Source organism: Polyodon spathula, chromosome 44 (assembly GCF_017654505.1).
Source record: "Polyodon spathula isolate WHYD16114869_AA chromosome 44, ASM1765450v1, whole genome shotgun sequence".
In the NCBI taxonomy this organism is placed as follows: Eukaryota; Metazoa; Chordata; class Actinopteri; order Acipenseriformes; family Polyodontidae; genus Polyodon; species Polyodon spathula.
The window spans coordinates 2,480,389-2,617,987 of NC_054577.1; the positions used below are offsets into that span (position 1 = coordinate 2,480,389).

The 137,599-nt window shown below is 45.6% G+C and overlaps 11 protein-coding genes across 19 annotated transcripts in view; 5 read left to right on the forward strand and 6 right to left on the reverse strand.

The window, feature by feature from the left end:
- The first annotated feature begins 1,262 nt into the window (after positions 1 to 1,262).
- Positions 1,263 to 10,947, forward strand: LOC121305712 (uncharacterized protein C17orf114-like). Of its 3 annotated transcripts, none has more exons than XM_041237432.1 (3): positions 1,263 to 1,282; positions 7,674 to 7,785; positions 9,821 to 10,947. In XM_041237432.1, the coding sequence occupies exons 2-3, from the start codon at positions 7,701 to 7,703 to the stop codon at positions 9,973 to 9,975; spliced, it is 240 nt and encodes a 79-aa protein (XP_041093366.1). In that variant the 5' UTR covers positions 1,263 to 1,282; positions 7,674 to 7,700; the 3' UTR covers positions 9,976 to 10,947. The 3 variants fall into 3 exon arrangements, with proteins under 3 accessions (XP_041093366.1, XP_041093364.1, XP_041093365.1); XM_041237430.1 differs by lacking the exon at positions 1,263 to 1,282 and adding an exon at positions 2,245 to 2,584; XM_041237431.1 differs by lacking the exon at positions 1,263 to 1,282 and adding an exon at positions 6,039 to 6,125.
- A 756-nt stretch (positions 10,948 to 11,703) lies between these two features.
- On the reverse strand, positions 11,704 to 37,737 carry LOC121305709 (leucine-rich repeat and calponin homology domain-containing protein 4-like). Of its 4 annotated transcripts, none has more exons than XM_041237424.1 (19): positions 37,439 to 37,737; positions 27,267 to 27,411; positions 25,507 to 25,633; positions 25,036 to 25,141; positions 24,773 to 24,909; positions 24,146 to 24,264; positions 23,664 to 23,760; positions 23,418 to 23,526; positions 22,709 to 22,830; positions 22,200 to 22,264; positions 20,273 to 20,467; positions 19,712 to 19,777; positions 18,823 to 18,874; positions 18,476 to 18,530; positions 18,114 to 18,206; positions 17,438 to 17,553; positions 17,065 to 17,202; positions 16,849 to 16,926; positions 11,704 to 12,609 (listed from the first exon to the last, which is right to left on the reverse strand). In XM_041237424.1, the coding sequence occupies exons 1-19, from the start codon at positions 37,608 to 37,610 to the stop codon at positions 12,505 to 12,507; spliced, it is 2,097 nt and encodes a 698-aa protein (XP_041093358.1). In that variant the 5' UTR covers positions 37,611 to 37,737; the 3' UTR covers positions 11,704 to 12,504. The 4 variants fall into 4 exon arrangements, with proteins under 4 accessions (XP_041093358.1, XP_041093356.1, XP_041093360.1 ...); XM_041237422.1 differs by lacking the exon at positions 11,704 to 12,609 and adding an exon at positions 14,877 to 15,249; XM_041237426.1 differs by lacking the exons at positions 11,704 to 12,609; positions 20,273 to 20,467 and adding an exon at positions 14,877 to 15,249.
- A 3,091-nt stretch (positions 37,738 to 40,828) lies between these two features.
- On the reverse strand, positions 40,829 to 45,101 carry LOC121305713 (zona pellucida sperm-binding protein 3-like). The gene is made up of 9 exons (XM_041237433.1): positions 44,455 to 45,101; positions 44,242 to 44,360; positions 43,287 to 43,390; positions 42,669 to 42,846; positions 42,308 to 42,428; positions 41,713 to 41,804; positions 41,524 to 41,636; positions 41,305 to 41,445; positions 40,829 to 40,963 (listed from the first exon to the last, which is right to left on the reverse strand). Exons 1-9 carry the CDS (start codon positions 44,818 to 44,820, stop codon positions 40,851 to 40,853), a joined length of 1,347 nt encoding a protein of 448 aa, XP_041093367.1. The 5' UTR covers positions 44,821 to 45,101; the 3' UTR covers positions 40,829 to 40,850.
- A 252-nt stretch (positions 45,102 to 45,353) lies between these two features.
- Positions 45,354 to 53,731, forward strand: LOC121305672 (zinc finger MYND domain-containing protein 15-like). The gene is made up of 13 exons (XM_041237366.1): positions 45,354 to 45,438; positions 46,721 to 47,023; positions 47,517 to 47,718; positions 48,559 to 48,758; positions 49,307 to 49,465; positions 49,737 to 49,829; positions 50,007 to 50,123; positions 50,765 to 50,853; positions 51,348 to 51,449; positions 51,637 to 51,766; positions 52,052 to 52,110; positions 52,649 to 52,809; positions 53,381 to 53,731. Exons 2-13 carry the CDS (start codon positions 46,726 to 46,728, stop codon positions 53,631 to 53,633), a joined length of 1,863 nt encoding a protein of 620 aa, XP_041093300.1. The 5' UTR covers positions 45,354 to 45,438; positions 46,721 to 46,725; the 3' UTR covers positions 53,634 to 53,731.
- Positions 53,732 to 56,631: 2,900 nt separating this feature from the next.
- Positions 56,632 to 68,689, reverse strand: pcolcea (procollagen C-endopeptidase enhancer a). The gene is made up of 9 exons (XM_041237441.1): positions 68,543 to 68,689; positions 65,521 to 65,629; positions 61,120 to 61,378; positions 60,909 to 61,033; positions 60,242 to 60,378; positions 59,213 to 59,610; positions 58,699 to 58,782; positions 58,063 to 58,233; positions 56,632 to 57,949 (listed from the first exon to the last, which is right to left on the reverse strand). The coding sequence occupies exons 1-9, from the start codon at positions 68,650 to 68,652 to the stop codon at positions 57,819 to 57,821; spliced, it is 1,524 nt and encodes a 507-aa protein (XP_041093375.1). The 5' UTR covers positions 68,653 to 68,689; the 3' UTR covers positions 56,632 to 57,818.
- A 1,958-nt stretch (positions 68,690 to 70,647) lies between these two features.
- LOC121305631 (E3 ubiquitin-protein ligase RNF13-like) lies at positions 70,648 to 89,858 on the forward strand. Of its 2 annotated transcripts, XM_041237325.1 has the most exons (11): positions 70,648 to 70,948; positions 73,895 to 73,979; positions 75,061 to 75,141; positions 75,255 to 75,377; positions 75,500 to 75,587; positions 76,167 to 76,257; positions 77,072 to 77,177; positions 77,411 to 77,504; positions 86,073 to 86,153; positions 86,584 to 86,961; positions 89,676 to 89,858. In XM_041237325.1, the coding sequence occupies exons 2-10, from the start codon at positions 73,905 to 73,907 to the stop codon at positions 86,949 to 86,951; spliced, it is 1,107 nt and encodes a 368-aa protein (XP_041093259.1). In that variant the 5' UTR covers positions 70,648 to 70,948; positions 73,895 to 73,904; the 3' UTR covers positions 86,952 to 86,961; positions 89,676 to 89,858. The 2 variants fall into 2 exon arrangements, with proteins under 2 accessions (XP_041093259.1, XP_041093257.1); XM_041237323.1 differs by lacking the exon at positions 89,676 to 89,858 and having other exon boundaries at positions 70,649 to 70,948; positions 86,584 to 87,695.
- Positions 89,859 to 92,015: 2,157 nt separating this feature from the next.
- LOC121305727 (profilin-1-like) lies at positions 92,016 to 96,133 on the reverse strand. The gene is made up of 3 exons (XM_041237456.1): positions 95,897 to 96,133; positions 92,653 to 92,842; positions 92,016 to 92,358 (listed from the first exon to the last, which is right to left on the reverse strand). Exons 1-3 carry the CDS (start codon positions 96,023 to 96,025, stop codon positions 92,261 to 92,263), a joined length of 417 nt encoding a protein of 138 aa, XP_041093390.1. The 5' UTR covers positions 96,026 to 96,133; the 3' UTR covers positions 92,016 to 92,260.
- Positions 96,134 to 103,326: 7,193 nt separating this feature from the next.
- eno3 (enolase 3, (beta, muscle)) lies at positions 103,327 to 111,777 on the forward strand. Its single transcript, XM_041237447.1, has 12 exons — positions 103,327 to 103,406; positions 106,234 to 106,319; positions 106,515 to 106,610; positions 106,863 to 106,921; positions 107,491 to 107,560; positions 107,876 to 108,009; positions 108,222 to 108,444; positions 109,545 to 109,742; positions 110,321 to 110,522; positions 110,914 to 111,022; positions 111,397 to 111,455; positions 111,555 to 111,777. Exons 2-12 carry the CDS (start codon positions 106,235 to 106,237, stop codon positions 111,622 to 111,624), a joined length of 1,305 nt encoding a protein of 434 aa, XP_041093381.1. The 5' UTR covers positions 103,327 to 103,406; position 106,234; the 3' UTR covers positions 111,625 to 111,777.
- Positions 111,778 to 113,412: 1,635 nt separating this feature from the next.
- LOC121305629 (sperm-associated antigen 7 homolog) lies at positions 113,413 to 118,303 on the reverse strand. 2 transcript variants are annotated; one of them, XM_041237322.1, is made up of 7 exons: positions 118,102 to 118,303; positions 117,066 to 117,133; positions 116,660 to 116,748; positions 115,930 to 116,014; positions 115,063 to 115,152; positions 114,690 to 114,843; positions 113,413 to 113,866 (listed from the first exon to the last, which is right to left on the reverse strand). In XM_041237322.1, the coding sequence occupies exons 1-7, from the start codon at positions 118,286 to 118,288 to the stop codon at positions 113,748 to 113,750; spliced, it is 792 nt and encodes a 263-aa protein (XP_041093256.1). In that variant the 5' UTR covers positions 118,289 to 118,303; the 3' UTR covers positions 113,413 to 113,747. The 2 variants fall into 2 exon arrangements, with proteins under 2 accessions (XP_041093256.1, XP_041093255.1); XM_041237321.1 differs by having other exon boundaries at positions 114,690 to 114,846.
- A 3,228-nt stretch (positions 118,304 to 121,531) lies between these two features.
- Positions 121,532 to 128,110, reverse strand: LOC121305625 (motile sperm domain-containing protein 1-like). 2 transcript variants are annotated; one of them, XM_041237315.1, is made up of 6 exons: positions 128,033 to 128,110; positions 125,088 to 125,386; positions 124,039 to 124,114; positions 123,233 to 123,474; positions 122,889 to 123,047; positions 121,532 to 122,342 (listed from the first exon to the last, which is right to left on the reverse strand). In XM_041237315.1, exons 2-6 carry the CDS (start codon positions 125,317 to 125,319, stop codon positions 122,314 to 122,316), a joined length of 738 nt encoding a protein of 245 aa, XP_041093249.1. In that variant the 5' UTR covers positions 125,320 to 125,386; positions 128,033 to 128,110; the 3' UTR covers positions 121,532 to 122,313. The 2 variants fall into 2 exon arrangements, with proteins under 2 accessions (XP_041093249.1, XP_041093248.1); XM_041237314.1 differs by lacking the exon at positions 128,033 to 128,110 and adding an exon at positions 127,908 to 128,012.
- A 2,331-nt stretch (positions 128,111 to 130,441) lies between these two features.
- Positions 130,442 to 137,599, forward strand: part of LOC121305673 (platelet glycoprotein Ib alpha chain) — a 15,273-nt gene continuing 8,115 nt past the window's right edge. The window contains exons 1-4 of the mRNA XM_041237367.1: positions 130,442 to 130,546; positions 130,861 to 131,964; positions 132,063 to 132,102; positions 132,416 to 132,755. Of these exons, the coding sequence (XP_041093301.1) occupies positions 130,924 to 131,964; positions 132,063 to 132,102; positions 132,416 to 132,755 (1,421 nt within the window). The 5' untranslated portion in view covers positions 130,442 to 130,546; positions 130,861 to 130,923. The remainder of the gene's footprint in view (positions 130,547 to 130,860; positions 131,965 to 132,062; positions 132,103 to 132,415; positions 132,756 to 137,599) is intronic.

The window sequence follows — 137,599 nt, forward strand, 5'->3', positions numbered from 1 at the left end:
GAACTCCATCATGAAGGCAGTCATTATATTAATATCAGCACTGGTTGTGTCTTGGTTTTGGAGATGGCCTCCTGTTATTACACGATTGCTTTTGGTCTCAGTGCTGTCTATGGGATCGTGGTCTCTGCTTACATCTTCAAAGAGAGACGAGAGGCACAAGGGAGAAGATGCGAACCTGAACCCAATGCCGAACCAAGGGGGCAAGTACAGAAAATAAGTGTTTACCGTTAAGAAGATGAAATATTTTATATATTTCACGGTGTTTAAACCAAACTGTACGAGGCGGCCCACATGGTAGTCTGTCAACACTGCAATACAACAATCAGACACTAGAGGGCGCCCTTACCACACAACCCCTGCAGGCAAGCCCTTACAGCTGCGGTCACAACAAAGTTTTTGCATCTTACAGAGTGAACTAATGTTGCTTGGTGAATAACGTTACCTTGGCATGTTGCATTACGCACTGCTTTGTAGTTTTCCCACATGCAACAGAACAAGATTTGGTTGTGTGTGTTTGCTTGCACCGTGTGAAGCAGCGGGGAGAGAGAGCGCATACTGCCTGCGCCAGACACCCAGACATGCAGCTCACGTTGCGGGGCTGAAGAGAACTTGTCTGGTTGGCATACAAAGAAAAAAGGCTGATGCAAAACGTCTCTCAACTCAGAACACACCGCAAACAAAACGAACTGAGACTCTTATTTTTTGCAGTGAAAGCCATTGAATCGTTTCCGAGGAGACATCTGGGCATCTCGCCTCTCTAGAAACCACATTAAATTAAAAAAAAAAAAAATCACACAGAAACGAACCAGCTGGCGTCTGTTTAAAGGGTTTAGACAGCAAAGCTCGTTTTGAGTATAGTGTGGAGTTGCTAATGCATCGCACTGTCCATTGGGATCGGTGCCTACTATCCGGCTGGACCCTATCGTGCGCCTTGATCCCTGCCCTTATACGACGTTTCATAGACTCAACCAGGCGTCGGTCGTTGATATTTCTTCGTAATTGGTTACATAAAGATAGGCAGTGGATAAGAACACATACCCTTTGATGTTCAGCCGCCACAAAATAAACACAAGCTCTGTCTACCGCAAAACAAAGGCACGCAAACACTATCACGCCTGGAGGATTTGCTTAGCCTGGGAGGATTGAATGACTACAGCGTCGCTTTAACGTTGCTGATCGACTCAAAGTCCATCTGGTCCGGTTAATGAGTCACAGAAATTATATATATATGTTGTACATATCTTTCTCAAGGGAGCCTGGTGTTTGAATCAAAACATTGGAGGTATTTATAGGTGTTTGACATCTACTTGTTATTGTTTTAATCAAATCCATGATTTATTCTTACATGATGTAATGGTGTTCCATATACTGTGACATCATTTTTACTTATATCTTTAAATCTGTATTAATTCTAGTTAACATTATTTTATATAAACTTATATTATCATGCAATGCTGACTCTGAGGATCAGCCTTGATTTGGTCTCCCCGGCGCATCAGGACCGCACAACTTTGGAATTAGTTTTTTTTTATTTAATTTTTTTTTTTTTTTTTTTTTTTTTTTTAACTTTGATTTATTTTATTTAACCTCAATTAATTCAAGTTTTCTGTGAGACATCATCGTTCACCCGCTGGCATCATCGTGTTCGGTCTATTTATCCATTTACTTTCTTGTTTTCTTCTATGTGTCTCATTGTCTAATTTTATCTGTTTTAATACTACTTCAAATTAAAAAAACCCGACAAAATCTAATAATAATAATAATAATAATAATAATAATAATAATAATAATAATAATACCAACAACAACATTTTGGGAGGACAGACAGGGGACCCCAGTTCTGGTCTCATATCCCAGGCAATGCTGAGAGCGTGCTGGAAATAAATAGGGGTGTCTCTTCTGCTCCGAGATAGGGGGAAGCAGGTACAATTCACGCGTGGATATCAAAAAGAAGAAAAGCTGTCCTTCCCTCACCTTTACAACCGAGTCACTGACAGTTAACTTCCACGTGTTTTAATACGCTCTCAGACTTGAATAATGCCGGTACCTTTTTTTTTTTTTTTTTTTTATTCAAACGCTAACACTAAGAAAATTAAGAAACAAAGTCTTTATCAAGTAGTGGTGAGAATCAGCTACGTCACCAGCAATTCTCTTGCAGTCAGTGCAACTCAGGGCCTGCTGAATTCAGAGAGAGGGAGGGAGAGAGGGCGTGTGAGCGTCTTTCGAGTCACATGATTGTATTTCAAGATATTTAAAAGCCCATTCGTTCTGTACGTGAGGAAGAAAAAAAAAAAAAAAAACGCGTGCAAGACAGCAAGCAGATCCAAACACAACTGCTGCTAAGTAAGACAAGAATAACGCAACGAGTCTAAGGGAGAGCCGTGCCGGTCCGTGCAGTAGGAGGCGAGGGCTGTCAGTCAGTGTGCGAGTGCATTGGAGAAATTGTTTTAAAAAAAAAAAAAAAAAAGAAAAGAAAACTCGTTTGTATAGCTTGGCTTGCTGTTTTGAGAAGTTCCAGACCAAAAGAAACAAAAACGCACCCAAGCGCATTCCGGAATAACTGGATACCCTATCGATCGAGCTGGTAGGTAATTATACCCTTGTGTACCGCATACAGTGCTGTGGGATACCCAGTTCAGAGAAATATCAAGTCAAGATGTCATTGCATTGATTTTAAAAGCATTTTAGACACAGCTGGCTTTTGTCAAGAGTTTGTGAAGTGTATCGCTTTTGTGTTTGTGTGTGTGTGTGTATAGTGTATTATATATTATATATATATATATATGTGTGTGTGTGTGTGTGTGTGTGTGTGTGTGTGTGTGTGTGTGGATGCACACAGTATGTAGGGCTTTTGAATGCTTTAAGGAATCGATTCATTTGTATTATACATACGTGATGTCAATCCAACAAACCGTTTGCATATCCATGCCTTGGCAGTGGTGAGTTTGGCTCGTCGCCTTTTGAAAAAGTGGCAAATTAATAAAGTTTGCTAAAAGTTGTCTTAAAAAACTAAAAATTTGAACAGAGTTTTCCTTTTGTGAAAACAACTGAACTGTACGTGTAAGAGCGCCTGTCCGTTATGAACGCCCGGCCCGGTATTGCGCAACAGCAAGGAGGGAGTCTGGGCTGATTTGACCAGATTTGGGATGAGAGAGAGAGAGAGAGAGAGGGAGAGAGAGAGAGACGGAGACGGAGACGGAGACGGAGACGGAGACGGGGGGGGGGGGGGTGCAAGTTTTACCCAATCTTCGACTACCTTGCGTGGACTGGAGCTTATTTCCAAAGTGTTCACTCCAGCCTTTAATTAATTAAATCCGGTTTTGAAAAGGTGAACATAAAAATCATATTGAAGTTTATAAAATCATATATTATTATTTATTTATTTATGTATTTCTTAGCAGACTCCCTGGTCCAGGAGAGATACCGCTGTTGCAAAGTGTCACTTTGCATTATAAAAACATCACCAAACAGAACAGTTACAAAATACAATGAAATCAGTACAACTAGCAAATTCAAATCAGATTAAAATTATAAATGCGGTCGATAAATACGCTTGACAGCGACGACAGCTTTAGCTGTTTTAGTTTTGTAAAATAAACAGGTGCCTTAAATGTTTTTCCTTAAAAGGCTGGAGAATATGCGCTTTGAGGATACGAATCGTACCGTTCAGCGAAAAGGCGAACCGAGTCAACTGCGGGCACAGAGCCAGGTCGCATTAACACCCGTGATAAGAGTTACTTCCAATGCAGTTCAGACAGTAATACATCGCTATTCGCGCGAAATCTGTATTTGTATTCCTGTACTTGGCAGTTCAAGAAACAGTATGCCTCCGAGCCAATAGGGCGTGTAGTAAAACACTACAATATTGCGAAAGTCTTACTGTATACTGGATGTGTTTTGATAAATAAGATACAGTGCGTAAAACCGTCCCCGGTCAATGCGTGTACGGTCCAGTCCTTTTTGCTTCGTTTCTGCCCAGTATAACTTACTATAACACTACCGCGTTAGAAATCACAGCCTTCACCCGAGCTGGCATTGTGCGCTTTTTAACTGGCGTTCAAATAATTGTTCCTGACTCTTTTTTTTTGCGCCTTGCCAAATGTTTGCGTCATTTGCAGCTCGGTCTCCCGGGAATCTGCTTTCAAAACTGCGGAGCGCAAAGTATTAATAAGCAGGTCTAAAATGCCTCCCCTGCGAGAGAACGTTTTTATTTAGAAAGCGGGAGGGGAATTTAACGCCCTGCTCAGTCCTTTTCCAAATAAGCTGGAAACACTATCTTGACGCTCCCAGGCGCCCAGTCGTTATGAAACAGGTCTGTCATACCGTAGCTGCCCATATAGGCACTCAATATTGCTTTGTATAGAAACACTGTAAAGTAATATAATACACTAAACGTTTCCAGTCCAGGCATTTATCAAATTTCTTTTTGTGTTTCTAAAATAGGAATAGGAATTGTCTCACTATCCTATAAACGTTTCCCATAGTAAAAGCACAGCACAGTATAATAAAGCACAGTGAAAGCATGGTGAAGCATAGGGAAGCATTGTAAAGCACAGAGGGGTCTGGTAAAGCATAGGGAAGCATTGTAAAGCACAGAGAGGTCTGGTAAAGCATAGGGAAGCATTGTAAAGCACAGAGAGGTCTGGTAAAGCATAGGGAAGCATTGTAAAGCACAGAGAGGTCTGGTAAAGCATAGGGAAGCATTGTAAAGCACAGAGAGGTCTGGTAAAGCATAGGGAAGCATTGTAAAGCACAGAGAGGTCTGGTGAAGCATAGGGAAGCATTGTAAAGCACAGAGAGGTGTGGTAAAGCATAGGGAAGCATTGTAAAGCACAGAGGGGTCTGGTAAAGCATTGTAAAAGCACAGAGAGGTCTGGTAAAGCATAGGGAAGCACTGTAAAGCACAGAGAGGTATGGTGAAGCATAGGGAAGCATTGTAAAGCACAGAGAGGGATGGTAAAGCATAGGGAAGCATTGTAAAGCACAGAGAGGTCTGGTAAAGCATAGGGAAGCATTGTAAAGCACAGAGGGGTCTGGTAAAGCATAGGGAAGCATTGTAAAGGTGTGGTAAACCATATCAATAAACACGGCAAACCAGGGTAAACTATGGTATATTTTCTAAGATATTTCACCCCAAACTAAACACAGAGTTTAACTTTTCTTTTGTAAAGAAATGCAATCTCAGGTTGTGGTCTCCCTCTAGAACACAGGGTCCATTTAGATTCGACACAGCTGCAGACTGAGTGTCACGTCACATCCCTCACGTCCGCCACGACAGGAACTTCAGTTGACCTGACCTTTGACCCCTGACCTGACGCCAACCGTGTCACAGAGTTCCGTCTCAAAACCGGCCCTCCTGAGGCTTCGAGAGGAGCGGGTTACAAAGCATTCCTTCACGCCCCGCTCCCTTGAGGGTCGGCTCATACCAGTTAGGGCTGGTTGCAGCCCTGCCCATGTTTTTGGAAAGCTCTGATTGGAGGGTACAGAGAATGTACCTCACAGCTGATGACAGATTGGCAGAGCCAGTCAGCCAGACAATATCATATCAGGGAATGACTAGTAGGATGGTACCACAGTGCACTAACTATACCCTTCTCAAATGATCTGAAGACAGACAGACAGGGGCACTGCAATGGCAATGCAGGCAGACAGACAGACAGTGGCACTGCAATGGCAACGCAGACAGACAGGCAGACAGACAGACAGACAGACAGACAGCGGCACTGCAATGGCAATGCAGACAGACAGACAGTCAGACAGACAGTGGGTGGCACTGCAATGGTTCTACACTGAGGAGCAATAGTAGCTCAAGGGCTGTGCCTCTCTGTGAGCGGATTGCTGGTGCCAGGGATTGCCGGTGGTGTAGCCCAGCAGGGATTGGCTTCTTTCCACTTGGAAAGAAACAACACCAAGAGAGGGCTGGGAGCTCGGCGCTCCGGGGAGGCGTGGGAATAATGGGCCAGTCTCCCAGGGAAGGGGTGGGCTCCGGGGAATAATTATAAAATGAATGCCAGGAACGGCTGCTCCCATAAATCTGCATGGGGAGTTCAGCCCCTCTTCAGCTGCAATAATAACTTCGATTTATTGAGGCGAGAGACACCACCCAGAATAAACAAGCAGACACAGTGAGCGAGACTCGTTTCATTTTGGGTTACTTAATCTGCCTGCGTTTTGAGCTGCTTTGGGCTGCTTTGAGCTGTATTTGAGCTGCTTTGAGCTGCTTTGAGCTGCTTTGAGCTATATTTGAGCTGCTTTGAGCTGTATTTGAGCTGTATTTGAGCTGCATTGGGTTGCTTTGAGCTGTATTTGAGCTGTATTTTAGCTGCATTGGGTTGCTTTGAGCTGTATTTGAGCTGTATTTGAGCTGTTTTGAGCTGTATTTGAGCTGCATTGGGTTGCTTTGAGCTGTATTTGAGCTGTATTTGAGCTGCATTGGGTTGCTTTGAGCTGTATTTGAGCTGTATTTGAGCTGCATTGGGTTGCTTTGAGCTGTATTTGAGCTGTATTTGAGCTGCATTGGGTTGCTTTGAGCTGTATTTGAGCTGTATTTTAGCTGCATTGGGTTGCTTTGAGCTGTATTTGAGCTGTATTTGAGCTGCATTGGGTTGCTTTGAGCTGTATTTGAGCTGTATTTGAGCTGCATTGGGTTGCTTTGAGCTGTATTTGAGCTGTATTTGAGCTGCATTGGGTTGCTTTGAGCTGTATTTGAGCTGTATTTGAGCTGCATTGGGTTGCTTTGAGCTGTATTTGAGCTGTATTTGAGCTGCATTGGGTTGCTTTGAGCTGTATTTGAGCTGTATTTTAGCAGCATTGGGTTGCTTTGAGCTGTATTTGAGCTGTATTTGAGCTGCATTGGGTTGCTTTGAGCTGTATTTGAGCTGTATTTTAGCTGCATTGGGTTGCTTTGAGCTGTATTTGAGCTGTTTTGAGCTGTATTTGAGCTGTATTTGAGCTGCTTTGAGCTGTATTTGAGCTGCTTTGAGCTGTATTTGAGCTACATTGGGTTGCTTTGAGCTGTATTTGAGCTGTATTTTAGCTGCATTGGGTTGCTTTGAGCTGTATTTGAGCTGTATTTTAGCTGCATTGGGTTGCTTTGAGCTGTATTTGAGCTGCTTTGAGCTGTATTTGAGCTGCATTGGGTTGCTTTGAGCTGTATTTGAGCTGTTTTGAGCTGTATTTGAGCTGTATTTGAGCTGCTTTGAGCTGTATTTGAGCTGCTTTGAGCTGTATTTGAGCTACATTGGGTTGCTTTGAGCTGTATTTGAGCTGTATTTTAGCTGCATTGGGTTGCTTTGAGCTGTATTTGAGCTGTATTTTAGCTGCATTGGGTTGCTTTGAGCTGTATTTGAGCTGCTTTGAGCTGTATTTGAGCTGCATTGGGTTGCTTTGAGCTGTATTTGAGCTGTATTTGAGCTGCTTTGAATAGCCTTCCTCATTCCATTCAAATCATGTGACACTGTGACCTGTTACCTCTTCACAGCCCCGCCCACTCAACATATAAATAGACAGAGAGGGAAAAAGAGGAGACGGAAATTTAAGTAAAAAACCAAACCAAAAAAAACCGGCTCTGCTCTGTAGTGTAATGCCGTGTGCTACAGCAGGGATGAATGGGCTGGCTTTTTGCTTGCTGATGTGAATGCTTGTCTTTAATTGTTTTTTTTTCTGTCTTCCAGCTCTGACCCTACATCGGTCCCAGCGCCATGGGAGGGAAAGGGTTGCACTGCTTTCCCTGGTACAGCCGCTGGAAGGAGAGAAGCAAGGAGGCTGGTCAGAAAAAGATGTGCGGTACGATGGGGGGGGATCCTTCGGGTTCAAAAGCGATTCTGTAACTGAGTCATATACCCAGTTCTCTCTTGCTTTCCATGCTCCTTAAGCCTGATATCTCTTATTAGCTGCTGCTACTGTAGTGTTGTCATGTATTCTTTCCACTGTATTTAATGCACTATTTCATGTATTCTGCTGCTATCCTGTATTCTCCTCTTTCCACTGTATTTAATGCACTATTTCATGTATTATGCTGCTATCCTGTATTCTGCTCTTTCCACTGTATTTAATGCACTATTTCATGTATTCTGCTGCTATCCTGTATTCTGCTCTTTCCACTGTATTTAATGCACTATTTCATGTATTATGCTGCTATCCTGTATTCTGCTCTTTCCACTGTATTTAATGCACTATTTCATGTATTATGCTGCTATCCTGTATTCTGCTCTTTCCACTGTATTTAATGCACTATTTCATGTATTATGCTGCTATCCTGTATTCTGCTCTTTCCACTGTATTTAATGCACTATTTCATGTATTATGCTGCTATCCTGTATGTATTCTGCTCTTTCCACTGTATTTAATGCACTATTTCATGTATTCTGCTGCTATCCTGTATTCTGCTCTTTCCACTGTATTTAATGCACTATTTCATGTATTATGCTGCTATCCTGTATTCTGCTCTTTCCACTGTATTTAATGCACTATTTCATGTATTCTGCTGCTATCCTGTATTCTGCTCTTTCCACTGTATTTAATGCACTATTTCATGTATTATGCTGCTATCCTGTATTCTGCTCTTTCCACTGTATTTAATGCACTATTTCATGTATTATGCTGCTATCATGTATTCTGCACTTTCCACTGTATTTAATGCACTATTTCATGTATTGTGCTGCTATCCTGTATTCTGCTCTTTCCACTGTATTTAATGCACTATTTCATGTATTATGCTGCTATCCTGTATTCTGCTCTTTCCACTGTATTTAATGCACTATTTCATGTATTCTGCTGCTATCCTGTATTCTGCTCTTTCCACTGTATTTAATGCACTATTTCATGTATTCTGCTGCTATCCTGTATTCTGCTCTTTCCACTGTATTTAATGCACTATTTCATGTATTATGCTGCTATCCTGTATTCTGCTCTTTCCACTGTATTTAATGCACTATTTCATGTATTCTGCTGCTATCCTGTATTCTGCTCTTTCCACTGTATTTAATGCACTATTTCATGTATTCTGCTGCTATCCTGTATTCTGCTCTTTCCACTGTATTTAATGCACTATTTCATGTATTCTGCTGCTATCCTGTATTCTGCTCTTTCCACTGTATTTAATGCACTATTTCATGTATTCTGCTGCTATCCTGTATTCTGCTCTTTCCACTGTATTTAATGCACTATTTCATGTATTCTGCTGCTATCCTGTATTCTGCTCTTTCCACTGTATTTAATGCACTATTTCATGTATTATGCTGCTATCCTGTATTCTGCTCTTTCCACTGTATTTAATGCACTATTTCATGTATTGTGCTGCTATCCTGTATTCTGCTCTTTCCACTGTATTTAATGCACTATTTCATGTATTATGCTGCTATCCTGTATTCTGCACTTTCCACTGTATATCATGCATTTCTCTCTATTTGAAGTATGGATTTTCTTGTTATTGCATCTTGTAAAGCACTTTGTGATGGTGCTCCACTAGGAAAGGCGCTATATAACATAAAGATTGATTGATATTCAGCTCTGGCCAAAAGTTTTGCATCAGAATTTCAGGATTGAGACATAATTTAAAAATGAACACGTGAACATAATTTAGAATTTTTTTTTTTTTTTTTTTTTAACAAAATGATCTCGCTAAAATCTAAACCAGAAGTCACAACAGCAGTACAGTAGTGTTTCATGTTAGATTAGGAAGTGCCGCATTGTCGGTTATAGGGCGATACACACAGAGACCGAAGGAGCTATAGCTACGAGCCAAGACGGAAATTTGAAAGCGTTGTGTTTCTTTGTAAATTACTTATCTTTTTTTGTTCTCTTTTCTTCCCGTTTTCAGAACAGGCCGCAGGAAAAACTAGGCTGCCGTTGACGCAGTCTGTCAGCAGCGAGGGCGACTCACAGAGCCAGCGGGCCTACTTCAGCAGGAAGGCTCACCTATCCTTCCGCCACGAGATGGACTCCCCAGTGGCGATCATCGACTCCACCAACTGAGGACCCCCCCCCCCAAATACCCAAAGCCTTAAACGGAACAGCGTGTGCTCCCATTCCCGGAGAGGGAGATCCCGTCACAACAGACTGCAGTCCCTCCTCATCCTCTCACATCAGCGGGCTCTGCTTGTCCTAGTTTGGTTTATTTAGCTCTGCCACGCTTCCTGGCTGTGCTGTATTTCTGTTACATGCTATTATTGTTAATTTTTTTTTTCCCCTGGGGGGGGGAGGCTAACACATAAAATCAAAAAAATATATGATATCCATGATGGGATATATTTGCTAGCGCTGCACTGACTGATTATTATCTGATTGTTTGGCTCCAGCGCCCTCTGGAGGCGAGGGTCGCTGGTGTCGATCAGGGTCCTGGTTCACCATGCAGAGTGAAGCGAGGGCAGAAGGAGCTGCTTGGGTTTGTGTGGATCGCTGTGCTCGGCAGGGTCTGAAGAAAAGCAGCGATCCACGCTTGAATGGTGAATCCGCCCCGGTCAATGCCAGCAACCCTCGCCCGATTACCAGTGCCCGATTTTTGCGGGCAGCGCAATCCTGACAAACCCAATGATCGGTTCCTGCAACGCTGATATTGATGGCACATTATTTATATTTGACAATGCGTTTACTGTGACAGAGTCTCTGCGCCAGCCACTGTGGGACCCGTCACCTGGCTCAAGTACCTTTCACACCTTTAAGAGAGGACTACACTTACCAGAATGCACTGGGGAGCGAGTTTAAAAATCCTGAAACGTCTCTGTGAACACGGAGTCCTATGATAACCTCGGACAGTACTAAACACTGTTAGACAACTAGCAGCAACAGCGGCTGTAGAAGCAGCTCACATGAGCGTACATACTGTGAATGCTTGTTTAAAAGTCGAATATCCTGCTACAAAAGGCTTCAGTTGAGTTTGCTCATGGAAAAGCAGATTTCAGCAGATTGTTGTTGTTGTTTTTTTTAAATGAATAACTTTTGTCCTGAGTCTGTTTGTTTTGTGATGGGTCATAAAACACCTATTGAAGTCACATCCCGCATTGAAACCTATTGGCATCAGATACGCTTATAATATCCGCTGAGACTGCAGGTCTCACACACAGAATATAGGGAAGCATTGTAAAGCACAGAGAGGTCTGGTAAAGCATAGGGAAGCATTGTAAAGCGCAGAGAGGTCTGGTAAAGCATAGGGAAGCATTGTAAAGCACAGAGAGGTCTGGTAAAGCATAGGGAAGCATTGTAAAGCACAGAGAGGTCTGGTACAGCATAGGGATGCATTGTAAAGCACAGACAGGTCTGGTAAAGCATAGTTTTGTAAGGATCAGGTCTGTTCAGTATTCAAGATCACAAAGCAACACGATTCAAAGGAACAGGCCTGGACAGAGTCTGGTTGAAAACAAAAAATAACTTTATTAATAATAATTCTTGGTTTCCCTTTTTTATTTTATTTTTTACACTGTAAACAAAGCACACAGTTTGTTTGTAAACCCCCCCCCCCCCCCCATACACACCACACAAGGAAAGGAGGCCAGGGGTTTGTTCGTATCTCAGATCTCGTTTTTGCATGACCGTCGATAACTAAACAGTTTGAAACTGATTAACCGTATGAAAAAAAAAAAACAAAACAAAAAAAAAATAACCCAACATTTTTATTGTTGCAAAAAAAGGAACGCTGTACAATAAAGACATGACCCCCCCCCCCCCCCCCCGTGCACCTGCAGGTGTTCGTTCAAGCTTCGAAGAGAACTTGAAGCCAAAAGGTGCTGGGGGTGCGGCAGCGCCCCCTGGCTTTGCATTGCATCACATACAGTTTCGTTCAATGGGGAACAACAGGTCTGAAATAAAACGCTCTCCTTCATCTTTACTGATAAAACCCGCTACCCTTTTCATTATAGATTAACTATTCCATTGTTGCTGATCTAAACAGAACTCACTGATGAGAATCCCTGCAAATTAACTCTTTAGATGCCTTTATTTTCCGAATAACGAAGTTAGCATTTTACCCTCTGTGTGACGCTCGTAAAACGTTGCTTTAGACACATATAAACAGTAACTAGGGGTTAATTTTCATCAATCGTTTAATTATTATTATTATTATTATTATTTTAACCTTAGCCTTTAACGTCCAACCAAGCAAATTGAAGCAAATAGAAATCCCTTTTAAAAAAAGCAAAACAAAACACTGGAGTTGAAAAACCTCAGAATGGTGAAACAGCACCACCTTGTGGACCGCAGTGGAACTTGTGTTTTTCTTAGTTTTAACGTTCATCGTATATTACCAAATGTAACGACGGGGCTGATTCAGCAAACAGGAGGAGAATGCTTCTCAGAGAGAGAGAGAGAGAGAAGACCTGGGATGGAATCACAATGCTATGCAATGTGACTCCTCGATTATTTACTGCGTATTATCTGGTGCTATTTGTGTCCGGTTCTTTTGATACATTACTGCAGATATGTTCTCGATTCGGTATCATGGAATATCTTTGACTGGACTGTCAGGCAAGTTTGAGTCGGGCAGCGGTAGAGGCAGCCCTGTCCTAGGAGCTAGAGGGGTCTTTGGGCAGCTGTCTGTGTCAGTGCCTGAACCAGCCGGGCCACTTTGGTTAACCCTTCGTCTTCCAGGATGTGCTGCGGGTGACAGATGAGGTCCTGGAGAGAGAGAGAGAAGTGTGTTAGGGGGCTGAACTACACAGCATGGGCAGCCCTCTGTTCATTAATGAACATGAACATGCAACTCCACCCCACATGCAGCTAATCTACAATGCTTTGGTTTCATGCAAACACCACTGCTTACTCACCCAACCAGTTTTGATTAGTGTTTGAGGACGGTGCTTTGCATTGACTCTTCTATAGTGTAGATTTCCTATTGCAAAATCAATGCAATTATATATATATCCCATGCACAAACCCAAGGGCTGCACCAGAGTCCCCCTCACCCCCGTGCACACACCCAGGGACAGGCGAGGGAGCCAGACTTTAAAAAGAACATCCCTTATGCTCTACACATTCCCCCCACCCACCACCCACCTGTCTGCATTGCCTACTGACAGAAACGCGCTGGGGATTGTAGAACGATTGGGATTAGCCCGCTGTAATCCCCACCCCTCCTTCCTCAGGTTTAAAGCACCTTCACATCTGACAGGGTGAAATTTTCTCCCAGTGAAATTCAAAGCATGCAGTAATAAAATTGGGGTACACCCCTACCTGCTCTCCACTGCTTCAGGGGTCACTACAGGAAACCTTAAAAGACATCAGACAGAAACAGCCAGAGACATGCAAGAACTGGTGCAGACCTAGTCAGTGTGGAACAGGGGAGCAGCGATACGCTCACGTCATGATTACGCATCGCGATACGCAGGTCCTGATAGGATGTGTACCGCGATGCATGTGACGGTCCTCATGCACTGCTTGTGGGATGCAGGTAGCAAACTCTTCCCTTAAATCTCCAGACCAGACATTAGCAACCGCTGCTGCACAGTCACTTCCCTCAGTATGAAAAACAGCTATAAAACACTTTACAAAACAGCAGCAAAAGACAAGACAGAATCTGGTGAATTATTTTTTTTATTAATTTATTTTTACAGTAACATATTACTATATATATTACAAATAGAAACGATCCATTAAGATCATGTGGCAAAAGGTTCTAATTGAGGGAAGATTAGAAGACTAAACGTTTATTATTTAAACTTCAAAATAACTTATCTACACTGTAGACTAAAGGATCAGGCAGTACTGAACTGGCTGGCTCTCTGGAAACATTTGGAAATGGATGGGAAAATTTGTCCAGACACATGCTCAGCACTTTTTGAACGGGGACCAAGAGAACAAAGACACACTCTGGGGTGTGGGGTGCTGTCCAGCCTTATAGACCATTGCTGGTTTCTTTATTTTTAAAGTCAGTTTTAAAAACAGAATATAATTGCACTTTCTTTTTTAAAAAAATATTCTTCAAGTACAGTAATCGAGCTCTTCAGCTCTGTCTGTGAACCACACAGTCGGATATCGAAGAGAGGGTAAGCAGGTCGAAACGACCGACAGCCAGAGTTTGTTTATTATTGATCAGAGAAGATTAGTAGATCCCTCTAAAGTTTTCCAACACTGTGTTGTGTGTGCGCCGTGCGCTGTCTTTGCTGGTGAGCTGTTCAGTGTGTTGATCTACTAATGCAGGGAGCGTATAAGCTTCAACCTGCATCTGGATCTCCTGCCTGTCACTCAGCAGCGAATGCACGCACCCACGTCAGACGGCTGCCCTGTCACATTAATATCCTGCATCTTTCTAAACAAGGGATTTAGGGGAGCTCCCCGATACGAGCTGAATCTCAAAGCAAGAATTGTGTGAATATAGTGATACAGCTGCGTATAATGGAATTTGAAACAGGATTCATTCATCCTGCTTTTTACATGTCCACCCTGACCCTGGTCCCACTGCAATCAGAGACGCGACGGATTACCGCACTGCTTTAAAACTCAGTACAAGGACAGCCCCATCATAATCACAGTCTTACTTTTCAATCTCACTTTCTCGTTTCCAAACATCAGGTGTTTTATTAAACCAGAGACTGGCTATCTCAGAATGCCAACAAAATGTGTTTTTTTCCTTTTCTTTTTTTTAAATAATGCAATACTGCCATCTTGTGGCCATATACAGAGTTGTACCATCAAAAGATGGATTTTTAGTGTTCCTCGAGGAATGTGCTCCTGACCAATACTAATAGGCTTCATTGGAGTTCTGAACCCCAGGACTGGGTGCAGCAGCAGCAGGGCTAGTGTGAGTTTGTAACCCTGCTCAAACTCCTGACTCCTGATCATTTCAATATTATTAATAATAATAACAACAACAGACTTCATTTGGGGAGCTCTGAGCCCCAGGACTGGGTGCAGCAGCAGCAGGGCTAGTGTGAGTTTGTAACCCTGCTTAAACTCCTGGCTCCTGATCATTGCAATATTAATAATAATAACAGACTTCATTGAGGGGAGCTCTGAACCCCAAGATTGGGTGCAGCTGCAGGATGAGTGCACAAGAACTCGGTCTATCATGTTTGTTTTTTTGTTTTTTTTAAAAAGAGATAATAAAACACAAGTCAGTTTCTTCTAGAAGACAGAGAATTTGCAGTAAGCCAGGTAAAGCAGCAGCATGACAACAGCGTAGAAGAGCGAGAAGCCAGCGTAGTGGTCCAGGCAGGCTGCCGGCCTCCAGGCTGCCTCGATTTGCAGCAGAGCCTCCACAGAACTCTTCACTCGGCACACACTGCCCTGCAGAATATCAGACTCTAAACACAGGTCCACCTTGCGAGGGGGAGGGGGGAGGCAGAGGAAAAAAAAAAAAAAAAAACAGAAACAAAAAGAGAGACAAAAACACAGAGGCGTTAACGATAAGCAAAGCTCGACTAATCACAAGGGTGTTAGCGTCTGTTTAATTTCCAGTAGGACTAAACTAAATTTTTTAAATGTTTACATTAGTGGGATAGAAAGAAGACTCGAGACTATTACCACTTCTGATCTGTGGCATCTGTTCATCAATTCGTATTATTCTGTACTAGACTGTACTTGAGAAAGAACTAAAAAGGGCGCCTAAAAAAACAAGGGTACCGTGAGATTAGTCTTCCGAAAAGAAATACTGTAAAACCTTTTTGTGTTTTTGCATCCCGTTGTGTAAACACATTTGGCTTCATAATGTCAAATGAAAGCTGCCGAATAATGTTCCCTTGTTAACATATTGAATTGCACCCCCTCTATATAGAATGAACTCCCTCAGCTTCATAGAGTCCAGTGAAAGCTGCTGAATAATGTTTCCTTGTTAACATATTGAATTGCAACGACTCTCTAACTGTGCAGCGTACTGATATACTGCTCGGTCCATTCAGAATATCGTAATCTGATTCTGTGATACAAGAGCCACCTTTCCACAAGCTTTGCCCTTGAGTGGGTAAAAAAAAATCATTGTGTCTCTTATACAGCATCCCTAAAACTATATATTTTTCATTATACGAAATTCACCAAGAATAATCAAACACTGCACTGCCATCGGATGCTGACTATTTGTTACAGGGAAATTTCAGATGGCTGCATCACATTCATATCGGGGTCTGCTGCATGTTACAGCGTCTCTGTCCTTTGGACATTTATAGTGGTTCATTTTGAGGTCCTTGATAATTAAACAAAATAAGAAATAAAAGGCAGAGGATATGAAGCGCTTAACAGAGTTTTGCCACACAGACAAACATATATACATAAATATACACATACATATACATCCCCATTCAGTTACTCAACTGTGTGACTCCCCCCTGCACACCACGCGGCCGTGCCTTTACCAGGGGAGACCCTCGGGGACCCCTGCGCTCCCCTGACTGTGTGATTCCCCCCTGCACACCATGCGGCCATGCCTTTACCAAGGGAGACCCTCGGGGACCCCTGCACTCCCCTGACTGTGTGACTCCCCCCCTGCACACCACGCGGCCGTGCCTTTACCAGGGGAGACCCTCTGGGACCCCTGCGCTCCCCTGACTGTGTGACTCCCCCCTGCACACCACGCGGCCGTGCCTTTACCAGGGGAGACCCTCGATGAACTGTTTATGTAAACTGCTGGACTATGAAAAGTTGCACTGCCATAACAAAAAAACAGCATTAAAAAAAAAAAAAAAAAAAAAAAATTCTATACATATATATATAAATATATATATATATATATATATATATATATATATATATATATATAAAATCAGAGCTGGAAAACTTAATATGGCGCAATTATAGAAAATGAATGATAAGCTGATTGCGTCGGAATGAACAGACCAGGACAGGAGGGAAGCGGATAACCAGTTCACCTCAGACACTCCCAGTTTAACCAGCTCACCTCAGACACTCCCAGTTTAACCAGCTCACCTCAGACACTCCCAGTTTTCTGCAGGCGTCGATGAAATTCTGCACATTCCGTCTGCTTTTGGCATCACTGATCTTTGGCTGAAGGAGAAACAAAACAAGCAAATGAAATTCGGCACAGCCGCAGCGGTGTCAATGAGCCAGCACGCAGCTCCTGTGCGGTTCTCTAAGGCAGCTCAGACATCCAAGCATCGTGATTAGAGGGAGAGGAATCCTCACCACGGCGGGGGAGGGCACATGGATGATGGCCACGCTCCGTGGCCTCACGTGGTTGGCCAGCTGGCACAGGATGGCTCCGTTTGAGAGAGCCTCGCCGAGATCTTCTGGCAACGAGCGCCGTAACCTCGACTCGAGGGTCTGAAACACAGAGAGCCGGGAGAGAGACAGAGAGAGAAGCCGTGTCTCGTTACTTCACAGTCTCTACGATCCTGAAAGTCAGCACGACATACTACGGGGGAAAACTCTCCTGAAGTGGAGTCCAACTGCGTATTGTTAAAACACAAACGCAAAAGCGGGGGTCTGGAACACTTTAAATCTCTTTCTTTGACAGCGTTAATATAAATCTAGCCAAAAACTCATGCCTGTCCCTCACCTTTCGGAGCTGCGCTATTAACTCCTTCTCTTCTGGTAGGTGCTCCGATGAGCTCCGTGACCGGAGTCCTGACTTTGAATCGGAGATCCCAGTGTCCACCAAGGAAGACACTGAACCTGCGTCAACACAAAAAACAGATACATGGGAATAAGACTCCAGGACGTGTGCTTGATTAGCCGCAGTGTGCGAAGGTAACACGCTCATGTGTGTCGTATTAAACCCGTAGTAAAACCTGGAATGGATCAAGCTGCTGTGCAATGGGGGGTCTGATTTCCATCCCTGAATATATAGAATATGAAGTTTCATTAAAATTAATCTAATGCAACACTAAAAAAAAGCAGCTTGCACCCACTGGAAGTTGATTTTTAAAATGTTCAAAGTTTCGTGCTGTGGTCTGCCAGCAGTCCTCCCGTTTTGATAGGATAACACACTGGGATTACAATGTGATTGCAACGAGATTACAATGTGATTACAATGTGATTACAACAGGATTACAATGTGATTACAATGTGAACAAATAAATAAAGTGGGCCTGCAGTTCTGAAGACACAGGCTAGGAGGTCATCCGCTAAAGATCAATCAGGATAAAATTAAATCCCTCGTAAATCACAAGTAAACGCTGACGCAGGCAGCGTTGCTCTCGTCACGGCAGAGGTGTCTGAGCTGGGGCGGGTACCTGCCGGCTTCACCACGTTCCTGGAGGTGGAGCGGAACAGGAAGCTGTTTGGTTTCTGCGTGGAGCCCATCTCCCTGGGGGAGAGGGCCTGGTCTGTAACGACAGGAGAGACGAGACTTAGAGACTCAGGGCTGTCCAGGCTTCAGTCCCCCCCACTCCCTCCGAGCAGCCGGGTTCAAACCCCGGGCTGCAGGGCTGACAAGCAAGAGGGGCGAGGGGAGGAGCCCACTGGACTAGAAAGAAAGAAAGAAAGAAAGACGTATAAAGACAGAATTGAAAGACTGGATGAAAAACAGACAGAACTAAAAAGACAAGCAGGCATACAGACAGGCAGACTCTCGTGTGGTTTAATGCACACCCACCTGTCTTGGAGACACTGCGAGAGGGAGCCGGGTTGACAGGGGCTTGATCTGAACTCTGCAGTAAAACAAAAATAACAATTATTCAGGAGACTGGAGTGAGCGAGTCTCCCTGGATCATCATCACCAGGGACAGGCAACTCTGCTTCACTCCAGGATTAATGGGAGCAGGCATGTCAGCTACATGACCACTGGATAAGCGCTTCTCCAGACACACACACACACACAGTGTGTGAAGTGTGTGACTTGGCTGTGTACGACCACCTACACTGTATCCCAACCCCTGGTTTCACGAAACCTGATTCTCACTTATGTCAGACTGCATTATATTGCTAGGAGAAGGAGCTTACCTGGCTCCTCTGTTTCTGAGAGGGGAGGGAGCTGCTGTCTGGTTGACCACCACTAGAGGGAGACAAAACCCACACTGTTATACAGGTATTAACAGCAGCAGTGTCTATTTTTCCCGTTGAAGACATTTTAAAAGAAATCACGGGCATCTTTGCTAGGATTCCTGAAAACTCAGGTCGATAGAAGCACAGTGGTTTTATATCCTTTACATACAAACAGACAGACAGAGAGACAGACAGACAGCTAGCTAGCTATGAGGACTGCTGTCTGTGCCGTTTCTTCCAAATCTATTGGCTTGCCTGTGCTGTGGTCTGCTAACAATTCTGCAGTTTTGATAGGATGATACACTGGGTTTTTCCAAACATTTCCATGAGAAATCACACACACACAGACACACCCTTATAAACATTATCATAGTAAAAGCATAGCAAAATTTAATAAGCATAGGGAAGCATTGTAAAGCACAGAAAGGTATGGTAAAGCATAGGGAAGCATTGTAAAGCACAGAGAGGTATGGTAAAGCATAGGGAAGCATTGTAAAGCACAGAGAGGTCTGGTAAAGCATAGGGAAGCATTGTAAAGCACAGAGAGGTCTGGTAAAGCATAGGGAAGCATTGTAAAGCACAGAGAGGTAGGGTAAAGCATAGGGAAGCATTGTAAAGCACAGAGAGGTCTGGTAAAGCACAGGGAAGCATTGTAAAGCACAGAGAGGTCTGGTAAAGCCTATTAAAAACACACACACACTAGGGTAAACTATGGCACATGCATAGTATAAAATATGGGAAAAACTGCAAAAATACCATGCTAAAACAGTGAGGTCAATTTTTATTATAAGGGCAGACCCCCTCATTCCACACAAATACACGCACACATACACGCTTGTCAGGTTACCCAGTACTTGCTGTCTGTAGTGCAGGCATTGCGCTTGCTCCAGTCCTCTGTGCGGATTTGAATGCACTAAACAAACAAGAAGGATGCAGGTGAAGTGACGGGTCCTTCATGTTTCACAGTAAGACCCCCCCTGCGCACAGCGTGCTGAGCACAAGCTAAATCAGAGACAAGCTTCCCGTCTCAGGCACCCGTTCCCTCTCTGTATACCCTGCTGCCGGGAAACCACTTCGGAGCGGGAATGGGTTTTTTAATATAAAATTATATATAATATATATATATATATATTATTATATATATATATTATATATATATTATATATTAGATATTATATAATATCAAATTAATGGGATTCAAGCACACACAGGCTCAGAAGAATTGGGCCATATTTTCAAAGTGTTTACTCCAGTCTTTAATTCACTCCTGCTGTCTGTGTGACTCTCTGTCTGCGTCTCTGTGCGACTGTTCGTCCGAGTCTCCGTGTGACTCTCTGTCTGGGTCTCTGACTGCGTATACCTCTCTCTGTGTCTCTGACTCAAGAGTCTCTGTCTCTCTGTCTCTCACCCGCTGTCCCTCCTCTCTGCTCCCTGCCTCCTCAGAGCTGCCTGTTGCTGTTGCTGCCTCTCTCTCTCCTTCCAGATCTGCAGGATCTCGGGGCGCCTGCGTTCCTCCGAGGGGGGGCTGGCAGGAGGGGCTGCGCTCCCCGAATCATCGCGGGACCCCTTGAGGGACCCTGGGGGCTCCAAACAAACTGCCAGCCTGAGAACAGAACCGAAATCAAACCCAGTTCAACAAACTGACACCGCGCTAGCCAGGACCACTTCAATCCAGAACTACAAAACCCTAAACAGGGCTGGACTAAGAAACACTAAAATAAACTGAATAAATTCAATGACCATTGCTGAGGTGGCCCAGGTTGGCTCTTCCATGCCTGGTCTTTGATCTAAAGCCTGTTCTAAATGGTTTAACTGAACCAATCAAACCCCCATCCAGACCCTGAAGTAGATCATGATCTCATGTTGCCTGTTAAACCTGGACTGGATCAGCCCTCAGGGACCATGACTGGTTTGACAACCCCTTGACTAACGTTTTGACTAGAAGTCTTTTTCAATGAAATCTAACACACTAGCCCTTAACATGGGACAAACAACTGATAATAAAGAACATAAGAACATAAGAAAGTTTACAAACGAGAGGAGGCCATTCGGCCCATCTTGCTCGTTTGGTTGTTAGTAGCTTATTGATCCCAAAATCTCATCAAGCAGCTTCTTGAAGGATCCCAGGGTGTCAGCTTCAACAACATTACTGGGGAGTTGATTCCAGACCCTCACAATTCTCTGTGTAAAAAATTGTCTCCTATTTTCTGTTCTGAATGCCCCTTTTTCTAAACTCCATTTGTGACCCCTGGTCCTTGTTTCTTTTTTCAGGCTGAAAAAGTCCCTTGCGTCGACACTGTCCATACCTTTTAGAATTTTGAATGCTTGAATTAGGTCGCCACGTAGTCTTCTTTGTTCAAGACTGAACAGATTCAATTCTTTTAGCCTGTCTGCATATGACATGCCTTTTAAGCCCGGAATAATTCTGGTCGCTCTTCTTTGCACTCTTTCTAGAGCAGCAATATCTTTTTTATAGCGAGGTGACCAGAACTGCACACAATATTCAAGATGAGGTCTTACAAGTGCATTGTACAGTTTTAACATTACTTCCCTTGATTTAAATTCAACACTTTTCACAATGTATCCGAGTATCTTGTTAGCCTTTTTTATAGCTTCCCCACATTGCCTAGATGAAGACATTTCTGAGTCAACACACTAGAGCCTCATAAAATACAGTTTTAAAAAAGCAGGTGGAGATCAGAATCCCTATCTTTATATTAACTATTGCATTGCAGTTTCACCCATTCCAGGTTTTACTACAAGCTTGATTAGCCACAGTGCACAGGTAACAAGCTCAGGTGTGTCTTATTAGACTCATAATGAAACCATGAATGGATCAAAACTGCTATGCACTGGGAGTCTTACTTCGATCCCTGAGAAGTTGTGTACAATAACCCTCTTGTACAGAGCACAGCTCTGGCCAAATAAGTTTTGCATCCCGCTCAATATCGAATGAACTAATTTTGCTTCATAAAGTCGAATGAAACCTGCTGAATATTGTTGACATATTGAATTACACGCCCAGCGCTTTATAGTTTTTATACAGACGGACAAATTGAAAAACGTGACATTTCTAAATCTAAATGTACTGATAATACAGTTTCTGGCAGACTTTTGCAAACATCATTTTGTATTATTATTATTATTATTATTATTATATTATTATTAATAATAATAACAAATGTTTAATCCTAAAATTCTAGGTGATGCAAAATTCTTGGCCATAGCTGTAGACAGAATGACAATCAGAAAATAATGGTCCCTTTCTTTGTTTTTTTTTTTTTTTTTTTGTTTTTTAACAAAACCCCCCAAAAAAGGTCAATATTTTCCCCTACCTGTTATTTGGGGTTTTATCTGGGTCCTCTAGTTTTGGGGAGGATGTTTTCATAAGTGTCTTTTCCTAAAAATAAATAAATAAATAAAAAAAGAAAGAAATTCATGGTTATTTATTTCTTCTCTGTCATTGAAAAAAAAAAAAAGGAAAAAAAAAAAAATGAAAAACGAAAACATTTATAAAGAAAATGGGGGGACCAAAAGCCCCAACAAACTTGTGTACCGACTCAAAATATATTGAGATTAAAAAAACAAAAAAAAAAATTTAAAAACTTGAACGCTTGAATAAATACAGTACAATTATATCCCCCCAGAAAGGGGAGTCTGGGGATGTATAAATTTACATTTCCTATCCTAAGATTTTCATGGGCGATCAAAAATATATTTAGATAAAAAAAAAAAAAAAATTAAAACATCAGAATGAATCAGATTAAGGCTGACTCTTCCCAAAAAAGCCAAACAATACAATTTTCAATATACTCTTCCCAGCATGCAGGGAGACCTCCCTCACCTCAGGGGGCGCTGTCTGCTGCTGTGGGCTGGAATCTGATTTCGAGTCATCTTCCTCCTCCTCCTCCTCCTCTCCGTTCAGACTGCTGTCGATGAAATCTATCTGTTCCACCTCTCCATCCACTGAGAGAAATGGGAGAGGGAACGGGGGAGAGAGGAGGAAAGTGAGAGAAAGGAGGGAGAGAAAGGGGGGAGAGAGAGAGAAATGTTTTAGTTGCAGTGCATGGTCCAAGAAACTTAATTCTGACGTGAGCTATAGCAAACGGGTTCAAACATACTTCTCCAAACACTGAGGTTCTTTCTACAAACAGAACTGCACCATGAACGTTTGCAGAGGGTTGTGTTCATTTCACTCAGGACAATAAACACACTCTGGGGGGGGGGGGGGGGGGGGGCATTCAGCCCCATCCTCACTGCAGGAATAATGAGACTCTAGGAGCTTTCCTGGAGTGACCTCCATTCACAGACCCTTAAATCCGAGGGAACACGGAGCCCCTTTGCGGCTTGGAACTTGGTTCCAGGAGACGAGGTTTCAGGATGCTGCGAGGCACACCAGGGGAGACTCGGGGGGGGGGGGGGGGGGTTTGATACAGCAAACCTCAAACTAGGTCTCCCGGAACCGGGTTTCAAGCCGCTGCTCCTGAAAAAGTGGCTTGGAGTTCCCCCTTTGTGAATGACAGCGAGCAATGTGGAGGGGGGGGCCCCCTTACCGGAGGTTTTGGCCCCCAGCGTGTGAGAGGATCGGCTCTCTCTCAGCTGCCTCTGGTCCCGTGTGATCTCAGCCATGCGAAGAGACAGGTCAGAAAAATCATCCGCAGACTGTGATAGAGAGAGAGAGGGAGTGTTAGTGTTTGGGTTAGTGTGTGGGTCTCAGCTTGATCCACTGGTCCCAGTGCCGTACTGAGCCCCGCCCAGGGAAGCGGGGGGGTGTAATCGTTACAGCATAACCCCCTCACCTCGTTCCCCGACCAACGCTTGCTGCCACTGTCCACGCTGTTGAACCCCGAGTCCAGACCCCCGTACTGCCGCACTGGGCAGAACTCATCCGACAGACTGCGGGAACACAATGGGGCGAGAACAGGCTTTTAAAAATGGGGAAGGAAATTTGACATGGGGATCAAACTGCTGTGCAACATGAGTCTTATCTCCGTCTCTGTTATACGGAGGGGGTGAATTAAGACACAGCCCCCTAGACGAAGTTATACAGTCCAGACAGCTTTTAAAGAAAGTGTAACGCATAGGCAAGCGTTGTAAAGAACAGCAAGGTATGGTATAGCACATAAAAAATAAAAATTTAATGCATAGTTTAACCATGGGACAATAAGTATGGGAAGACTGGTATATTACTGTGCAGCTAAGTGTGGTAAACTTCAATACAGGCACAGTTTAGAGTCAATGTAGAGTCAGCATCACGCTGACTGTGCAGGAGCGTCCGTACCAGGAGGCAAAGCCAGTGGGTCGGGCCACTCGCTGGAACCCCTCCAGCTCCTGCACGGTCTTACTGCAGGCTTCGATGTTCAGGAACTTAAAGATGTGGACTTTACCCTTCGTGCAGATCTGAGGAGAGAGAGAGGAGGGAGAGAGGAGAGTGGAGGGAGGAGAGAGAGAAGGGAGAGGAAAGAGAACGGAGAGGAGATGAGAGAAGGGAGAGAGGAGAGGAAAGAGAACGGAGAAGAGATGAGAGAAGGGAGAGAGGAGAGGAAAGAAGGGTGAGAGGAGAGAGGACAGAGTGGAGAGAGAAGAGAAAGAGGAGAGAGAAGGGAGAAGGAGAGGATAAACAGATGAAGAGGGTTAATTTCAAAACACTAAATGATTGAGCAAATTTACTCACTTTTTACAATCTTCGTTTCCAACGCCTGCCTTAGCAGTATTGTAACAACAACCACCTTCCATATTCCTTATGGATTCAGTATTTCATGCAAAATTTCAAAAATGTCCCATTTTTAAAATGTGTCAGTTAAGCAAGTGTTAAACTACAAAGCGGTGTGCAATTCACGAATCAGAACGGGTTCACTCGACAGGGTGATGCGAATTCATTGCCGGTAGCCGTGCAGCCCAAGCCTACCTGTGCGGGGGGGCACTGCAGCGGGTTGTTGTCGAGGACGATGGCCTGCAGGTGGCGCAGGTGGCGGTAGCAGACGGGGATCCTCGTGATGCGGTTACACGAGAAATCCAGACGCACCAGAGGCAGTTCTGACAGCTCTGAAACACAGCCAGGAGAGGAAGGGTTAACGAGAGGCAGCCCGGCTCTCAGCGAGAGAGACGCACACACGCACGCACGCATGCACAGACACACACACACGCACACTGTAGTTTTTTTTCTGTTACCGTCTGGAAGCACAGTGATATTGTTCCTCCGCACATTGAGATCCCGGAGAGATTCCAGACTGCCGACCTGCGGCGGGAGAGACTGGATCTCATTGCAGCTGACATCCTGACAGACGGACAGACAGACGGATCAGACAGGGCTCTGATGTCATTCTAGCACTGCGCCCCTTTGCAGTTTATGCAAGGCAACTTGCTGGTGTCGCAGGGCAATGCAAGGTTACAGTGCAAACATACAATACTTAAAAAGACAGCACAGTTTAGAGTAAGTGCAAAAGCTACTTTTAAAGTCTAAAATTGAAAACATCCTTTTTTTTTTTTTTTTTTTTTTTTTTTTTTAAAAAGTGCTTTTTTGAAATTGGTTGTAACTGGAGTGTATTTTTAATCTCTCCCAGCTTTGGTGCGTGATGCTCCCACCGTCGCTCACTTCAAATCATGTGCTGTGCTGTGCTGTATTTTACGCGGCTCCCTCACCAGCTGTCGCAGGTTGCCCATGGCCTCGATGTTGTCTGGCAGGGCGGACAGCTTGTTGTTGCTGGCGATCAGGACCTTCAGGGGCAGGTGGCACAGGTAGGCTGGCAGGAAGGTGAGCTGGTTCCGGCTGGCAAAGAGGAAGAGAGGCCGAGGAGAACGGAGACTTTACAAACCAAGAAGCAGCCAGAACAGCACATTTCATTTGTAAGAGTCGCCTGCTCAGGTAGACTGGTGATATAAATTCTAAAGGCACGGACAACTGCATTAACTATGTGTTCCCCTATAAAGCTTACTTCAGTATTTTTGCAGTTTTCCCAGTGTTATACTATGCATTCACCATACTTTACGTGTATTAATATACTTTCAGTACCTCACTGTTCTTTCCAATGCTTCCCTATGCTTTACTATCGTTTCACTGTGCTTTATTACACTTTGCTGTGCTTTTACTATGGGGAAACTTGTATAAGGATTAGTTTACCATTTTTAATATGCTTTAATGTGCTTTCCAATGCTTCTCTATGCTTTACCACACCTCTCTGTGCTTTAAAATGCTTCTCTATGCTTTACCAGACCTCTCTGTGCTTTCCAATGCTTCTCTGTACAATGCTTCCCTATGCTTTACCAGACCTATCTGTGCTTTACAATGCTTCCCTGTGCTTTACCACACCTCTCTGTGCTTTACCATGATTTACCACACCTCTCTGTGCTTTCCAATGCTTCTCTATGCTTTACCACACCTCTCTGTGCTTTAAAATGCTTCTCTATGCTTTACCAGACCTCTCTGTGCTTTACATGCTTTCCGATACGAAAAGGCACTGCTTTACAATGCTCTATGTTTTACCAGACCTGCTTTACAATGCAATGCTTCCCTATGCTTTACAATCAGACCTCTCTGTGCTTTACAATGCTTCTCTATGCTTTACCATGCTTTCACTGTGCTTTATTCCACTTTGCTAAGGTTTTACTATGGGAAACATTTTTAAAGGTTACCTTAGTTAGAACAATACTGTGAACACTGCCCGGACTTCCTCTGCGGGGATGCGTCTTAAATTTAACCGTGGGACTGTAAGGGTGTAGCCAGAAATTTGGGTTGTCAAATACTGACAGCTTTCTCCCCTGCCAAAGCAGGTAAACTGCTGAAGCACTCAGGAAAACAGGAAGAGCTCAGTGCGAATGAGATTGTGCAGCATGCCTAGTCACATGTCACTCCTCACTGCAGACTTGCAAGCAAAACCACAGAGCGCGTGACAGCCCAGCGAGGCCATGAGTCTGCACTGCAGAGAGAGAGGCAGTGAACAGACCTCAGCACTGTCACATCTGTTCAGGGAGATCCTTACTGGCTGGTCTTAAATGAACCTTACTTTTTATTTTTTATTAGTTTCATATAATAATAATAATAATAATAATAATAATAATCACATAATTATTATTATCAGTATTTTCCATTCACTATTTAGGTCTCAGTTTGGAAAGAAGCACATTATCTGGCACACATCTTTTAATTTTAAAAAAGTTTGCTCGCTTTGCCTTCCGGGAAATCTGTTCGACTTTCCCAGGCCATTTCATCACAGCAGTGTCTTCACGGGCCTCTTACTGGCTGCAAAGCATGTCAGTCAGCAGGGGAAGCAGCTGATTGGTTACTGACAGGAGAGAAGACCCTGAAGGGGTGGGGACAATTTTGACCTGAGTGGTGCAGTATAGCACAGGACCATGGAGGGTCAGGGTCAGGGTCAGGTCAGCGCAGTACTGCGCAGTGTTACCTGATGTTCAGGTAGCCGAGAGCCTGCAGGTTGACGATGCTATCCGGGATGCTCCTGGCACAGTTGTGGTACACGTTCAGGGTTTCCAGGGAGATGAGCTGGCACAGCTCCTCAGGGAGCTCCGAGAGACGGTTTTTCGACAGGTCTGCGGGGGAGAGGAGAGCAAGACTATAACGCGGCTCACAGGCCAGGACTGATACTGAATACTGAACGCTATATCAATTTACACTGCATTACACTACAATGACATTATCACCAAGAGTTTAATAAGACACACCTGAGTTTGCTGCCTGTACACACTGTGGCTAAACAAACTGGTAGTCAAACCTGGAGTGAGTGAAACTGCTGTGCAATACGGAATCTTATTTTCAGCTCCGAAGAGGGAGAGAAAGTCGAGCGGCCGAGAGAAGAGATGGAGAGGGAGAAATGAAGATGGAGGGGGAAAGGAGGGAGGCAGAAATCCAAAAATGTGAAAGAACGTCGAAAGAAAGAATAGCTTGCTGACACACTGCGAGTTTGTGTAAACTGTGACATCGCTGCTGCATTCCCAAGGACTGCCTTGGAGCGGGGTGCACAGAGCTCTCTTTGTTGGGATGTGGAAGGCTGTGAAGCTCCCATCCACACCGACTGCTCACGAGGGCGCCCAGTGAATACCCTGCACAGAGGAGCACAGTACAGCACAGCACGCAAACTGTATACACAGAAACAGCAGGCCTGGTGTGGAGGGCACAGGAGCAAACACACAAGGGACACTCAAAACAAAACAACCAGCCCACTGAAATGTGACGAGTGGTGTTCAGAAAGCCTCTTCACACTCCAGTGGAGAGCACAGCACAGGCCTTTCACCTTCCAAGTGGCAACAACAAATGAAAAATGTAATCTAAATCTATACAGAATTAGCCTCTATAGACTGAAAACATGCAAGTGCATATTATTACAGATGTTACAATCGCAAAAAATGTAACGCTACCTCCCTCCAATGAGAAACGCTGTAAACTACCAATTGCCTCTAATTAAAAACACCCTTGAAACTCCCGTAGCGGAAGGGGTGCAGCGACACCCTAATGTCACGATACGATACCTATCGCGACGTGCAGCTCAGGATGAGACACGTGGAGGCTCGGCGGTCCAGTGGTGAAAGGGGCTTGTTACCAAGGAGGCTCCGGGTTCAAATCCCAGCTCGGCCAATGACTCCCTGTGTGTGTGAGAGACCCTGAGCAAGTCACTGAACCTCCTTGTGCTCCGTTCTTCGGACGAGATGTAAAGCAAACGAGGTCCTATTGGAAGAGACTCTGCAGCAGCAGCAGCAGTTGTTGATGATGCAGAGTTCACCCCCCCTTGTCTCTGCAAGTCGCTCTGGATAAAAGCGTCTGCTAAATGACTATTTAATACATTAATATGATATGCCCCCCCGCCCCCTGCAATATCCCTTTACACAAACCGCTCTGTATAAAAGCCTTTTATTTTCTGCTCTGTTCGTGGTGTGTTTACTGTATTTCTGGATCCAGTTACGAAGGGTCAGCCGGTACTTTTAGAAGGAAAAACAGACTGAAATGGTTTTATCGGCTGTTCGCATCAAGCCACATTATTGCAAGGTGCGTGTGCGTGTGTAGCGTGTGAGAGTGGAGACGACAAACTCTTTGCGGCTGCAAATACACTCGCGGGAGCCTCTCCTAGGTTTAAAAAGAACTAAAAACAGCCTTCGTTTTCAAAAGACAATATCAAACACTACGTTAAAGGCAGAATTAAACACCACTGTATGTTTTACCGTCTAGGGATGTTAATTCTTGGCTGACATTTAAACTGTTTAGAATCCTGCCTGATCAGCTCTTCTCTTGGATTACCTTACCTAATTCAATACAGTCTAGTGTAGAGAACTCAGTGCTGTACTGGGGATCTGAGAGCAGCTAATTCAATACAGTCTAGTGTAGAGAACTCAGTGCTGTACTGGGGATCTGAGAGCAGCTAATTCAATACAGTCTAGTGTAGAGAACTCAGTGCTGTACTGGGGATCTGAGAGCAGCTAATTCAATACAGTCTAGTGTAGAGAACTCAGTGCTGTACTGGGGATCTGAGAGATCACACCTCTCTGTGCTTTACAATGCTTCCCTATGCTTTACCACACCTCTCTGTGCTTTACAATGCTTGCCTGTGGTTTACCAGACCTCTCTGTGCTTTACAATGCTTGCCTATGCTTAACCAGCCCTCTCTGTGCTTTACAATGCTTGCCTGTGCTTTACCAGACCTCTCTGTGCTTTACAATGCTTCCCTATGCTTTACCAGACCTCTCTGTGCTTTACAATGCTTCCCTATGCTTTACCAGACCTCTCTGTGCTTTACAATGCTTCCCTATGCTTTACCAGACCTCTCTGTGCTTTACAATGCTTCCCTATGCTTTACCACACCTCTCTGTGCTTTACAATGCTTGCCTGTGGTTTACCAGACCTCTCTGTGCTTTACAATGCTTGCCTATGCTTAACCAGCCCTCTCTGTGCTTTACAATGCTTCCCTATGCTTTACCAGACCTCTCTGTGCTTTACAATGCTTCCCTATGCTTTACCAGACCTCTCTGTGTTTACAATGCTTCCCTATGCTTTACCAGACCTCTCTGTGCTTTACAATGCTTGCCGATGCTTTCTCTGTGCTTGATCACACTTTGCTGTGTGTTTACTATGGAATGCTTCTACAAGGGGATCTCCACAAACGCTACATTATTACAGATGCATTAAAAGTTCTCTTTTACAGCAACTGTTGATGACCTAACGTTGGATGGCTGCCAGTAGATCTTCTCATAATTTGTTACGCTTGGTGCAGGCTGTAAGAAGCAGGCAACCCCCCCGGCACTGAAACTTGGCAAGGTAAGCCAGATTTCTTACTTCTTACACAACGATCAGACAATCTCATGCTGTATTTTGTTACAGTGAATCTCTCTCTCTCTCTCTCTCTCTCTCTCTCTCTCTCTCTCTCATTTATTTTCTACCTGGGAGGGTGGGGGGCTATAAACCATGAGCACTATAAAAAGGAGCTCCTTTATACACACACACACAGACACACACAACCATCACACACTCACTGATACACACAGCCATCGGACACTCAGACACACACACACACACACTATCTCTCTGCTCACACTCCCTCCCTCAACTCTGCCCCCCTTCCCTTCCATTCCATTCCCTTGCGGACTCCCTGGCCACGAACGAGGCCTTTTCCAGGTAGGCCTGAGGCCAACACAGAAAAAACAATTACAAAATTAATGTTTCTGATTAAGTGGTCAACCAGGGACTCCCTGACTCCCCCCCCCCCACCACCCCCACCCCCCACCCCCCCACACACGTGTTAGCAAAAGCCGGAGGTTGCAAGAGCTTACAGATCTGAAAAGGAAAAAACAGGAAGAAACAAATTTATTAGGTCAAACCAGCCTCATTAAAAACGGCCTTGCACTGTACTTGTAATTCTGTTACAGCGGTACAAAGGAATTTTTTTTTTTTTTTGGGGGGGGGGGGGGGGGGTTGTTTTATAATGATGTCTTGAAAGGAGCTTTGCCTTGGGTCTGGGTTTCCTGATCCCTGGAAAAAATGAACACCGTGATCCTTCAACTGGCTCTGACTTGCTAAACTCTTCACCACAACAGATAGCGGGCTGAACAACGTTGAAAGCTCACAGTCTCGCCTGCATGATTTCAATGCCACCTGGAACCAGACTGCCTCCAAGCAGGCATCACGACTCTCAGAGACACCTAATAAAAGCGTTTTGCTAAGAGTTTAAGAAGACATGCCAGAAACTTGTTACCGATACACACTGGAGCTGATCAAGCTGGTAGTGAAACTGCTATACAACGGGAGTCTTATTCCCGTCCCTGTGAAGCTCAAGTGTGTTTTGCTGGATTCAATAATGTTTTATAGTCTCCACTGTTTATTTAAAGCATGGACTCTTAATCTTCGGTCCCAAAACACACATGTATCCCCCCCCCCCCTTTATGAATCTATTATAGAAAACCATCTGTGTAGATTTGTAACATTAAAAAGAAAAACAGATACGTTACACTTAAATCAAATTTGACTTTCGTTAAAAAAAATTACAAATAATTCTTTACACTTGGCAGCTACAGAAAGAAAGAAAAGAAAGAAAGAAAGAAAGAAAAAGAAAGAATTTGAGTCCCTGGTTCAGAAGGAAAGGGAAATCTAATCTGCCTCACAGTAGCCTTCCCATTTGCTTCCCCGTTTTATTTATTGCAACCAAGTAGATAGAACGCATATTAACAAAAATCAGAAACACAGAGCAAGAGAGACAGAGAGAGAAAGTGAGCGCTGAAAGGCTTGTGCAGCCCGGCACCTTGAAGGAGAAGCCTTCCTTTCAATAACTGACAATGCCTCAGTCCTACAAATGCACAGTTTGGCAGTGCCAGGGTGACTCTGCCTCACACGGACGATCGCTATATACAGGCTGTCCAAACCTATGTGAAACTGCTATGCAACAGGTATCCTATCCATCCCTGAATTAAATGAACGACCCAGCCTGGATGCAACCAGACTGTGCCAAACCTACAGCACGCGAGGTCTGGGCAGCGTTTCACAGAAACCTCGGGAGGTACAGTCACTCCTTTTAAAAAATCGGTCATGTGTTCACATGCTGTTATTGTAAACGTACCTGGCATTTAAACACAGTTCTGGCTTCTGGGCCAAGAAACTAAATCCAGCATGAACGAATGGGAAAGAATGCATGGATGCATAAAACACATTATAAATCACACCCCTACTGGCATCTATGGTCAACAACTACAGTTATAATTTCACTGCGAGTGCAGATGTCTTCAGCGTTTACTGTTGTTCAGGGAAGCATTTCAATTTAAAAACACTTGCTGTGTAATAACTGTACAGCTGTGACCAAACATTTTGCATCACCCTATAGAATGAACTGATTCTGCTTCATAAAGACGAATGAAACCTGCAGGATAATGTTAACATATTGAATCGCACACCAGCGCTTTGTAGTTTTCCCATAGACTTCCCGAAAATGGAAAAAATTTGTGATTATCAGCATTATTAACCCCTTTGCCTTATTTTTTTGCACTGTTTTGACAATGGCACTGGGGGGCTGTAGGCATTTTAGCAGCCAAGAAAAGTTTGAGAACGAGAAAAGGCCATTCGGCCCATCCAGGCTTGTCCCTCTGAAAGGTTTTCCGTAAAATACGTCAGGTTTCTTTTCAACTCTTTGCCTCGTTTTTTGGTAACCGGAGTAGGACGAAAAGTAATGACCCCTTGCCATTCCTTTCAGGAGGGTCCAAGTTGGTGATAGCATCGAAGGGAGGGTTAAAACATTGGAAGTAGAGGCCCAGTCGGGCCTCCAGTGGAAGGGCCACGTGACAAAAGGCCAGGTTAGACGACCAAGGAGGGGGGATCAGGCGAGGAGTAAAGCTGCTTCCTCCGGTTTTCCTCAGAACTCCACGAGCACGTTTCTTCCCTCTAAGTCCCATCCTCAGCTCCACAAAGGGACGTCGACCGTGCAAGAGCCACGCTGCTTCCCTCCCTCCCAGTCCCTCCTCAGCTCCACTAGAGCCACGCTGCTTCCCTCCCTCCCAGTCCCTCCTCAGCTCCACTAGAGCCACACTGCTTCCCTCCCTCCCAGTCCCTCCTCAGCTCCACTAGAGCCACACTGCTTCCCTCCCTCCCAGTCCCTCCTCAGCTCCACAAGAGCCACGCTGCTTCCCTCCCTCCCAGTCCCTCCTCAGCTCCACTAGAGCCACACTGCTTCCCTCCCTCCCAGTCCCTCCTCAGCTCCACTAGAGCCACACTGCTTCCCTCCCTCCCAGTCCCTCCTCAGCTCCACTAGAGCCACACTGCTTCCCTCCCTCCCAGTCCCTCCTCAGCTCCACTAGAGCCACGCTGCTTCCCTCCCTCCCAGTCCCTCCTCGGCTCCACTAGAGCCACGCTGCTTCCCTCCCTCCCAGTCCCTCCTCAGCTCTACTAGAGCCACACTGCCTCCCAGCTGTTTATCTATAGTTATCAGGGCCAGACTGAACTGACATTTAAAACCCCCTCTCTCAAGCAGACTCATTTTTGTCAGATTTACCTTTGTTTGCTTTACACAGAGCGCTTTGCGTGTTCCCTTTTTCTCACTTTACAAATTATGTGTGTGCTCTAGACCCCGTCTCTCAAAATGCAGGGTTTGTGTTGCCAGGAAACGGCAACACAAACCTAAAAACAAAAAAAGAGAAAGTGACTGAAAATGAACGACGGCTGCTTTTCTTTTTTTAAGGCAGTGAATTTTCTTAAGTGTTGTGGGAGTTGGTGCATGAATATTTTCACAGTTAAATTAGTGATGGAAATAAGACTCCCACTGCACAGCAGTTTGATCCATTCCTGGTTTTACTAGGGATCTAATAGGACTCGCCCGAGCTTGCTCTACCTCAGCAGGGCTGATCAAGCTCCTAGTAAAACCTGGAATGGGTGAAACTGCTATGCAGTAGGGGATATTATTTATCTCTACATTAGTATCTAAAAATTAATTGTATGCATAAAAACAAGACTTTAAAACAACAAAATCTTTAATAAAAGCTCACTACTTTGTCCCGACAGTAAATTCGCAAGCATGCTAAAATTGAGGAGAAAAACAGAAAACACCTTCAACAGGAGAGCAATTCTGAAGTCGTTCGACACAGAATGCAACAAAATGGGGGAAAAATACAAACAGCATTGGATGGCACAGGAAGTCCCAATTTCAACACAGTAGAGCAGGTTAAAGTAAATATTAAAAGCAGAAGTGACATCGATCTCTGCACAAAACCCACTTCCTCCCAGAGCAGTGCTGCTACGGAAATGTAAGACTGAGGTCTCTACCGCTCTCTCTGTGTCTCTCCATCTCCACGCCTACATCCACAACTTCAAAACACTCAAATCACACAGCTGTTTCTCTCTCAGTGCCTCTGCTGTAGCCACTAGAGCCACACAGCCTTCCTCCCTCTTCTAGAATCACCAAGGCCACACTGCTTCCCTCCCTCCCAGTCCCTCCTCAGCTCCACTAGAGCCACACTGCTTCCCTCCCTCCCAGTCCCTCCTCAGCTCCACTAGAGCCACACTGCTTCCCTCCCTCCCAGTCCCTCCTCAGCTCCACTAGAGCCACACTGCTTCCCTCCCTCCCAGTCCCTCCTCAGCTCCAATAGAGCCACACTGCTTCCCTCCCTCCCAGTCCCTCCTCAGCTCCACTAGAGCCACACTGCTTCCCTCCCTCCCAGTCCCTCCTCAGCTCCACTAGAGCCACACTGCTTCCCTCCCTCCCAGTCCCTCCTCAGCTCTACTAGAGCCACAGTGCTTCCCTCCCTCCCAGTCCCTCCTCAGCTCCACTGGAGCTGCAGAGTTCAAGTTAGCGATAACATTGTAGAAGTAGCTTAAACTCTGCAACTGTTTAAGAGCTGAGAACAATCAAAAAAGGTCTAATTAAGCAAGCGATCTGTCCAATGAAGGGTCTAGTTCAGTAATTGAGAGCTCGGTTGGAATGAAATCCAGCAGCCACGGGGGGGTCCCGGGACCCACTGTATTACCTGAACGTTGCATTGAACAGGATTGCTGGCCAAGCTTACAACTTAACCCTCCGGCTCTCCACACAGCAGGGGGAAGAAGTTTCAATGCAGAAAAGCACAGCGAGGGGTGAATCATTCAAAACGCTTCCTGTTGGCTGAACTATTGTTCCCCTACGATCTTGTTACACAGCTGGGATCCCTGCCTGGGTTACCATTTACTAACCCCCCTCCCCAATTAGGAGGCAGTGCGGCCCAGTGGTTAAAGTCCAGGGCTGGTCCTCGGTTCAAATCCCACCTCTGCCACTGACTAACTCGCTGTGTGTGACCCTGAGCAAGTCGCTTCACCTCCATCTGCTCAGCGGATGAGATGTTAAATCAATCTCCTATTGGAAGCGACTCTGCATATAATGCACAGCCTGCCTCTGTAAAGCGCTTTGTGATGGTGGTCCACTCTGAAAGGCGCTATAAAAAAATAAAGAAATTATTATTATTATTCACTTATTAAGTTGTTACCTAATCAAGCTTGTGTTAAAACCTGGAATGGGTAAAACCGCTATGCAACAGGAGTCTCATTTCCATCCCTGCTGCCATGGCTTCACACCGCTTGTCAGCACAATTCTATCGTCACGCACTCCCAGCCTCCTGTAGATGTTTCAGATAGCATTTGGCTGTAATCTGACAAGCTCTGCATTTCATGAGGACGTTCCGAGGGGTAATTATTACTCTGTTACAGGAGCCTCTGTCGGTGCACGCAGCGTTTTGTTAAATTAGGATCTGGAAAGTCAGTTTGGAAAAGTGCCAGCCTCCTCCATACTGTTCTCCTCAAGCCTCCAGGCAGCTGCCTAAAATCAGCTCTCACCAGCCAGACACGCAAACAAAGAGATCACAGGGGTGGGAAACAAAAGCGACCGGCCAATAGAGAGAGAAAACAAGCCTTTGATTATAAGAGCTTCACCTGCTTAGTCACCTTATTGCCTGCCTGGTGCCACAGAAACGGGGGGGGGGGGGGGGGGGGGGGGGGGGGGAGCATAATACGCACCTACCTCAGCTCAAACGCACCCTCTCACCCAAACAACTTTCACTGTTCCTCTGCACCACCCAGGGGGAACCCCCAGACCCTCCTTATTTGGGACAATCCCATTTCTTCCGATGATGCAATGTAATAGATCTGCATGGTTATACTCTGCATTTCCACAGTTTACTATGTTCACTGACATGCTTTACCATACCTCACTATTCCTTACAATGCTAACACTGTGCCTTAGTACACTTTGCTGTGCTGTTACTATGGGAAACTTTTGTGGAGGGTTAGTTTACTATGGTTTGTTTTTAATATGCTTTACCAGACCTCTCTGTGCTTTACAATGCTTCCCTATGCTTTACCAGACCTCTCTGTGCTTTACAATGCTTCCCTATGCTTTACCAGACCTCTCTGTGCTTTACAATGCTTCCCTATGCTTTACCAGACCTCTCTGTGCTTTACAATGCTTCCCTATGCTTTACCAGACCTCTCTGTGCTTTACAATGCTTCCCTATGCTTTACCAGACCTGCTGTGCTTTACAATGCTTCCCTATGCTTTACCAAACCTCTCTGTGCTTTCAATGCTTCCCTACTTTACCAGACCTCTCTGTGCTTTACAATGCTTCCCTATGCTTTACCAATAATCTCTGTGCTTTACAATGCTTCCCTATGCTTTACCAGACCTCTCTGTGCTTTACAATGCTTCCCTACCTTTACCATACCTCTAAAAGCTTTACAATTTTCCCTATGCTTTGCCGAAAATAATAAAATGATTATAAAAAGGTCTAACTAAACATAGGCTAATAAGTCCTCCCTAGGGATGTGCATAATAATAATAAAAAATAATAATAAAAAATAATTTTTTAGGATGTATCAGATTTTCGGTCATTTCGTTGGGGATGCGCCAAATCAAGGCTGATCCTCAGAGCCAGCATTGCATGATAATATAAATATAAGTTTATATAAAATAATGTTAATTAGAATTAACACAGATTTAAAGATATAAGTAAAAATGATGTCACAATATATAGAACACCATTACATCATGTAAGAATAAAATTATGTAATACTAAATTAAGTTTATGTTATGTAGCAATCTATTATAATAATATATGTATATATATAATATATACTATATATATATATATATATATATATATATATATATATATATATATAATAATATATATATATATATATATAAAACAAATAAGAGAACTTGAAGCACCAACTTCAATATATATATATATTTTTTCAGACAATAAAAAAAGCCGTTACCCTTCAATTTATCTACGGTACGTGCAGAGGAGACTTTAAAAAATGAATAAAATGAATTAAAATTAATCATTTCACGGTATTTTTTATAGCCGTTTGCTGAATTACTGCACTGTCACAGCAGAAGCGAAAAACTTACTTGCGCGAAACGTCCCGTCCTGCACACAGAGCAAACCACATTTACACACACATTTACACACACGTTTACACACACGTTGCACAGACCGTACCGATCTCTGCCTTTTCACTACATTGCAACACTACAAACACGAAGGGAGCTGCTAAAAATGATGTTTCAACACAATTACACAAACACAAAACAAACGCGTTGCTGTTTCTACATAACAAAGCACTCACCCGCTTGCGTAATGTCGGATAAATCGTAATTTCTAGCGGCGGAGGGGAAATCTCTAAGTTTTCTGTTGGACAAGTTTAACGCGCCACTCGCCACGGCTTCTTCGAGCGCCTTTTCCACGCTGCGGCTCCCAGCTATACCGGCCGGGAGTGCGGACTCCTCGCCCGCTGCCATCGATTAAATTTAATCCGCTCCCCGGGTCGAGGTAAACAATCCACGGCCCTCCTCAACACCTCGTCGCCAGGCAACTCCGGCAGCGCGAGCTCCTGTCACGGCTATGTTCTGGAACCCAGTCTGGAGTGGGCGGAGTGGGTGTTGTCTGGGAGATGGACAAAAAAAAAAAAAAAAAAAAAGGCTGATTGACAAGAAACGCTAGCCAGTTGGGTAACTTGTAAGAGAGTTGATATAAGCGAAGGGGCGTGGATTTACAACCAGGGGGCGGGTGAATGATGTGAAGCAGAGCCAGTAGAGTTAGAGAAGGCGGGGCAAGGATGTCCCAGGGGCGGGGAGAGACCGGGGGAGGGGGCTGAACTAAGGGAATGGGCGTGGATTTACAACCAGGGGGCGGGTGAATGATGTGAAGCAGAGCCAGTAGAGTTAGAGAAGGCGGGGCAAGGATGTCCCAGGGGCGGGGAGAGACCGGGGGAGGGGGCTGAACTAAGGGAATGGGCGTGGATTTACAACCAGGGGGCGGGTGAATGATGTGAAGCAGAGCCAGTAGAGTTAGAGAAGGCGGGGCAAGGATGTCCCAGGGGCGGGGGGGCGGGGCAGAGGGGAAGGAGGGTGGGGGACGAGACGGGTCGGTTGGCGGGGAGAGCCGGGGGGTGTTCGTTCGGAGCCGGGGGAGGGGGCTGAACTAAGGGAATGGGCGTGGCTTGGTTCAGATTTCCTCCTTGTTGATTTTATTTGAAGAAGTCCTCTACATTTCCTTCAGAATGTCTGCAAACAGGTTGTTGGGGGTTTTTCACTGTAAGCTCTTTCTTCGTGTTGGTTTTCACAGGTTTGTATGAATTGTTTATTGTAATTGTTTCTTTTGTGTATTGCTTTTTGATACGTCCGTTTCTAGAAAGGAAGAGCAGCTTCTGAACTCACAAACCAAACACCAAACACCTTCACAGAGACTAACCGAAGAGCAATGTCGACAGTGTCGACCCAAGGGACTTTTTCAGCCCGAAAAAAGAAACAAGGACCAGGGGTCACAAATGGAGTTTAGAAAAAGGGGCATTCAGAACAGAAAATAGGAGACACTTTTTTACACAGAGAATTGTGAGGGTCTGGAATCAACTCCCCAGTAATGTTGTTGAAGCTGACACCCTGGGATCCTTCAAGAAGCTTGCTTGATGAGATTCTTGGGATCAATAAGCTACTAACAACCAAACGAGCAAGATGGGCCGAATGGCCTCCTCTCGTTTGTAAACTTTCTTATGTTCTTATGTTCTTATTAATCGCAAAAAGAAAGACTCATTGCAAACATCCCAGAACAGCAGGGCTACTTGCCCTTTAAATATTGAGAACAGCCATCCCAAACCCTTTTCTTCCATCTGCTCCACCCCCTCTTCCTCTACCCGCTGCTCCACACCCCACCTGCCTCATTCTTTCCCTCTCCTAGCGACCACGGAACCAGTGAACCTCTCCTCTCACAGGGGCGGGTCGATGGAGACTTTCCCAGTTTGACTCCAGTGCTGTTTGCAGTCCAGTGGCATTGTCATTCGGGCAGAACCCCACTGTCTTTAGAGATTCGTCTCCTAACGTTGCCTTTTGTCTTATTCAAATGGCCCTCCTTCCAGTCGCGGTCTAACATCGTTCTGCTTCAACCCCTCCCCTCGTCCATCTGGAGACCTGTAATTCATTCACTCAAAGCGCAGATGTCTTATTGCAGCCCGCGCACACACACACAAACCCTGACATCCCTATATATCAATTCTTATGCCTTAGTATAGCAGAATTGTCTGCTTGTCTTCTAGTTTCAGTTACACTGGTGAAGGCACTAGAGTCCAAACGCTGGTCTGCTTGACTCAGTCTTTTCTTGCAGTTAGATATTGCAGTGTTACACTTGTAATAGACTCCAGGTCTGCTGGGGGTCTCTATTTGATTGTAGATCCTTGCCCTTGCTGGCAGAGCCCCTCACTGGCTCACAAGCAGCTTCCCCAGAGTCCAGCCTTGCCAGCCCAGCCATGCGGCAGACACCATATGGCTCAGGATCCCACGATCGGAATACCAGGAATTCCACCGTCTCGGATCAGGAATTCTGACTTCATCCCGTCAATTAAGGGTGCTTTTATTATGGGAAACTTTTATAAGGATTAGTTTGCCCTGGTTTGTTGTTTTAATATGCTTTACAGTGCTTCCCTGTGCTTTACCAGACCTCTCTGTGCTTTACAATGCTTCCCTATGCTTTACCAGACCTAAAATTGGTACCCTCTTTATAAGGGACCAAGTTCACTGTCTCAGTATTGCAGTGACCATCATTGAGAATGGCTTACCAGTGAAATCATTGAGAATGGTGTGGGGGGGGGGGCGTCCATAGTTCATTGTTTTATTACACTCCATCCTGCTGTTACTGTGCACCAAGAATGTAGTGGTGAGAAAGGGAGGGGGGGGGGGTGAGAGGTGAGAGTGGTTTTTGAAATCACTGCACTCCTGCAATCTTCCAGGGAATGCCTGGAATGGCTTGGACCCGATCCAGCATTAGCACGCTGGGACTGGGGAACGGTGTGAAATCCTTGCAGCTGGTCAGACTCAGTCAGGCAAGTCCCATGCAGGAAAGGGGCTCAGTGTTCAGTTAATCAACTGAATCCAGTTAATCCAAAATGAAAAGCATGCCTTCTACTGTGCAAAAGTTATCTAACAGAGAATTTCATGGGGGTAATGGGTTCATTACACTCCTGTGTGAAACTTATTGTAACATCAAAAAAAAAAAAATAATGCTTCTTGATTTGTTTTCTTTCTCTATACCTGCCCACAAACAAGCTCATGGCTCATTAGATCCCCAAATGCTGATCTGCTTAGCTCACTCTTCTAGTCACAATAACCCTGATAAAGGCACTAGAGCCCAGATGCTGCAGAACTAGATTTGAAGCTTGCAAAACCGGTTAGATATTCTTCAATAAGTTTCCTTTGCAATACTGGAACTAAAAACATTAAGAAACTGAGCAGAAGTTGCTCGACTCTTTGCAACATACTAGTTCTGCTTGGTAGAACATTGGAATAAGACTCCATCACACCAGGAAAGCAATGATACAAGCCATTCCATGGTACACAAGTGAAAATCACTCCTCCTCCACCCCCCCCCTTATTCCAATAGGAATCAAGAGCAACGTCACTGGGCAGAGTTTCAGCCCCCCCACCAATATTAAATGACAGACCAGTGCGTTTCAGCAATAGGTTTATTGTTCTCATTGACAGGCACAAAAATCAAGCAGTGGATTTGCCAGCTCTCCTGTACAGAACAGCAGCCAGCGCAGCAACACAGCCCAGAGCCACAGCAGTGACCACACCAGCCAGGACCAGAACCTCAACAGGGAAGCCTGGGGGAGGGGGGGAAAGAGAGAGGCACAGAGTCAAAGGACAGGATTATGGGGGGAAAATAAATTCACTTGCAATCAGCCTGCACAGGGTGTTACCACTGGGAATGTAGGCATGCTAGCCTGCAAAACTGGTTACCAGTAAAGCACTCATGCAGAGTTCTACAGTTACTTCCCTTTCCATAGACCAGCATTAATTTTTACTGGCTTTGTTAGCTTATCAGTTTGACAGCCAATGCTATTTACAGCAACACAAGTTGCAAGGGGGCATGAACATTCCATGAAACAAACACTAAATATAGGAAGTCTCTGCTCTTTCAAGCATCTTGTGGAACAGAAGTTACCTTGCGATTTTCCATCTTCTGCTTTCAGCCCGAGACTCTGGGAGCCTGGCTCCGTCAGGACGTCGAGGTCGTCCAGAGTTTCCACGACGATCAGGGGTCCGACACGAATATCACCTTCCCATTCCAGCACTGGCTTTTCAGCTGGAAGTCAAAACAATAAACCAGTCTATCAAAGCAGTTAGACCCCCCCCCCCCCAAACCCAGCAGTAGATCACTTACCCACGTTGCCAGCCGCCCTGCTCCCTCGTCTCTTTCTGGAAGGGCCTCCCACAGCACAGTACCCAGTGTTACAGCAGCTGCACACCTGATCACTCCCATCCACAGAGCTCCACCTAGGAGGAGAGACCAGGTATTAGCTTACCCAGGGAATGAACAGGGACAGGCCACCCCTCCCAGACAGACACTCACCTGCCAGAGCTGGCAGTGAAAGAGCAGGCCTTGTTCACAGAGTCCACGTTCTGGGACCCAGATGCCACTTTCAGGTGACAGGTGATGTAGATCTAGAGTAGAAGAGGGAGGGGGGTTTAAATTAAAGGAACACTCCAGCCCAGTGTCAAACTGGTTACCTCAAGTCCAGTACCATTTAGAATACAACTAAATGAAGTCCATACTAGTGTAACCTTTTATAATGGCAAAGCTGATTAGAGCACAGGTGATAAGGCAATCACTAAAGGATTTGTGAATTCCAGCAAGTCTTATTGCTTAGAAGCTATCCAGTGTATTAGAACTACTAGTTGAATCAGAAGTAGATTTTGCATTGCAAGTGTCTTGTGGCCATGTGGTCCAGTAGTTAAGGAAACTGGATTAACCAGGAGGACCCCGGTTCAAATCCCAGCTCAGCCACCGACTCGCTGTGCGAGACCCTGAGCAAGTCACTGAACCTCCTCGTGCTGCATCTTTGGGGCAAGACACTGTAAGAGACTCTGCAGCAGATGCTGCTTGCAAGTTGTAAAGTACTTTGATCCACTATGAAAGTGTGCTATATTACCAGATCGATACTCACGGTGCTCCTGGCATCAGAGTAGAACCTGAAGGCATCAAGCTTCATCTGCAGCTTCGTGTTCTGCACCCTGGGAGAGACGAAGCGGGACCCGGAAGCAGACAATTTTGAATCAACCAAGCAGCTGCAGAGACAGACAACAGCGTTCAATACAAGAACTCGAAGCTTACACTCTGTTACTGGATCCTCAGCTGATGCTCTACCAGCATATCACTGTAGTGATACTGATAACCAAGTTCTTACATCACTAATTTACATACACTGTACAAGTTAACTCATTTGTATAATATGAACACATGGAAGTCACCCTGGATAAAAAGGGAGTTTGCCAAACACTGATATCAAAAGAGAAAATGCCACTCGCCCGCTGTTGTCAATGAAGACGTATCTGGGGCTGGCGTTCTTGTCGGGGACCATGGTGGCCACACAGTTGTCCACAAAGAGCCGGAGGGGCATGTGGTTGACCCCATTGACAGAGGCTTCAATGTTCAGGACATCCCCCAGGGAGTAGACATTGGAAGTTCTCTGGGTGACCCAGTCATCTATTGAAAAGAGGTGTTAGAGATAACCAGGCCTAAAAGACAGGGCCAAACCCTTGGCATTCCCCTATAGAATTAAACTGATCATTGAATGAAACCAGCTGAAAGCTACTTTCACATCTTGATTTGCATACCAATTTGTATGCTTCATGCAATTAATGAAGTTAACATTTTAAACACAATACTATCATGCTTCATAGACTTCAGCAATCATTTTGTAGTTTGACTAGATGTCAGTTTCATATACAGTCACACATCTTTATTCTCAATCCTAATTTGTAGACAATGCAAAGCTTGACTATAGCTGTCGAGTCACAGCACAGCCTGGAGCTGCAGTCTGGTCCCCAGAGCAGAACTGTTCAGCTCCAGCGGGTTGCAAGATGGTCTGAAGCAGCCTTCTCCGGACAGGGTACTCTTGAGAGGAGTTACAGGAAGCTGCTTACTGGTCATCAGCCTCAGGGAGAAGTCCAGGGCAGCCTCTGCTAGCTTGGTGGAGGTAAAGGGGACCCATGTGGGTTTCAGAGCATTGCTGCTCACATTCTGCAGCCTGGAACAGAATGGAAGACATCCATCACTTACTCACTGATGAACTTAATAGTATTTTGATTTCAGGTTGCTTCTCACCTTTAACAGAAACTCTGGTCCATTCTCAGCAGGAATGACATTTTATTGGCTGCCTCCACTTTGTCAGAGGTGTTTGCTGGTCTCCGATTACTCAAAGTAGAGTCTCTGATCCTGGAGAGCCCAGATCTCTGCAGGTTTTCCAGGTGTCTTTCCATTAGTGGAAACAGATCTGGCACACCTGTTCATCTTTAACAAGCCAATTGAGTTAATTCACAGAACTGCAAAATGGAAAAAACTGCAGTAGCTCTCCAGGACCAGGGCTGGAGACCCCCTGCTCTTAAAAGGGGTGTCGAAATGCAATCATACGCCATCTTGAAAACCAAAGATACAGCACGCATCTGTGTTATGATGCTCTACAAGTCATTCTCCCTCCAGCAGAAAGTTTAGTGCAAATGTTTTCCCTGCAGGCAATAAACTGAAAACGCAGCGCATAACTCACACAACAGGCTCGAGCTACCAAACCCACCACAGCACATGCATGGAGATGCGCGCACTGATGCATCCAAATCTAGACCATGCATTTTGCCTTGGGAGGCATTGGAACATCTGAAAACTCAATCCAATCACTTGCAAGTAAAAGCAAGTCATGTCGAGATACTAAATACACCACAACCTCCTCTTAATGAACTATTCACAGCCTGGGTTCACAAATGTGGACTTAATGTATTAAGGTTCCCCCGTGTATATTACAGGCTATATATTTTGCATCTTAAGATGTGTTGGTACTGTAGGAAGGTTGAGACTATTCCCGCAAGGGTAGTCAGCTGCGCTCACCTCAAATAGCGGCACTCGATGCTGACCTGCGCCCCGTTGGTTCTCACGATGGGCAGGTTAGAATTCGGGGTCGGGGTGTAGTTTAAGATGAAACTGTAAACTAGCTTGTCCTGGACCATCTAGATAGAAAAAAAAAAAAAAGAGTTATTGAGTTTCACCCTGCATACGCAGCCAAACAGTCATACTGCTGCGCAAATGTGACCCGCTTTTTACCCTCAGAGTACTGCCGCACTCCTGGAGCTGAACATCGAAGACCATGCTCTGCGTCGCATTGTCCAGCCGGGTGACCCCGCAGCTTCCCAAGCGGACATCAGAGGTCTTGATCAGCTGGCCGATCCCGAACAGATCCCGCTTCACCGTCACCACCACTCTGGACTCCCCGCACTGCGCCGCGACGGTCTGCGGGAGGATCGCTTTGAGTTGCTGGAGTTTTGAAGAGGGGCTCGGGTAATTCACAACGGCGCTACCGGCTTCGCTGAACAGCTTAGAACCGAGCGAGGAAGAGCCGAGCCCGCCGCTGAGCAAGTCAAACACGAACAGCGCTGAAAGCACAAACTTAGCCCTTACTACGAGACCCATCGTTACCAACTAAAGCGCGCAACAGAACCACCTGCTTTCCAAGCGCGCAACCGAGTCGTTTTATAGTACCGGAGAGGCGGGCTGCACTCGGAACCTAATTGATATGCACGTGGTATTTTAATTTCCAATTAACCGCTTCATGCAACGGGACGAATTAAATATATATCTCGGGGTGGGTGACCCACTGCTGGTCTTTGTTCAAACCCCGTTCGAAATGGTTTAATTAAACTAATTAAATCTCCCTGAAGTAGTTAATTTTCTCGTTTTATCAGTGTGGTGTAGGCATGACTAGACACCCGCAAAAATGCATCCTCATTTTAGGATCCCCCCCCCGCCCCCCATAAAAAGGTAATTGTGTTCAAAACGACTTTTATTTGCAATGAATTATTTATATGAAAGTGCTATTTATACACGCAAGAAGTGAAATTTCGCGCAATGACGCATTCCTCACGTCACCGCGCAGCCGGCAGTATGCATTTTGTACATAGACGTCACAGATATTAAAAAAATAATATTTTCCTTCGAGTGGTTCAGGAAAGTTGCAGAACACTGTCCGAGAGAGATAGAGAGAGGAAGAGACCGACCTGTCTTAAGTCTGTCTAAATTGTTCACCTAAAGGTAAGTTTAAGTCGTAACGGTAATGTGGAATTAACAAAAAAATTTTCAATTTAAAAAATTAAAATATTGACTTTATATTATATATATATATATATTATATATAATATATATATCTATATATAATATTATATATTTCTTTCCTTACATGTGTTCACCAAAAGTTTCTAAATTTTAATAGATATTTTCAGTCCTGCACGTTTCTTCCGACAAAAATATACGGAACAAGGAAAAACAGTGCTTAGTAAACTTGTTAGTTGTTCAATATTGTAATTATACAAAAAAATAAAAAAAAATACTAATAATAATCTGTGGATGACGTCATGCTTATTAGAATAGAACGTTCGTTCCCAGAGGTTCCAGTGCTCCCAGTTTGAAGATAAGCTCTCCTTCCTTTCTGTTTCCGAGCAACACGTGTTGATCACCCATCAGTGTGGGGGGTGGGGGAGTTGGGGGGTGGGTGGGGATGGGTGGGGACACTATGTGAGTCGTCCAGCAGGTGTATCGCCCATCATGTTTGACGTCACTGCTACGAAGAATGTTTCTAGCTGGCAATATACGATACTCGTGGGAGCATATTACCTCGATAATGCAAGCAAATTATCCTGTAGATGTAACAACAAAAAAATTATTAATGGGTTGTTGATTTAATTAATGTTACAATTCTACTTCCATTTACTAATGGAATTGTTCATTGTTACACCGTGAACTGATTGCACGGAACATTTCAAAGTTTCCAGAAGGAGGCTAAGCACTTTATCGTACCCCCCAGAGGGAAGCCGCTATAGTCTTCTGCCTCTATCTATAGACTCGAAGATATACTGTAGTTCCCCCTCAGAACTTGTAGATGGACATCTACGTTGTACAAATTTTAAAGTTTTCAAAAGAAAAGTGTCGTATCAGCATGATAGATAGGGTTGGTAATAATAATATATAGAAACTGCTTTGACCGAAAGTAGAGTTTGCAGAGCCACGGTGGGCATTTTTAAAGGGAGGGGGGGGGGTGGGGGGGGGGGGGGGGGGGGTACGATTTTTCCCAGGGAGGAAAATATTGTATATTAACTTTCAATATGAAAGTCCGTACTTCGTGTTCAGTGACTTCTACGACGATCATTTTCTTCAAAAATATATGATGTTGAATATTTGAGCATGTTAATTATGTGTTATATTTATTAATCTCCATTAACCATAATAATAATAATAATAATGTGTGTTTTGATTTCTGCAAAAACGAATAAAAAATTATTCTACTAAAAGAAAACACTGTAATCCATTCTTCTTCCAGTACTGATGGAGTTTGTAACGGGATACCGTGACTCTCTGGTTGATTTTACCGACGCTATGTTCCGCTGGTACCGAGCTTACCTAGTGGAACGGGGAGCCGCTGAGAGCCTGGCCGGGAGAGAGGACCGCTGCGCCGGTCTCCCGGTTGACGCGGCCAGCCCGCGGTGGATTCTGCACGTCCTCGGCGGCTCCGGTACCGGGCAAGCACAGCCGCTGGACGAGCGCTTATTGGAGGACAGCGAGGCTCTGCTGAGCGCAGACGAGCTGCGGAGCTACGTTTCCACGAGCAACACGCAGGGAGCGCGTTAGTGATATTATTATTAATTTATTTTTTAAATAGCTGAAAAAGTAGTTTTGGACACTATATTTATAATTTTGTTGTATTTAAATTTCTTTCTTATTGTTTATATGGGGAAACAGTGTCATCCTCATATGACACCCAGGTGCACAAAAATATGTTTTGCAAAAATACAAATATTCTATAGTAACACCTTCCATAATAAATAATTCATGTTTGCCATTGAAGATCATTGAGGGTATAGTTAGCACACTGTGGTCCCATTCTACCAACGGCATCCCATTCCAGCTGCCCTATACTTGTGCTACCATTGCCCCTCATTATAATACAGAACCATTGCATTACCATTGAAGATCATTTGGGCATGATATAGCTAGCATACTGTGTGTGTTCCCATTCTACCTTACCCCATTGTAGCTGCCCCCCATACTAAGACTAGAAGAGGTTGCCATGTACGATGTTTCATGCCACTTGCCGCTTGCCTCTGCCACTCTCGCAGCTCAGCCGCGGCTCCTGTTTGTGACTGACGAGCACGGCGCTCTCCTGGGGTTTGAGTTTGGGGAGTCCGGCGGCGGGGACGAGGGGCGCGCTCTGCAGGAGATTATCAGGGGGCTGCTGTGCCGCTGCATGGAGACCCCGCTGAGCGGCGGGGAGCCCCGGAGACCGGAGAACCTGGCGGTTGGGGACGCGGAAGTGCACTGGTGAGACGGGGCTTCTTTTTATCTCCTTTTAAACAAGCCGTGCCCACTTACCCTGAAGTGACTTATTGGTGCCAACTGTACAGATTTAGAGAACTTTCTCATGCCCTCTATGCATTTAACAGTCTAAACCAATACAAGTTCGGTATTAATATTTATCCTTAACTGGCCTTACAGTTTCTCGTTACAACAAACTCACTTGAGTGCGCCCACTTCTCTCTCCCCTCCCCCCCCCCCCCCCCCCCCCCCCCCAGTTCCTGCTGGAGGGAAGAGACAATGTGATCCCGGGAGGTCCCCCACACCGTGACAGGGCTGGGGTGGCACAGAAAAACTTCACCCTGAGAGGCTCCGCCTCAGAGGTGTACATCTTTGTGAAGTGGAACGTGGCTTCGAGGCCATGAGCACTCTGGGTAAGGCGCGCGGAAGTCTCGCACAGTACAGCACTGACATGCACAGTGCACGAAGCTCGGTAACCTAAAATGGTGGCAGACGATTGCATGAGACAATTCCAATTCTTCGGGAGAGAGAGAGAGAGAGAGAGAGAGAGAGAGAGAGTTCACACAGAAAGTCGTTTCCCCTTCCAGAGATCTGGAGCCTCGGAGCCTCCCCTCTCTCTCAACAGACTATTTCAGCACTGAGAGGATGCACAGTGGTTCGAAGTGGGTAACCCTAAAATGATGGCAGTGGACATTGGGAAACTTATTCCATATCTCTCTCTCTCTCTCTTTCTGTCTCGCTCTCCCTCTCCTCTCCCTCTTTCACCCCTTCTCTCTCTACCTCTGCCTCCCCCTCTCTCTCACTCCCCCTGCTCTCTCTCCCTTTCTGTCTCACTCTCCCTCTTCTCTACCTCTTGCTCCCCCTGCTGCCTCTCTCTCTCTTTCGCTGCGTCTCCCCCTTCCCTCCGTACAGTGTGAAGTGCCGGGCTGTGTTTTATTGCTCTGAAAAATGCAAGAAAATCGACTGGAAGAAGAGCCCTGATGATGTCAGTCACCAGAACTGGTGCTCCAAGCTGCAGAGCTACATGTGTGCTCTTCGACACGACCGTCTGAATGCAGAAGTGTGGAAGTGTGTTCATGTCAGACTAGTGTTCATGTTAGTCGTTATTACTATCATAATCATAATAATAATTAATAAGTAATAAGTGAGTTATTAGTGTTATTTAAAGAGACTTGCAGAGACTAGGGGGGGTGAACTCTGCATCATCAACAACTGCTGCTGCTGCTGCAGAGTCTCTTCCAATAGGACCTCGTTTGTTTTACATCTAGTCTGAAGGACGGAGCACAAGGAGGTTCAGTGACTTGCTCAGGGTCACACACGGTCACACACACACACACACACACACACGCACACACACACACACTCACTCACTCACTCACTCACTCACTCACACACGCACACACCCACACACACACACACACACACACAGTGAGTCGGTGGCTCAGCCGGGATTGGAAGCTCCTGGTATCAAGCCCCTTTCTCTAACCACCTGACCCCCTCCAAGCCCTCTGTCTGTGTTATAGTCTGGGCTGTTTTATTTCATATGTGGGGGGGGGGGATGGCTTATTTCTCAATTTTTTTAATTCCCTCGCAGAAGTGACCTCTGACACCTTCGACCAGGAGCGCTTCCTGTCCTCCAGAGCACTTAATTGTGGGTACTGGGTGAAGCAAAGCATGCTGGTCCAAGCCTTCAACTACGAGCTGCTGCCATTCTGGGACCCTAGCACTGAGTGCACCCCCGCCTGCCTCCGAGGTTGGTACGGCCCAGAGGGGAAAGCACATGTGTGAGAATTCAACGAATCACCATGAAGGGTTTTTCCTTCCCAGAACCCTGCTATGCAATTATAGCTTTGTAACCCACTGCAGCACCATTCATTGCTTTGTATTTTCAGATAACCTTCGAGCTGTGCCCTGTGTACTGTGCATTGGGGTGACATCCCTGCAGACTGCATGCACTGGAGTGTTGATAAATGCATGCAGGTGATTGGTTGATATTTTGTATTTATGCTCCTCCTCCTCTCCAGGAAGGATGAACCCTTACGATCCCCTGAAGAAGGAAGGAAGGATCCTGATGCAGACTGTCCCAGTCGCGGGTCCCAGTGTCAAAGCACCTCTGGGTAAACATCCCATCTCTCTCTCTCTCTCTCCATCTCCTCCGGTCACGTCAGTGTTTATTTTCTCAAACACTGAAGAAGAAAATGACATTTAAAAGCATCAAATCAAGCAGTTTGACAGCCTCTCTCTCTCTCTCTCCCCCTCTCCCATTGTCTATCTGCTCCCTCCCTCTCTCTCAGCCTCGTGGAGTGATTATTACAAGTGGCGCGGGTTCGATCTCGACTCTCCCGTGGCAGCTCTGCTCTCCTACCCGCTGACCATCTATTACATCATCACCTCCCTCGCCCCGCGCCACTGTGAGTGTCCCAACTCCCTTCACACCTCGTCTACAGCTGTGACCAAACATTTTGCGTCTCCCTATCGAATGAACTGATTCTGCTTCATAAAGACGAAGGAAAGCTGCTCAATAATGTTAGCACATTGAATTACACTCTAGCGCTTTGTAGTTTTCCATGTACTTAACGAAAAACCTGAAAAATTGAGTTTCCAAATCGAACGTGAGATATTGCTCTGGAACCCATAAACTAGAACCCTTGCTCTAGAACCCATAAACTAGAACCCTTGCTCTAGAACCCACGCGCTAGATTTTTCCATTCTCTTGCCTTCGTTCAAAATCCGACAGACTGAACCACGTCGACACCAAGGAGAACCAGAGCTGGCTAGTTTTCATTTAGGTAGAGAGGGCTTTCTTTCTCTTCCAAACTTGCTGTATAAACAGAACGCTTCAAGTTTACAAACAGAGGAGGCCATTCGGCCCGTCTTGCAAAAATATTTCCTGAAACTTTGCAGAGTGCTGTGTTTATTTCTCAAGAGGGTACACAACTTTGAAGGCTCACCCAGCATATTGGGCATCGTTCTCCTTTTTGCAATAGCCAGGTGTTGCCTCTGCAGGGCTCTGCCACTGACAGCCTTGTTCTCTGTGTCCGGTCTGCCACAGTCCCTGAGCTCAATATCCTGAATAAGCAGTCCCTGAAGATCCACATCATAGAGGGAGCGAAGGAGTTCAGCATGCTGCTGGTGTTCTGGGTAAGAGACTCCCCTTTCCTGCCCCCTTCCCTTCTCTTTTCTGATTCTTTAAATAGAAGTTGTGTTGTGGTCACCGAGGGTCTCCCCTGGTAAAGGCACGGTCGCGTGGTGTGCAGGGGGGAGTCGCACAGTCAGGAGAGCGCAGGGGTCCCTGAGGGTCTCCCCTGGTAAAGGCACGGCCGCGTGGTGTGCAGGGGGGAGTCGCACAGTCAGGAGAGCGCAGGGGTCCCCGAGGGTCTCCCCTGGTAAAGGTACGGCCGCGTGGTGTGCAGGGGGGAGTCGCACAGTCAGGAGAGCGCAGGTTCCTATCCGTGCGAAGTCACTAGGGATTCTAGAGGGAGCGTCGCGTTGTCTCTGGTGCTCTCTTGGGTTAGGGAGGCAAAACCAACCAGTGTTTCTCCTGATCAAGCTACAGCGATGCTACTGGCCAGGCTAAGCCTGAAGCGTGGCCCAGCCAGTGGTCAGTGTGAGTAACCCGACCTGCCCCTTTCCAGGAGCTGTCCGTCTTGCTGCCCCACGTGGCCTTTGAGATCCACTTCGTGGGGGAGGCGCTGCCGAAAGAAGCAGACGAACAGCAGGCAATCCTGCAGAGGAAGGTACAGCCAATGCAGCTTCCCCTTTAAGAGTGAAATCAGCAAAACAGTCCCTGGCTCATTTAACAATGGACCTTTGTGTTAAAATTATTTCATAGTAATAATTAAACTGAACGGGCAGAAGCGCGACTGTGAAAGCACGCTTCTTGGCCCCTCTCATCCTGGTTTTACCGCCCGCTCCCCAAACCAGGATGGTCACGTGACACTGGTGCACCCCAACTTTGTCTCCGAGGAGAAAACGGACAAGAGGATCGTCCGGGTCAAAGGTTACTCCCGGCCCTATCACATGCTGCAGGGACCCAAGCCTGACCTTGTGATTGGTGAGTTCAACGAGAGGGGGTTGGGGTGGGGGTGGTAGGGGCGTGTTTTAAATACTAGCAGGGATGGGAATAAAACTCCCGTTGCATCACGGTTTGATCCGTCCCTGGATTTACGAGGAGTTTAACAAGACACACCTGAGCTTGTTGCCTAGACACACTGGGGCTGATCAAGCTGGTAGTAAAACCTGGGCTGTAGTTGGAGTTAATGTAGTTGGAGTTAATGAGGATTATAGTGATTATCATGCAACCCTAGTTGAAGGTGTGTCTCTTTGTCTACCTTTATAGGGTTTAACTGCGGCTTTGGACTCAGTGACACCTGGATCAGCTCCCTACCCAGACTGCAGGTAAGACAACGAGGCAAGCAGAGCAGCGTTTGGGCTCTAGTGCCTTCATCAGTGTTATTGAAACTAAACTGAGTCAAGCAGACCAGCGTTTGGGCTCTAGTGCCTTCATCAGCGTTACTGAAACTAAACTGAGTCAAGCAGACCAGCGTTTGGGCTCTAGTGCCTTCATCAGCGTTATTGAAACCAAACTGAGTCAAGCAGAGCAGCGTTTGGGCTCTAGTGCCTTCATCAGTGTTACTGAAACTAAACTGAGTCAAGCAGAGCAGCGTTTGGGCTCTAGTGCCTTCATCAGTGTTACTGAAACTAAACTGAGTCAAGCAGAGCAGCGTTTGGGCTCTAGTGCCTTCATCAGTGTTACTGAAACTAAACTGAGTCAAGCAGAGCAGCGTTTGGGCTCTAGTGCCTTCTGTGTTACTGAGTGTAAAACTAGAGGCAACTGAGTCCATAGCATTGAGTAACTGGGCAGCTCTGAGTCCATCAGTGATCCGAGCGAAGCGGCTCCTCAGCGCCCCCTATCTGTGCTTCTCTGTGTCCGCAGTCCCTGAGGGTCCCGGCCTATTTCTCCGAGTGCAGTGAGTACAGCTGTGCCGTGAGTCAGCTAAGCATGAGCACAGCGACGGGGGGCTCCGTCAGCGAGGCCGGGGTTAACCCCTTCCGCTCCCCGCTGCGCGTCGCCGGGGGTGACAACAACATGCCGTGGTGAGAGAGAGAGAGAGAGAGAGAGAGAGAGAGAGAGAGTGAGATGAGTCACGCACGCACACACATTTTAACCCTCGATTTCCTGGCAACTTGTGAAGCTGGAGGTGATATTTTAAGGAGGCAGTGGTTAGAGAAGGGGGTTCTTGATCCCAGGAGGTTCAAATCCCGGCTCAGCCATTGACTCCCTGTGTGCGTGTGTGTGTGTGTGTGTGACCCTGAGCAAGTCACTTCACCTGCTTGTGCTCCGTCCTTCAGACGAGACGTAAAAGGAACGAGGTCCTATTGGAAGAGACTCTGCAGCAGCAGCAGCAGTTGTTGATGATGCAGAGTTCACCCCCCCTAGTCTCTGGAAGTTGCTCTAGATAGTTACAGCTGTATTTACCTGAGGCGTCTCTCATTGTGTTGGGCAAGTATGATTTTTGGGCTTGGGGTGACATCTCTACACCCTGCAGCTGCTGCAGCAGACTTTCACCTCTAAAGGAATAGAGTCACGGATGTTGTATGATGATTTTGTGCCTCAGATCTCCGTTATCCACCTGCTTTAGATGTTCTGATCCGCCCCTGCACGCAGGTACTCCAATGCTTTCCTCTTCCACCTGATTTATAAAGTCGCCCAGAACGGCAAACGTGAGCAGCAGCAAGCACAGAACCTACAGCGCCCTCACCTGGTCAACCCCCACAATTACACCCGGCCCCAGCAGAGCAACCATCCCACTGCTGGCAGCAAACCCAGAGGCTCCGAGGACTCTCCCCCCGACAGTGGCAAGCGGACGCGCAAGGAGAAGAAGCAGGCACGCAACGCGGGGCGCCGGAGGAAGCAGTGACTCATGGGAACAGAGGAGGGGGGACGGGGGGAGGGGCGTAGAAACGCGAGATCACAAGAATATTATTTTTTTTTCTTTAAATCATAGAAACATTTTAATAAAAGCAGCACAAAAAAATTCGAATAAAATACAATTAAACAAAGAACTTTTTTTTTTTAAACTTTGTGTCCAATTATTTTAACCCACATTTTCCCCAATTTTAGAATGTCCAATTATTATTCCCCCCCCCCCCCCCCCCCCCCCCCACACCCCCACACACCCACCTCGAGGTCCCACCTACAGTCACTCGACGACGTGGGACGTCCTGTTCCCTTAATATAAAAAAATAATTCCAAAAATACAATTTTTACAAAAAATAATAATAAAGGTATAGATTACGAACGTCTGATACACTACACTCCAGTGTCGAGACTGAACTCAATTCTCTGTTGATTTTACTTTACGTAAAACGTTCGGACCGGAACCTAACATATATATTATATATCATTATATATATATATATTATATAATATATTATATATATTATAAGTGAAAATATATCGCCTTTCAAAGTATCACCTAGTGTCTCCGTCCGAACTTGACACGTAATATACGTCTCAGCGAAGGTTATCCTCTAACTAAATTGTAAGAGTTAGGCGAGAGCACAATCCGCTGAGCACAAGGAGGTGAAGTGACTCGCTCAGAGTCCCACACAGCGAGTCAGTCAGTCAGTGGCAGAGGTGGGATTTGAACCGGGGACCTTCTGACAAGCCCTGGACTTTAACAGATAGGATCAGTATCTCTTTGAAGACCTCCTAGATACACAAGAAGAGTCCCAGTGAGGTGTGTGGGTGTGGCGCATGAAACGTACTTGCTTGTTTGTGTCACAAGGGGGCAGGCTAACCCCATGGATGAGTTGAAAAGATAGCATCAGTTTATCCTTTAATAAGGCATCTTAAACAACTTCTAAAAAGTTAATGTGTGTTCCTTTTCTCTTACCGTTTTATTAAAGATACCGAGAGAGAGAGAGAGAGAGAGAGAGAGAGATTGATTTTTTAAGCGTGGAATGGTGTGGGTGTGATTCACTCTGCCGAGTTGAAAGAATGCAAGCCTGCAGGTTCTATCAGTCTGCGTTCTCTTTCCAACTAACTTTAGGTGACTTCTAGGAACAACCAAAAATTAATCATTTACCTATCTCAAAAAGTTTCTGTAAATCTAAACAGCCAAAAAACCACGAAGGGCCTTTTAGAAGTCGTAAGCAACATTTTAAAAATCAATCCTTAATTACTATCAATCTAAATGTGTTTGCAATGCAAGTGATCAATCTCATGGCTCCACTACAGACTCGCATTCTCTCTATCAGCCACAGAGGTCGCTGGTGCGCAGTGAACCAGGGATTGACCTGCTGCCCTAATCCCTCCCTCCCAGGGGGGAGCTTGGCAATTACGCACGCCCCTGAGAACTCCTGGTCAATGACATACCCGGGAGTTGAACGTGTGATCTCCGGGCTATAGGGCACATCCTGCAGTCTAAGGAGAGCGCCTTTAAATGAATGCTGGCTATCTAGTGAATGGAAATAGAGGACAGGTAGGTAGGTTTAATTATTTTGCTAACTGCGTCCACATTAATTCCTATACCCTTTGACGTTGTGCCAGGGTGGCTGCGTCTGGAACTATTTTTAAAAAGGGGGTGCTGAAAGCCATTGAACAAAACTGTAAGCTCTGTATATGATGGGAGCCATGCAAAGCCAAGAGGTGCTACCGCACCCCCAGCACCCCTAGTTCCAGCATCCTTAATTCTCTCAATTCGATCACAAGCACAGCTATACAGTATAAACACGCGGGGGGAGTGTGCCAATTTACCCAGCCACATAATCCCCCCCACCCCCCCTTTTCCCTTGACACGACAATGGAATGCTCCCTTGAGCCAAACAGGAAGCCGAACATAAATTTTTAAATAGCGCTGCTGTATCCTGGATATGCAATTACAGTCCTGACTTATACCAGTTCAAATGAAACCCATTGCCTTCCAAACGTCTTCAAAGACCTCGCTGTGCTACCTTACGCTTTGCTGCCTTTGGTCTTTCTATTGTGAGCAATGTAGTGTTGCAATTATTTTAGTTAGTCAATTAGGGGCGCTGTAGTGCGGTTAGGGGAAACAGTCCTATCTGATTTTGCCTCCCTAACCCAGCGCCAGATCCGTGCCTTTACCAGGCGAGACCCTCGGGGACCCCTGCACTCCCCTGACTGTGTGACTCCCCTCTGCACACCACACGGGCGTGCCTTTACCAGGGGAGACCCTCTGGGACCCCTGCGCTCCCCTGACTGTGTGACTCCCCCCTGCACACCACACAGCTGTGCCTTTACCAGGGGAGACCCTCGGGGACCCCTGCACTCCCCTGACTGTGTGACTCCCCTCCGCACACCACACGGGCGTATCTTTACCAGGGGAGACCCTCAGGGACCCCTGCGCTCCCCTGACTGGATTTCCTGTCCCTTTAATGTAACCGGTTCTTGACAAATTTTTTTTTTTAAGGAATTCCAAGAGCCGGGTGGAACTATCCATTAACATCAGTGTCGGCGCCAGTCAGCCGAGGTCGGGAGAAATTAGCCTGATGTTCGCCAGCAACTGGGAATACTGGAGCCGGTCCCAGTGTATCAGTGTTTAAAAAAAAATTCATTAAGGGTCTCTGCCCAACCACCTAGGTAATTGTAGTCACAGGCGGTCAGTCCCGGCTCCAGCCCTTTAATCGGACTACAAGCGGGGGACAGTCCCAGTTGACCCTATGACCTTCGGCCAGGGGGTCACATAGTTTCAAGGAGTCCTCATCCTCCCCTCACCCCCACCTAAAACTGGTTTCCCCTTTCTCTAGGGTGGGGGGGGGGGGGGGGGGGGGGGGGGGGGGGGGTGGGGGGGGGGCCTCTGGATATTTCTCTAGAAATGTACAGTCCTGAATCTTAGGGACATTTGATATAAACGACAGACAGACACATAGAAAAAAATACACAAGTAACGCTAATTTATAATAGACAGATTTTTATTCGGAATCATACATCATAGCACTGTTAAAATCATTAATATTAGTGCCCATATAAAATGATCACATCCTGCTGTTTTGTGCCGGGTGGGGTATTAGTTGCCCAAACACCCCACAACTCAGACTCCTTGCTCAATAGACATCCCTGAAAAGATACCCCTCTCCTCAGAAATACTCTTGTGATTTATAACGAACGAAGCGTCTGGTAACTGACACGCAGGGCTATAGATCAGAAACGAAAAGTTTAAAATACGATATGCTTCATCAACAAATGAAGAAGAAGAAGAATAAAGCAGCGTTGCTCTTTGAATTGATGATTTGAAACATACAAAGTTGGGTCGTTGAAAATATACCTTTAAGTGAAAAACAAAAACAAATTCGATATTTTAAACTGTGTTACAGTTTGGTTTTTATCCCCCCCCCCCACATCGCTGTCCTTTTTTAATGAAAAGAAACGTCGACCCCAGTCTGGAATGACTATCAAATATAATATCCATCTGTCTCAAACAGCTTCTTTAAGTGAACTACCACAAGCTATATCTGCATGCTGGCCAATTCCTCCTGAAAGAAAGTCTACAATCCAGGGGAGGCGGTTCGGCTTGTCCGGTTCCGAGCAGCTGACTGATCTCAGAACCTCGTCAAGTCGGGTCTTGGAGGAGCCCAGTCCTTCTGCCCGTTCCACCCACATGCAATTCTTGCTCATTTTATTTTTCTTCTCCCTTTGCATCTGCTTTCCAGCGTGAGCGGCATCTCTAAACAGCTCCGCTCTCTGGCGTTCAGGATTACGACACGGTATTGATATGCAAAGACGGGATATTGTTTTAAGATGGCACTCGTGTTAAAAAAAAAAAAAAAAAAAAATTGATGCAAAGTAGAAAAAACTGTAAAAACTGATCCGAATTCAACCCCGAAAACCCTAAGACTGTGCGGCAGCAGCCGAGCGCTGCAGAGGTGCCTGCTCTGGTAGTTCTGTTTAAGGCGAGACAACTTGCAGGGGAAACATTGCATTTGCAGCAGCCTTTACTAATGAATTACTGCATTTAATTAATTTATATATTTTTTAAATGAATAAGGGGAAAAGGGGAGGGGTCAGAACCGACTGGTCCTCCTCTCAGCCTTCCAACGCTGTGGGCGGGGCGTGGCTCTGATTGGTCGGGTGCCGAGTGAGGTCAGCAGGGCCGTGCTGTGAGATTGGTCAGGACCTTCTGGAGGGGGGTCTTGTAGAGCAGACTGAAGCTGCTGGGAGAGAGAGTGCCACGCCCCTCCTCATCCACCTGCCCCATCAGGATGTAGTTAGAGCCTGAGAGAGGAGAGAAGGGGAGAGGTGAGAGGAGAGCGAGAAAGAGGGGGAGGGGGAAGAGAGACCTCTAGTGGCAGGGTTTGGCACTGCGCGCTCTGCTCGCTGCAGCTCACCTCGGCGGATGAGGGGGCAGAGCTTGCAGCTCGAGACCAGCTTCACGCTCATGGTCTGGCCCGCTTGCTGGATCCTCAGGCTGCCTGCCTTGTAGGCCTTGATGAGAGAGACCGTGGCGAACAGCGTGTCCCCGGGGCCCGACACAGCCGTCGTTACCTTACCCGTGATCACTGTGAGAGAGAGGAGGGGGGGGGAGAGGGGGAGGAGAGAGGGGGAGAGAGAGGAGAGAGGAGAGAGGGGAGAGGGAGAGAGGAGAGAGAATCTCCCCTACCTCCTCTCCTTCCTCCTCCTCTCTCCTCTCCTCTCCCCCTCCCCTCCCCCCCCCTCTCTCCTCACCACACCCTTCCACACCACTACAAGGCAATCGTCAAAAGAAAGGAGTAAAACTTTCTCATGCTATGTGGGAAGCAACACAGTACACACTGCAAGGCTCTTGAGGATGCTAAAAGTTCAGTTTCCACCACAGAGAGCAGCTGATCACCTCCAGGCTGACTGGCTGCCCCACGCAGGACGGGCTCCTGTCTGTTCTGGATGTGCGCTCATGGCTCCACATCACACACGGTTATATTAGAAGTAAGCGATACAGGCTCTGGCTCTGTGTGCGTGTCACGTCTTGCTTATTCTCCTGCACTCACCAAACTCGCTGCTGCAGAAGTGGCTCTGCATCGTCCCGCCCCTCCGACAGCGCTGCTCACACAGGGGTGCCCCGCTCTCTGGGACTGCGGGGCAGGGAGAGGGGACACCAAGGAAACCATTAGAAACCACTGAACACCATTCAAAACACTGAAACACTTCATCGTCTTTTAAACGGCAGATTTAACCCTTGTAAAAATCTACCACTGGATGTTTGCACCATTCCTGTGCTTTTCCCATGGTTCTACTACTGGTTTACAATGCTTCCCTATGCTTTACTATACCTCTCTGTGCTTTACAATGCTTCCCTATGCTTTACCAGACCTCTCTGTGCTTTACAATGCTTCCCTATGCTTTACCAGACCTCTCTGTGCTTTACAATGCTTCCCTATGCTTTACCAGACCTCTCAGTGCTTTATTGCTGTGCTTTTGCTATAGGACATGTTTCATACACTGACATAGATTGAAAACAACAGTGCAGCAGAAGAGACAGAGAGAGCCCAGTCTGCCACTCACTGGTTCTGGTGCTGTTCTTGCCTCTGGGTCTCACTGCTGGCTTCGACCCGGCTCTGCTGCCTGGCTTGGGGATGGGTCTGGGCCCCGGTCTGGGAATGGGCTTGACCCACCCTGTCGGCTTGGGAGTGGCTTTGGAGATGGTGGGCTTGGCTGTGGCTTTGAGATCCAGTTGGACCGTGGGCTTGCTGGTTGGTTTGATTGTGGGCTTGACTGGTTTCGCAGGCTTGGTGGGTTTGGGCCCAGGGGCGGGCTTGGCTGCCGGTCGGACCCCCCTCTCTGGTGTGGTGGGTTTGGACCCCCTGGGGTGTGCGCTGTAGGAAACCATGAAGCCATCGCCGGTCACACTGAGGTCAGACACAAACTGGACCAGCAACTCACTGCTGTTTGAGACGAAGGTTCTGGAGAGAGAGAGAGAGAGAGAGACAGAGACAGAGAGAGAGAGAGAGAGAGAGAGAGAGAGAGAGAGAGAGAGAGAGAGAGAGAGAGAGAGAGAGAGAGAGAGAGAGAGAGAGAGAGAGAGAGAGAGAGAGAGAGAGAGACAGAGACAGAGAGAGAGAGAGAGAGAGAGAGAGAGAGAGAGAGAGAGAGAGAGAGAGAGAGAGAGAGAGAGAGAGAGAGAGAGAGAGAGAGAGAGAGAGAGAGAGAGAGACAGAGAGAGAGAGAGAGAGAGAGAGAGAGAGAGAGAGAGAGAGAGAGAGAGAGAGAGAGAGAGAGAGAGAGAGAGAGAGAGAGAGACAGACAGAGAGAGAGAGAGAGAGAGAGAGAGAGAGAGAGAGAGAGGGAGATGCTAGATCATTGCCATGACAGTTAAATGCTGATTATTTATTGACAATGACTGGTGATTACAGCTATTATAAATCATACGTATATTTTCTTAATTCCTTTTTCATGCTCTTACTATGAGACATAGTATTTTACCATGGTTTGTTTTTTAATATGCTTTACCAGACCTCTCTGTGCTTTACAATGCTTCCCTGTGCTGTACCACACTTCCCTGTTGTTTGCAATGCTTCCCTGTGCTGTACTCACTCTGGTGCCTGGTCTCCGCAATATTTTCCGATGAGTTTGGAGTCGTCCGATTCCTCCCCGCTGAAGAAAGCCACGTAGTCGTAGCGACAGTAGCTGTCGGGCTCCACGTCAAACTTGTCAAAGGAGACCTCGATCACCTGAGAGTGGGGAGACAAGACGCGCCCCCCCCCCCCCCCCCCCCCCCAAATCAGGTGCTGGCAATCAGGCTAAGGGCCCATCAACACAGGCAGTCCAGGCCCGCGGAAACAGCGGAATTTTCAGTCGCCCGCGGGATTCGTGGCCTGGCCACGGGTTTGTCATGTTCTGAAGCTACCTCGGTCCGTCATAACGATCAGAACCAGCGACCCGCGAATATACAGCCTAGCTGTTCTAGTTTTGCTAGACTTTTGTCTCCTTCAAAAAGCAGGAGCTAATGAAAGATTGGAGTTGAGGCTTTGAAGAAGTGGCCAGATAAGAAATCTCACTGTGACGTGATGTTTTTGTTTGACCATTTCTGTAGATTTTACTAACAAAAAACTCTTCTATATTAAATTGCAAGCATTGAACCCTTTATTTGATTGGATGATGTTTCCTGCTCGATTTCTGTTTTCACAAAGCAGTTATTAATAAACACACTAAACACATCTCTGCCCAATCAGGACCCTCGCCCCTCGCCGGGGGCTCTCACCTGGTTGTTAGGGATGACGATGTGCCAGGAGCAGCTGATGCCCGCTGGGTAGTTGCTCTCGGGCCAGTTTGGAGTCTGTAGAGATCCTTGTGATTTCGTGAGCTTCCCTCCACACAACTGGTGCTCTGCAACCCAGAGAACATGCCCTGTGTGAAACATCTCAGCTGCCGGAGCCCAATTTTATTTTACCCCCGATTTTCTCTCGCTGTACCGTCGACGTGCGGTTTTCCTGCGCTGAACGCCACGATGAAGCCGCGGCCCGTGGTCCCCGAGTCCGACACCATCTCCAGCATCATCTTGTTGCCGGTGGAGATGATGGTGCCGGGGCGGAAGGTGCCGCAGAAGCGGCCGAGGCGCTGGGAGGTGCGGGCGTGGCCGTTGTACACCTCCAGGAAATCGTAGCGGCACTGTGGGTCTGCCTCCAGATCAAAGATACGGAAGGACAGCATCACCACGTTACCCTCTGGGACCTGCAACACCAACACAGGGAACCGTCAGACAACGCACAGGAGATAGGGAACAGGAAACAGACAGGCAACGCACAGGAGATAGGGAACAGGAAACAGACAGGCAACGCACAGGAGATAGGGAACAGGAAACAGACAGGCAACGCACAGGAGATAGGGAACAGGAAACAGACAGGCAACGCACAGGAGATAGGGAACAGGAAACAGACAGGCAACGCACAGGAGATAGGGAACAGGAAACAGACAGGCAACGCACAGGAGATAGGGAACAGGAAACAGACAGGCAACGCACAGGAGATAGGGAACAGAAAACAGACAGGCAACGCACAGGAGATAGGGAACAGGAAACAGACAGGCAACGCACAGGAGATAGGGAACAGGAAACAGACAGGCAACGCACAGGAGATAGGGAACAGGAAACAGACAGGCAACGCACAGGAGATAGGGAACAGGAAACAGACAGGCAACGCACAGGAGATAGGGAACAGGAAACAGACAGGCAACGCACAGGAGATAGGGAACAGGAAACAGACAGGCAACGCACAGGAGATAGGGAACAGGAAACAGACAGGCAACGCACAGGAGATAGGGAACAGGAAACAGACAGGCAACGCACAGGAGATAGGGAACAGGGACAGGCAACGCACAGGAGATAGGGAACAGGAAACAGACAGGCAACGCACAGGAGATAGGGAACAGGAAACAGACAGGCAACGCACAGGAGATAGGGAACAGAAAACAGACAGGCAACGCACAGGAGATAGGGAACAGAAAACAGACAGGCAACGCACAGGAGATAGGGAACAGAAAACAGACAGGCAACGCACAGGAGATAGGGAACAGGAAACAGACAGGCAACGCACAGGAGATAGGGAACAGGAAACAGACAGGCAACGCACAGGAGATAGGGAACAGAAAACAGACAGGCAACGCACAGGAGACAGGGAACAGAAAACAGACAGGCAACGCACAGGAGATAGGGAACAGGAAACAGACAGGCAACGCACAGGAGATAGGGAACAGGAAACAGACAGGCAACGCACAGGAGATAGGGAACAGAAAACAGACAGGCAACGCACAGGAGATAGGGAACAGAAAACAGACAGGCAACGCACAGGAGACAGGGAACAGAAAACAGACAGGCAACGCACAGGAGATAGGGAACAGGAAACAGACAGGCAACGCACAGGAGATAGGGAACAGAAAACAGACAGGCAACGCACAGGAGATAGGGAACAGAAAACAGACAGGCAACGCACAGGAGACAGGGAACAGAAAACAGACAGGCAACGCACAGGAGACAGGGAACAGAAAACAGGCAACGCACAGGAGATAGGGAACAGGAAACAGACAGGCAACGCACAGGAGATAGGGAACAGAAAACAGACAGGCAACGCACAGGAGATAGGGAACAGAAAACAGACAGGCAACGCACAGGAGATAGGGAACAGGAAACAGACAGGCAACGCACAGGAGATAGGGAACAGGAAACAGACAGGCAACGCACAGGAGATAGGGAACAGGAAACAGACAGGCAACGCACAGGAGATAGGGAACAGGAAACAGGAGACAGGCAACGCACAGGAGATAGGGAACAGGCAACGCAAACAGACAGGCAACGCACAGGAGATAGGGAACAGAAAACAGACAGGCAACGCACAGGAGATAGGGAACAGAAAACAGACAGGCAACGCACAGGAGATAGGGAACAGGAAACAGACAGGCAACGCACAGGAGATAGGGAACAGGAAACAGACAGGCAACGCACAGGAGATAGGGAACAGAAAACAGACAGGCAACGCACAGGAGATAGGGAACAGGAAACAGACAGGCAACGCACAGGAGATAGGGAACAGGAAACAGACAGGCAACGCACAGGAGATAGGGAACAGAAAACAGACAGGCAACGCACAGGAGATAGGGAACAGGAAACAGACAGGCAACGCACAGGAGATAGGGAACAGGAAACAGACAGGCAACGCACAGGAGATAGGGAACAGAAAACAGACAGGCAACGCACAGGAGATAGGGAACAGAAAACAGACAGGCAACGCACAGGAGATAGGGAACAGGAAACAGACAGGCAACGCACAGGAGATAGGGAACAGAAAACAGACAGGCAACGCACAGGAGATAGGGAACAGAAAACAGACAGGCAACGCACAGGAGACAGGGAACAGAAAACAGACAGGCAACGCACAGGAGACAGGGAACAGAAAACAAACAGGCAACGCACAGGAGACAGGGAACAGAAAACAGACAGGCAACGCACAGGAGATAGGGAACAGGAAACAGACAGGCAACGCACAGGAGATAGGGAACAGAAAACAGACAGGCAACGCACAGGAGATAGGGAACAGAAAACAGACAGGCAACGCACAGGAGATAGGGAACAGGACAGGCAACGCACAGGAGATAGGGAACAGAAAACAGACAGGCAACGCACAGGAGATAGGGAACAGAAAACAGACAGGCAACGCACAGGAGATAGGGAACAGAAAACAGACAGGCAACGCACAGGAGACAGGGAACAGAAAACAGACAGGCAACGCACAGGAGACAGGGAACAGAAAACAGACAGGCAACGCACAGGAGACAGGGAACAGAAAACAGACAGGCAACGCACAGGAGATAGGGAACAGAAAACAGACAGGCAACGCACAGGAGATAGGGAACAGGAAACAGACAGGCAACGCACAGGAGATAGGGAACAGGAAACAGACAGGCAACGCACAGGAGATAGGGAACAGGAAACAGACAGGCAACGCACAGGAGATAGGGAACAGCACAACGCACAGGAGATAGGGAACAGGAAACAGACAGGCAACGCACAGGAGATAGGGAACAGGAAACAGACAGGCAACGCACAGGAGATAGGGAACAGGAAACAGACAGGCAACGCACAGGAGATAGGGAACAGGAAACAGACAGGCAACGCACAGGAGATAGGGAACAGGAAACAGACAGGCAACGCACAGGAGATAGGGAACAGGAAACAGACAGGCAACGCACAGGAGATAGGGAACAGGAAACAGACAGGCAACGCACAGGAGATAGGGAACAGGAAACAGACAGGCAACGCACAGGAGATAGGGAACAGGAAACAGACAGGCAACGCACAGGAGATAGGGAACAGGAAACAGACAGGCAACGCACAGGAGATAGGGAACAGAAAACAGACAGGCAACGCACAGGAGATAGGGAACAGGAAACAGACAGGCAACGCACAGGAGATAGGGAACAGGAAACAGACAGGCAACGCACAGGAGATAGGGAACAGGAAACAGACAGGCAACGCACAGGAGATAGGGAACAGAAAACAGACAGGCAACGCACAGGAGATAGGGAACAGAAAACAGACAGGCAACGCACAGGAGATAGGGAACAGAAAACAGACAGGCAACGCACAGGAGATAGGGAACAGAAAACAGACAGGCAACGCACAGGAGATAGGGAACAGAAAACAGACAGGCAACGCACAGGAGATAGGGAACAGGAAACAGACAGGCAACGCACAGGAGATAGGGAACAGAAAACAGACAGGCAACGCACAGGAGATAGGGAACAGGAAACAGACAGGCAACGCACAGGAGATAGGGAACAGAAAACAAACAGGCAACGCACAGGAGATAGGGAACAGAAAACAGACAGGCAACGCACAGGAGATAGGGAACAGAAAACAGACAGGCAACGCACAGGAGATAGGGAACAGAAAACAGACAGGCAACGCACAGGAGATAGGGAACAGGAAACAGACAGGCAACGCACAGGAGATAGGGAACAGGAAACAGACAGGCAACGCACAGGAGATAGGGAACAGGAAACAGACAGGCAACGCACAGGAGATAGGGAACAGGAAACAGACAGGCAACGCACAGGAGATAGGGAACAGGAAACAGACAGGCAACGCACAGGAGAGGAGACAGGAAACAAGGAGGCAACGCACAGGAGATAGGGAACAGAAAACAGACAGGCAACGCACAGGAGATAGGGAACAGGAAACAGACAGGCAACGCACAGGAGATAGGGAACAGGAAACAGACAGGCAACGCACAGGAGATAGGGAACAGGAAACAGTCAGGCAACGCACAGGAAATAAGAAATAAGAAACAGGAAACTAGCAGGCCAGAAGTGGGGCTGCGTACCGTTATATACCAGGTACACTTGCTGTTGGGTTTGTAGTGGCTGGGGAATCCTTCACTGGCGATGAAGCCAGACTCTGCCACGTGCTCCCCTCCACACAGGAACACCGGCCTGAGACACAGGGAAATAGAAGCATCATTCAGACAGCCTGTGCAGCTAAACGTTACAGGATTCAGCAGGTTTCATTCGACTCTATGAAGCTAAACTAGTTCATTCTATAGGGTGACGCAAAACATTTGTGCAGCTACATAAGTAGTGGTTAGGGCTCTGGATTCCTTACCAGAGGGGTGTGAGTTCAATCCCAGGTGGGGGACACTGCTGCTCTACCCTCGAGCAAGGTACTTTACCTAAATTGCTCCAGTAAAAACCCAGCTGTATAAATGGGTATTTGTATGTAAAAATCAGATATCATAACAATTGCAGAAGTATTTTCTGATTTTGAAGCCTTTTTGTGGCTGTCAGCTGACATTAGCCATGGTGTTTTTATAGGATGCAGAGGCTGGGAGGCAGCTGCTTTGAAGTCACTGCTCCCACCCATGTGGCTCTGATTACAGGGCTGCTTAGTGCTTCTGAGGCTGTCTTCCTGTCACTTGCTTTAGGGTTTGCTCTGCGGCTGCTTTGCTGTCGTTACTGCTGTGCGTTTGCCCTGCCATTTATTTACGGAATGCGACTGACTGCTCGCTGCCCTGCGTTTAGGATTCTCCAGGTAGCTCAAAGCTGGTTAAAGGAAGACTTAGAGCAAATGTTAAGAACTCAATATGGGAGGAGCAACTAAATGATTGACGCAAACAGGAAAAAGCCAAGGAGGGTGTAAAAAAGCAATTCAAATAAATCTACAGTCTCTCTCACCACCGGAAACACAGGGTCTAGCAATGTTTCTCTCATTAACAGAGATGACTGGCTTCCAGCCTGCTTTCAAAATTGAATTCAGGAAAGCATCTAATCCCGGTGGACAGTGGGCTGGCTGTTCTGATCTGATAAGCACAGCCAGCCCTGTGCTGTAAGAGACTTCCACGACAGGGGCTGTCTGTGTACCAGAATGGACCTTGTGTTCTCTTAACGCGTTTCCTTTGAAATGTAAAGGCAGGGGAGCGCCCCCTAAAAATAGCCTTGACACAGTGCAGAGGCTGTTTGAAATACATTCGGTATGAAACTGCTAAAGGGACCTTGTATTCAGCACATGCATTTAGTCTTTGCAGTCTGCTGAATGCTGTGATGTTTGCAATCAAACTGTGTGTTCACTCGCTCCCAGAGGAACACCAATAGGTAGACAGCTAATGAGAGCTAGGGTGAACCCCCCAGTGCTGTAAAATGCTCTAATACAGGAGTTCTCTTACCTGGGGGGTGTCTATTATTATTGTACCAGCTCAGTCATTTGCATTGAATATTTTTAGTTATGTTATGAAAGTCCATATAACTCATAGTAATATAATTTCATGGTTTTATAATATATAGAGAGAGGGAGGCAGGGAGTGATAGAGGGGAGAGATAGAGAAAAGGATAGAGAGGGGGAGAGAGAAGAGGATAGAGAGAGGGAGAGGTAGAAAAGGATAGAGGAGAGAGGGGGAGATAGAGAGGATAGAGAGAGGGGGAGAGATAGAGAAAAGGATAGAGAGGGGGAGAGAGAGAAAAGGAGAGAAAGAGGGGAGATGGAGAAAAGGATAGAAGGGAGAGATAGAGAAAAAGGATAGAAGGAGGGAGAGAGATAAAGGACAGACAGATAGCAAGAGGGAGAGAGAGAGGGAGAGAGATCAACAGAGAGAGGAGAGCTGGTTCCTCACAGCTAGGGGTTAAGGAGTCAGTATGCAGTTGACAGGACAGGCTGACAGAAGCGTTAGTCACTGGTGCTAACAAAACATCTCTGAAGTGCGTTCTGCTTTGAGTTCTCATTACAAGACTCAATGCTTGGGCTGGAGCCAAGACAGCATGACGCACACTGAAACACCAGCCTGGACATCTCTGCAGAATCACACTGGACTAGCAGGGAGAGAGGAGCAGCAACGAACACACTGCCGAAAGAGCCCAAACGCTGCTCTGCTTGACTCAGTTTAGTTTCAGTAACGCTGATGAAGGCACTAGAGCCCAAACGCTGCTCTGCTTGACTCAGTTTAGTTTCAGTAACACTGATGAAGGCACTAGAGCCCAAACGCTCTGCTTGACTCGGTTTAGTTTCAGTAACACTGATGAAGGCACTAGAGCCCAAACGCTGCTCTGCTTGACTCAGTTTAGTTTCAGTAACGCTGATGAAGGCACTAGAGCCCAAACGCTGCTCTGCTTGACTCAGTTTAGTTTCAGTAACACTGATGAAGGCACTAGTTAACCCGCACTTGAATGGTGCAGCGATGTGCTGAATGAATTGAAAGTTTTCCGGCTGAGTTCTAATGTGTCCCTTGAGATCCCGTGCAATCCTATGAAAATCCTGGGTGTGTCCCAGAGCCTTTAATGTAACTGTAGCTAACTCAAATCTCATACGATTTCTCCACCACGCACATTCAATCATTATATAAGCAACACTGCTTGCTACAACAAACTTACGAGTCAAATGATATTTAAACGCTTGAAAAGCACCAATCATACTGTGCTTCGCTAACTTCTTAAGCTAAAGGGAACACAAAGTCCCTTTGCAGCTTGGAGCTTGGTTTGAGGAGACTGGGTGTCAGGGTGCTGCGCGGCACGCCGGGGGAGACTTGCTTTGATACACCAGGTTTCAAGCCCCTGCTCATGTAAATCAAAGAAACTACTAAACGATCTCGTAAAAGTCTATCAGAAGCCATAATAGCAGTACAGTAGTATTTCATGTTAGATTTCTTCACTTTTTTCAGTATGTGGAAAACTACATAGCGGCATGCAATTCAATACGTTAACATTATCGAGCAGGTTTCATTCGACTTCATGAAGCAGAATCAGTTCATTCTGTATAGAGGGATGATGCAAAACTTTTGACCAGAGCTGCTGTACGTGGCAGGAGCGAACAAGGCACTAGAACGCTGCTAAATAACTTCAAAGCAGTTAAAAGATACGCACCTGGTATAGTTGGTTCTCCCTGGTGTAGTTTCACCCTGTCCTGAAACCCCAGTCAGGCTAGCTAACATTATGAGGACACAAGAACACAGGAGGACATGGGAGGATTCCATGTTGCCAAGCAGAGCATCCGAGAAGAAGTGAGAGAAAGAGGGAGGAGGAGGAGGGAGGGAGGGAGGGAGGGGAGACACAGGCACGGCAGTAATTAGGGCCGTCGTAAAGGCTGGCTGACCCACAGAGAGGCTGTAATTACTACCAGATGGGGTTTGTATATTGGCTTTGGCAAGACAGTTCTTGAAAACAGTGTTGGGGGGGGGGGAGCTTTTAGAACGTCAAAACTTTCCAGAAGAAGTGAAAAAGTCTTTTATTGGGAAGAGCACAGCAAAGTCTCTTGAAAGCGCGGGGGGCGGGATGTGTTAGAGTTCAGCTGGTGCCCTCTGTGAATGATTACCTCGCTGCAGCTCCTTTGTCTGTTTGATTAACCCCTTAATCATTAAGGGGTTCAATTGAGCAACGGACCCCTGTTTTGGGACCAGTTCCTATTTTTATGGTTGCGTGTTGATCGACTACAAGGAGAGCAGCGTCTTTTATACATCCAGGAGCAGCCAAGTCCCTATCCTGCCTCTACTGGCAAGCCTGCTCTGTAATTTCAAAGCTGCAAAAAAAATATTTAAAATTACAGGGGGGGGTGTGTGTGGGAGGGGGGGGTAGGGAACGACAGTTGTGATTAGTTCAGCCTGGCTTCCTTCATTCCACAGATATCACTGGAGAGAGGCCACAACCCGGCTCATCTCCTTGTAAAAGCTTCCCATAGTTAAAGCACAGAGAGGTCTGGTAAAGCACAGAGAATCATTGTAAAGCACAGAGAGGTCTGGTAAAGCATAGAGAAGCATTGTAAAGCACAGAGAGGTCTGGTAAAGCATAGAGAAGCATTGCAAAGCACAGAGAGGTCTGGTAAAGCATAGGGAAGCATTGTAATGCACAGAGAGGTGTGGTAAAGCGTAGGGAAGCATTGTAAAGCACAGAGAGGTCTGGTAAAGCATAGGGAAGCACTGTAAAGCACAGAGAGGTGTGGTAAAGCATAGGGAAGCATTGTAAAGCACAGAGAGGTCTGGTAAAGCATAGGGAAGCATTGTAAAGCACAGAGAGGTCTGGTAAAGCATGGGGAAGCATTGCAAAGCACAGAGAAGTGTGGTAAAGCATAGGAAAGCATTGTAAAGCACAGAGAGGTCTGGTAAAGCATAGGGAAGCATTGTAAAGCACAGAGAGGTCTGGTAAAGCATAGGGAAGCATTGTAAAGCACAGTGGTCTGGTAAAGCATAGGGAAGCATTGTAAAGCACAGAGAGGTCTGGTCAAGCATAGGGAAGCATTGTAAAGAGTTTAATAAGACAAACCTCAGGTTGTCACTTACATACTATGGCTAATCAAGCTCATAGTAAAACCTGGAATGGCCAAAGGTGCTCTGCAATAGGAATCTTATTTACATCCCCCCCCCTCGCCCCCCTTATGACTGACATGCTTAGCAGCCAATAAGAGGCCTTGACAAGCGAAGATGCTAATAAGGGTGGGTTGGCTTTCAGGCTCATTCTAATCTCAGTCCAATGGCAGTACCGTGTATTTCATTTTTCGAGCCACAGTGCCACCTGGTGGTAGAACAGTGTGGCGCGTTAACCCATGAAGCGCCACATACATCTTTATCGGAATAAAATCAGACCGCCAGCTGTATTTATGTAATGCGATTAAATCAATAATTAACACACTGGAACATTGGAAGTTAATTTAGGAGAGAGAAATGTTTTTTTTTTTTTTAATTTCTCAGTAACCTATTTGAATTTGGTGGTGTGTGTTTTGCCTTATTTGTGTTCTTTCTTTTGTTGCTTGAAAACCCTAGCTCTATTTGTACTGGGGGGGGGTTAAAAAAAAAGTTATAATTGTTCCCATAGACAATTTTAACCGTGATGCCAATAATGGACACACAGTGTATGCATGATGCGTTCAGGACGTCAAAATATTAAATATTTCATTAATAAAAAGCACATATCTGAAACTGCTTGCCCGCCTCCGAGCCATCCCTGCTAGCTTTTTCCTACCGAAATCGGTGAAAGGGTTAACGGCGGGACAACAACGCGAGGCCCGGGACCTGCCCGACTCCATCTTGGCCCTAGCAAGAGAAAACAGGGAAGCTGCAAAAAAAACAAAACAAAACAAAAAAAACCTGCGTAACCCGTTTATAAAACAACGGGAGGCGATTTAAACAAACACGGTTTCCCTTATTCGTTACACCCTAACTGCAGCCGAGCAGCGAAAGAGCCGCAAAACCAAAAAAAACAAAACAAAAACAAAACAAAAACACACACAGTTTGGCCTAAGAGACGACCAGGCAGACAAGCCTTTCGGACTTTGTTTTGGTAAGTAAAAAAAAAAAAAGGAAGAATCGTGTTTTTTTTTGTTTTTTTTAAACATATCTTGGCATTGATTGCGGAGTAAACAAACACCTACGTACTTGGCAACTTTTACTGCCGTTAAAGTTTAATTAATTTCTGACGGGAATTTGTAACGGCGATTATATAGTCAGTAGTCGAAAGAAACAAACAAAACGTCTTTTGTTTAAATATACTTAGTCATATTTTATCGGGTACTGTATTTTCAAACCACAAATCTTGTTTACCATTTACTTTGTGGCGTTAATTTACAGTTTATTCCCATTTTTTGTCGGACCAAAAAATTGTGTACATTGTCGATTGTAATATATTATATATATATAGCATATATATATATATATATATACAATACACACACACACATAATAAAAGTAAAAGATTTTGGCGACAAGAATTTTGGCGTATATAACCGTGAATAAACTATTATAATAGATCTTGTATTTTATAATAACATATATATATATATATATATACTATATATATTATATATATATATATATATATATATCAAGTATCACGTTGTCCAACCTTTAGAATAATACTACTGAGGGTGACCAAACGATATAAAAGTTATTTTGGATATTTTCGCGATTTGTAGTAGCGCCTTTCATAGTGGACCTCCATCGCAAAGCGCTTCACAGAGGCAGGCTGTGAACTGTGCATTATATGCAGAGTCACTTCCAATAGGAGATTGGTTTAACATCTCATCCGCTGAGCACAAGGAGGTGAAGCGACTGGCTCAGGGTCAGGCACAGCCAGTCAGTCAGTGGCAGAGGAGGGATTTGAACTGGGGACCAGCCCTGGACTTTAACCACTGGACCGCACTCTCTTCTTTGCTTGATTAGCCACTGTGTGAGGGTAGCAAGCTCAGGTGTGTCTCATTAGACCAGTAAAATCACATGGGTGGGAATCAGACTCCCGTTGCACTGCAGTTGGATCCATTCCTGGTTTTAGTACCGGTTCGATAAAGCCCCTTTCACACTGGCATGATCTACCTGGATCAGAACCTACCTGGGATGGAGCCGGTGTCATGCAGGTCGGTACGCGATTTCACACTGCTTTTGACAAAGTGTGGGCAGACCTGGGTTACAGACGCAAGTCCACAAGGGCCTTTACCGGATGCACCGCTTGGGAGCCCCCCTTGAAAGCTTCTTTTCAACAGGGACCCAGGAAACAAAGTTGACAAATGACACGTTTCGCATTATCGATTCTCGCACACATTTCTCATTAATCAGAGATGGGCACGCACTCTGAGCAAGACCGGACCGGCGAGTCGGGTGTTTTAAATGTACCTTTTCAGAATTCAGGAGCTCTGTGCGTAAAAAAACATGTCTGGCCTGTCTTTGTTCGCATCGAAGAGGGAATATTCAGTGTACGTTCCTTAAAACATAAAGGTCGCCAGGGATATGCAGCCACACTGTCAATAGGGTGTCGCCACTAGAAAGAGCGATCTCTTCTGAGACCAAATAAACAGGCTTCGCTTAATCCAGGGCTTCTCAAACCCCGGTCCTGGTGTCTGCTTCTGGTTTTCATTCCAACCGAGCTCTCAGTTACTGAACTAGACCCTTCATTGAACTGATGACTTGCTTAATTAGATCTTTTTAATTGTTTTCAGCTCTTAAACAGTTGCAGATTGGCTATAACATTTTATAAGTAACTTGAACTCTGCAACTGTTTTAAGAGCTGAGAACAATGACAAAGGTCTAAGGAAATTATCAGTTCAATGAAGGGTCTAGTTAAGTAATTGAGGGCTCGGTTGGAATGAAAACCCGGCAGACGCAGCAGGGGTCCCCCAGGACTGGGTTTGAGAAGCCCTGCATAGATGTAAGTCATGCATAGATATAAAATTCTCCAACAGTGAATTGAAAGGTCTAAAACCAAACGAGAATATTCTTATGCCAACGAAGGGTGGCTAGAGATGGCGCAGGTCTTGTTCCTGCGTTGGTTTTTGAAGAATTGAAGGCTGTGTTATGACTGGGGAAGTGAGACCCGGAGGGGGGCAAGATCTGTTTGTCACAAGGTCTCCTCCATTCTCAATAACAAAGCTGTCTTTGGATGGGTTTGTTTGAGTTCAGGCTCCCACGTGGAAATCGATTTTCTTAAAAGGCTCTCAGTTTTTCAGATTTCACGCTGGCCAACTGCGCCAGACCACAAAGAGCCACATGATGGGAGTTTTGTTTATATGCAGGAGTGAGAGAGAATGTTGTGACCTCCCTTTCTCTTTCTCTGCTGCACCAGCACAGAGCAGAGCGAGGCTGTTCAGAGTCTAAGCAAATGATAAGGAAATTGCACTGCAGAGCGCTCTAGCAGTATAGGAAAGAGAGCTCCACTCTCCACGCTGCAGAGCGCTCTAGCAGTATAGGAAAGAGAGCTCCACTCTCCACGCTGCAGAGTGCTCTAGCGGTATAGGAAAGAGAACTCCACTCTCAGCACTGCAGAGCGCTCTAGCAGTATAGGAAAGAGAACTCCACTCTCAGCACTGTAGAGCGCTCTAGCAGTATAGGAAAGAGAGCTCCACTCTCCACGCTGCAGAGCGCTCTAGCAGTATAGGAAAGAGAGCTCCACTCTCCACGCTGCAGAGCGCTCTAGCAGTATAGGAAAGAGAGCTCCACTCTCAACACTGCAGAGCACTCTAGCAGTATAGGAAAGAGAACTCCACTCTCCACGCTGCAGAGCGCTCTAGCAGTATAGGAAAGAGAACTCCACTCTCAGCACTGCAGAGCGCTCTAGCAGTATAGGAAAGAGAACTCCACTCTCCACACTGCAGAGCGCTCTAGCAGTATAGGAAAGAGAACTCCACTCTCCACACTGCAGAGCGCTCTAGCAGTATAGGAAAGAGAACTCCACTCCACACTGAAGAGCTGTAGTGGATTCTCTTGGCTTAAGAATGCAGCTCTGTGTCGCCCCCTGCAGGTCAGTGAAGATGCTTGGGAGGATGCCCCTATCGCTGGCTCCCCTTCTCCTGTTGCTGCCTTCGGCAGGAGCCTTCATCTACGCAGTGAGTACCTGGGTCAGCTGCACCAAACCAGCAAAATAATCAAATAAATAAATCATATGAATATAATTCAGATATTTTATTTAACATCATGCAATCAAAGAAACTACAAAATGATATCGCAACAAAAAAAAAAGTCTATACCGGAAGCCATACTAGCAGCACAGCAGAATTTCATGTTGGATTTGCGAAGTGTCACATTTTTCCGTTAAGTATATGGAAAACTACAAAGCTGTGTGCAGGTCAGTATGCTAAGGTTTCGTTCCACTTTAATGAATCAGAATGAGTTCATACTGCAGGGTGATGCAAAATCTTTGCCCAGGGCTGTACCCTACCTGTAGACTTTGCACAGCAGTTTGATTAGCAACCACAGTGCACAGGTAACAAGCTCAGGTGTGTCTTATTAAACTCCTAGTAAAACCAGGAGTGGAGCAAACTGCTGTTTAACGGGAGTCTTCTTATATATACATGCTATGTTATTATGTTGTGTGTATATACTGAGCATCAAAAGAAACTTCTCGCTTCTGTTTGGGTAAAATTCACCAAATGTGATCGAAAAATAACAAGCTCTGTTTCAGAGCAGGCGCGGTGACTGACTTTTTACTGTGCTGATTTAACATTCTGTCGCTCTCGGGCAGGTGTTGTGACTCTTGGTCTCCCGGTTCTGTCATTGACAGAGTGTGTCTGGTTATACCGTCTCGCCAGGTGTGAAATCGCTGGCTGTGAGCGCCCGAGACGGTGAGCCACAGGCCCGCTGCCCCAGTCCAGCCTCCAGCATGCCGATCGCACGAAGGCGCTGCTCTCTCGACAGACGTGGCATATTGTTTTTTTCTGAGATTTTCTTTATTGCTTTTATTCAAGCTTGCAATTCCACAGCTGTAATCGCTCCGTATCCAGCGTCCAATCAAGTGTGTCACTAATTAGGTGATTAAGTGCTTCAGTTGCTCCAGCGTGCTCAACGTTTATCATTTATATGCCTCGTTTTTTTTGTTGAAAGTAAATGTTACAATAGGGATCAGTTTCTTTTGATGCTCTGTGCATTAATGCAGCTCGCTCTGTGTGTGTGTGTGTGTGTTTTAATCAGGTATCGAACAGCAACACTACCATGATGTTTGATGACCTGCCTGCCCTTTTTGGTAACCAGCTGCCTAAAGATGGGTTAAAGGTAGGTGTGTTTTTGCTGGCATAGCTAGTAACCATTAGTACCATTAGTAACCAAGCCCTTGTGTGCGTATATGACTGGAGGTGTACAGCAGTGTCCCGTCCTGGCTTTTCCAGGGTTTTCTGGTCGATGCCCGTCCTGCCAACGCCTGCTCCCCTATTGAGGGCCCCCCTGCTAGCAACAACAGCAGCAAGTTTGTTGTCCTGATCCGAAGATATGACTGTAACTTTGACGTCAAGGTAGGCTGGGGAAATCTCAGCTGTGGTCAGGGCAATACAGCTTCGTTTATTATTGTTATAAATGATACTGTGTGTGAGGGGCTGTAGAGTCGAGGGCTCTCGTTCTCTTTCTGTGTTTGCAGGTCCTGCACGCGCAGCAGGCTGGGTACAGTGCTGCCCTCGTTCACAACGTCGATTCCAACAGGCTGCTGAACATGGGCTACAGCGACGGTGACGGTGAGCGACTCCCCCCCCCCCCCCCCCCCCCCTTAGCCCCCCCCCCCCCAGAACCAGGTTCATTCACACGGAGCGGGCAGACAGGAGTGAGGGGCTGGGACGTGGTGTGATTTGTGATTGTGTGCGTGTCGCTGTGTTTTACTGTGTGTTTGTGTCGCTGTGTTTCTCTGGGTGTTTGTGTCGCTGTGTTTCTCTGTGTTTCACTGTGTGTTTTTGTCGCTGTGTTTCTCTGGGTGTTTGTGTCGCTGTGTTTCTCTGTGTTTCACTGTGTGTTTGTGTCGCTGTGTTTCACTGTGTGTTTGTGTCGCTGTGTTTCTCTGTGTGTTTGTTTGTGTGTGTTTCACTCTGTGTGTCTCTGTGTGTGTGTGTGTGTGTTTCTCTGTCTGTCACTGTGTGCAGTGGCACTGGAACAGTTTTGAAAGTGGGGGTGCTGAAAGCCGTTGAACAAAACTGTAACCCCTGATGAAAGCCGTGCAAAGCCAGCACCCCCAGCACCCCTAGTTCCAGCGCCCCTGTCTGTCACTGTGTCTCTGTGTGTGTGTGTGTCACTGACCTGCCCTGTTGTTCCCGCAGAGGAGACTGTGCGTCAGATCGAGATTCCCTCCCTCTTCATAGGAGCCTCAGCGTCGGAGTCCTTGCTTGAGCTGTACATGTACGATAAGGGGTAAGTGTCTCCAGGAACACCCGCCAGCCCTTCATAGCAACTCCAAGATGCCTGCAGGAAAGACGTGCTGCTTTTTGATAACGGTTTATTTATTTGTTGACAATGATATAGGAGTCGCACAGTCAGGGGAGCGCAGGGGTCCCCGAGGGTCTCCCCTGGTAAAGGCACGGCCGTGTGGTGTGCAGGGGGGAGTCACACAGTCAGGGGAGCGCAGGTTCCTATCTGAGTCAAGTTGCTGGCCTTTCCTGGGGATTCCACAGGGAATGTTGCCTCTGACACAAGGCTAGGAGGCAACAAGGACTAAGCCATTACCGGCCAGGCGGCCAGTGAGATCAAAGCTGACACCTGCAGGGCTGGCCTTTGTCCTCCAGAGGTCGCCATCGCACTGAATAGCCGCTGTGCAGCTCCTGGGTGTAAATAAAAAAAGAAAATAAATACAGGTGACTTTCACCTCATGACTCTCCATAGACACATGCCCTATTATGACATCACCAGGTAACCTCATGCCTTGCTGAACCGAGCTCTACAGCACAGTGCACACCTCTTTACAGGCCCTGTAAGACAGACAGACAGACAGACAGAGCAGTACGCTTCACGAGCAGGGAGAACCAGTAACCCCCCCCCCCCCCCCCCCCCTCCCCTCCCCGGCCCCGTCCCCTCCCAGGCGGACACACGGCCGATCAGACACGACCGGGACGAGGGGCTTCAAGGATATCTTGCTGGCCCTGTCCCTGAAGTTCCTAGCCCCCCACTTCGGCGTCTGTATCCACGAGTCTTCTATGCTGTGGATCCTAGTCGTTGTGTTTGTCCACAGCGGTCACCTGCTGCTGCTCCCGGACTTCTCCTTCCCGCTGGGATTCTACCTCATTCCCTTCACCGGCGTCGTGGGGATAGTCGTCATAGTGATGTTCACTATCATGGTGAGTCCCAGTTTAACAGGGTGTGTGAGTCAGTGCAAAACCGCTACTGTTAAATGCACGTCTCAGGATTTATCGTCTTGCTTGGTTTTGGCACTCAGCCTTGCTTTGACTTTTATTTTTTTCAGATTTGACTTTTATTCTTCTATTGCTCGGTCTTGTTTAAAGGCCTGTTTCTTGTGAAACGCCAGCTTTGCCATGACGGGCGCTGTGTAAAATCCTTTTGATTTCTCCAGATCGTGCGGTGCGTGCAGTACCAGAAAAGAACCTGGAGACACAGACTGACCAAGAGCCAGCTGAAGAAAATCCCTGTCCACAAGTACAAGAAAGGTGAGAGTCAGACCTGCCATATCCTGGATGATAAGATAGAATCCTCTGTAATACAGCAAACCCTGCCACACCCCGCCCTGCAAGATCAGATAAGCCTCTGTTAACCGATAGACCTCCAGCCTGTGTCATTTACACAGGCTGCTACCAATTGAAGGACAGAACCAATTCCTCTGCGGATCAAAAGAGGGCGTGTGTTGGGAATTCAGTTCAGTCGTGTTTGGCGAACGCAAACAAAGCAAGGGTGCAAATAAATAAGTAACTAGGGATTAGGTGTGGTGCAGGCTTGAGGAGTCACGGTTAAGAAGCGTATTTGGAACGCTGTTTTTGTGAATCGCTCCATATTGCGTTGCAGTGCGTTTTTTGGTGTTTTTTTAATTTTTTTTATTTTTCCCCCTGGTTTTCTTTTAGAGAACGTGTTTTTTAGACACTACCTGGCGTTTGTTTATTTATAATGCCCTGAAGTTTAATAAGCAAATCCCTCTCTGCGTTCTGTTTTTTTTTTTTTACTTCCCATGTGGACTCCTGGACCCAGTGAAATCGGACCGGTTTTAAGAACATAAGAACAAAAGAAAGTTTACAAACGAGAGGAGACCATTCGGCCCATCTTGCTCGTTTGGTTGTTAGTAGCTTATTGATCCCAGAATCTCATCAAGCAGCTTCTTGAAGGATCCCAGGGTGTCAGGTTCAGCAACATTACTGGGGAGTTGATTCCAGACCCTCACGATTCTCTGTGTAAAAAAGTGCCTCCTATTTTCTGTTCTGAATGCCCCTTTGTCTAATCTCCATTTGTGACCCCTGGTCCTTGTTTCTTTTTTCAGGCTGAAAAAGTCCCTTGGGTCGACACTGTCGATACCTTTTAGAATTTTGAATGCTTGAATTAGGTTGCCACGTAGTCTTCTTTGTTCAAGACTGAACAGATTCAATTCTTTTAGCCTGTCTGCATATGACATGCCTTTTAAACTCGGAATAATTCTGGTCGCTCTTCTTTGCACTCTTTCTAGAGCAGCAATATATTTTTTATAGCGAGGTGACCAGAACTGAACACAGTGTTCTAGATGAGGTCTTACTAGTGCATTGTTCAGTTTTAACATTACGTCCCTTGATTTAAATTCAACACTTTTCACAATGTATCCGAGCATCTTGTTAGCCTTTTTTATAGCTTCCCCACATTGTCTAGATGAAGACATTTCTGAGTCAACAAAAACTCCTAGGTCTTTTTCATAGATTCCTTCTCCAATTTCAATATCTCCCATATGATATTTATAATGTACATTTTTATTTCCTGCGTGCAGTACCTTACACTTTTCTCTATTAAATGTCATTTGCCATGTGTCTGCCCAGTTCTGAATCTTGTCTAGATCATTTTGAATGACCTTTGCTGCTGCAACAGTGTTTGCCACTCCTCCTACTTTTGTGTCGTCTGCAAATTTAACAAGTTTGCTTACTATACCAGAATCTAAATCATTAATGTAGATTAGGAATAGCAGAGGACCTAATACTGATCCCTGTGGTACACCGCTGGTTACCACACTCCATTCTGAGGTTTCTCCTCTAATCAGTACTTTCTGTTTTCTACATGTTAACCACTCCCTAATCCATGTACATGTGTTTCCTTGAATCCCAACTGCATTCAGTTTGAGAATTAATCTTTTGTGCGGGACTTTGTCAAAAGCTTTCTGGAAATCTAAATAAACCATGTCATATGCTTTGCAATTATCCATTATCGATGTTGCATCCTCAAAAAAATCAAGCAAGTTAGTTAGACACGATCTCCCTTTCCTAAAACCATGTTGACTGTCTCCCAGGACCCTGTTACCTTATAGGTAATTTTCCATTTTGGCTCTTATTATAGTTTCCATAAGTTTGCATATAATAGAAGTCAGGCTTACTGGTCTGTAGTTACCTGGTTCAGTTTTGTTTCCCTTTTTGTGGATTGGTATTACGTTTGCAATTTTCCAGTCTGTCGGTACCACCCCTGTGTCAAGAGACTGCTGCATGATCTTGGTTAGCGGTTTGTAAATTACTTCTTTCGTTTCTTTGAGTACTACTGGGAGGATCTCATCCGGCCCAGGGGATTTGTTTATTTTAAGAGCTCCTAGTCCCTTGGTACTTCTGTTTTGATCGGCTTTTTAATGTCGTTGTTAGTGACTCGTTATTATTTTGCATGCCTCTAAGGTCTCCCTTGATAATCGTCTCATAAAGTGTGTGCGTACGCCAGCCGTCTGTCCGATCTGCACAGCAGTGGTAACAATACAGCCATTCATAGAGCTTGTGGAAAGCCTGGTTGATTTTCTTTTCCTTATTGTATGAAAGGGGAAGTTCCTGTTTTTTTTTTTTTAATGGCATGCAAATACAGCAGAAGAATTAGTTTACAGAGTTAAAACAGGCAGGAAAGAACATAAAGTTTATGATCCAGCGTTCGGCCCGTTGCCGCCCGCCCGGTTCCCGACAGCTGACTGATCGCAGAACATCATTCAGTTCCTGTCACAGACATTTACAGAGCTTTTTGAGATGTTATAGTAATAAAATAGTGACTCGGATCGCATTATTGAGGAGTTTGGTGATAAAACGAGTGATCAGGAGAGGATTTATCAGTGTGCACGTCTATAAAGAGGTATATGAAAAATACAGCAAACAAGGGGTGGGGCTTGGCTGGAGATGCAGTGCTGACATTTTGCCATGCAATGCATTTTAAACCTGTTTTACTCGGGGGGGGGGGGGGGGGGGATTTTAAACAGCGCGTGTGAAAATAAATTGGACCCGACACGCCTTACAATCGCTGAATAAATGGACCGCAAACGGTTAAAACTGCGTCAGAAATATCCCCAAAGATATTAAAAGCAGCCTGCGGCTGCAGTTCTATTCGCTTCCTCCAGGGGGTGCCCTCGCCCACTCCGGATTTGAAACTCTGAAGCGCACGACAGTATTTCCCGAACCCCGCCCGTTGTGTTTCTACTCAGACAGGAGAAAACTAACAAACAACCAAAACGACGACAGAACCGCTCTACTGAAAAGGCTTTTTGAAAGGCCAGGGAGCAGGAAGAGCGGGCTAGGATGCAGCGTGTGCCTGTGCGTTCAAGATTAACAAACCCACAAAACTCATGTCAGTTTACTCCCACAACAGCGAGGCTGTGTTGTCCCAGGTTGAAATTTCTTTGCAGTTTTGTGAGGATACAATAGCGTTACGAGGAGGGGAGAGAGTTGCTTTAATTCTTATGCTGCGTTACAAACGTATTCATTGTGTTTAGAAACAGTAAAATAAACTTGTCTTCAATGGGTGTCCTAGTCAAGTCGTTTATCTTTAGGAGTCAGTCTTATTTCATTGATTTAAGTCATTTAGCCAAAGCTTTTAAAGTCCAGGGCTGGCCCCAGGTTCAAACCCCACCTCTGCCACTGACTGACTGGCTGTGTGTGACCCTGAGTGAGTCGCTTCACCTCCTTGTGCTCAGCGGATGAGATGTTAAACCAATCTCCTATTGGAAGCGACTCTGCATATAATGCACAGTTCACAGCCTGCCTCTGTGAAGCGCTTTGTGATGAAGGTCCACTGTGAAAGGCGCTATATAAAGATAGATCCATTATTATACAAATGAGAATCTGACTGAAGATGCCAAAAATATAAACTTTTTCAAACACCTTGTTCCAGACTTATCATTCGTTATTCAACCAATCGGCCTCTTGAATTATTTTAGACAAGCAGCAAGGCCTTTTAAGATCAACCTGAAATCAAAGACTCAAATGAAAAGAGTCCAGCTCGCCAAAGGCAGCATGCGTAGCGCAGCCTGACGGCACGTGGGCCCAGCCCTCCTCTGCGGTCTGCTGGCTCGCGTGAGGCTTCTCTGTGTTAAACTGGTGCAGTGGCTTGTCTTTGCTGGTGAACTTCGCCCCAGGGCTTGTTTAGGTTTCTGTGTGTAGTTAAAAGCAGTTAGGTGGGAGTGAGTGATATCGAAAGGCTTCTCTGGAAAGCTGACTCAAAGCGTTAGTCGTGCGAGGCGATGGGAGATGAGCTCTCTGGTTCTTCCTCCTTCACAGAATCGCCGTGCTAGGGGTGAAGTGAAACAATGAGGGAGGGGGTGCCTTTTTTTTGCATTTCTTCTTTCTTCAGCAACTGTTGAAGTTTCTATGCTAGGGTTGCATCAGATCAAAACTGATTAGACGTTAACTTTCTGTGGCCTTCCAAGGTGCTGCACTACCTTTAGACTTTACATTGAAAATTGACTGAAAACGCATACGTTTTAGTATGGAGAACTATGGAGTATGGGATCTGAGAGCAGCTAATTCAGTACAGTCTAGTGTAGAGAACTCAGCGCTGTACTGGGGATCTGAGAGCAGCTAATTCAATACAGTCTAGTGTAGAGAACTCAGCGCTGTACTGGGGATCTGAGAGCAGCTAATTCAATACAGTCTAGTGTAGAGAACTCAGCGCTGTACTGGGGATCTGAGAGCAGCTAATTCAATACAGTCTAGTGTAGAGAACTCAGTGCTGTACTGGGGATCTGAGAGCAGCTAATTCAATACAGTCTAGTGTAGAGAACTCAGTGCTGTACTGGGGATCTGAGAGCAGCTAATTCAATACAGTCTAGTGTAGAGAACTCAGTGCTGTACTGGGGATCTGAGAGCAGCTAATTCAATACAGTCTAGTGTAGAGAACTCAGTGCTGTACTGGGGATCTGAGAGCAGCTAATTCAATACAGTCTAGTGTAGAGAACTCAGTGCTGTACTGGGGATCTGAGAGCAGCTAATTCAATACAGTCTAGTGTAGAGAACTCAGTGCTGTACTGGGGATCTGAGAGCAGCTAATTCAATACAGTCTAGTGTAGAGAACTCAGTGCTGTACTGGGGATCTGAGAGCAGCTAATTCAATACAGTCTAGTGTAGAGAACTCAGCTGTACTGGGGATCTGAGAGCAGCTAATTCAATACAGTCTAGTGTAGAGAACTCAGTGCTGTACTGGGGATCTGAGAGCAGCTAATTCAATACAGTCTAGTGTAGAGAACTCAGTGCTGTACTGGGGATCTGAGAGCAGCTAATTCAATACAGTCTAGTGTAGAGAACTCAGTGCTGTACTGGGGATCTGAGAGCAGCTAATTCAATACAGTCTAGTGTAGAGAACTCAGTGCTGTACTGGGGATCTGAGAGCAGCTAATTCAATACAGTCTAGTGTAGAGAACTCAGTGCTGTACTGGGGATCTGAGAGCAGCTAATTCAATACAGTCTAGTGTAGAGAACTCAGTGCTGTACTGGGGATCTGAGAGCAGCTAATTCAATACAGTCTAGTGTAGAGAACTCAGTGCTGTACTGGGGATCTGAGAGCTAATTCAATACAGTCTAGTGTAGAGAACTCAGTGCTGTACTGGGGATCTGAGAGCAGCTAATTCAATACAGTCTAGTGTAGAGAACTCAGTGCTGTACTGGGGATCTGAGAGCAGCTAATTCAATACAGTCTAGTGTAGAGAACTCAGTGCTGTACTGGGGATCTGAGAGCAGCTAATTCAATACAGTCTAGTGTAGAGAACTCAGTGCTGTACTGGGGATCTGAGAGCAGCTAATTCAATACAGTCTAGTGTAGAGAACTCAGTGCTGTACTGGGGATCTGAGAGCAGCTAATTCAATACAGTCTAGTGTAGAGAACTCAGTGCTGTACTGGGGATCTGAGAGCAGCTAATTCAATACAGTCTAGTGTAGAGAACTCAGTGCTGTACAGCGGATCTACAGTGAAGTCAAAGATCGGTGCGATTTTTTTTTTTTAAATGCTGAAACGCTCTTGCAGAAGTCTGTGGGTAGCTGAAAAAGCTTTTAAGCAGACCTGCTTGTGCTGTTTTATCAGATTCTTATCAACCAAATATAGGTTGTGTTCCTACAGCTGCAGATTAAATGGTATATGATTGTATATCCTTATTACAAGCACAATAGCAACTTGGCAGTACAATTGGATAATTGGGCCTCTAGGCTGTGAAACACTGCAGCCCTATCCATAATATGCTGGTTTATTTTGTCTGCTCATCTTACATCTGCTTTTTTTTTTTTTTTTTTTTTTTTTTAATAGATGTGTTACAACAAACCTGTGCGTCTCGCTCTCAAAAAACAAAAACGCGATGATGTGGGTTAGAGAGATTCCCCCTTTCTGTTCCCGTATTCTCTTCTAAGATTGCATTTCGCAGCACGGCAGCTTCTCCAGAACGAATCGTCCTTTTACGTTGTACTGCCTAATAGTGCTTAACAAGCACATCGCTAACCAACGTGTCGCCTATAGGCGCTGTCTACACCTGCACTTTCAAACCGTACGCCAGTGGTACTCAGTCCTGGCCCTCCAGATCTAATCCAGTCCAGGTTTTCACTCCAGGCAGGCTCTAATGTAGTTCACTGAAGCTGCAGAGATGCAATTAACTAATGCAGGACCTGGCTGGAATAAAGACCTGGACTGGAATGCATCTCGAGAGCCAGAATTGAGTACCACTGCCATACGCCAACGGCTTGATCAGAGGCCTGCATTAAGAGCTGTTGCTCATTGTTTCCTCGCTGCCTTTTTGTGTCTATTATTAGGATGTCTTGGTCGGCTTCTATAGTTTGGCAGAAAGCAGATAACAGCGTGACCACTGTTTTTTTTTTTTTTTAAATGAAAAATGTATTTTTAAATGTATTCAGTGTGCGGCTGGCGCTCTAAAGAGAGCCTTTTTTCCCCGTTCCTGGTTTTAACGCGGCTCTGTGGGGATGGGATGGTCTGGAAGTGTCTTTTCTCGGCTCTAGTTAGCCACTGTCGGTTTTGCTCGACTCACTGGCCTTATAAGGCAGTCCTCTCTCTCTCTCTCTCTCTCTCTCGCGCGCTCTCTCCCTCTCTCGCGCGCTCTCTCCCTCTCAAATTCAAACTGGCTTGATTAGCAAGACAGGAGTGATCCAATATTGCTAAGGCATTTCAACACAAATGTTACATTAAAATATAATGTCTCAAAATCACTCTCTCTCCCTCCCCTCTCTGTCTCTCTCTCCCACTCTCGTAATTTCTCTCTGAAGTTTGCTCTACTCTGCTAGGCTTGTGAGCTCCTTGCTTGCAGAAAACAAAACAACAAAAAAAAAACTGCGCCTTTACCACTTCCTCCTTTGTGGTCAGCTGCAAGACAGGAAGTGAGCTGTTCTGGCTTCCTGTTTTGTAGGAGACCTGGGTGAACGGAGCGTCGTTCTCACCCTCTCCTTTCTCCCTTTCTTTTAAAAATGAAAACTAAGAAATTGAGGTCCAGGCAGTTCAGAGCAAGTATATGAGAAATACACTGAATAAAAACCTGACATCAAGGGATCATCCGCCACTGTAGCTACAAACAAGACTATGTACTTATTGCATTCAGTGAAGGCTCTGTTTTAATAGTCCCAGTTGTGGATTCCAGCAGATTATATATAGAGACAGAGAAAGTGGTCCTTGCATTGCTGTGTTTAAAAACAAGCTCCAAGCTCCAATCAGCTGCTGAGAACCAGGTCAAGCACTGATGGGCAGCCTCTGGATCATGAATCAATCAATCTTATTTTATATAGCGCCTTTCATAGTGGAACACCGTCACAAAACGCTTTACAAGATGCAGTAAATACAAGAAAATCCATAATACTTCAAATAGAGAAATGCATCATACATGATATACAGTGGAAAGTACATAATACGTCATTGCAGCATAATACATGATACAGGCATAATACATGATAACTGGGATGCCGTGTATTATAATAACACTGCTAGAATACTGGGATGCTGTGTATAATAATAACACTGCTAGAATATGAACTGGGATGCTGTGTATAATAATAACACTGCTAGAATATGAACTAGGATGCCGTGTATAATAATAACACTGCTAGAATATGAACTGGGATGCTGTGTATAATAATAACACTGCTAGAATATGAACTGGGATGCTGTGTATAATAATAACACTGCTAGAATATGAACTGGGATGCTGTGTATAATAATAACACTGCTAGAATATGAACTGGGATGCTGTGTATAATAATAACACTGCTAGAATATGAACTGGGATGCTGTGTATAATAATAACACTGCTAGAATCCAATATGAACTAGGATGCCGTGTATAATAATAACACTGCTAGAATCCAATATGAACTAGGATGCCGTGTATAATAATAACACTGCTAGAATACAATATGAACTAGGATGCCGTGTATAATAATAACACTGCTAGAATCCAATATGAACTAGGATGCCGTGTATAATAATAACACTGCTAGAATCCAATATGAACTAGGATGCCGTGTATAATAATAACACTGCTAGAATCCAATATGAACAAGGATGCCGTGTATAATAATAACACTGCTAGAATACAATATAGCAGTGCAAGGCAAGGGTAGCGCATCAGCTGAGGATCCAGTAAGGTGGTGCTGAGGTCAGGTGAGTCCAGTGCAGGGCAGGAGGGGCGGATCAAGAGATCTACAAGCGCAGTCTGAACAGGGGGGGTCTTGTTCAGCGATTGCCAATCGTTTCAGTGGCTCTGCAGTTGAATCTATCCTGTCTTGTCCCAGGCGATCCCTGTTGTATTGGTGTGTGTGATCTCTGTCCTCGCAGGTGATGAGTATGACGTGTGTGCGATCTGCCTGGATGAGTATGAGGAAGGGGACAAGCTGAGAATCCTGCCCTGCTCCCACGGTGAGTGCTCCCGCGCAGGCCCCTCGCAGTGAGTAGCGCCTCCAGTCGCTGTGTCTCCTGTAGCCCCGCCTCCATCGGTGACTCCTGTAGCCTTGCACCCAATCACAGTTCCTCTGTTTTATCTTCTCCCAGTCGCCATTGAAAGAGACTTCTAGTTCATTTACTGCATGTTCTTGCACCCTCTCTCATCTCTTTCTCTCGCACCCAGTCGCTGTGTCTCCTCACCTAATCGGTCTCTCTTCACTCTCCAGACTATCGCTGTAAGAGCATGGTCCCTGACTAGCCAAGTCTCTCTCCTCCTCTTTCTCAAACACCCAGTCGCTGTGTCTCCTGTACCCCCCCTCTCATATCAGATCTCTCTCTCTCCCAGCCTATCACTAAGTGCATGGACCCCTGACACACCCAGTCTCTCTCTATTTCTCTCCCCCAGCCTATCACTGTAAGTGTGTGGACCCGTGGCTCACCCAGACCAAGAAGACCTGCCCTGTGTGCAAGCAGCGTGTGGTACGCACCGCGGAGGACTCGGAGTCCGATTCAGGATCTGAGGGGGGCGAGTCGGAGCGCACCCCGCTGCTGGGGCCCCCGTCCCCGGCCAGCACAGATCGGCCACAGGGCCAGGCCTTCGGGTCGATGGGCGAGTCAGCGAGCCTGGATCCCCCAGAGGAGAGCTACTACACCTTCGAGAACGAGGAGCAGGATTCAGAGTCAGAGGAGAGTCTCGGCGAAGCCCCCCTGCTGTCCGCGGAGCAGCACACCATCCAGGCACACTCTGCAGCCACAGGGCCGGTTCGAGTCTAGCCACGCTCAGGTCTTTTTATAAAGAATCGCTGTCATCCCAGTTTTGATCACTACTACTGCTTCCAGGGGTTTCTGTGGGTCAATTCCTGGTTTTAGATTCCCCTTAAAAAACAAAAAAACCAAAAAAACATTCCCCTTTTGAATCGATCCCAGCACGTTCGCCGATCAAAATGTCACTGCGCTGTGTTCTATGAAAATCGAGCTTCTCGCAGCGGTGAGCAAACGCAAAGAAAAGGACTTGTTAAAAATTTGAAGTCTGCTGTTTCGTTAGCTAGTGAAACAGTCTTCAAATCGAAGCAGTTGAACAACAGCCGCAGCGAGGATTTCGAAAAAATCATTTCCCTTAGCGGAATGGAGAATTGACTTTTAAAAAGGACTTGGAATTCAAAAACAGGAATTGACCTCAAACCTGATCAGTAAAACAAAGGTATTGCTACTGTGAGTGGTATTATTATTATTACTTTGTTTTTTGTCGGTAAGCTTAATCACACACCACATGAAAAGGATGGAAACGGGACTCTCATTGCCTAGCGGTTTGATCCATTCCTGGTGTTACTATGATATTTTTAATAAGACACCACTGAGCTTGTTGCCTAGACACACTGGGGGCTAATCAAGCTGGTAGTAATAAAACCTGGAATGGATCAAACTGCTGTGCAGCGGGAGTCTTGTTCCCAGCTCTGCACAGAACAACCACGAGAAATATTGGACCTTTTTTTTTTTTTTTTGGGGGGGGGGGGGGGGGGGGGGGGGGGGGGGGGGTGCGAAACTGTTTTGAGAATGTCTCGACTCTGGGTCTTTCATTGAGACACCCTGAAGCCTGGTAATTATGCATTGGCATACAGGGTCTTTGCAGCTTGCCCATTAAGTGCCCTTGCCCACTTTTGCAGAATGGTTTGGAGAATTCTGAACTGGCATCATTGACCTGTTGCGTTAATTCTCTCTCTAACTATGTTGTTATGATAATTAACTAAAAATGATGATTTCTTGGTGGGTTTTTTTTGCCCCCGCAGTGGTGGTAAAGCGGCTCAGTTTTCGAGGCGCGGAGCTTCACAGCCGGTGTGAAATTTCACGACTCTGATTTACAGGAACGCGTCTGACTGGACCGTCCTCCAGACAGGACCCTGGGAATACGTGCTTGTCACTTTACACTTCCAAACAGATTGAAAACTTCTAGAATGGCCGTGTATTGATTTTTAGATTACATAAATTCGGCTTCAGAAAAAATCAAAATCAAAAGAAATGGCCGATGGTCGTTCCTGATGCCGTCCTATTTGTTTCCGGGTAGCTGCGCCCCACTCTGTCACTGCCGGTCAGGAACTGGAAGTAGGGAACCCTGCTGTGTAATGGACAGATTTCACTGTGTCCCAATCGCCTCCAGTCAAGTCTGTTACTCTGAAAAGGCGATTGGTTTAACATAGTGTCTTGTGAACCCCTGATAGACTCCCAAAAGGAGCTGGGCTCTTCTATATCCTAATCCAGGGCTGTCTAGTCAATCCCGGTCCTGGAGAGCGATTCCACTCCAGGTTTGTTTAACAGCTGCAATGAGATAATGAACTCTGTCTGGATTGAGGTTTAATTGGCTCACGATTTTAGAACAGGGTTGGAGCAAAGACCTGGAGTGGAAGCCATGCTCTGCGTCGTCCCTAACTCTCTCTCGTGTTGTACCCCCAGTTTTCCCCTCTCTCACGCCCCTTAAGAATGTAACGCTTTTCTTCAGCTCTGCTGAATTGCATCTAAAATGTATTATTTAGTCTATGCCATAAAACACTAATGTATGAGGTTTCTCTAGTGGATTCCAGTGGGCCGTTTATCACCCTTGAGAGGTGAGGAGTGTGTTGTCATTTTATATATGTATTTTTTTCCTTCGATTTTTGTGTTTCTCAAACACACCGCTATATTAAACTGCCTCCTGCTGTCGTTTCCTGTGCTTTAGGTTACAGTGAGTGTGACCTACAGCACAGGAACTGATGCAGTTCCAGGCATCAACAGCCACTGTGCAAAAATAAGAATTCAAGTGATGCAATCTGGGTCAATTTGAATGTAAAATAAAGAGTTATCCAAACCCGTGATGTCTCTAGTGCTTGTAAAAGAGTCCCTCGATCGCAGAGGGATTGGTGCAACGAATCATGTGTGCCGTGGAAGCGGGACTCTCTCGCGATCGTGAAAAGAATCGTTTTGCGCCATGAGACTGAAAGCCGCTTTGGAAACGGTCAATGCTTACCTGGACTCCCACCTAAAAGCATTCAGGCAGCCTCAAAGTGTAGCTAGTGTACCTGGAATCAAGTGCTTTGTTTTAAAAATGCACCAGACAGTGCTGTCGTGCTTTACAGAAACCAGTCGCGATGCAGTTGCTGCTGTGTTTGTGCAGGAAATGTTTTAAAGACCGTGCTCAAGATGAGCCTGTTTTGATCTCTGCTGGTTGCAACGTTCGATCTCGCCGCTGGGTTTTCAATACCTGCATTCGCAGGAGGTCTCCTAAGAAAACGCCCTGGGAACGTCCTAAATTCAGCGGGACTTGAAGACATTGAGAAAGACAACTTCCAGTCGAAACGCTGGCTGTTGCATTGGTCAGGTTTATTTGAGCGTTTCTGTGCTCTGAGGTTCGACAGCATGCGGTCATTCACGCAACTTTGATAGCATTTCTCATCAAGTCTGTGTGGGGGAGTGCGTTCACGGCAATGAACTCAATTGTAAACTTATGCTTTTTGTGGTATTTTTCAGCTACTACAGGAAGCTGATCTTCAGAACTGTTCTAACTCGCCAGGGTTACTGCGTGGAGATTGGGATCACAGAAGCAGGCTAACATTCATAACAGGACTGCCGTACTTTTAAAACAACATTAATAATAATAACAATAATAGTATTGTTTAGTCATTTAGCAGATGCTTTTATCCAAAGCGACTTGCAGAGACTAGGGGGGGGTGAACTCTGCATCATTAACAACGGCTGCTGCTGCTGCAGAGTCTCTTCCAATAGGACCCCAGTTTTACATCTCGTCCGAAGGGCAGATGTACGTTTATCATTTACTAATCAAAGATCTGTATTAAGAGTTATGCCAGTTTTCGTTTATGGATTAACAGTGTTTGTATTTATATGTGAACGTACCCATCAGATCTGAAGTAGCTGACACACAGAAAAGCATCTACCTGTTTGCAATGTTAAGTGTTATTCAGGTACATTTTGTTAGTCAAAAACAGGAGTTTGAAAGAGCAGGACTTTGTCAGCTTCTGTGTGTCCATGTAAAGGGCAAACTGGGTTTCAGATGGTGTGTTGTTTTTTTGTTTTTAAAGAATATTCAGTTATATCGTGGTAATTTGATAATCGCTAATCTAAATGCAATGAAAGGGTTAGTTTGGGGTTTGTAATTTTCTTTAGTGTTCTCATAGTTTTGAAGTTGTTTTTGCTTTACCAGAGGGAGGCTGGCCAGAGAGCGTAAGAGCCTCCCTTTCTCTTCCTGTGCTCCACCGGCACAGAGGGAGGCTGTCCAGAGAGTAGAAGAGCCTCCCTTTCTCTTGTTTTGCACATGAAAAAATATATAATACTGGCTTATAGCTGCGCTGAATATGTTAAAATAATGTCAAGTAAATATTGATAAGTTTTACATAAAAATGTTTGCTGCTAAAATGCAATAGATGATACATTTTTCAGTATTTTTAATGGCTAATTTGGTGTCTCCCTTGTTGAAATCACACCCAAACCATTGACGAGAGGAAGGGGGGGAAAACTGCATTCCTTTTAAGAAATATGTATTCTGCATTTTATTTTAAAGCACACTTCTGTAAATGTAACTTTTAAGAAAGAAATTACCAATAAACATGTTTCACAAGTATTATCTCTCTTTCTTCCCCCCTCTGTCTAGCGAGATATGCTTCCTTGGTTTAAAAGAACTACCTGCCTCAGTACTTATATAACTATATATATATATAAAATCTTCAGTATGTTTTGTGTTAGGAGAGGTGATAAAAGAATAAGGCTGCAAAGCTATGCTGGGATCTCGAGTAAAGATTTGTACAGGCAGGCAGACCCTCGTCTCCCTCCTGTGGCTCCCCTTGTTGGAGTAGCTGGGACGGGTCCCTCTGCTTTGTTTGGTAAGGCAGGCGGCATTCCTTGGTGCGTCTGAACTTGTTGCTTGTAAGCGAGGCTGTTGACAGCTTCGAGGACTTCTGAGCAAAGAAAGCCCGTTTGAAAGATTTATTGTTAAGCACAGATTTGCATGCATGCGTGTGTGTTTTAAGCTGAAGGAACACGAAGCCACTTTCAGCAGCTTGAAACCTGGTTCCAGGAGACCAAGTTTCAGGTTGCTGTATCAAACCCCCCCCCCAGTTTCCTCTGGTGTGCGATGGGGGTGACACTGTACTCAGCTGCTGGGGTCAGGAAGTGGAACAGCGCAGCCCTTTTCACCAGCCTGAGGTTTTGCTGATCACCGTTCATATAGAAGCAGAGCTGGCATTCCTCTCAGGGTGCGGTCAGGACTTGCACAAGCCTGCTGCCAGATCTGTGCCTCCCAGTTATACCTGGAAGGCTGTTTTTTTTCCCCCCCCCTCACTGAAGGAGCGGAGAGAACATTTCAGGAATTCTTGAATGTTTATACCTGTGATCCTGGACAGACCTCGCAAGCAATACCAACAGCTCCAACAAGGACATTGACACCTTCAGAGACTTGTGTGTGTTTTAACCTTAATCTAAGATGATTTTGTCAAGCAGAGCATAGTTTGGGCTCTAGTGCCTTCTGTCTTATTGAAGCAGCACACTCTTGGTTTTGGGTTGTTTTCAAAGAGTTTAAATTCAGGTGTAAAAGGATTCAGCATCAACAGCATGGCTAGATAACCCATCCCACCCCCTCCCTGCTCTGGGAGGCAGGATCTCCTTCCCTGTGGAGAATTGTAGGACAGAGAAGTGAAGACTTACTGGAATCAAAACATCCTTAATAGTCGATTTCTCCCACATCACTTGCTCAGAAATACTCAAACGAAAAAGATTTTTTTCCATGTTTTAATTTCAGGTTGTTTTTTTTAGTTCTATTTCTTTAAACAGAATTGCAACACATGCCAAATACACAGCCAGGAGACAATACTTTTATTTATTTACTATATTTAAATGCCATTTAAGTGCTTCTGTCAAATTATATAGAACATTTTAAAAAGAAAAAAATACAAAAAAATGAAATTGAAATTTTTTTTACTCTAAACTAATTCTCGTGGTCAGGTGAAGCAGCGGTTCTCCTGGCGTGTTCCGTTTCTTAATCCCGGTCCAATTGGGGCAGGAGGAGTCATCGAGGGGGGGAGGGGGGGAGGGGGGTTTCAAGGTTAGTACCCCGAGGCTCTCAAATGCTTCATCATGTCGTAGACTTTCTTGTTCATGATACCCCCGTGCTTGCCTTCGTGCCCAATCACGGCAACTAGAGCTGGAGGACCACACAGAAGGAAAGGGAGAGACAACGAATGAATTCAAGCTCATACACACACCAGTCATTTAGCAGATGCTTTAGATAAGAGACTTCCAGAGACTAGGGGGGGTGAACTCTGCATCATCAACAACTGCTGCTGCTGCAGAGTCACTTCCAATAGGACCCCAGTTTCACATCTCGCCCGAAGAACGGGGCACAAGGAGATTCAGTGACTTGCTCAGGGTCAGACGCACAGCGAGTCAGTGGCTGAGCCGGGATTTGAACCTCTTCAGTTCAACGAGTTGACTCTACCTTTGCCTGCCTTGGCCACAGAGATGTTGTAGGTGGGCTCGCCCGGCGCCTTGGTCCGCAGGTCCACGGTCCACTCGTCTTCCACGTCAAGGCGGTCTCTCAGGACGGAGCACTTGACCTTCCCCAGGGTCAGCCCATTGGTCAGGAAGCTTGTCCGGTCTTTCCCAATCAGCACAGCAATCTCCTCAGGCTGGGGGGGAGCAAACACAGGGTCAGTCACAGCTCGGCTTCCTCAGCCACGTTAGAGACAGTCAAGCAGACCAGCGTTTGGGCTGTAGTGCCTACAGCTGTACAAGAGATAGTGGAAAGACTTTGTTACAGCGTCAAATATATAGAATTAAATACGAAAGTGAAGCCAATAAAAAATATATATATATAAAATTACTGTCCATCTATTGCCCCACACAGCAGTCAGTAGACAAAACTACTACTCCGTTCCAACATCAGATTTTATAAAACAGATCTCCGTGCAAAAAGCCAAACTAGTCTTTCACAAGATATAGCCTTCAACTTCTCTCCTCCCACCCCCCCCCCAGTCAGGATGAGAGTCCCAAAAGAACAGCATTTAAAATAAAAATTGATAAACTATTGAGGGTTTAACAGTAATAATTACTGTACAAAACATTTAGCTGAAAGTAGTCTCTGGACTCTTGAACCAATGGAGAGCAAAGGCTTGTGAGTCGAGGTGACCAGGCTGCAAGCGAAACCCAAGCCTGGGCGAGTCACAGCTGCACACAGGAAGGGAAACCGAGGCCAAGCTGGGATCAGCACCACACCGCTAGACAGGCAAGCGTGCTGTAACCCCACCCGCTCCAGTTCCCTGTAAGAACTACACCTGTACTGCAGTGTGGAAGGCAGTGGGTTTGAGGAGCTCAGTGGTTAGAGCAAAGTGTTGGGCTGCAGTGTGGAAGGCAGTGGAGTTCCGAGTCTGTTGCTTTGTAGTTTTTTTGCAGACAAGTTTTTGGACGGGTATGCATTGCCGCAGGTTCATGTAGACAGCAATGGCATTCCTCTGCAAGAGCTGGTTTCAACAAGCAAGGACTGTGCAGTCTCGATCAGGAGCACCTACAGAAAAATCTTACTGCCCTGAAGGAACTCAGAACAGACATTCCTTATCTCTGCACAGCCATGCCTGCACCTGTCAAATCTCCGCTAGACCTGGGAACTACAACACCCAGAATGCATGGTCTCCAGCCCCTGAATCACATGCACTTCTGATTCACTGCCTACAAGAACACATGGACCACTAAAAGACCATCCCACCTTCCTTAAACCACACTGCCGCCAACCCCCCCACCAGTCCCACTCAGTCCACATGAGCTTGTTTTCCCTTGGCCCCTCAACCACACTGCCCCCACCCCCCCCCCCCCCCAGTCCCTCCTCAGCTCCACTAGAGCCACACTGCTTCCCTCCCTCCCAGTCCCTCCTCAGCTCTAACCACTAGAGCCACACTGCCTCCCTCCCTCCCAGTCCCTCCTCAGCTCCACTAGAGCCACACTGCTTCCCTCCCTCCCAGTCACTCCTCAGCTCCACTAGAGCCACACTGCCTCCCTCCCTCCCAGTCCCTCCTCAGCGCCACTAGAGCCACACTGCTTCCCTCCCTCCCAGTCCCTCCTCAGCTCCACTAGAGCCACACTGCCTTCCTGTCCAAACTTTGGCCAGCCCTGTCCCTAGTCCACGCCGGTCACCTCTATGCCAATGCGCACATGCGTTCTCAACGTGTGCTGTCTGTGTCCACAGAGCGCTGTCGCTACAGCGAGACTAAAAATGAAAACAGGCAACAGAGAAAGGCGTTAAAATAAGGGAAGTTACATTTTACAACTTACCTTTGGGAGAGATAGATATACTCTATATAGATATATATATATTTTATCTACTATATATATAATATATATATATATATATATATATATATAATATATATATATATATATATATATATATATATAGTACACGTTCGTTATATATATATAAATTTGCAAGCAGGCAAACGTTTTCAACCCCCAAGCAAAAGTTAATTTTACAAACCCAATGGTCATGTGTGCAGTCTGAGTACACGTCAGTGTTTTGTGAATCACCTAAAATTGGATTGACGCTAGCCCCGCCCCCCCCCTCCTAATTTTAAGAATTCTGCAGGAAGTCACATGTGCGCCCTTTAGCTGAGGAAGTCAAGACTTCATCGGCAAACTTCCCTTTATCGATGATTTGGTAACCAGAAAAAAAAAAAAAAAAAAAAGAGAGTTAACGCGCTTGATTGCACACATTCAAACCGTGTGTATATTTTTTACTGGTGAGGTCATCGTGTCTGCACCCAAAGGCTTTAAATGAGCCACTCGCATCGTTATTTCTATCTGTAGCCACACGGGTCACTCCCTCCAACACCAGACCCGGCAACAGCACTACAAGAGAGAGCAGAACCAAATCGAGGAACGAAACAAAACTAGTTAAAATATTTTGCGACGTACTCTTCACACACACACACACACACACACACACACACACACCACACACACACACACACACACACACACACACCACACACACACACACACACACACACACACACAACACACACACACACACACACACACACCACACACACACACACACACCATGACGCGCTTGCGTTTCGAGAAATACACGTCACGCGTATCCCAAGCAAACGCAGGTTACCTTTTTTTAATAAAAAAAAAAAAGTTATTTCTAAAAACTATAGTCCTGTTAAAAGTTTTGATCCAAAATTCCATTTTACAGCCTAGAAGTGCAATAGAAATAAGTGCAAACTGAGAACATAGAAAAGCCACTTCCTTGTGTGAACTTGACCCCGCCCGGGCACCCCCCTAAAATGCCGATGTTACCGGTCAGTGTGGCCCCGTTAAAAATGATAACCCTTCCCAAGCCTAAAAGTGCACAGTGTAACTTTTTAAAAGCATATTTATATTTATTATATACACACACACACATATATATATATATTATATATATATACTGCGGCAGGCGTATCTTGTACAAGTTCATTGACTTCACTTATGATAATCGCTTTTTTTGTTTTTAAGGGCGCATTGTTCAAACAGTAGTAGCGTCAAGTATTTTACGCATCTTGGAGAGTTATCCTCTGTATTACCGTTGCAGTGCATGGCTAAAACTCACCGCACACTAGTTTAAAACATCGAAAAAGACAAGCTACGTTAAAACCTGCGTGTAACAGAAATGCAAAGAGGACGAAACGGGGGACTCTGTTTACCGTCACGTTGCACAGGGTCTTTCCCGGGGTGCTGGCCCAGACGGACACCCCGTCTTTGTAGCCGATGATCGCCGCGTCTTGGCACTCTCCGTCGGCAAGGAGGCTGGTCACGTAGCTGTCCCAACTCATATCGATCAACGTCACACACAAGCAACAAAAAAAAAAAATAAATAAATACTAATTTATTGGCGAATTGGAGGAAACACAAGACTTGTTTCAAAAAGGGGGTGGGGGTAAAAAAAAAAAAAAAAAGAAAGAAAGAAAGCGCTAGCTTGTCTTTGCAAACTCCAGCAACTTGCAAACGAACTCAGTGGGGAAGAGAGCCGGTTTAAATAGACTGCGAGTCGAGGGGCGGTTTCTATTAAAAAAAAAAAAAAAAAAGTCACACCGCCTATACCATCAAACTTGTGCGCCTGTGTGTGAAGTTTGTATTTCAGGTCTTAAATCACCTGTTAATTAATGAATTGATTACGTTTGACAGTCGATAATTAAGGGGGTGAAGTGTTTAAAGTCTTACAAATCTGTTATCTTTTCAATTTTTTTTTTTTTAAATGATTATTTAACGGTTTTTTTTTTTTGGGGGGGGGGGGGGGGGGGGGGGGGGGGGGGGGGGGGGGGGGGGGGGGGGGGGGGGGGGGGGGGGGGGGGTTGTTGTTAGGGGGGGGGGGGGGGGGGGGAATTTCCATGTTAGTGACTATACTATTAAGGCGGAAGGATTTATGACGAACTACAGCTGAAAAAGACCGGAATATGATTTTATTAATTTTTTTTTATTGTTTAAGTGTGAAAAAGCTTCTAAAAGATGACAGCTAGTGCTTCCCATTTTTTATTAAAATGTTTTTTTTTTTTTTTTTTTATCTAATTGTTTATTTGCATCATTCATCCCTCTGGCCTTTTTGGTTTTGTTTTATCCCACTCTTGTTTTATCAGCGAGCGGGCTTTGTTGATGGTCCAGGTTATGTGTACCGAGTCAGTTTTAGCTGCGGGCTGCACTTTGCTGTCAGTTATACAATCCCTTTGCTTACGCTTTGCGTGTCAGACGTTTTAAACAAGCAGTTGCAGTGGATTGCATTTTGAGACACCACGCCTGCGTTTTCAACACTGCCATTATTATGCAGCACTCTTAAAGACGTAGCTCGGGGTTATTTTTTTAAGGGTCCCCCCCCCCCCCCCCCCCCCCCCCCCCCCCCCCACCCCCCCCCCCCCCCCCCCCCCCCCCCCCCCCCACCCCCCCCCCCACCCCCCCCCCCACCCTTTACCATTTCCTCTCTGTGCTTTACTGATTTACAGTACTGTTCATATCCCCTAGTTTACTTGCTTCCCTATGCTTTACTAGACCTCTCTGTGCTTTACAATGCTTCCCTATGCTTTACCAGACCTCTCTGTGCTTTACAATGCTTCCCTATGCTTTACCAGACCTCTCTGTGCTTTACAATGCTTCCCTATGCTTTACCAGACCTCTCTGTGCTTTACAATGCTTCCCTATGCTTTACCAGACCTCTCTGTGCTTTACAATGCTTCCCTATGCTTTACCAGACCTCTCTGTGCTTTACAATGCTTCCCTATGCTTTACCAGACCTCTCTGTGCTTTACAATGCTTCCCTATGCTTTACCAGACCTCTCTGTGCTTTACAATGCTTCCCTGTGCTTTACCAGACCTCTCTGTGCTTTACAATGCTTCCCTATGCTTTACCAGACCTCTCTGTGCTTTACAATGCTTCCCTATGCTTTACCAGACCTCTCTGTGCTTTACAATGCTTCCCTGTGCTTTACCAGACCTCTCTGTGCTTTACAATGCTTCCCTGTGCTTTACCACACCTCTCTGTGCTTTACAATGCTTCCCTATGCTTTACCAGACCTCTCTGTGCTTTACAATGCTTCCCTATGCTTTACCAGACCTCTCTGTGCTTTGCAATGCTTTATTATATATTAGGTTTCTTTAGTTTGTCTTTTAGCATTTCCATTGAGTGGAATCAAGTTTATTTTTAAACACAGCACTACAGCTATAGCCCAAACTATACGTGCATATAAAATAGGTGTATTTCATGTTAGATTTTGAAATGTCACATTTTTCATGTCAGTTTTTTTTTTTTTTTTTTTTTTTTTTTTTTTTTTCGTTAAGGCGAAACTAGAAAGCGGTGTGTGATTCTGCATGCTAACATAATTCAGCGGGCTTCATTCGACTTTACTTGACTTTAGTTCGTTCTATCGGGGTGATGATGCAAAACTTTTGCCCAGAGCTGTAATAAATACTTTGAACACGAGCACATGAATCCAGCACAGGGCCAAAGGAAATCGATTTTAAGATTTGTCTGAAATGTGAAAGAGTTTCAGAACATGATGAAATGTTTTTTCCCTCTCTCTCTCTCAACGTGATGACACTTGTGAAACAGGATGTTGCTCAGTTTTAATGTCCTTATATGGGTAAGTGAGAAAAACGATCTGACTGCTGCCTCGGAGCACGCGTGTCTCACACAGGGCTACTCGTAAACCCGCCTTGAACACGCCTTAACCTTTCCACACAGAACCTCTATGCGAAAGACGTGAAGAATTTCACTTTAAAAAAAACAACCCTTCAGCTGTTTTTCTGCTCTGCTATGCTGAATTTGTTCTGCAGTTTAAACACAAATGTTTCATGTGTAAGCTTTAACCCATAAAGTGCCCTCTCCGTGCTTTACAATGCTTCCCTATGCTTTACCACACCTCTCTGTGCTTTACAATGCTTCCCTATGCTTTACCAGACCTCTCTGTGCTTTACAATGCTTCCCTATGCTTTACCAGACCTCTCTGTGCTTTACAATGCTTCCCTATGCTTTACCAGACCTCTCTGTGCTTTACAATGCTTCCCTATGCTTTACCAGACCTCTCTGTGCTTTACAATGCTTCCCTATTCTTTACCAGACCTCTCTGTGCTTTACAATGCTTCCCTATTCTTTACCAGACCTGTCTGTGCTTTGTTACTCTTTGCTGTGCTTTTACAATGTGGAAACGAAGGGAAGGGAAGGTTCCAGCATCCAGGCTCCCCACACAGTTATAGCTCTCGTTGTTGCATTTCGACAGACACTCCTAGGCTTGTCATATTTTTGGTGCAGCCCAGGCCTGTTTGAACTCGTTTGTTCTTGCACGACCTGCAGCATGTTCTCTGCCTCAGTCTGATGAAGTGAGGAATTTCCAGGTGTTTTCAGAATACCTGTCAGCTGCCTGTTCTAACACCAGCACGGAGAGGCACAGATTGCTTCTATAGGAGCCTGCACTGACACGCACTGAATCCATCCCTGTCTCTCACAGTGCCAATGTTTTTGCATCCTATAGAATGAACTAAATCTGCTTGATAAAGTCGAATAAGGTTACGTTAACATATTGAGTTACACACCCCTTTGCAGTTTTAACAATACTTTACAAAAAATAAAAAAATAAAAAAAAAAAACATTTTTGTTTACTACTGTTTTGGCTTCCGATAGATTTTATTTATTGATTTATTTTTGCAACATCATTTTGTAGTTTCTTTTATTGCACAAAGGATCCAAAAACACAGTTCTATGCTGTTAGGTCTAATTTTGGGTGCTGAGTGTTACTGGTGGGTGTTTTGCAGAAATGCAGACGTGTTCTTAACTGTTAACTGCTGTTTTTTTGTTCCCCTGCGTGAGGTTTAGTGACAAGAGGAAGCTTGCAGAAAAAATGCACAAGAGATCGAGGGGTGGGGAGAATGCTTGTTTGCAACACGATAACAATAGTCTATGAACTGTTTGTTTGACAGTCATTGCTAGCAAACAGTATATATATAACTGTTGACATTCTCCTGCTGAATGACAAGTTTTAACCCTTAGCGTTCCTTTAAAGGGGGAGAGCGGTTCTATTGCTACAGCTAATAAGAGGTTAGACTTTATTTTAACGCTTAGCTAGTGCTTCCTTAAACGGGGGAACCTTAATATTCTTCATAAGAGTCAAGCAAATGGATTTGAAACCTTAGTTGACTCTCCTTTGCCCTGTAATAAAGATCGACCTCAATACCTTATCACAGTGTCAGTGTGCGTTTCTGCCCTCCGAGGTAGGTCATTTTGCCTCAGCAGTGTCTTTGAGGTCAACAACGAGGGATGAAAATAAGACTCCCGTTGCTTAGCAGTTTGCTCCACTCCTGGTTTTACTAGGAGTTTAATCAGACACACCTGAGCTTGTTGCCTAGACACACTGTGGGGCTGATCAAGCTGGTAGTAAAACCTGGACTGGGTGACACTGCTGTGCAACAGGAGCCTTATTAACATCTCTGAAGCATCTTACTGGCTGCAAAGCCTGTCAATCATTATAGGAAACAGCTGGTTGGTTAGTGACAGGAAAGGTGGCCCTGAAGGGGCAGGGATAATTTCACGCTCTGTGTGAAAGGATTGTGAAAGTGTCATAGGGGTTAACACAGTGTAGTAGAAAATGTTAAAAAAAAAAAAGGTGTTTCTTTCAAAACTACACACCTGAGATCTCGTTAGCGAATGGATTTGCATGGTGGGGAGAATAGAAGCTACAACCAGCTCCTCAACAACCAGCACTCCTAAACCAGTACGACCATCTGGAAACCAGTAAAAAAAAACAAAAAAACAAACAATTTGAGCAGTTCTTCAAATCTGCCCTTTTAGACCAGGAAGCAGCTGTTTGCTTCAGAGCTTCAGAACGGAAATCATGAAGAAGCTGCAATAGCCAGGCAGACTTACTGAGGCAGATCTAACATCTGCGTACATAGCTGACTGGAAGCCAGGGTGTGGGTCCTCTGCATATCACACCTTGTAAACATTTACTTTTGCTGTGTGTTTTATTAAAGGCACAGCACAGGGGAGCAGGGCACAGCACAGGGGAGCAGGGTGCAGCACAGGGGAGCAAGGTAGAGCACAGGGGAACAGGGTGGAGCACAGAGGAGCGGGGCACAGCGCAGGGGAGCAGGGTGGTGCCCAGAGGAGCTGGGTGGAGCACAGAGGAGCAGGGCACAGCACAGGTGAGCAGGGTGGAGCACAGAGGAGCAGGGCACAGCACAGGGGAGCAGGGTAGGGGAGCAGGGTACAGCACAGGGGTGCAGCACAGGGGAGCAGGGTCTGTTTGCAAGGTTTCTTAGCACTGAGTCAGACACACTAAATTAGCTGTAAGAAGCTGTGGCGAGAATGTGTTAAACTGTCCCCTAGCTTACCGCCGGAAGCGGCCGTGTGATTACAAACAGACAAACAGAAACACCGGTCTTCAAAGAAACTAAAAAAAAAAAAAAAAGTAAGAGCATTGCGGGAAGGAAGTGTCTAAAAGCGGATGTGGAGACCAGAGCGAGGTGAAACCTGAACGAGACGGAAAAACGTCAGAGAGCGAGAAGAAGAATGCCACAGACAGACAGGTCTATTCGACACGAATAACAGCTTATTTGTAGAACTGCACAGCGCTGTATTGGGGTATTTTGATGAAAGCACAGTGTAGCATTTAGTAGATGCTTTTATTCAAACCGACTTACAGAGACGGGGGGGGGGGGGGGGGGGGGGGGGGGGGGGGGGGGGGGGGGGGGGGGGCTCCTGCTGCAGAGTCACTTCCAATAGGACCTTGTGTTTACATCTCATCCAATAATGCAGCTCCCCTTCTCAAAGTTTAATGCTTTGGTATCCCCCTGGTAAAAGCACAGCACTGTGTAGTGAAGCACAGAGAAGAGAATGAAGCAGCCCCTTCTCAAAGTGAAGCACAGAGAAGAGAATGAAGCAGCCCCTTCTCAAAGTGTAGTCACAGAGAAGAGAATGAACCAGCCCCTTCTCAAAGTGTAGTGAAGCACAGAGAAGAGAATGAACCAGCCCCTTCTCAAAGTGTAGTGAAGCACAGAGAAGAGAATGAAGCAGCCCCTTCTCAAAGTGAAGCACAGAGAAGAGAATGAACCAGCCCCTTCTCAAAGTGTAACCAGCCCCCTTCTCAAAGTGTAGCACAGAGAAGAGAATGAAGCAGCCCCTTCTCAAAGTGTAATGAGAAGAGAATGAAGCAGCCCCTTCTCAAAGTGTAGTGAAGCACAGAGAAGAGAATGAAGCAGCCCCTTCTCAAAGTGTAGCACAGAGAAGAGTAGCAGCCCCTTCTCAAAGAAGCACAGAGAAGAGAATGAACCAGCCCCTTCTCAAAGTGTGAAGCAGCCCCTTCTCAAAGTGTAGCACAGAGAAGAGAATGAAGCAGCCCCTTCTCAAAGTGAAGCACAGAGAAGAGAAGAGAATGAAGCAGCCCCTTCTCAAAGTGAAGCACAGCACAGAGAAGAGAATGAAGCAGCCCCTTCTCAAAGTGTAGCACAGAGAAGAGAATGAACCAGCCCCTTCTCAAAGTGTAGCAGAGAAGAGAATGAAGCAGCCCCTTCTCAAAGTGTAGCACAGAGAAGAGAATGAAGCAGCCCCTTCTCAAAGTGAAGCAAAGCACAGAGAATGAAGCAGTCTCTAATACTCTGCTTTGGCATCCTGTGGTAAAACCACAGCACAGTGTAGTAACGCACAGCAAAGCTAATCATAGGGAAGCACGATACAGCTCGCTTATAAAGTATGATGAAAAACGTGGGCGACCCCTGCCTTTAAAACTGTGTGCTAACTGAACCTGTCTCTGCTGAGCTAAACCGGGTTTGAATTTGTCAGAGCGTTTCTAGTAAGTTCTCAGACAGCATGCTCCTAGAAAACAAGGGCAATGGCGCCCTCTTCAGGACCACATGGGAAGTGCAACAGAAACACACACACACACACACACACATTACAGATTCGTTTCCCAAAGAGGTGAAGGCAAAGGGAGCTGGGCGTACTTACATCACAAAACAGCAACGCCAGCGGGATACCGCCTCGATTTTAATGATCTAAACCGTGGCAGAGCTTAACACCGCCACCCTAAATGTGTTAACCCTCAATTTCTGCAGACGTAATTGCTCTCTATATTTACTGCACCCCTTGCAGAATGTGCAAAACTCTTGTTATTTATTTATTTATTTATTTATTAACAAGTGCACAACTGAAGCCAGCGCGCCCATCGAGTTCGCAGCGCTGTTATTTGCTCCGTACTAGCTTTTAAATCTAAATATTTGTCATTACCCTAGCTCGGAGCCGGGGCTTTATTTTTAGATTTCTAAAAGGGCAAAGTTGCAGCTGAAAACGTGCTGGAGCGGGTTGCCCTTTTCAAAGCGTGCTTCAGTGCGGCTTTGCACAGCGACAGCGGCCAGGGAGCGTCAACATTTTACAAAGGTTTCATTTTATCCAAGTGAAATAATAACCCTTAGCGGTAAGTGTTGATGGCCTGTTAGTTAAAGCTGAAGGACTGGGAGGGAAGCAGCAGCGCGGCATTTTTACTCAAAATCTAATCATACACGGTAATACACGTGATTTAATTGGATCATTATTGTACGCATTAACTTTCCACAATTTGGTGTTACTTTGAAGTAGAAATGGATTATGGTAGACGGTCCCTAAAGTCGCCTATAAATAGAGGAGCGGGGCTCGAGAGCCGGCACTGTCAGCAGCCGCAGAGCGGGAGAGAGCACGCGCAGGTAAAACGACGGTTTATTTTTTTAAAAAATAACGACAATTATTTAAAGAAAAAAAAAAACAAAAAAAAAGCCGTGATTTGTTTGAAGAAGTAGTGAATTAAAATAATATATGTCGGCGTTTCGTGATAATTTGAGGCGGAACTGTCATATTGTTTGTTTTTTTTTTTTTTTTTTTTTTTTTTTATGTATTTAGCCTGGTTTTAATTAGAGACAGAAACCGTCTTAAAAATTCATACAAAAAAAAAAAAAAAAAAAAAAAAAAAGTCTTGAACGAAGGGGGTATAGGAGTTAAACTACAGTTTTAAACTCTTAAACCTGGTTCATCATGTTCCTAATCGGGTATTTATTTCATTGACACATGTGTTTTATTGCAAAATGCGGTAAAAAACAACAAAAAAACCCCGCAAAACCGTTCATTTCGGGTATATAAGGCTGCTTTTAAAATGCTTTTTGCAACACAAACCAGCGAAATAACTTCGCTCGGATACTAAAGTCCGTTGAATAAGTTAGTCTAACGCAAATATCATCTTGCATTCGCCAGCCTCTGCTTGTAATGAATCATTCAAGCCCAATTTTTAACCGTTTTCTGATTTTAATCCAGTGCGATTTTGCATTCTCCCATTTCCCAAATGCCGGCTTTGCATCGTGTAACTCGTTTATCGGTTTAATAAAGCGATGTTTTAAAACCAAATTGCATTCAATGCTAACTTAAAAAAAGGTACGATCGCTTTGGAAAGTGAGCTTCAAGCATCCCAAACCATAAAAGGGACTTCATTGGTGAACTCGGCAATTTTGGCTTTTAACATTTTATTAAATATTTACTGGTCCAGTTAACGAAATGGGAACTTTTTTTTTTACTGTTTTAAACGGCCGCTTTGTTAGTGGGACAGTGGCTGGCTGTGATATTACAAACATACAAGAGTGTCAGCTGTCTGGAAAAGGGGGTGCATGGCTATAAATAGCTCGCCCCCTAGAGCCCACATGCTTTCATTCTGCACTGAAACGGGGGTATGAATTTGAAATGCTGCTTTGACCTTCTACCTGAAGTTCAGCTGACCTTTTAATTAAAGGTCAGTGAAGTGATTCATGCAAGCCTCTTGTGTTGCAGGGTCGGAGGATGCATGCCTTCATTCACAGCTGAGGGCCAGTCTTGGGCAAATGATCCCCCTCCCGCCCCCCCCCCTTTCAACTTGGTTTTTAAGGTCACGCTATGTGAGGGGACGGTATTGGTTACCTTGTCTAATTCAGCGTGTTAACATTCAGCAGGTGTATTTCAACTTTATGAAGCAGAATTAGTTCATTCCATAGGGTGATGCAAAACTTCTGGCCACAGCTGTATAGTTCAGCAGTCCAGCGCTTTGGTCCAACCAAGTCTTTTAAATTGAGCCTAAAGATCCAATTAAACGGTTATTAACCTGGAAGAATAAAATAATTGGGCTTTCTAGACTTTAAAAAAAGTTGTTTTTGGGATGGATTGAAAGAGCTAGAACTATTGGTTTTGGATTCTAGCCTGGGTCTTTGTTCCAATTAAGTGAAGCAATCTGGCCCGGTCCTGATGCACATATCTCGCTTCCAGGACTAGCTCCCTTTAACACTGGACCTTTTACAACTGTTTAACTAAATAGTGCAACAGACTGAATCTGTTCTCTCTTCATACAGAGGGCACATGTGTCGATTGAGACGCTAGATCCTCAATCTTTCATTGCTGCGGAGAGTTCTGAAAGCAGCCCTGATTTGAGCGCTTTGACAGAGAAAGAGGTTTCGTTTGCGAGGAGTGCCTTGCATTCCCTGGCTTTGAACGCCGACCCAAATATAGACCCGCCGCTCGGATTGTCTCTGGGCGAGAGCTGGAAATACCGGTGCAGGCGATCAAGTGGGATCGGAGTCGCAGGCTCTGTGCATCCTGATCCAGTAGGGGAGACCCTACCTTTGGTGGTTATGTGGTGACACGCTGTTAAAAGCATCAGAGCTGCAGAGCGCTGAGGGGATGGGTTACCAAGCCATACTGCTGGTGCTGAATCACTGAGATCCTTTAAGACCCGACTTGATAGTTTAAGGATCAGGCGGCCGCTAGGAAGTGGATGCGTTGACCTGAAACTTAAGGACTTCTGTTATTGCATTGGTCTACAGCAGTTGATTAATTTGTAATGTAATTGGGGTGCTATTGTTGTCTCCCCTCTCGGTTTTGTTTATTGCCTTTTTAATTTTATTTGTAGTTTTATGTATTGCACTGTAATTGTTTTCTCTACTGGAAGACCGTAGTGCTTTAGTGCACAGGTGTGTATTTGAAAATGCCACCCATACACTATGTTGCACATTAGAGTAGCCTTTCAGGGTTATAAATTGACTGCATGTGAAGGCTGCAAGAAGGCCAGAGATCTGAAGTGGTCTCAGAAAAATGTTGCTTCAAAGGATTGTATCTCAACCACTGGTGCTCAAAATAGGGTTGTGTTCAGGTTGAAGAATCTGCCTCCTTGTTTGGTTTGCCCTGCTGCATTCTTATTGGCTTAACCCTGACAGCCCCACCCCTCCGCTAAACTCTCACACATTGTCATCCGACCATTGTACAGTGTTCTGTAGAGGACAAGGGGGGCATGCAAAATGTGTGCAAGTGCTGGGGGTGTCTTGAAACGTGCGTGCAGAGGCATACAAACTGGAGCAGGAGATATGATTCTGCACCTCTGTTCAGAGCTGAGATAGTCTGCTTTGTGTACAGTACTGGATTACAACACTGGCAATATTGACCTTGCAAGGATTTATAAAAACGTAAATAGCTTGTTTACACTTGAAGCGTTGCTTAATGATGTGGTTCTCTCTCTCTCGGTAGCATGTCCATCACAAAGATCCACGCCCGCGAGATCCTCGATTCCCGAGGGAACCCCACTGTGGAGGTGGACCTGTTCACGGCTAAGGGTGAGCGCTGGAGAAGCCCTGACCTTCCTGCACCTCTGCCTTGTTTCTTTATTTTTTATTTCTCTATTCTACTATAAGACTCTAACCCCAAAACCAAACATTAGGGATGTGATCTCTATAGAGAGATAGATGGGCTTCAGTGAGTTACAGGAAAATAATTCTGTCAAGGGCCTCATTTTTAATTTTTCTCTCTAGGTCTTTTCAGGGCTGCTGTTCCCAGTGGCGCCTCAACTGGCATCTACGAGGCTCTGGAACTCCGTGATGGGGACAAGGCCAGGTACCTGGGCAAAGGTGAGCCGGGACCGCTCTGCTCCAGGGGGCGGCGGCTTCAGTCGCACGCTGCTCTTTCTGCATGAACCTCATTGCAAATATCTGACCGCAGTAAATGAAACTACCACTCCACAGGCTGGCATTGCTCCAAATATGCAGTGATGCAGCACCATCGTGAGATGCGGTCACTCCTGTAGTGAAGAGAATCATTCTGCAACAGTGATTTTAAACATACTGTGGCAGAGACACTCAAACTCTCTATTGTGGTTGCAGGTGTCTTGAAGGCAGTGGATCACATAAATAAGAATATTGTTCCAGCTCTCCTGGAGAAGGTAACAAACTTCAGTAGCTGAACTCTTAAAATATATCATTTATATTTACAGTTGCCACCTGTTCTCTTTGCCTGAATTGTTCTGTTTGAGACCGCTGTCCTAGGAAATCTAAGACTTCCTGGGACATTATGTCAAAGTATATGTTTATTTTGTTGTATAAGGTGACTGGTGTCCCGGTTTCTTGTAAATCAGAGCTGGGAACCCTAAATGAAAGTGCCAACCCTTCTATAGGCATTGTTTTTTCTAAACTCTGGTCTAATTTTCAGAACTACAAATCTGCTTTTTTATTTGTGTATTTAGTCTGTTTTAATCGAAGTGATCAACTAAAATACTTTCTAGTTTTTTTTTTTTTTTTTTTTTTTTTTTTTTTTTTTTTTTGTTCCAGTGGTCAGGTCTTGATTTTAGCACTACCTTTATGGTAACATTTTAATTGAAGCATTCCTCCCACTCTGAGTATTGACCTGGGGGGCATATGGAGTCTTCCTGTGTTCAAACTTGAGGTGTTTTGCTGTGTTCATGGTGCTGTGCCGGGGGATGAATGCCGCTGACTAATTGAATTCCCTTGACAGAAACTGAGTGTGGTTGAGCAGGAGAAGATTGACAAATTCATGCTGGAACTGGACGGGACAGAAAACAAGTGTAAGTGACATTGCTGAAGCAGTGCGACTGACTGCAGCGAGCCCTGGTGGGGGATTGTTTCTGCTTTCAAGTCTCAATATCATTTGAGAGAGCATTGAGAAATGCATATTTGAGAGATCATTGAGAGATATATATATTTGAGAGAGATCAGTATCATTGAGAGAGGCTCAGAATTTGGTATTCAGGTAGTGTTATGATTGGAGACCATCTCCTCTAAAGCTCGACGTTTTAGACCCAGGTAACAATAAGCAGTCTAACTCTGTTTCTGAAGTAGTGTAACGTGTCTTATTTTAAATGTTTTTTTTTTTTTTTTAGCCAAGTTTGGTGCCAATGCTATTCTAGGTGTGTCCCTGGCAGTCTGCAAGGCTGGTGCTGCAGAAAAAGGTGTCCCCCTGTACCGTCACATTGCTGACCTGGCAGGAAACCCAGAACTCATCCTTCCCGTTCCTGTGAGTACTGCACTGACAATTGAACTGTATAGCTCTCATAATGTGACCACAGTTTCATCTGGTTTCTCAAGACATTTCAAGAAATGAAAATGGGGTGCAGTCTACTGCCTCGTCCAGGTGGTGTACAGTCAAGCCATACGGGCAACTATAAACTACGTAATCTAATTCTGCGTAGTGGGCTGTGCTGAACTACAGCTCTCTCTCTCTGACAGGCGTTCAACGTGATTAATGGCGGCTCCCATGCAGGGAACAAGCTGGCCATGCAGGAGTTCATGATCCTGCCCGCGGGAGCGAGCAGCTTCAAGGAGGCGATGCGCATCGGAGCAGAGGTCTACCACAACCTGAAGAACGTCATCAAGGCCAAGTACGGCAAGGACGCCACCAACGTGGGGGACGAAGGTGGCTTCGCGCCCAACATCCTGGAGAACAACGAGGGTATGCGCGCCGCCGGGCCGGGGGTGCTTCTGTATTGGCACGTTTCGGGGGCTCACTGGGTAATCGGTCACTTGCCTTGTAGAGCGTTTTGACTGACTGGGGTTCATTTGACACGGTTTTTAATCTGCTGAGCTGACCCTGCTCCAGTGAATAGCGGTGGGTCCCGTAGGGGCAAGTTTCCTTTGCTTAACTCTGACCACATGGAGCCCGCCTCTGGTCGGAAGCAAAGAATTAAGTTTTTGCAGTTAGTAGCAAAGCTCCTGCAACTTGTTTTGCAGTGTCTGATCTGACAGATTCAATGCCTTTTTAAAAAATGAATAAGTATGTAAAGGCATCTTATTGTTGAGTCCCACTTGTGTAGTTTTGGGTGAGAGCTGCTTTTATTGATCTCCAAATCAAGCCCCGAATCAGGAAGTGTCTTCGTAAATGCGCCAATTAAAGTTCTTGAACAAAGTCTGCTTATCTGCAACTCTGAGAACTCTGCTAAACTTCAGAAAGGTCTCTCCTAGTCTCCAGTGTACTGTAATGCCACTATCTTTAGCCATGACCTTTCATAGTGTCTCTGTTTCGGCGCTGCGTGAAGGTCACGGTGTCTGGAGTCTGGGATTCCCGAGATCTCCTGGCAGCACGACTGTCTGAGAGGACTGGCACGATCGCTGTGTAGATTCTCTATTTCCAAGCCATCCAACGTATCCTGGGCAAACCCCGAGACTGCCGCTTCTCTAAGCATTTGCCAAAAGTTTAGCATCGGCTAGAATTTTACGATTTTTTTTTTTATATAGATCGAGATTAATGTCTTGAAATCAAATATTAAACATTATCGCAAGTGTCTATTGGAAGCCATAGTAGTAGTTCCTTATATCCTTTTAGTTTTTAGTACAAGGGAAAACTACAAAGCGATATGTAATTCAATGTGGTAGTGTTTCATTCAGCTTTTGTAAGCAAAATGAGTTGCTTCTATAAGGTGATGCAAAACTGTTGGCCCTAGCTGTACACTTTATTGTAATGGGGAAAGGCACTGGCTGAAACACTATTTTGCTTGTCTTGGCTGCTTGTGGTTTTTGCCTTGGCTGTCTGATAATCCCCACCTCCCTCTGCAGCGCTGGAGCTGCTGAAGTCTGCCATCGAGAAGGCTGGCTACTCTGACAAGATCGTGATTGGCATGGACGTGGCCGCCTCGGAGTTCCACCGCAGTGGCAAGTACGACCTGGACTTCAAGTCTCCTGACGACCCCAAGCGCCACATCACCGGAGACCAGCTGGGAGATCTGTACAAGAGCTTCATCAAGAACTACCCCGGTGAGCAGGGGAACGCATTGCTACTGCCGTGTGACAGCATTCTTCCGCTCTGGAACGTGGGTCTGACCCAGATTAGTAATGGGATCCAGCCATCGGAAGTTTGTCCAATTTGAAGTTTCTTTGTTTGGTGGCTTCCTTCCTAACTTTACATTTCTTGCTCAATTTGTTTCTTATGCCACACAGAGTGCAAGAGAAAGTACACTCGGCTTGATTTTTTGGAGGCAGCCACCAAACACTTGCTATAAACATCAAAACCTCAATAACATACTCATCTGTTCTCCTAGAACCTGTTGTGGTTTAAATGTGTTATCAATGTCTTTCTGAATGCGAGGATCTACCGCCTCATAGTGGCTGCCATGGGGATGTGACTTGCAATGAATATTTAACTTCTACAGTGCTGTTTGCTTTATAAGATGCAGCTTTTTTTTTTCTTCACCTGCTCAAGGCTGGATATCGGCTTATCCGCAACCTGTGGTATTTTTTTGGGGGACGGGACGACTCTGACTATATTGGACATGCTTTTCTTGGTACCCTCACAGGAGAGAATGATAACTGTTTGTTTTTTGTCTCCTCTCCAGTGGTCTCCATAGAGGACCCCTTCGACCAGGACGACTGGGAGAACTGGACCAAGTTCACTGGCTCCGTGGGGATCCAGGTGGTCGGGGACGACCTCACTGTCACCAACCCCAAGAGGATCCAGCAGGCTGTGGAGAAGAAAGCTTGCAACTGCCTGCTGCTCAAAGTGAACCAGATTGGCTCCGTGACAGAGTCAATTCAGGCGTGAGTGTAACGATCAATAACTAACCAGGGCTATAACGAACCCAGCCTGCTGCTCCAAGTGAAGCAGTCATTCAGAACTAATCAATACTGTGGTCTGCTGCTTCATCGATTCACACTTCTGTACCAGTAATTGCTACTGCATGCTGCTGTTTAAATATACTGGAGGAGTCTGCTCTCTGTGGACCAGTGCTGCACACCTGCCAAACTAAACTGCTGCTGAATTTCTGTTTAGCAGCACATGGGTAATCCCAAGATAGTGGAGTGTATGATGTAATCTAGGACTTTTTTTTTTTTTTTTTTTTTTTTTTTTTTTTTTTTTCCTCTCCTCTGTGCTGTAAGAGAGCTCTCCTGTTTGTAACTCGTGGTTCTTGCTGGTTCTCTTGTCCCTCAGTTGCAAGCTGGCTCAGTCCAATGGCTGGGGTGTGATGGTCAGCCATCGCTCTGGAGAGACGGAGGACACTTTCATCGCTGACCTCGTCGTGGGACTCTGCACTGGCCAGGTGAGGGGACTGGGGCTTGGAGCTTATTTTTGTAGTCCTCTTCATTGCAAAGTGCTCTTGTTCTCATTCTTTCAGAACAAAACTGTGTGAAACTGAATTTTGCATGTGCAAAGAAATAGGCTTCAATAATATTTGTTGTATTGTCTAGAACTGGGTAAGACTGATGCTGACCCTGGTAAAGGTAGTCCAAGGCTGGTGCTAAATTGGTTCCCCAGATCAAGATTATTTGCTAGACTGACCTTCTCTTTTTTTTAGGTTTTAATCTCTGCAAAAAAATGATTTGCGTAAACATCATCCTGGTGTGTGGTGGGTTTTTTCCTCTCCCCCTTTTTGGTGTGAAATGGCTGCTTTTACATGCATCCTTCTCTCCACAGATCAAGACTGGTGCCCCCTGCAGGTCTGAGCGTCTGGCCAAATACAACCAGCTCCTGAGGTGAGTCTGAAGCATTAACAAACTGGAGCACTGTCAGATTATTAAATGAGGATATGTTTTCCCCCGCCCCCCCATGTTAACCCTCATTCTGTCTCTCAGGATTGAAGAGGAGTTGGGTGACAAGGCCAAGTTTGCCGGAAAGAATTTCCGCAACCCCAAAGCTCACTAAAAAATGAACATCTCAACCACTCTGCACTGAACCGGCTGGCAGCTCCACACGAGCTGCTTTCAAGCAGAATTGTGTAATTGCTGTTCTTGTACTAAGATGCAAGAGCTGTGCAATGTGTGGGGTCTGTTTGGTAATAAAACTGTTCAGCACTGATGTTTCCTTGTCATTTTGTGTTATTTTCACTAACATCAATCGGTTAATCTGTAAACAAACAAAGTGATCAGATCACAAACAAACTTAAAAAAACACAAGTACGTGTTCTCCCATCACACTAAGATCAAACTTTATTATTACAGCAATCCAACACCCAGTTAACATCTTTACAGGTTCATAATAATCATTATAATAATAGGCTAAAACTAAAGTGACAAGTTCCCACAATTTTCAGCACCGCTACTAAAAAATAAAACGCACACACAGATAACAGCACAGCAGCATTTAATCAGTGACGGGACAAAACCGTCTCACTGTGTGATACTTACACAGGACAGCATGTCGCAATTTGCCTGACATCTTAATCTGTGATTATTAAAAGAAGGAAATGACTAAAATACTTAGCCAAGAAATCGATGGCAAGCACACAACAGTGGGGTTATAACCTTGAACCATAAAACAAGCCTGCTCAAGGGCAGAGTGTCGTAACAGTGTCATTCCACTTGGGGGTGCTGTCAAACAAGAGCCAAGTCAGAACCTTAAAATGGGATTACAGCTTTAAACACTGTCATTATTATTATTTTTTTTTTTTTTTTTAACTTCACTTTACCTTTTGCACCTTGAACCTGTGTATCTCAAGATGACACAAGGCCGTGCAACAGAAACTCTGAGATCAATGTAAATTGTGGAGTTCTTAATACAAGCTGTGAAGTCTGGGCTGCTTCTACACCAAAGGTAAGTAGAGGGATGAAACTTGGGACATTTTCTCCCAGTGTTCTGTTACACTTTGAAGCAATCGGATACTTTGACTAACAGTCTCATTAGCTGTGCCTAGCAGGAACTCATTTCTATAAATGTCTTAAGTGCTCTTACTGTCTCTTTGTCACACGCTCCCCAGCTGACCTAATTAAAAATAAACTTCCTTTCATTCCTTCTCTCTGAAATGGTTTGGTTTCTCTAATCAGGTACGATCGTGCTTGTATGAAACACGAGGGGCTGTGATGAATTCGGAATACCGGGCCGGGTGTGGTCCGATGCAAGCCGCTACCCCACACTGTCACGCAAGTGAGCCACACCGACACTGAGAACGCGTTCCTGTCACAAGACGGCATGCACGTTACTGAAAAATGTAATTCAGAGCTGCGCCTGAGCGGATGAAAAGCAGCCTGTATCTCTCACAGCATCACGGGTTAGAGAATGTACAGTTTAATAAGAAATATAACACTGCAGCTCATTTTAATGGCAAGATCATAATTCTTAAGTTTTAACATTTATCTTCCCTCGCCATCGATCGACACAAAGTACCGCTGGACCACAATCCCAGAGATTTAAGAAGAGAGTAATTCATTAAAAAAATAAAATAAATAAAATAATAATAATAACAATAATAGTTGGTTTGTTCAGTACGTATATTTTCTGCGAATTTAAGGCTTAATTCCTCAATATGACTTAATTTAAAAAAAAATAACAATTGGTACTAGGGAGTAAAGATTCTCAAAGATTAAACACTGCTATACGGGTCAGTTTATAATTGGATGGTTAAATTAATTTTCACATTAAAAGTTTTATACTTTCGAAAGCGAACAAAAAGTTAAAATTTGCACAATTTTCCCCAAAGTTTCTCCAGAGGACAAAGAGGTACACACTCAACTGAGCTAAACTGACACTTAAAAACTGCTTCCAACAACAGCAGTGCCAGACAGCTTCGCTGCTTCTTTCCCGTCTGTAAAAACTCTGCAAGGTTTGTATTTTAACAAGGGACTTGAATTCGAGGAACAGCACTGTGTCAACTCAACGTCCTCCTGTTATCACGGGGTGCGGTCACGGTCCCCCCCCCTGGATTAAAAACCCTTTAAGAAAAAAAAATGTTTTATTAAATTAAAAATCTTTGCATCTCTTTCTGCGTTAGTGTGTAAGAGGAGCAGCAAAAGGGGAGGGGGGGCTCTGCTCCCCTCCCCCCCGCCCCCCTCTCAGGGGGAGCTGCTCGAACCCGCACACTCATCCTCGCTCCTCTTCTGCTTCTTCTTGGCTCGGATGGCGTTCATGGCCTCCTCGATGGAGCGCGTGTCTCTCTTGTTCGCCACGGGCACTGCAGGAGAGAACGAGGGCCGTTAAAATCTCGCTTTCATCATTCTCTCTTCCTGCCTGGAGGAGGAGGAGGCTTGGAGAGCTCGCGATTCATTCTGGTTTAGTTAGTCCGGTAAAAAGGATCGCATCTCCCTGTCTCTCAGCTCTGGACCGATACGGCTTCCGTTTCCTCTCTCCGCAAGCCGTTTCATTCTCAAAACCTTTCCACCCACAAATAAACATTAGAGACAAATTTTAAATATCCACAGCTCTGGCCAAAAGTTTTGCAGCACCTAGAATTTTAGGATTAAGACAGAATTATTATTTTTTTTTTTTAAACCCTGTATGAATATAATTTAGATCTTTTACTCAAGGTCATGGTAAAATCAAAAGAAAACTACAAAATGATAAAGAGTCTCCCAGAGGCCATCACAGCACTACAGCGGTATTTCCAAATGTCACATTTTCGTTTATGGGGAAAACTACAAAGCGGTGTGCGATTCAATATGACAGTGTAACATGATTCAGCAGCTTTCATTCGACTGCATGAAGCCAGACTGGTTCATTCTATAGGGGGGGTGATGCAAAACTTTTGGCCAGAGCTGTAGGTAAAGCAGCCGCCCCACAGACGGGGTGTGTGTGTCTGGTGCAGTGCGTGCGTGCGTGTGTGTCTGGTGCAGTGTGTGCGTGCGTGTGTGTCTGGTGCAGTGCGTGCGTGCGTGTGTGTCTGGTGCAGTGTGTGCGTGCGCGTGCGTGCGTGCGTGTGTGTCTGGTGCAGTGCGTGCGTGCGTGCGTGGCTGGTGCGGAGTGTGTGTGCGCGCGTGCGCGTGTGGTCAGGGGCTCACCGCAGCCGTACGCCTTGTTTGCCTCCAGCGTGTGAGCCGCCTCCTTGGCCGCCGAGACCCCGATCAGGTGGCTGTACTTGTCCCGGTAGTTGCTGCTCGGACACACCTCCTTCGGACCTGTCCGAGCCTCCCTCTCCAGCTCAAACTGAGCCTGCTGCTGCGCGGGGAGAAACGGGTCAACAGGCAAGGACATGAGACTCCTGTTCCACGTCGGTGTCGCACATTCTGGGTTTTGCTACCAGCTTGATCTGGAGGCATCACGATTGCTTCACCGTAACAAAAAACATTTGCAAAGAATCGTTTTTTTCCCCCTTTAAATCGCCCCCCGTTGATACCCCCTTTAAAAGCATTAGAAAGGGCCGCTCCATCACACCTTGACCTTGCGCTTCTCCTCAGCGATCTGCGGGTCCCACGCTTCGCCCCTCCTGTACGCCTCCAGCTCCTCATCTGACGGGGCGAACTCCTGCAGGGATGGGGAGAGGAGAGCGGGTTAAAGAAAGGGGGCTTGATACCAGGAGGTCCAGATCCCAGCTCAGCCCTGAGCAAGCCACTGAACCTCCTTGCGCTGCGTCTTTGGGGTGAGACGCTGTTGTAAGCGACTCTGCAGCTGAAGCACAGTTCACACACCCTCGTCTCTGTAAGCTACCTTGGATAAAGGCATCTGCTAAACTAACGAATAATAAATGCACCTGTTTTATTATTTCCTTTTTCGAGAGAAATGGAGATTAGACAAAGGGACATTCAGAACAGAAAATAGGAGACACTTTTACACAGAGAATCGTGAGGGTCTGGAACCAACTCCCCAGTAATGCTGTTGAAGCTGACACCCTGGGATCCTTCAAGAAGCTGCTTGATGAGATTCTAGGATCAATAAGCTGCTAACGAGCAAATGAGCAAGATGGGCCGAATGGCCTCCTCTCGTTTGTAAACTTTCTTATGCTCTGCAACGGGAAGCTTGGTGTTCATTGCAGAGAAGATTGGGGAAAATATATATATTATACTGAAAATATGAAATATGCTAAAATATGCAGACCAGGGTGATACAACACATCCAGTTCTGCAACGCTGTTTCTAAAAGTTTGAATTCTGAACTCTGTAATTCTTTAAATAGCTACTGTCCGTGTCTTTTACACAAAGTCCGATAGCTGTATATTAAAGCCACGAGACTTCCACGGCTTTCGTGATACAAAACGAGCGATAGAATTATTATTTTTATTTTTTTTAAAAAGCACACACTTGCCTTTTTGAAAATCATGACGTACCGGCTCTCCTCCTCCTCCCCGAACGAAAACGACGTCAGGCCCGCGACCTCCGCCACGTCGTGACTGGAAACGAAACACAGACAAGTCCTCTTACCAGCTTCTCACTGCTTCCAACGCAGCTCAGCCGGTCCAGCGTTACTCAATTACAGAAATCCATCCTGTGCGCCAATGCTGTGTGTCTCTCTGTGTGTCTCTGTCTCTCTGTGTGTGTGTCTCTGTCTCTCTGTGTGTCTCTGTCTCTCTGTGTGTCTCCGTCTCTCTGTGTGTGTGTCTCTGTCTCTCTGTGTGTCTCTGTCTCTCTGTGTGTGTGTCTCTGTCTCTCTGTGTGTGTGTCTCTCTGTGTGTGTCCGTCTCTCTGTGTGTGTGTCTCTGTCTATCTGTGTGTCATTTTACACGAACCAATCACCAATCCACTGTAACAAGAGCCAACTTTAACACTGCAAAGAAGAGATGGCTGATGGTGTCCCAACTCACATGCAAACTGAAATGAAAAGGCACCAGTCTGGTGCACAGCGCCACCTACAGCCTACAGCTGGGACCACAAGATCTGCAGCATCACCCTCTGGAATGAACTAATCTTGCTTCACAAAGAGGAATGAAGCCTGCTGGACAATGCGTTAACATACTGAATCGCACCCCAGAGCTTTGTAGTCGCCCATCTCCCCATACACTTATTGAAAAACTGACGCATTGGAAAAGGATGCTCACATGATGCTTCTCTCAATCTTGCCCATGGGAGGGTATTTCTTCTTCTGCAGTTTGCTGTCCTGGATGATTTCCGACACTTCCTTCTCCACCTAAAAACGAAAACGAAACCCAGGGTCAGCTGCTGGAAAAAAAAAAACAAAACAAACCACAGCAATCCTGCTCTAATGTGGCCGACCACTAGATGGCGCTGGTTCTCCACTTCTATTAGCTTCTATAAAAGCCAGGCTAACCTGAACTGGTCCAGCTGCTGCCAGACTTTAACCCGAGGAGTTTAAAAAGACTCAAAAAGCTGAGAAATGGGATCCAATCACAGCAGCTCGTCCCGCCCCCCCTGCCCCCTTGACCATAGCAGTGCGGTAGTCTCGAACAGGATTACAAACGGTACCCCCGCTTTCAGTAACCGTACCCTTTTTCTGAAGTCCGATTTCTTTCTCTTTTCGTCCTCCTGCATTTTCTTCAAGCGGGCAGCTTGCTCTAGGATTAACGAGAAAGAAAAAAATAAAAATAAATCAACAAATAAAAACAGATACACGTATTATCAGAATCGGTGCCACTACTTCCACTGGCGACTCTTTCTGAGGGTTTCCCTTTTTACCAGTACAAACCAGTACTGCCAGTAAGAAGCTTCACAGAGACCGCTGGCGGTGGTTTAAGCCCATCGGCGCTGAAGAGACACGCTTAGATTGTCAGTTTAGGGAAAGCGAGCTGGGGGGGTCATATGAATAGGTTTGTTTTGGGGAATCATTCTCCTCTGTGCCTGTAAATACAATGAGGGTAGACAATAACACCTGCAAAATAAATCATCATCCATCATCGTGATAATAACGCATCAGAATGCTTTTCTGAGCAATAAAACACTGTCTATATTGTTGAAACGGTTGGGGGGTTTACATTAAGTTTCGATTAAGATAAACAACAAGTTTATATAAAATAATAATAATAATAATAATAATAATAATAATAATAATAATAATAATAATAAAAACACAATGGCAGTGTTTTATGTGTAAACTTTCAAATAGATTTCAAATAGATGTATTTGATATTCAACACACGCTACGCAATGACGAGGGTAGGGGTAACCTCATTAATATTAAACACAAATCAACATACTGGTCACAAACAGCCAATCAGCTTTCTACAACAGCGCGTTCGGACCAATAACATTGTAGCAAAGGCGGGCCCGAGGCCACAACGTTAATATTCATGACCCCAGCTGACTGGCAGCGGTGTTGGCCAACCAGCGCCGCGGACACGCTCGCAACCCGACCAATAGAAACACAAGGAAGGCGTTTTCACATCCCGTAGGGTGAAGACAGCGAGCGGCCGCCCGGTTCCGCGCTCGAAATATAACCTTTTTAAACCCGCTTCAGAGCCGAAAGCGCCCCCGTAAGGAGCAGTACAGGTGCTTGTAAAGGCGTGAGGCGCGGCTGGGTCCCTACCTCGGGCTTTTCGCCGGCTCTCTTGGCTGCCGACGCTCGGAGGTTTCTCCATCGAGCTCAAAATTGAACCCAAGAGGTCCGCCATCTTCGACACCCTGGAAACCCCGCCCCTTACAGGGAGGGCGCAGGCGCGCTGGGGACTCTTAAAGGGATGGGCGTTGTCGCCTTTTAGGTCGGCGGCTCGCATTTTCTGTCGTTCACTACACGTGAGCAGCGTGTGTTTGAAATGCGTGTGTTTTAATTAACCAGCCCCCCTTGGGGGGGGGGGTGGGTTTTCTTATCATCGCATGTAAACATCAGCCTGCTTCAGAGCAACGTCCCGTTTGCACTGAACCGGTTTCCCTAGGCGCTTGTGGTATTTTATCCCTGCAAAGAAAGTACGTTCAGTAAAGTTTAAAAACCCTTTCAGCTTTGATAACGTCATTTTTAATAAGCTCGTTTTTTCTTTTTTTTTTTTTTTTCTACTTTGAGCAGGGTTACAAACTCACACTAGCCTGCTGCTGCTGCTGCACCCAGTCCTGGGGTTCAGAGCTCCCCTCAATGAAGTCTGTTATTATTATTTGCAATGATCAGGAGGCAGGAGTTTGAGCAGGGTTACAAACTCACACTAGCCCTGCTGCTGCTGCTGCACCCAGTCCTGGGGTTCAGAGCTCCCCTCAATGAAGTCTAGTATTATTATTAATATTGCAATGATCAGGAGCCAGGAGTTTGAGCAGGGTTACAAACTCACACTAGCCCTGCTGCTGCTGCACCCAGTCCTGGGGTTCAGAGCTCCCCTCAATGAAGTCTAGTATTATTAATATTGCAATGATCAGGAGCCAGGAGTTTGAGCAGGGTTACAAACTCACACTAGCCCTGCTGCTGCTGCACCCAGTCCTGGGGTTCAGAACTCCCCTCAATGAAGTCTGTTATTATTAAATATTGCAATGATCAGGAGCCAGGAGTTTGAGCAGGGTTACAAACTCACACTAGCCCTGCTGCTGCTGCACCCAGTCCTGGGGTTCAGAGCTCCCCTCAATGAAGTCTAGTTATTATTATTAATATTGCAATGATCAGGAGCCAGGAGTTTGAGCAGGGTTACAAACTCACACTAGCCCTGCTGCTGCTGCTGCACCCAGTCCTGGGGTTCAGAGCTCCCCTCAATTAAGTCTATTATTATTATATTGCAATGATCAGGAGCCAGGAGTTTGAGCAGGGTTACAAACTCACACTAGCCCTGCTGCTGCTGCACCCAGTCCTGGGGTTCAGAGCTCCCCTCAATGAAGTCTAGTATTATTATTAATATTGCAATGATCAGGAGCCAGGAGTTTGAGCAGGGTTACAAACTCACACTAGCCCTGCTGCTGCTGCACCCAGTCCTGGGGTTCAGAGCTCCCCTCAATGAAGTCTAGTTATTATTATTAATATTGCAATGATCAGGAGCCAGGAGTTTGAGCAGGGTTACAAACTCACACTAGCCCTCTGCTGCTGCTGCACCCAGTCCTGGGGTTCAGAGCTCCCCTCAATGAAGTCTGTTATTATTATTAATATTGCAATGATCAGGAGCCAGGAGTTTGAGCAGGGTTACAAACTCACACTAGCCCTGCTGCTGCTGCACCCAGTCCTGGGGTTCAGAGCTCCCCTCAATGAAGTCTGTTATTATTATTATTATTATTGCAATGATCAGGAGCCAGGAGTTTGAGCAGGGTTAGAAACTCACACTAGCCCTGCTGCTGCTGCACCCAGTCCTGGGGTTCAGAGCTCCCCTCAATGAAGTCTGTTATTATTATTAATATTGCAATGATCAGGAGCCAGGAGTTTGAGCAGGGTTACAAACTCACACTAGCCCTGCTGCTGCTGCACCCAGTCCTGGGGTTCAGAGCTCCCCTCAATGAAGTCTATTATTATTAATATTGCAATGATCAGGAGCCAGGAGTTTGAGCAGGGTTACAAACTCACACTAGCCCTGCTGCTGCTGCACCCAGTCCTGGGGTTCAGAGCTCCCCTGCTATTATTATTAATATTGCAATGATCAGGAGCCAGGAGTTTGAGCAGGGTTACAAACTCACACTAGCCCTGCTGCTGCTGCTGCACCCAGTCCTGGGGTTCAGAGCTCCCCTCAATGAAGTCTAGTATTATTATTATTAATATTGCAATGATCAGGAGCCAGGAGTTTGAGCAGGGTTACAAACTCACACTAGCCCTGCTGCTGCTGCTGCACCCAGTCCTGGGGTTCAGAGCTCCCCTCAATGAAGTCTAGTATTATTAATATTGCAATGATCAGGAGCCAGGAGTTTGAGCAGGGTTACAAACTCACACTAGCCCTGCTGCTGCTGCTGCCCAGTCCTGGGGTTCAGAACTCCCCTCAATGAAGTCTAGTATTATTAATATTGCAATGATCAGGAGCCAGGAGTTTGAGCAGGGTTACAAACTCACACTAGCCCTGCTGCTGCTGCTGCACCCAGTCCTGGGGTTCACAGCTCCCCTCAGTAAGTCTGTTATTATTATTATTATTATTATTATTATTAATATTGCAATGATCAGGAGCCAGGAGTTTAAGCGAAAGGTGTATATCTCTAAACTAACCCACAAGAAAAACTCCTCCCAATACGAAGCCTACCGCGTCAGCTGAGATTTATTCATGCCGATGTGTAAACAAAAAGAAATCGTATTTTAAGCACGTAATGTATTTCAGAGAGAGGAAAATACAAAACATTTTCAAACCAACACTTGTACGCATGGTCCACCTTCATACATATATATACCTATAGAATGAATACATGAAAAAGAGACACATTCTACACATTGCACATCTATCCACAGTCTGCAGACTGGATTAGCAGAATGACACAATAAAACAGAAAAGTCCTGATGCACCCTTTAAGAACACCTGAAATATACATTGTTGTTTTGGAGCGTGTGAAAGTGAACAGGCTGGGAGTTAATTAAAGGCTTGAGTAAACGCTTCGGTCTTTCCTTCATAGGAGCTGGATTCTAATTAAGCAGAAACACAAGCATGCAGCCAACAGGCTGTGCTGTGAATGGGACCCTTGGTGAGGTTTGCATATCTGAACTATACTGTATATCATCATCATAATAATAACAATAATAATAATAACAACAACAACAGGATCCCAGTGGAAATAAAAGGCAGACCGATCCTATGCATCATAAAAATGAAAGTTAAAAATGTAAAAAGGACTACAATTTAAAAAAAAAATTATATGTATTTTATATATATATATGTGTGTGTGTGTGTGTGTGTGTGTGTGTGTGTGTGTGTGTGTGTGTGTGTGTTGTGTCTATACTAACTTGACGTATTTTTCTGAAGTAGAAACGTATATACTTAATTCTACCTAGAAGAAGATATTGTCAGATAACCAATTTGAAAACTTTTTTCAAAATTAATTGTGAACTTATTATAATATATAATAATAATAATAATAATAATAATAATAATAATAATAATAATATAGTTTTACACTAGACTCTGCTGTTATGAACATGGTATATATTTGTGTTAAGTAATGCTGTCACAATGGATTTGTTTTTCATTGACTAAATCATTTCAGTAAAATTTCCCTGACGGGGATGGGAATAAGACTCCCGTTGCACAGCGGTTTGATCCACTCCTGGTTTTCCTACGAGTCTAATAAGAGCTTGTTAACTTTACCCACAGTGTGTATTCAAAGCTGGTAGTAAAACCTGGAACGGGTCAAACTGCTATGCAACAGGTGTCTTATTGTCTAACAGCTTCCAATTAGAGACTTTATAACACAGAGAAAAATACCAGCTCTACAAAGTGATGGTAATCCCTATTAGATTAGATGGACTGTGAGTGTTAGGTCTGTGTGAGTTCTGATGAGAATGTAATTACATTGAACTGTACCCCACAGAGCGCTGTCAAAAAAACGTGGATAATGCCAGTTAAAATGTCCCAGGATCGATTGATCGATTGATTGATTGATTGATTGATTGATCATTCTGTGTACCATTACTTCCAGTAGACGATACATGAGATCCACGCTGGAGGAGCTAGCCAGCGCAGTCTAACAGTGCTGTGGCTCCTTCAGTCTTGGCAGTTTTCCTTCCCGTGGGGTGCAGGGGGGTTGTGAGTTTGGATCCCAGCATTTTAGACCCCCAAAATCTGCCTGCCCCTCTTGGTTCTGAGTTGAAGACGACTGTGTTCCCGTCTCTGGTCCCGAGGGCTTTCTGATTCTCTCAATGCCCTTGTCATCGCAGGAAGACCATTGTCAAGAGACCTGATGGATAGGGGGGGGGGAATATATACATATAAAAATACGTTCCTGTTTCTGAGTCTGCAGGGATAAGCATGAATCGCTCAGCAGCTTCAAGGACGAAAAAATAACCCAAACGCCCTTTACATTCGCCTCGGCCAGCGTTTCTGCACCCCACCCCTATAGAACGAACACACTCTGCTTCATAAAGTTGAATGCAACCTGCCCAATACCGTTACATTAGCATACAGAGTTACACATGGCTTTGTGGTTTTCCAAAGTGTAGTTTCTCTTGTTTGCATGCTGTTAAACACAAGATCTAAATGATGCCAGATTCTGATTGCCCTGTAACGCATGGTAAGGAATGGCCTGATCATCCCGATGGGATAAGGCTTATACTATTATGGGATGCCGTAATAGTATATGTTTTTTTTTTGCTTTAAAAAGAATTGGATGGGATGGGGTTGGTCAGGCTGCAGAAATCGATCTTAAACTCGAAATAGTTACTGTATTGTAAAGAGATAAGGCAGTAACCGTTTCTCTCAGCAGTTCAGAGGTCATGCTTCTTACCCAGGATGTAGGCGCACACCAGCTTCTGCATGACAGTGACGTGAAAGTGAGGCGGAACCAAAGTGCTGGTGTCGCCGTGCAGGGGAAGCATGAGGAAGGCGACGCACGCGACCCCAACCAGCACACAGAGGACAGAGAACCCCGGGGTCTGGGAGCGACCTACAACACAGGAAATAAAAAAATAAAAAAAACATAATAGCTATTCTCAATACTGTGCGAGCATTGATAAGACTCTCTCTCTCTCTCTCTCTCTCTCTCTCTCTCTCTCTCTCTCTCTCTCTCTCTCTCTCTCTCTCTCTCTCTCTCTCTCTCTCTCTCTCTCTCTCTCTCTCTCTCTCTCTCACCTGGCTGTTGCAGTGCCAGTATGCGTGCTGAGGCCCAGCTGTCCGCCAGCTCCCTGGACGGTGTTGATCCAGTCGACCCTGTCCTGGCTGTGCTGGCCTCTGCCCTGGCTGGCTGCAGGACAGCACGCACCTCCTTGCTCCCTGCCGCCCCCCTGCCAGCCCCCTCATCCTCCCACACCTCCATGCGAAAGCGTTCCTGCAGCCCGTACAGTCTGGGGCTCACATCCCTGTGCCGAATCACTCTGCAGGGAAAACACAGAGAGAGAGGCTTCAGTGTACTGGATATAGGGGGCTCAGTGGTTAAAGAAAGGGGGTTGATACCAGGAGTTTTAAATCCCAGCTCAGTGACTCCCTGTGTGTGAGACCCTGAGCGAGTCACTTCACCTCCTTGTGCTCCGTCCTTCGGACGAGACGCAAAGCAAACGAGGTCCTATTGGAAGAGACTCTGCAGAAGCAGCAGCGGTTGTTAATGATGCAGAGTTCACCCCCCTACTCTCAAGTCGCTTTGGATAAGAGTGTCTGTTAAATGACTAATTATTAATAATATAAACATTTTGCATCACCTAGTATTTTACGACATGCCGTTCTCTGTGTGTGTGTGTGTGTATATTTATATTTTATTTAGCATGATGTAATCAAAGAAGAAACTACAAAATTATATTACATTTTCCTAGTCAAGTTTTTTGTTCTGATCTGAGCTCTTAAACCGCAAAACTTCTGACAGTGTCCCTCCCGCAGGACGCTGCAGGACGCTTGCCCCCCCCCCCCCCAGTCTGTGGTCTCCGCCCCTCCTGTCTCACACTCACATGTCGATGCAGGAGTTGGGTTTGACGTGGCCCTCGGCGTCGAGCACAGTGAAGCGGGCGGGAGCCGTGCACAGGACTGAGAGAGGAGAAGAAGAAACAGAGTCAGCTGCTGGAGGGGAGCAGCCAGCGCTGAACAGTGTCACAGCTTCCTGTCTCAGCCAAAGAAACCACATTCACTCCTGAACTATTTCCGCAGAGCTGCAGAATGCAAAAGCCGGTTATGCGATTTTCTAAACAAACAAACAAACAAACAAACAAAAAAAAACAACTTCTCGTTATTGAACGAGCACAGGGCAAGAAAATAATAATTTTTTTTTTTAACAGATATTTTGGGAAATGGGAATTTAAGAGTCCCGTCAGGCACAGTGCTGGTTCAAATCCCACCTCTGCCACTGACTGACTGGCTGTGTGTGACCCTGAGCGAGTCACTTCACCTCCTTGTGCTCAGCGGATGAGATGATAAATCAATCTCCTATTGGAAGCGACTCTGCATATAATGCGCAGCCTGCCTCTGTGAAGCGCTTTGTGATGGAGGTCCACTGTGAAAGGCGCTATATTATTATTATTATTATTATTATTATTATTAGCCATGGTTAACAGTTCTATAAAGAACGACAGAGAGACCACTGGGGTTCTACAGCTGTGGACAAATGCTTTACCAGGAATTTTAGGACTGAGGCAAAAAACACGGACATAATTGTGATCTTGTATTTAACATCATCTAAATCAAAGAATCTGCAAAATGATCAATCGCAAAAGTCTACCAGAAGCCATAATAGCAGCACAGCAGTTTTTCATGTCAGATTTCGGAATGTCATATTTTTTTCGTGAAGTACGTGGAAAACTACAAAGCAGCGTGCAATTCAGTATGTTGCAATATTCAATTATTGAGCAGGTTTCATTCAACTTCACGAAGCACAAGCAGTTCATTCTACGATGCTAAACTTTTGGCCAGAGCTGTACAGACCGTGAGTGTTGCTAGTGCTAACGAGAGGTAAGGAAACGGATTTTAACAGCCTGGTTTAGCGTTCCTATGGAAGCAGACTCACGCTTAAACCTCAGGGTGAAGCTGTAGGGGTTGTAGAGAGTGAGGATCTGCTTGTGGCTGCTCTGGTCATCGGCAAAGAAGGTGAGCTCGTGGGGAAACAGAAAGACAGGCAGCTTCCCCCCGTGGGCGGGTCCCGCGGGGTTCCGGAACGCTGACACGGAGGCGGAGTCTGTCCTCCTGGCTCCGCCCCGCTCGCGCTCCTTGACTCCTCCCTCTGGGTCCCGTCGGCGCATCTGTTACGGCCTGACGAGGAGCATCTTATACCGTGTTAGGACAGGTGTCGGTGCTAGAGAGCGCCACCTGGGGGAGGGAGGAGAGAACTGTTTGTTATTTGTACTTTATTGTGTTTTTTTTTTTTAATGAAAGATGGATCTGCTTATAACTAAGGCTCAAACTTTTCAAGTTTTTTTTATTATTATTTTTCAAATCTCTACCTCTCTTTAAAAGTTGTTAAGCTGTTTCTCCATCTTAACAAAGACTGCTAACTAAAGACTGGGTTTAAATGCTAGCCCTGCTGTCTGTTTACACTCTGGACCAGGTATTTCATGCTGAAAAAAAATCTGTCGGGACAACTCTGTTTAAACGAGCAAAAATGGCAAAAGCACAACATCAAACCAGGCGACCGCGAGAATGAAATGCAACGAGGACCAGCGATGAGCGATTCATGGAATTAAGCCGTGTTATTATTATACACAGCATCCTAGTTCATATTGTATTCTAGCAGTGTTATTATTATACACGGCATCCTAGTTCATATTGGATTCTAGCAGTGTTATTATTATACACAGCATCCTAGTTCATATTGGATTCTAGCAGTGTTATTATTATACACGGCATCCTAGTTCATATTGTATTCTAGCAGTGTTATTATTATACACAGCATCCTAGTTCATATTGTATTCTAGCAGTGTTATTATTATACACAGCATCCTAGTTCATATTGTATTCTAGCAGTGTTATTATTATACACAGCATCCTAGTTCATATTGTATTCTAGCAGTGTTATTATTATACACGGCATCCTAGTTCATATTGTATTCTAGCAGTGTTATTATTATACACGGCATCCTAGTTCATATTCTAGCAGTGTTATTATTATACACAGCATCCTAGTTCATATTGTATTCTAGCAGTGTTATTATTATACACAGCATCCTAGTTCATATTGTATTCTAGCAGTGTTATTATTATACACGGCATCCTAGTTCATATTGTATTCTAGCAGTGTTATTATTATACACAGCATCCTAGTTCATATTGTATTCTAGCAGTGTTATTATTATACACAGCATCCTAGTTCATATTGTATTCTAGCAGTGTTATTATTATACACAGCATCCTAGTTCATATTGTATTCTAGCAGTGTTATTATTATACACGGCATCCCAGTTCATATTCTAGCAGTGTTATTATTATACACGGCATCCCAGTTCATATTCTAGCAGTGTTATTATTATACACGGCATCCCAGTTCATATTCTAGCAGTGTTATTATTATACACAGCATCCCAGTTCATATTCTAGCAGTGTTATTATTATACACAGCATCCCAGTTCATATTCTAGCAGTGTTATTATTATACACGGCATCCCAGTTCATATTCTAGCAGTGTTATTATTATACACAGCATCCCAGTTCATATTCTATTCTAGTGTCATTATACACGGCATCCCAGTTCATATTCTAGCAGTGTTATTATTATACACAGCATCCCAGTTCATATTCTAGCAGTGTTATTATTATACACGGCATCCCAGTTCATATTCTAGCAGTGTTATTATTATACACGGCATCCCAGTTCATATTCTAGCAGTGTTATTATTATACACAGCATCCCAGTTCATATTCTAGCAGTGTTATTATTATACACGGCATCCCAGTTCATATTCTAGCAGTGTTATTATTATACACGGCATCCCAGTTCATATTCTAGCAGTGTTATTATTATACACAGCATCCCAGTTCATATTCTAGCAGTGTTATTATTATACACGGCATCCCAGTTCATATTCTAGCAGTGTTATTATTATACACAGCATCCCAGTTCATATTCTAGCAGTGTTATTATTATACACAGCATCCCAGTTCATATTCTAGCAGTGTTATTATTATACACGGCATCCCAGTTCATATTCTAGCAGTGTTATTATTATACACGGCATCCCAGTTCATATTCTAGCAGTGTTATTATTATACACAGCATCCCAGTTCATATTCTAGCAGTGTTATTATTATACACGGCATCCCAGTTCATATTCTAGCAGTGTTATTATTATACACGGCATCCCAGTTCATATTCTAGCAGTGTCATTATTATACACAGCATCCCAGTTCATATTCTAGCAGTGTTATTATTATACACGGCATCCCAGTTCATATTCTAGCAGTGTTATTATTATACACAGCATCCCAGTTCATATTCTAGCAGTGTTATTATTATACACAGCATCCCAGTTCATATTCTAGCAGTGTTATTATTATACACGGCATCCCAGTTCATATTCTAGCAGTGTTATTATTATACACGGCATCCCAGTTCATATTCTAGCAGTGTTATTATTATACACAGCATCCCAGTTCATATTCTAGCAGTGTTATTATTTGCACTGAGTGTAAACTACACTGTGTTTCAATATGAAGCTTGCATTGTAACCCTGCGCTGCCCTGTAACACCTGTGTGAGTCTCCTGGGATAAAAGCATCTGTCTAATTAATAATAATAATAATAATAATAATAATATAATAATAATAATAATAATTTCCATGCCAGTGATGTTTGCAGTCTACTTCCTTAACCCATGGTAAACAAAACGGTGGCTCACACAGCCCTAGCGAGGCAAAGGCATTTCCTAATCTGGTTTTTCTTCGCCGATGGCTGGTTTGGTGGGTGGGTGTGTGTTTAAAAGCCTTCGCCGCTTCACGAAGCTCATCCACGACTTTATTTTACCCGAATTTCTCGACTCCAAAGTTTCAGACGCAGCTCTCCTTCCTCAACGAGCAATACTTCCAAGTCCCGCCCCTCCGCCCCTCCGCCCCGCTGCATTGGTCAGCTGCCCCAACCCTGCTCAGCCCATTGGGTTAACCCACACGCCAGTCACCCAAACAAAACAAAAGTCCGGCGACGTAAAAACCCGCCCTCCCGCGGCGCTGATTGGTTCGTCTGGAGGAGGCGTGTGACTCTATAAAGAAATGCGGGTGCTGATTGGCTGTCTGAGCTGTTTACTAAACATAACACGCCCCCGCCCCCCTTAAAGTTCAGCGAATTTCAACACTTTTTTAAAAGGGAGAAATACTGTAATAAATTTAATAATTGTAAGAGATTTTATTGAAAGCCACCCCAGGGGGGGTTAGGAGGAAAAAAAAAAAAATAGAAGAAATATAATTTAAATAACAAATAGCTCTGAATTACTGGCACTTGCCAGTACAATGTGATGCACAATTTATCGACTTCCTTTGTTTTTATGGCACTTTCTACCCAGTGGCTGAGGCTGAAACGATATCTAAAAACAGACCTGTGTCGTTTTCCAAAATCTGATCGAAATCTGCTGACGGTGGAGATTTTGGGTAAAGGTCTTGCGTGCGCGCCTCCCCCTCGTGCGCGCTCGTACACGCGTGGTGTGCGCCCCCCCCCCCCGGATTGCACGGTTATCCCGGGATCATAAATCAAAGGTTGATGCAATCTGGGTGCTGCAGTATGCTCTAAAAACTACTGGGTGTAATTTGATCAAAGGGATCAGTCTGTTTGCGTTTTCATCTGAAGGGTTCATATTTAAGAATGCCTATGAATGCAGCTGCTTCTCTGATGTGATCAGGGCTCTTAAACTGCAAACTTTGTTTTTGTATGTTTTGTTTTTCATCGTTTATTGTTTAAATGTGGAAGATGCATCAAACGCCATATTATTATTATTATTATTATTATTATTATTATTATTTTTTTTTTTTTAAACCGTCCGACTTTTTGACGTTAAAATCATTCTGGCTGGTTTTCGAATCGCAAGCTCTCCAGTCCTACTCTGTAAAATCCTAGTTGCCAGCTCTGTTTGGGTACTTCCTGATTCTGAACCAATCACGTGACGTGGTGACCTGCGCCGCACACCCCCCCCCCCCAGCAGAGTTGAAAGGTCACAGCTAAGTATCGGAGGTCACCCCTCTGAACGATTGAAAAACCTACGCAGGAGAATAAATGCAGTGAATCTGGAAACGAAGCAATCCAGTGGTTAAAGAAAGGGTCTTCATACCAAGAGGTTCAAATCCCAGCTCAGCCACTGACTCCCTGTGTATGCAGAGTTCACCCCCCCCCCCCCCCCCCCCCCCAGTTTCTGTAAGTCATAGGTTGAGAGTACATTTCATTCTCTTGCTGTCTTTTCTGCGTCCGTCAAACAAAGACCAGGAAAAAGCACACTCAACTTGATCAGAGGCAGCTACCCAACACTCAGAAACACCAGTCATTAAATCTATTAAAAACAGACCATAAAACATTTCAAATGCGCTGTCATGAACACTGGGGTGAGAGATCTGCTCTCAGCGATAATGTGCGTGTGGCTGTTGGGTTCCACTGGGAACTCTTCTCCCTTCCCTGAGCTGTGCAGTATCTCTGCTGACCAGGTTTCCTGTTGGTCGTTCGTTTCCCCTTTGCAAGAACGACCCCTCCTCCCCTCCCTTCCTCCCTCTGCTGACAGTGAAAAAGCCTTACATCAGTCAGATTTCTCCCACGCCTGAGCCAGCTGCTTCTTCCACACCCAGGAGCTCCAGAGCAGACGTCAGCGAGCTCCTGGCTGATAAATTCATGCATGAAAGGGTTAAAGACAGCCTTGGATGCAAATAAGGAACAAGTGACCTTAAAATGATCCGAACTGTGGGTCTACAGGGAATTCAATACACCTGTAGAGAAAGCGACAGTAGACACTAAGCATGTATCTTGAGGATCAAATTGTTTTAGCTTTTGAAGGTTTCAGCCCTCAAAGTGTTCTCTCTGACAAAGCACAGGGTCTCCTTTTAAATTGCCATGTGGTGGACTTTAAAAAGATCTGTGCTCCTGCTGCACTAAAATTAAACGCTTCTTCATCTCTTAAAGCGCTTTTTTTTTTCTCCGATTTGCCATGGAACTTGGTGTTCGAGTCATTGAGATTCTCATTCCCCGGAGATAGAGGGAGGCAGTCAGTCTGTCTGTCCATCTCCCTGTATCGCTCTTCCATGTATTCCAGAATTATTACAACTGCTGTTCAAGGAAGTGTCAAACTGAGACAGGCTTTTTTTTTTTTTTTTTTTTAAAGTCACTAGGATGTGAGTCTTGTGACGATAAAGCTACTGGGTCTCAAGTAAACTGAATGATAGGCAGAATTGCGGAAAACCACACAATCTAATAAGCTGGTGCCTTAACACACACACACACACACACACAGGGACGGAGCAGAAAGACAGACAGTCACCCACTTAGCTCGGATCTCAACACAGTACACAGGTATGTGGACACTCTTTCAATTATAGCTGACTAGATAAGTTGCATGAGATTTGGCAGTCTTGCAGCGCACATAGCTAGCAGAAGGATTACAGTAAATCTCATCTGATATGCTTTGCAGCCTCTTGGTAGAGCTGGTCTACCATGTGAAGGTTAAGTTTACCCTGTTTTTTTTATTTAAATATGCTTTACCACACCTCTCTGTGCTTTACAGTGCTTCCCTATGCTTTACCAGACCTCTCTGTGCTTTACAATGCTTCCCTATGCTTTACCAGGCCTCTCAGTGCTTTACAATGCTTCCCTGTGTCTTTTCACAGCTGGGAGACAGACAGAGAGAGGGAGATAGTCAGAGAGAGAGAGAGAGAGAGAGATCACCAGCGATGCACCCTCTCCCATTCCTTTATGTCCTTCTCATGTCTGGCGCTGGACGTTTGCACGCTGAAGGCAGCCTGTGCCAGAGTGACCACGACGAGGACAGCAAGCCCAGGATTAACTGCAGCGGCGCTGGGCTGACCTCAGTCCCAGGGACCCTCCATACCCATACGGAAGTTCTCCTCCTCCAATCCAACAGCTTCACCTCAGTCACCTGGGGCTCCTTCATAGTCTTTCCCTTGCTCTCCAAACTAGACCTCTCCCATAACCAGGTCAGCATCCTGGAGAGAGGCAGCCCGGCTGGTCTGGGAGACGTGGACGGTAAATCCTGGAGCTTGGGGCACCTCCACAACCTCTCCCTGGCCCACAACCTGCTGTCCGCCTTACCTGAAGGCATCTTCCAGGCTTTGAGGAACCTCAAGGAGCTGTATCTCCAAGGGAACCAGCTGCAGCGGCTTCCTGGAGGGGTCTTCTCAGAGTTGAGAGACCTGGAGGTTTTGGATCTGTCTCACAACGGGCTCCGTGCCCTCCCTGGGACCCTGATCCATGAGCTCACCAAGTTGAAGACCTTCTACCTGCACGACAACTCCCTGGTCTCCATCCCGGATGGCTTCTTCTCGGAGGCAGAGATCCCGTACGTGTACCTGTCCAGCAACCCCTGGGTCTGTGACTGCAATTTGGAGTACTTCCGGGAGTGGATTGAGCAGCAGAGCCACAATGTGTACATCAGGGATAGAGGGGAGATCCAGAACTACCCAGAGAGCGTGCTGTGCGTGGCTCCCAGCCCCCGCCATGGCCAGGAGGTACTGGACCTGTCAAGGGAGGACCTCTGCCCAACAGGGACCGATATCGCCATTGTAGTAACTGACCAAGAACCTGCCCCAGCTACCACGCCTGCCAAAACAACTGCCCCAGCGATAGCTAGCACCCCAGCGCAGCCGCCCACTTCGACTGCAGTGTTTATCAGGCACACTACCCCTCGCTCTCCCTCCCCAACTTCCCCTCCCTCTCCCTCCACATCTCCCCCTCCCTCCACCTCCCCATCTCCCTCTTCCTCTCCCTACCCATCTCCCTCTCCATCTCCCCCTCCCTCTCCCTCCACATCACCCCCTCCCTCTCCCTTCTCATCTCCCCCTCCCTCTCCGAGGTGTCCAGAGGGGGAGGGAGAGGAGCTGAGGTGAGGGGGAGCGAGGAGGGAGAGGGGATATCAAATACCAACGCGGATTCCTCTCCCCCTCCCTCTCCCCTCTCCTCTCCCTCCTCCCTCTCCCTCCACTCTCCCCCTCCCTCTCCCTCTCCCTCTCCCTCCACATCTCAGGGAGTGCTCCCCTCTCCTCCTCTCCCTCCCTCTCCCTCTCCCATCTCCCCCTCCCTCCCCTCTCCCTCACTCCCTCTCCCCCTCCCTCTCCCTCTCCCTCTCCCTCTCCCTCCACATCTCTCCCTCTCCCGCTCCCTCTTCCTCTCCCGCTCCCTCTCCCTCTCCCTCTCCCTCTCCCTCAGATCCAGAAATCTGGTCCCCCCCTGGTCGTCACCACAAGCGTTCCGGCTCCCGGGCGACAGACGAGCCCGACTTCCTGTTCTGCCTCGGCTTCTTCCTCCTCTACCTGATCTCCTCTCTCCTCCTCCTGGCCTCCCTCTGTTTTCTGCTCTGGGTCACCTGCCTCTATATCAGGGTCTACAGGTTGCTCACGACTCGACTCAGAAAGCCGCCCAACATCCGCCTGGTTCGGTACAGCCTGCTGGTGAGGGAGGGAGCGCCAGATCTGGCTTCGGGGTCACTCCTGGAAGAGGGGGAGCTGCAGGGAATTCCTCCTCCTGTTCCAGCTGACGACGTGCTGGGGTCTGTTTTGTAAAGTCGTATGTGAATTGTCTTAACAGATGGAAAGTCAGTTTAGTGATCTGCCGCTTTGGATCAAATTTTTATTTTTGCAGGCACTACACTGACTGTGCACTAGATGGTGCCACTAATATAATGACCCTGGGTCACCTAATCCAGTGGTTCTCAACCGTGGTCCCAGGACCCCCGTGTGTCTTCAGGTTTTCATTCCAACAGAGCTCTCAATTACTCAAACCCTTAAATAAAGTAGCTAGCAGCTTAATTTAGACTTTTTTTTAATTGGTCTATCGTAAAGTAGGGCACATTTAACCTTGTGAGGCAGGAGAGAGGTATGTTCTGTGTCTGCAACAATATTGTAATTCACCCCGCGAAATTGATAGTGTTAAGATATTGTTAGGAAAATCAGCTTCGCACACATGCATTTAGGTAAGATATGTAAGACAGGCAGTGAGAGTGAGACTATCTGAATCCTCTCTAGAGCTTTCTCCCAGAACATCAGGAGACCCGATCTTGATCTGCCTTCTGTTTCCTTCTCATTGCTGTGCCCAGTGATACAGTCTGAGCTGTGTGTGTGTGTGTGTGTGTGTGTGTGTGTGTGTGTGTGTGTGTGTGTGTGTTTGTAATACTGGCGTCATCGTAATGTTTTACATGATTGTGTAGTCATAATACGCGTTAATACGTATTGTGCGCAGTTATTTATAGATGTCACATGCGCTTCCTTACACAAGTACCGGATTACTTGCACTGAGACTGAAGGCAAACACTGTGAAAAGTCAGTAATAAAAATAAGAAGTTGATTTTGGGGTTACTTTTGATAATATTCCCTCGACTAATATACAATATCGTGTAAAATCTCTCTTTTTTTAAAATCCCTTTTTGGCATGCATCTGTTCGAGTTTCATAACACGGGTGACGTTAATGCTTAATCGTTTTTAAATATTTTTACGAGCTCAAATCCAGCTCGTTTTAAAATGATAATAACTCGCTATTGGAACAACAGCGCCCGAGGGTCTTCAAAAAACGACGTGGTCAGCTGTTTTGTTTTGGAACACTTCCGATTCCGACCACCAGAGGTCATCGTTTGCCAAAAATAAAATAAAATAAAAGGAGTCGAAAAACCCTTTGAAATAACAAGGTATTAGAAATAGCTGCAAGAAAGAAAGAAAAAAAAGTGGTTATATAATAAATATATGTTTATATATTTGACTATTTAAAAAAAAAAAAAAAAAAAAAAAAAAAACATCATTGATTTATATGCGTAGGGGAAAAAACGACGTCCTCCTATGACGTCATCATGCATTTACTCGCTCGTCTTCCACATTTCCCCACATAGATCAAGAACAGAGTGTTGTTGTATCCGTCCACCACACGGGGTCGCTGTGCATGAAAACGCTAAACACACAATAATCGGTTAATATCAAATCCTGGTTACTATCAAGCCGCTCCACAGAAACCAGAAGCACCACAAAACCTCTTACTTCACACAGCCCATTGAAATGAATGGGAGGAGCTGTCCACTGGAATGAACGGGAGGAGCAGCCTATTGAAATGAATGGCAGGAGCAGCCCATTGAAATGAATGGGACACACACAACATAGGGTGCTAAGAGATTGCTGGTAATAATTAGGACTTAAGTAAATTCAGCTATTGCCCTAATTAATTTTTTTTTTAACTAATAGCCCCTGGTTACAACAGTAAGATTCTCTTTTTTATTTCGAATCTAGAACACTTTCTCTCCCGCCCCCTCTATCTCTGCTCTCCCTCTCTCCCTCCTTTTCTCTCTTCCTCCCCCACTCTCTCTCCCTCTCCCACTCTTTCTTTATCTCTCCTCTCTCTCTCCCCTCTCTTCCTCTCACACTCCCTCTCTCCTGCCCCTCTTTATCTCCCCTCTCTCTCCCTCCTTCTGTCTCTCACTCTCCCCCTCTATCTCTCTTCTCCCCCTCTCCCTCTCCCACCCCTCTATCTGATAGGAGGAAGAAGAGGATTCCCCCTCCTGCCACCCTCCTTCTGATAATCAGGGAGAGGACGGTTATGGCATCTCCCCTCCAAACATCTATTCTCGGGAGGTAGAACCTCTCCCAACACCTCTCTCCTCTCCTCTCCCTCTCTCCCCCTCTCTCTCCTTCTCTCTCTCCCCTTCTCTCTCTCCCTCTCGGAGAGAGGGAGAAGAGCGGGAGCTCGGAGCTAGGAGAGGAGAGGAGGGGTCCCTCTTCTCCCCCTCTCCCCTCTCCCACCCTCTCCTCTCCCCCTTTCCTTTCTCTCTCCTCTCCCTCTCTCCTCTCCCCTCTCCCCTCCCTCTCCTCTCTCCTCCCCTCTCCTCTCCTCTCTGCATATCTAATTCTAGCCCTTGCTTTATTCAATAGTTTTTTACATTAATTTCTCTGCCAGTTGTAAAGATATAATCCAATTACAATTATCAGGCTGTAGGCTGGCTGTGCAGTCAGGTTCATTCAGCAAAAAGAGAAGGGGCTGGTTCATTCTCTTCTCTGTGCTTCACTACACTTTGAGAAGGGGCTGGTTCATTCTCTTCTCTGTGCTTCACTACACTTTGAGAAGGGGCTGGTTCATTCTCTTCTCTGTGCTTCACTACACTTTGAGAAGGGGCTGCTTCATTCTCTTCTCTGTGCTTCACTACACTTTGAGAAGGGGCTGCTTCATTCTCTTCTCTGTGCTTCACTACACTTTGAGAAGGGGCTGCTTCATTCTCTTCTCTGTGCTTCACTACACTTTGAGAAGGGGCTGCTTCATTCTCTTCTCTGTGCTTCACTACACTTTGAGAAGGGGCTGGTTCATTCTCTTCTCTGTGCTTCACTACACTTTGAGAAGGGGGCTGCTTCATTCTCTTCTCTGTGCTTCACTACACTTTGAGAAGAGGCTGGTTCATTCTCTTCTCTGTGCTTTACTACACAGTGCTGTGCTTTTACCAGTGGGATACCAGAGGTGTGCTGAGACTAGAACACACGCACACACGCACGCACGCACACACGCACACACACACGCACACACGCACACGCGTGTGTGCGTGTGTGCTTGTGTGCGTCAACTGTGTGTGTGTGTGGTGTGTAAGTAGGTATGTGTGGGTGTGGCGAGTGTGACTCTGTGATCCACTCTCAGAAAATATATATAAAAATATATGTATCTACTAAGTACCCCTGTTATGATGAACCGTCTCCAGAGAGAGAGACATTTAGATAAAGAGCAATTCTATTTGTTTGACATTTTATAGATATTGATGGGTAATAATGAAGACGTCAATATCAGGGTCTAGTGCTATATATTATAAAGACATTTCAGAGGGCTGGATAGCATCAATATCAGGGTTTAGTGCTGTATTTTATAAAGACATTTCAGAGGGCTGGGTCTCATCAATATCAGGGTCTAGCGCTGTATATTATAAAGACATTTCAGAGGGCTGTGTCTCATCAATATCAGGGTCTAGCGCTGTATATTATAAAGACATTTCAGAGGGCTGTGATCTCATCAATATCAGGGTCTAGTGCTGTATATTATAAAGACATTTCAGAGGGCTGTGTCTCATCAATATCAGGGTCTAGTGCTGTATATTATAAAGACATTTCAGAGGGCTGGATCTCATCAATATCAGGGTCTAGTGCTGTATATTATAAAGACATTTCAGAGGGCTGGATCTCATCAATATCAGGGTCTAGCGCTGTATATTATAAAGACATTTCAGAGGGCTGGATCTCATCAATATCAGGGTCTAGCGCTGTATATTATAAAGACATTTCAGAGGGCTGGATCTCATCAATATCAGGGTCTAGCGCTGTATATTATAAAGACATTTCAGAGGGCTGGATCTCATCAATATCAGGGTCTAGCGCTGTATATTATAAAGACATTTCAGAGGGCTGGATCTCATCAATATCAGGGTCTAGTGCTGTATATTATAAAGACATTTCAGAGGGCTGGATCTCATCAATATCAGGGTCTAGCGCTGTATATTATAAAGACATTTCAGAGGGCTGGATCTCATCAATATCAGGGTCTAGTGCTGTATATTATAAAGACATTTCAGAGGGCTGGATCTCATCAATATCAGGGTCTAGCGCTGTATATTATAAAGACATTTCAGAGGGCTGGATCTCATCAATATCAGGGTCTAGTGCTGTATATTATAAAGACATTTCAGAGGGCTGGATCTCATCAATATCAGGGTCTAGTGCTGTATATTATAAAGACATTTCAGAGGGCTGTATCTCATCAATATCAGGGTCTAGTGCTGTATATTATAAAGACATTTCAGAGGGCTGGATCTCATCAATATCAGGGTCTAGTGCTGTATATTATAAAGACATTTCAGAGGGCTGTATCTCATCAATATCAGGGTCTAGTGCTGTATATTATAAAGACATTTCAGAGGGCTGGATCTCATCAATATCAGGGTCTAGTGCTGTATATTATAAAGACATTTCAGAGGGCTGGATCTCATCAATATCAGGGTCTAGCGCTGTATATTATAAAGACATTTCAGAGGGCTGGATCTCATCAATATCAGGGTCTAGTGCTGTATATTATAAAGACATTTCAGAGGGCTGGATCTCATCAATATCAGGGTCTAGCGCTGTATATTATAAAGACATTTCAGAGGGCTGGATCTCATCAATATCAGGGTCTAGCGCTGTATATTATAAAGACATTTCAGAGGGCTGGATCTCATCAATATCAGGGTCTAGCGCTGTATATTATAAAGACATTTCAGAGGGCTGGATCTCATCAATATCAGGGTCTAGTGCTGTATATTATAAAGACATTTCAGAGGGCTGGGTCTCATCAATATCAGGGTCTAGCACTGTATATTATAAAGTCATTTCAGAGGGCTGGGTCTC

What these genes read in the sequence shown, in the direction of transcription:
- LOC121305712 (XM_041237432.1), top strand. Translation starts at nt 7,701, where the DNA reads ATGGGAGGGAAAGGGTTGCACTGCTTTCCCTGGTACAGCCGCTGGAAG. An exon ending in TGGTCAGAAAAAGATGTGCG is followed by an intron (nt 7,786 to 9,820) that starts GTACGATGGGGG and finishes TCCCGTTTTCAG; the next exon opens with AACAGGCCGCAGGAAAAACT.
- LOC121305709 (XM_041237422.1), bottom strand. Translation starts at nt 37,610, where the DNA reads ATGGCAGCGGGCGAGGAGTCCGCACTCCCGGCCGGTATAGCTGGGAGC. An exon ending in TCGCAGTGTCTCCAAGACAG is followed by an intron (nt 18,207 to 18,475) that starts GTGGGTGTGCAT and finishes CTGTCGTTACAG; the next exon opens with ACCAGGCCCTCTCCCCCAGG. An exon ending in TAATAGCGCAGCTCCGAAAG is followed by an intron (nt 17,203 to 17,437) that starts GTGAGGGACAGG and finishes TCTGTGTTTCAG; the next exon opens with ACCCTCGAGTCGAGGTTACG.
- LOC121305713 (XM_041237433.1), bottom strand. Translation starts at nt 44,820, where the DNA reads ATGGGTCTCGTAGTAAGGGCTAAGTTTGTGCTTTCAGCGCTGTTCGTG. An exon ending in GTCTTCATTGACAACAGCGG is followed by an intron (nt 42,429 to 42,668) that starts GCGAGTGGCATT and finishes CTGTCTCTGCAG; the next exon opens with CTGCTTGGTTGATTCAAAAT. An exon ending in ACTCTGATGCCAGGAGCACC is followed by an intron (nt 41,805 to 42,307) that starts GTGAGTATCGAT and finishes CTTCTACTCTAG; the next exon opens with ATCTACATCACCTGTCACCT.
- LOC121305672 (XM_041237366.1), top strand. Translation starts at nt 46,726, where the DNA reads ATGGAGTTTGTAACGGGATACCGTGACTCTCTGGTTGATTTTACCGAC. An exon ending in AGGCAATCCTGCAGAGGAAG is followed by an intron (nt 51,450 to 51,636) that starts GTACAGCCAATG and finishes TCCCCAAACCAG; the next exon opens with GATGGTCACGTGACACTGGT. An exon ending in CAAGCCTGACCTTGTGATTG is followed by an intron (nt 51,767 to 52,051) that starts GTGAGTTCAACG and finishes CTACCTTTATAG; the next exon opens with GGTTTAACTGCGGCTTTGGA.
- pcolcea (XM_041237441.1), bottom strand. Translation starts at nt 68,652, where the DNA reads ATGGAATCCTCCCATGTCCTCCTGTGTTCTTGTGTCCTCATAATGTTA. An exon ending in GGGAGAACCAACTATACCAG is followed by an intron (nt 65,630 to 68,542) that starts GTGCGTATCTTT and finishes CCTGTGTCTCAG; the next exon opens with GCCGGTGTTCCTGTGTGGAG. An exon ending in CAAGAACAGCACCAGAACCA is followed by an intron (nt 58,783 to 59,212) that starts GTGAGTGGCAGA and finishes CCTGCCCCGCAG; the next exon opens with TCCCAGAGAGCGGGGCACCC.
- LOC121305631 (XM_041237325.1), top strand. Translation starts at nt 73,905, where the DNA reads ATGCTTGGGAGGATGCCCCTATCGCTGGCTCCCCTTCTCCTGTTGCTG. An exon ending in CAGGAGCCTTCATCTACGCA is followed by an intron (nt 73,980 to 75,060) that starts GTGAGTACCTGG and finishes TGTTTTAATCAG; the next exon opens with GTATCGAACAGCAACACTAC. An exon ending in TGTCCACAAGTACAAGAAAG is followed by an intron (nt 77,505 to 86,072) that starts GTGAGAGTCAGA and finishes CTGTCCTCGCAG; the next exon opens with GTGATGAGTATGACGTGTGT.
- LOC121305727 (XM_041237456.1), bottom strand. Translation starts at nt 96,025, where the DNA reads ATGAGTTGGGACAGCTACGTGACCAGCCTCCTTGCCGACGGAGAGTGC. An exon ending in AGACCCTGTGCAACGTGACG is followed by an intron (nt 92,843 to 95,896) that starts GTAAACAGAGTC and finishes GCTCCCCCCCAG; the next exon opens with CCTGAGGAGATTGCTGTGCT. An exon ending in TGTGGCCAAGGCAGGCAAAG is followed by an intron (nt 92,359 to 92,652) that starts GTAGAGTCAACT and finishes GTGGTCCTCCAG; the next exon opens with CTCTAGTTGCCGTGATTGGG.
- eno3 (XM_041237447.1), top strand. Translation starts at nt 106,235, where the DNA reads ATGTCCATCACAAAGATCCACGCCCGCGAGATCCTCGATTCCCGAGGG. An exon ending in GGCCAGGTACCTGGGCAAAG is followed by an intron (nt 106,611 to 106,862) that starts GTGAGCCGGGAC and finishes TTGTGGTTGCAG; the next exon opens with GTGTCTTGAAGGCAGTGGAT. An exon ending in TGGGACTCTGCACTGGCCAG is followed by an intron (nt 111,023 to 111,396) that starts GTGAGGGGACTG and finishes TTCTCTCCACAG; the next exon opens with ATCAAGACTGGTGCCCCCTG.
- LOC121305629 (XM_041237321.1), bottom strand. Translation starts at nt 118,288, where the DNA reads ATGCGAGCCGCCGACCTAAAAGGCGACAACGCCCATCCCTTTAAGAGT. An exon ending in ACGTCATGATTTTCAAAAAG is followed by an intron (nt 115,153 to 115,929) that starts GCAAGTGTGTGC and finishes CCATCCCTGCAG; the next exon opens with GAGTTCGCCCCGTCAGATGA. An exon ending in AAACAAGGCGTACGGCTGCG is followed by an intron (nt 113,867 to 114,689) that starts GTGAGCCCCTGA and finishes TCTCTCCTGCAG; the next exon opens with TGCCCGTGGCGAACAAGAGA.
- LOC121305625 (XM_041237315.1), bottom strand. Translation starts at nt 125,319, where the DNA reads ATGCGCCGACGGGACCCAGAGGGAGGAGTCAAGGAGCGCGAGCGGGGC. An exon ending in CCCAACTCCTGCATCGACAT is followed by an intron (nt 123,475 to 124,038) that starts GTGAGTGTGAGA and finishes TTTTCCCTGCAG; the next exon opens with AGTGATTCGGCACAGGGATG. An exon ending in ACTGGCACTGCAACAGCCAG is followed by an intron (nt 123,048 to 123,232) that starts GTGAGAGAGAGA and finishes CCTGTGTTGTAG; the next exon opens with GTCGCTCCCAGACCCCGGGG.